The sequence below is a fragment of the Hemitrygon akajei genome, chromosome 9 (genome assembly GCF_048418815.1).
Source record: "Hemitrygon akajei chromosome 9, sHemAka1.3, whole genome shotgun sequence".
NCBI lineage: Eukaryota > Metazoa > Chordata > Chondrichthyes > Myliobatiformes > Dasyatidae > Hemitrygon > Hemitrygon akajei.
In genome coordinates, this window is record NC_133132.1 from 118,255,959 (window position 1) to 118,400,137 (window position 144,179).

A 144,179-nucleotide genomic window follows, 5' to 3' on the forward strand; every position below is an offset into this window, starting at 1 on the left:
GTTTCTCCACTCCCTCATCTTGAGGCCTGGAAATTACTTACTTAGGCCTAGGTAGGCTTGTATCAGCTCTGGATGGCTTAGGTAGCATAGAAGTGGAATTTAAGCAGCAGAGGTGTCTCCACCCAGAATCTTATGGGAACCCCCAGATCAAAAAAGTTGAAGTTGGCACTGGTGGCTTAAGTGAGTGGCATTGCCACTCCAGGATTTCTATATGGATGTATGTGGAGTACCTGAAAGAGAAGATCAGCAACATTATATTGATTGGAGCAAAGGATCACAAAAAGCTAGGAAATGTACCTTTAAAAGAAATCATGAGCTAGCTTTAGTCTCCAAACACGTGAGCTGTCTGTGCCTTCCTGTACACATTGGGTGCATGCTGAATAAGCAAAGCCACAATCTTCCGGTTCTTCGGGAGCAGATGACTGGAGAAACCCTGTGGTAACAGAGAATTTTAGGCAATTCAGAGGCACAAGCAAGTGGTAGTAGAGAAAACCTACCCCAAAGGACAATCGTGATTAAAAAGAGCTCAATGCTTTGTTGGTAGGACAATATAGAGTGGAGCACTGGTATATGTAGAGAATAAACACTGCCATCAATCTGTTCGGCTGAATGACCAAAGCTTGTGCTGTAAATGCGTTATAAACTGAATTTGAGAAGCTTTAACTGCCTGGAAGGAACTTCATTTATATTCTCTATGATAACACAATCTGAAATCCTGGAATGTGACATTACTCTTGTACCCTGAATACATTTGTGACGTTGAATCCTTAAAACTTTCTCATTCTTGGCAAACATGCAGACACTCCATGAAGACAAAATAGGAGCAGGAAATGGGTTGTGCGCATTCTTGAACCTGCTCTTCAGTTCAACATCATGGCCTGAGTTCTCTCCTGTTCAATCACCATTATTTTTACCTCACCAGTGCACAGAGTTGAATATATTCAAGGAGCTTGTGGGGTGAAGGTGGGGGTGAGAGGGCGAGGGAAGAGGAAGAGAGAGAGAGGCAAGAAGAGGTGGCCGAAGATTGGAAGGGGGCAGGGAGATGTGGAGAAGAAAGGATTAGGAAGGAGCCCCTAATCAGGGCTCCGATCTCCACCCCACCATCATCATCAGATCTTTATTCACCCTCTCCCCATTGGGTCTCCAAACCCCTCCCTGCCACCATTCGGATCTCCATCTCCGAGTCGCCAGTGCCCACCCGTCCCGTGAGGTAATGCGGTTCGATCACGTGACCGATGTTTGAGTGACGGTAAAATGGCCGCGTCGCGGAGGAGCTGTCATCCGGACAATAAAAGAAAACGTAACAACACATTGTGAAGAGAGGTTGTTTGTCGATGGTGAGTGGATACCCTTTTCAGTTTAGTGCCAGGTAGCTGTCTTGTTCCGTTTGTGAGCAGGTTCAGTGATGATAGCCGGGAGCTCGGGGACCGGAGCAGCACTCTCGGCTGTGGTCGCGTCGCGCCCCTGTTTTTCAGAGCCATCGGGCGGTTGGCCACTCGTTTGAAAGAGGATACGGCCATTGTGACGTGCGGCAAACCGGGGTCCAGCTGGCTGAGGCATTGGGACTTGGTCAAGCCGGGTTCGGCTCTTCTTGCAAGTTGGGGTTCGATTGGCAGTGGAAGGGCATACAGTAAAAAGCTGCCCTGCTGTGTGGATTGCATAGGAGATCTGGGAATGTGTGTATGTTACAATGTAGTGTAGTAGCAGGTGCTTTGGTGTAATTATGTACCTGAAGATTCCTCTAATTGTTACATGTTTAGAATATCCTTTATTCCACTTTTCGTATAATTGCCTCCTTGGAATAAATGATGGTATGGAGTTAAATCATTTTAAAATGAGTGGCATACATTTCTTATGAAGTAATTTTGCAATCCTTTATTCCTAAGAAAATTGTCAGCAAAAGACAAAGTAATCCAGCAGGTTCATTGTACTTGGCAACAACCCTGTGAAATAAAATTAATGGTTTTTTTTTGCACAAGCTGAATCATATTGAAAAAGGTGGTAATTTAGAATGTAGTGCCAATCCATTGTAGAAATCATAATCTTGCACACACTTGTGTTTGGGTAAACTGAAGTAAATTAGATCTTCCTTTCTTTGAGAAATTTCTGTTTTGTATGTTTACTGCTTATTAATAATGTTATGGCAACGTTATGGTTGCTGATGTGAAACTTGTAATTAGTAATTGACTTATTATTGTCAGATGCTTTGTTTGCTTTCAAGAGAGTTTGAACTCTAAGCTTACTCAAATCATGTATTTGATAGCTTAATTGTGACCCTCGGATGAAAGGGGTTTAAAAAAAACAATAGTAGACTGGGCTGAAAAAATTGCAGATTTATTCTGACTCTAAGTGTAATGTTTGCTGCTTCATGCGACATTTATCTTTTAAAAGATGCCTGCTTTATATTTGAGACTTATTATTTTACCACTTTTCCTTTGTGAAAGTTCTGTGTTGATCACCTTTAATTGAGAAATAATTGTTTTGACTACAGTGTTTTGTTGGTTTTTATAACATCTTATTCCAAATTGGTCACAAGGCAAGAGCAATCAGTGAGTTAATAAGAAAAGAATATTAAAAATTTTGAAAATTCTGAGTACCTAAACTAAAAGTTGAACATGTTGGAAGCACTCTGTATAGGACCAGCAGCAAAAATGGAAAGATAAACTGAATTATTACAATGCGTCTTTGGCCTGAAATGTTTCTCGTCTCACAAATGCTGCCTGACTTGGCTAAGTGTTTCAAGCATTTTCTGTGTTATTTCAAAAAAAAAGTAGGCTGTTTAATCAAGGTAGAAAATAATTTAGATTTGTTCACTGCTGTCTGTTAAGTAATTGCATGCAAGGTTGGTTCAGCCCCCTTTGATTGGACAAATAAATTTTGTCCTTTATCTGGCTTGATATTTGGCAAGCTTCCCCAGAAACGTATATGATGAAGTAGAATTAAACACGGGTGGGGGGGGGGGGGGGTGAATGACTGTATCCCGTACGTTTGAAAAGCCCTGATGTTATTGTCATTTGATTAGCAATTTATAAAAAAGTACTTAATGGTACTGATAAAATGGGAAGAATGTTAGAGGAAATGGAAAATAAATTGCACATTTAATACAATAAAATAATATTAAGGATGTGGGGCTGATAGCAAAAGAAAATGAAAACCAACAAAATATGAGAGATAAGGGTTTTAATTAAAGACAGTCCTTTTAGGATTCCAGTGTAATATCTGAAAAGTAATTTTTCAACATCCTGTCATTAAATGTTTACAGCATTCTTATTTTTAGAAGAATGTGCTCCTTCATTTAGATGTTTAAAGAAAAAGATTCTAGGCGTTTAAATGTGATAGAGAGAGCCAAGTACGTTTTTTATGATGATAATTATCAGTTGGAATGTTGCCAGTATTTTTCTGCTAATTATTGATTGCTGTAAGAATCGAGTTTAATATTACTAGCATATGTCATGAAATTAGTTGTTTTGCAATAGCAGTACATTGCAATACATAGTAGTAAACACTATAAATTACAATAAGTATATATTAAGAAAAATAAATTAGTGTAAAAGAGAGGGGAGATAAATACTGAAAAAAATGTTCATGGGTTCATTGTCCATTCAGAAATCTGATGATGGAGGGGAAGAAGCTGTTCCTGAAATGTTGAGTATATGTCTTCAGGTTCCTGTACTACCTCCTTGATGGTAGCAGTGAGTAGAAGGCAGACCCTGGGTGATGTGGCTCCTTATTGGGATGCTGCCTTTTTGAGGCATTGCCTTTTGGAGGTGCCCGGATGCTGGGGAAGCTAGTGCCCATGATGAAGCTGGCATCCTGTGCAGTGGTCCCTCCATACAAGTTGGTGATGCAACCAGTCAGAATACTCTCCACGGTACATCTGTAGAAATTCCTGAGTGTCTTTGGTGACATAATAATTCTCCTCAAACTATGTGTTTTAGCCGGCTGGTGGCATAGTGGCATCAGCGCCGGATTTCGGAGCGAAGACTTCCGAGTTTGAATGCAGCGGCTCCCTTGCACACTTTCCATCTGTGCTGGGTTGAGTGTTGAGCTAGCAACACAGCCTCATAAAAACAAGAAAGCTTGCTGAAAAAAACGCCATTGTGACAGCGTGCCGATGACTCCACTTGGAGTTAAGGGCTTTCTTCTTCTATGTGCATTATTGTTGAAGTTGAGATTAATATGTTGCATTTTCCTGAGCTAATGTGTGCAAAATGTGTTTTGTGTGGCAAGATGAAGGGGTAAAACAGTGAATTAAAATTACATTTTAATGTCCTTCCGAAGGGTCTCTGCCTGAAGTGTCGACTGTACTTTTTTTCATAGATGCTGCTTGGCCTGCCGAGTTCCTTCAGCATTTTCCGTGTGTTGCTTGGATTTCCAGCATCTGCAGATGTTTCTCTTGTTTGGAATTAAAATTATTATTTTGATCCAGATGCATTGTTTTTAGTTGGCTTTACATTTCAGGAATGGAACGGACTGCAATCAAATCCTTGCACTAGGATAAATGTGGTATAGGGCACCCTTTCCATCACCCACTCACTGCTATTATGGTTAAAATATCTAAGTTTAGCTAGCATTGGCCAAGATAACATGCTGGACCTGTCATTGTCGTTTAAACTCGTAGGATGATGCTTGGAAGACTTGTACAGGATTTTCTTGCTTTACAAATATTTGATCCCACAATGTCTTGTTAGGGCTGGTTTTCATGACAACAATAGTTTGCCACTCTGTGCATAAGAATACATACAATAATACTGATTTTCCTGGACCTCCTTAGAATTGCGAATTTTTGTTTCACAAAATGTCTTTCGGGAGTGCAGTCCCTTTATGAATCAAGGGATCCCTGTATTCATCTACCTAAAATCAGTTTCTATTATTAGTTGATGGAATAATTAAGACTAAATACTTAATGTGTATTGTTTTGTCACAGTTAATTTGTTCAGTTGTTAAATTATGGGATACTAGCATTATTTAACAGAGTGAATTCAAGAATTGAATCTTTTTTTTAGTTGGTCATAAGAGTTTATCATTGTGAATGGGCATGAAGTGCCGTTCTATAAGGCATAAAACAAACTGCTGGGGAAATTCCACATGTCAGGTGGTTACTCTGACAAACAGCACATCTTGGGGATAAAGGTGGAAACTGGAGCAGCCAGAGAAAATCAGTGCAGGAGGAGAATATCCACACTCCAGCACTGGAGGAAGGACTGAACCCAGGCTGTTGAGAGGCAGCAGTATTACCTGCTGCAGTTAGTTTGTTAGCCTTGGTTAAAGAAATTTGATAAAAGAGGAAAAAAAGGAACTTCCATTTGCACTGTCCTAATGGAGGGCAAGAAATGTCATCTGTTTATTTCCCTCTGTGGATGCTACCTGACCTGCTGGGTTCCTCCAGCATTTTGTGTCTGTTGCTCAAGATTTCTAGCATCTGCAGAATGTTTTGTATTTGTACATCACCTCTTGATGTACAAAAATATTCTGAGTTGTTCACAGTATTATCAAGTGAAATTATACACTGTACACTTGCTAAACGAGGCCAAGTAGGTAAAACTTTGGAGGAAAGCAAGATAGACTGATGGTGAGGAAGGCTAAGATTTTGTGTCTTTAGGTGAAGACAGCAGGAGTCACCAGTGAAAGGAAAGTTAAATTCAGAGATGATCAGAAAGACTGATCTGGATGATTCCCATTATGGAAGAGATTTACACATGAATTTAAGAGAGGATTTGCAAAAAAAAGTGAATTTCAAAATTGGGCCTTTGTTTGCACAATGAGTAGGTGTGAGTAAATTTTTTTCATTCTTGAATCCTCTTTGTTCAGGTTTTGAATTTTATTTCTGAGTAGAATCATCCAAGTATTATATATTCTGTATTGGAATTTACAGTATAGCAGGGTTCCTTTCTGGAGAACTGTTGATAACCCAAAGAGTTCGCAAGGTGGAAATACGGCCATGAACTGCATTCCCACCCGGTAGAAAATGCCCCCAGCACCACATGAGATGGCAAATCTATTGTAATGGTCTGCCAAGTGTTCACTAGTATGTACAACCTTAGAGACTGATTTTTATTTTATCTATTATTTTTGTGCTTTTAGGGTTATCTGGTATACAAATGTGCTGTTTGTAAGCTAAGGATGATCTATAATGACTTTTAATCCTTACTGATTAATCGTAAATGTCGATGCAAAAATAATCCAGTATTTAGAGATTTTGCTTTCTATTCTATCAAAAATGTTTCATTTTCCACTTTAGTCATTAACTTTGAAAACAAACTGTATTAAGGTTAAATCCATTTTGGGTTGTATGTGTGTTTGGAATGTCACTGCAGTTTTGCATAGTAATGAGAATGGTCTTCAAATCTTTTGTATCTTTATTGATCTAGTTTTGCTGTTTATGATCAGTTTGCAGAGTGCAACTGTCAAGATCTCAGAAGCAACACAATCATAGACATTTAAACTTAAACATAAGTATTACGGTGCCTTGTAAAACTAATCAGCCCCAACTGTTCACATAAGTGAGTGTTGCAACTAGGGATTTTGATCAATTTAACTGAGAATTTTTATTTGTGAATCACATGCTCCTTTTTTTCCACAATAGAACCCAAAAACAGGGAATATTGTAAAGCATAAGAAACAAAAAATTCAAAAATTGAAATGCCAGCAGTTGAAAAGTATTCATCCTCTTTGCTCAGTACTTGGTTAAACCAGTCTCACAGCTATTATTAGCTTTGCACAACGTGATGGAGCAAGGTTTGCCCATTCCTCCATGCAAAATTGCTTGATCTGTGCTAAGTTAATTGGGGAGTGGCAGTGGACAACAATCTTAAGGTCTTGCCAGAGATATTCGATCTGGTTAAGGTCAGGACTCTGACTGGGCCACTCAAGGACATCAGTTTTTTTTTTACTTGAGGCCACTTCATAGTTGCTCAGGCATATGCTTTGTGGTGTTGTCCTGCTGAAAGACAAACATCCTCCCCAGTTTTAAGCTTTCTGGCAGAGGCGAGCAGGTTTTTATCCAGGATCTCTCTGGATTTTGCAGCATGCAGCTTCCCATCAATCCTGACCTGATTTCCAGTCCTTCTGCTGAAAAGCATTCCCATAGAATGATGCTACATGCACTATACAGTAGGGATAGTGGCTGATGTGCTGTATTAGATTTTTGCCACATATACTGCCAGTGTTGAGGACAAAATGTCTCATCTGCTCACAAGACCTTCTTCTGCACCTTTACAGTATCTTTGAGAGATGTTTTGCAAAGTCCTTTCGGGCAAGGATATGCTTTTTTTTAAGCCAGGGCTTCTTCCTTGCCACTCTTCCATAAATACCCTTTTTGTGCAATGCCTTAGGGATTCTGGAGCCATGAACTTCATTTCCAGTTGCAACCACTGATTTCTGCAGCTAACCAAGAGTGACTGTTGGCTTCACAGTAGTACCCTCTCTTACAAAGGCTATTTTTCTGTAGCAACTAAGTTTAGAGGGGCGGTCTGACTTAGGCATTGTGGTTATGGTTTCATATATTATCTACTTTTTCATGGTGGACTGCACTGACCTCTGAGGGATGTTTATTGCCTTTGGGATGGTCTTGTGCCCTTTCCCAGATTTGTGCTTCTCTTTTATCATTACCCTGACTTGTCTGGAATGCTCTTTTGTCTTCATTTTCATTTGGTCTGTTGAAAATCGACCATACTGTTGGATGAGGGAGATATGTGAATTAGTTGGAAACAGGTGATCTTCCAATTTTCTGCATCAACAAATTGGGCCAGTTGGTAAGGTCATATACAGTAGATCATATATGTCAAACTCAAGGCCCGCGGGCCAAATCCGGCCCGCGATGGAATTATCTTTGGCCCGCGAGATAATATCTAATTACTATTAAAGCTGGCCCCAGTAATCGAAGTGCCTATGGCGTATGATATGGCTAATGCTGAGTTTATTCAGGTACCAGGTTTTCAGGGTTTTTAGTGTTTATTCGGCAGTCTTGCTCGGCAGTCTTCTTCATAAGAAACGGAATTTGTAAAGTGAAACACTTAGTAGTTATAGCAGAGACTGAGACACATGAGAGCAGGCTGAAAAAACGGAGGCAACGAAAGCTGCGTTCGCACGCGTCCGACTGATCCGGCCCGCATGAAGCTGCATTTTGCTCAATCCGGCCCGTGACCTAAAATGAGTTTGACACCCCTGCAGTAGATAGATAGATGCTTTATTTATCCCAAATGAATTTACAGTGTCACAGAAGTGCAGATGTACAGATATACAAATATTAAAAGAGAAGAAAAAAAAAGAATTAAAAAAAGTTGCCTCAAACAGTCTAGTAGGAAGGGGGGGGGTCATCATTTACCCGATAAGGTGTTGACTCATTATAGAGCCTAATGGTCGAGGGTAAGAATGATCTCCTCATATAGCACTCTTTGGAGCAGCGCAGTTGTCTTAGTCTATTACTAAAAGTGCTCCTCTGTTCTGCCAAGGTGGCATGCAGAGGATGAGAAACATTGTTCAGAATTGCCAGGGTTTTCTGTAGGATCCTTTGTTCTACCACAGCCTCCAGAGTGTCTAGTTTGACTCCTGTAACAGAGCCAGCCTTTCTAATCAGTCTATTGAGCCTGTTGGCATCACCTGTGTTGATGCCATTGCCTCAGTACACCACTGCATAGGAGATTGTACTGGCAACAACAGACTGGTAGAACATGTGAAGGAGAAAGCTGCATATTCCAGAGGACTTCAGTCTCCTTAAGAAGTAGAGGTGACTCTGGCCTGTCTTGTAAACGGCCTTTTTATACTGGTGCTCCACACAGTCTGTCATCCAGGCGCACCTCCAGGTACTTTAGATCCTCACCACATCCACGTGCTCACCATCAATAGTAACAGGGAGCAATTTAGTCTTCCTAAAGTCCATAACTGTCTCCTTTGTCTTACTGATGTTGAGCTGCAGATGATTCAGCTTGCACTATTTGAGAAAGTCCTCCACTAGGGCTCTGTATTGATCCTCTCATCCTCCTCTTTACACTTGAGGAAAGTAATTTCAAAGGGGATGAATATTTTTTCTGTTTCATAATTTTGGTTTTTAATTTTTCGTCAATAGTTGACAGGTTTTGGAATTTTTCATTTGATTTAACAAGATGCACAGTGTTTTCTAGATTAGCTCAAAAATCTTACTTCAATATATTTTAAATTTAGAAAACAAGACAGTAAAATGTGAAAATAGTTGTGGGGGCTGAACACCTTTTCAAGGCACTATATAGTTGGGCACAAATAAGACTGAATTCCTTTCTTGATCAATTTTTCTTAGGAATAATTTGCCAGTGAAGTGGATAACGTAAAAGCTGCATTTGTGGTTTTATCTTTCTTCTATTAGAGAGGAAACCACATGAGCTGCAGGGAAGAATTGAAGTAATTGGTAGGGTATTGCAATCAGCCTTGTTCATATATTATTAATTCCTAGGCTGAATATTGCATTGCCGATTGGTACAATATTAATGATCTGCTTTATTTGTTTTGTCTTTGGACATTGTGTTGTCTTCAGAGGCAATGATTTTCAAGGAGTGGCTTGAATTAATGCAATTTAAGGAGTTGCCATTTTCATATGGTTTGAAAATCAAAATGAATTTTATGTACTATATACGTTCTAATTTTATTTTAGATTCTGGGAAACCTTGGTCTATGTATAATCATGCAGTTATCCAGGTTTATTGAAAGGCTTCTCATAATGAAGAGGTTGTTATAACTTGTCCTGACATCCAGTAAGCATGGTTGCACAAAAATAATAGCTTCAGTGGTATATGAAACGGGGAATGTGCTGTTTAAATAATTGTTGTTAGAGCTGTTTATTTCTTTTAATTAATATACAACTTTTTCATAATCATGATTTTATTTGTCTGACATGAAAATGTTTCAATTTCACAATTGCCATAATTCCAATCAAATTTGCAAATTGCAACAAAACACAGTGTCAAATTGTAGTGGAGATTGTGTAATGATATAAAGAGAGTTGCATTCATCTGCTAAAGATGCTTTTTGAGATGCAAATACTAATTTTTAGAAGTTCTTCAGTGTAATGGTACTCTGGGGCTTATGCTATATTTATTTTTAGCATAATTTATTTATAATTTATTTTTAACAAGTTTCAACAGTGTTGTAGAACAGTCTTTCACTTTGGAATAGTATTTCAAGTTCCCCGATATGACTTGTCTAAAATATTGAGTAATCAGTATAGGTACTTGCCAATCCTGTGAGGATCCCTACAGAGAGTCAGAACTTGCTGAAAAATAATAACGTATTACTGACTGGCACAGTAATTAATGCACAGATGAAGAGAGCTATTGTGAATTTATAAAATCTTCATGATTCAAAAGTATCTTGCCGTTAGCCTCCAAATTATTTTTAGAACCTGCTGAATTTGCACATTAATTATCCATTAAACTCACCAGAAATTTGAGCTTGGTTGTTAATGCCTAAATTTCTGCAGTGATCTTAATGGGCAATTAATGTGCATTAAAAAGGAGCACATCATGACTCAAAAAGGAGTAGTTTGCAAAGTTCAATACCATAGTTTTTAGCTATATTTAATTTTCTGTATTATTTTGTTACATAATTTGCCTCTCCTTCATCCTCCCCCATATAAGATAAAACTTTATTTAACCTGATGAAAATTATTGAACTTCTCATCTTTTGTTGATTAGAGGCTTGAATGGCCTAATTCCGATGTTGGTTAATACTTAAGTTCTATAACTGTGATGGAAGATTTGTAATTGTGGGTGTAATGTTGCCAAATTAAACAATCTTTTGACTTGAAGCAAGTTTTTTTTTTAATATATGAGAAACCTTACAAATCTATTTCTTATTTATGCAGTGTTTGGGCCACTGAGGAGCATCGGGTTAAGGATCTTCACCCTGGAAAAAATAGGCAATTGGGCAAGTATAAATTTACTGTTATGTTTACATAAATTAAATTTTAATATAAGGGATGGTAGAAAGGTGCTAGAGAAAATAAAAAATGGAATTTGGAAGAAATTATCTTCAGAGAGGGAGATTCAATCTAAATATGGTTGTGCTCATTTAATTGTATTATTTAGCCAGTCAACTTCTGTGATTTAGTTTTTCACCTCCAGGAACTTCATCATGCGTTCACTTACTTTGGTGTCCATTTGCCTCTGAATTAATTAGTCTTTCTTGATCTTGAGATTATAATTGCACAATCCTGAGCAACCAGTTGGCCAGTCTTTGTCAAACTTTTTTTGATGTTAATTTCATAGACTGTCTCTTCATTTTTAAAGCTTTTCATACACAACAGGCTTTGCCATGTCTAGTACAATATTTCAGTATATTTTAGTGCTGTTTTATCACTTGTTCTATTCCCATCCTCTTCCTGGTAACAGATCTACCATTGAATAATTAAATTCTGTTCTTGCCTTCTTTGTGCTTTTTGTTAATTCCTTCCCAACATTCTCCATATTGCAACACTAGTGAATCTGCAGATGCTGGAAATAAATAAATAAACACAAAATGCTGGCAGAACTCAGCAGGCCAGACAGCATCTATGGGAGGAGGTAGTGACGACGAAGGGTTTCGGTCTGAAACGTCGTCACTACGTCCTCCTGTAGATGCTGTCTGGCCTGCTGAGTTCTGCCAGCATTTTGTGTTTTTAATTTATTCTCCATATTCCATCTTGCTGTTAAGAGACTGTCTTTATGAGGAGGATATAAATAATGAAGAACGATTGCTGACATTCTGTAATGATCTTTGAGCCCATGCATAGTGATGTGGAGTGGAGTGGGCAGTGTAAACTGTAACAATTAATCATATGTCTCTACACAACGTTGTCCAAATTGAAATGACAATTCTTGACGGCAGGTCTTGTTGGCTGCTGAATACCGATGCTCAATATCGTGAAAAGGGATTGCTATATTAAGTGCTTTCTGGAATAATTTGTGGTGAGGTATTCCATTTAATAATGAGCATTTGAAAAGTTCTTTGCTTTCTACCTGTTTAAGGTCAAATCAATCTGATCATAATACTAATTGAGAAATTTCTCTAAATGAATATAGGTTGAGCACCCCTTATCCAAAATGCTTGGAGCCAGAAGTGTTTTGGATTTTGGATTTTTTTTTTGGATTTTGGAATATTTACCTATATAATGAGATAGCTTAGGGATGGGACCAAAATCTAAACACAACATACATTTGCAATACATATGCAGCTTATAAATATACTCTGAATGTAGTTTCATACAATATTTTGATAATTTTATGGATGAAACAGTGTGTACATTGAACCATCTGAAAGGTGAGATATCACTACCTCAGTTTTCCAGGTGGACAGTCAGTGGCTGTTTGGCATCGCCATCATTTCTGACTCTGAATTTGTGCTACCAGTAAGCAGGTCTTTGTCTTGCACTTAGTCATCACACGTGCACTTAACAGGAAAAAAAAATTACATTCCTTTCATATAATATATAGTATTCATTTCAAGAGGTCTGGAATACAAGCGCAGGTATGTGATGCTGAGGCTTTATAAGGCACTAGTGAGGTCTCACCTTGACTGTTGTGAACAGTTTTGGGCTCCTCATCTAAGAAAAGATGTGCTGGCATTGGAGAGGGTTCAGTGGAAGTTCACAAGGGTGATTCTGGGTATGAAAAGGTTATTATACAAGAAACGTTTGATAGCTCTGGGTCTGTACTTGCTGGAATTTAGAAGGATCGGGGGAATCTCATTGAAACTTTTCAAATGTTGAAAGGCCTAGAAAGAGTAGATGTGGAAAGGATGTTTCTCATGGTGGGGAAGTCTAGGACAAGGGGGCACAGCCTCAGGATAGAGGGATGCCTTTTCTAAACAGAGATGGGGAGAAATTTCTTTAGCCAGAGGGTGGGGAATTTGTGGAATTTGTTACTGCAGGCAACTGTAGAGGCCAGATAGTTGAGTGTATATAAGGCAGAGCTTGAAAGGTTCTTGATTGGACATGACATCAAAGGTTATGGGAAGAAGGCTGGGGAGTGGAGCTGACGAGGGGGAAGAAAGGATCAGCAATGATTGAATGGTAGAGCAGACTCGATGGGCCAAATGGTCTAATTCTGCTCCTATGTCTTATGGTCTTGTATTGAAAGTATAATGTGTGCTGGGTAACAAAAACAGCACAGCAGTATCACAAGACTACCTGAATCAGCTGTTGAAGAACAAGCAATGGCAGGCATTCAATCTCCACCTAGGATGTCGTATTTTGATTAAAAGGTTACTGTACATTCTATTTGTATTTTACTTTTTTAGGTTTTATGTAAGGTGTAAAAACAAAAGATTTCAATGAAAACTGGGAAAAGAAGTCAGTGTTTTATTTTTAATGCAAAAATGACGCTGGTCATGTTACACTCAAACATGGGATTGTAGGTGGGGTTGAAATTCAGATTTCATGCAAAAATATGTTTTGTAGTTACAAAAAACTATGATCTTTGCTTATCAAAGAAGATAAATGTAGCACCAAACACTACACCTACATCAGGTCTGAGAAACTTGAGCGAGACGGTACATCATTGTTGACATCGTTCTGCGGAGGAACACCAAAACAGTTGACGGACCTGGAAGCGTATGCTCTTGGGATGTGGAGGCACTGTGCTGAATGACCTTTTAAATGTTTCTTTCAGTATCATCTGTCTCATTAACAAGGGTTTTTGTCGTAGCAATCTTTCTTTGATTTTATAAACTGATTTCTGTTCTGTTGTGAATGCATGTTGCTCTAGCCCTTCAGTTTTTATGCTGCTTTGTGATCAGCAGATGCTTTATCACTACAAATCTTTAAAAATGTAATGCTGAGCCATGCCCTTAAATTTCTGCAACTAGCCTGATGAATATTCAATTCTCAGTTCATTGTGATAGATCTTTGCTTGTTTCATGATTGCATTCTGTTAAGTGGCATACGTTTACACCGTTGACAAATCCACTGTTACAGTACACAACTGAGATCTTTGTTTTTCGCTTTATGCAGTGTTTTTCTATTTTTCATTAACTTCTTACTTTCAGCATGGAACTTTGACAGTTGGTCTTTCTGTTTCTTTAGGTCATAGATGGTGGTCGTTGCAGCACCATTCTCCTCAGTCAGTCCGTCTTCCACTCTGTCTTTTTGTGTCTTCTCACTTGCCTATTACCTCCCCCAGGGTCTCCTCCTCTTTCCCTTTCTCCCATGGTCCACTCTCCTCTCATATTGGATTCCTTCCTCCTCAGACCTTTGTCTTTCCTATCCACCTGGTTTCACCTAAAACCTTTGAGCTATCCTCCTTCCCCTCCCCCCACTTCATTATTCAGGTGTCTTTCCCCTTCCTTTCCAATCCCAAAGAGGGGTCTATCCTGAAATGTCAACTGTTTATTCATTTCCACAGATGCTGTCATACCCACTGAGTTCCTACAGGGTTTCATGCATTCCTCTGTCAGATGCCTCACACTTCCATCGCTGTCAAGCTTTTCCAACAACTTGACTTTGTGTTATACAGTTGCAAGAAAGAGTTTGTGAACCCTTAAAATTATCTATTTTTTCCAATAATTATTTATAAAATGTGGTCTGAACTTCAACTGAGTCACAGTAATAGACAAACACTATCTGTCTAAACTAATAACACACAAACGTTTGTACTTTTCATGTCTTTATTGAACTCATTGTTTAGTTACTCACAATCTGGGCTGGAAAAGGTATGTTAACCCTTGTATTTAATGACTGGTAGAACCTCCTTTAACAGCAATAACCTCCACTAAATGTTTCCTCTAGCTGCTGATCAGATATGCACTATGGAGAGGAGGAATTTTAGACCATTGCTCCATACAAAATTGTTTCGGTTCATCAGTATTTCTGGGAAATCTTGCATGAACAGCCCTCTTCAGGCCATGCCAGAGCATCTCAATTGGGTTAAGGTCTGGACTTTAACTTGGCCATTCCAAAACACAAAATTTCTTCTTTTTAAACCATTCTGTTGTTGATTTACTCTTGTGTTTTAGATCATTGTCTAGTTGCATCATTCAGCTATTAAGCTTCAGGTGACAGACCACTACCCTAGCATTCTCCTGTAAAATGTCTTCATACAATTTTTGGATTCATTGTTCCCTCAACGATTACAAACTGTCTAGGCCCTAAGGCAGCAAAACAGTCAAGCATCCCCAAACCAAGATGTTTCTTCCACCATGCTTCATAGCTAGTTTGAGGTTTTGGTGTTGGTGTGCAGTGCCCTTTTTCCTTCCGATGTAAAGGTGTGCATTTATGCCAAAATAGTCAACTTCAGTCTCATCTGTCCACAGAACATTATCCCAGAAACATTGTGGATCATCCAGGTGGTCTTTTGCAAACTTGAGATGTGCAGCAATGAATTTTTTGGAGAGCAGTGGTTCCTCTGTGGTGTCCTTTCATGAACACCATTCTTGTTCAGTGTTTTTCTTATGGCAGACACTTTAGCGAGTTCTAGAGATTTCTGCAGGTCTTCTGTTGTTACTGTTGGATTCTTTTTCACCTCCTCCAGTGTTCATTGATTGGAAGACCTGCCTCCAAATGGCTTTTGTTGAAGGCATTACCCACATTTTTTTTGTAACCTGGACTGCAATTGTTTAAGTGTACTTGGTACTGACTAGAAGAAGTACAATTGTTTGTGTGGTATTAGTTTAGGCAGATTGTCTTTGTTGATTATTGTGACAGATGAAAATCAGACCACATTCTATGAGGAATTAATGCAGAAAACCAGTTAATTGCAAATGGTTCACAAACTTTTTCTTGCAACTGTAGATAGACCTAAATGCTTCCTCTTTTTCTTTTCATTATTACTCATAGGGGTAACTACAGGCCTTTTCATATTTTCAACGTATCTTCATAACACGGAGCAGAGGATAAGTGCAAAACATACGATACTCACTGAAGAATGTATGAAGATCTGGCTATGATGACTGCTGAAAACAGACTGCCACCAAGAGGTCCCCATTCAGGATGTGTGAAGTTGCTTCTCAGAACTGTCTGTGTTGAGTAGAGACCTGTGTATTGCCTGGAAAATTTCCCAGCGCCTTGTGAAATTGTCCATTTGTAGCATCATGTCGGTGCTCAAAAATTTGGATTTTGAAGGATTTTGGATATTCAGATAAGGGGTGCTCAATTTGTAGCAAAGTAAATATTTTTGGCAGGTGAAATGTATTGTTGAAAAATTAGGAAAATTTCTTATGAATATAACTATTTGGTGTAGGAATACTTGTTACTGTCATTGGATACATGAAATTAAAATTGTACTCCTTTACTCATACCTAACATCTGTTAGTATCTCCTTTTGTTGATTTGAAAGTGAGGTAAACTTGTGTTAATATTGTTAGGTGCGGTCAAAAGGCTGCATTTGTGAGAGATTGTATCACAAATGGCCACTGTCACAGCTCAGAGCTTATTAACCTATATTGAAGAAGAGAATGTCAGTGCTTTCAAGGCATTGCTGGAGAAGTACAAGGATGTGGATGAAAGAAATGAGGTAGGAAGTTGATTATACTTAATTGAAGTTGCTCCATGTGCATTTTATTTCATATTTTCAATTAGAGGTAAAGAATTTGATATTCACAATTGATCTACAAATAAATTAGGGAAGAAAATGCTATTCCTTTTTTGTTATTATTTTAGAAACGCTAATACTAGAAATTGCTGTTACTTTGACTCCCTTAGCCAACAGTCAAGTGAAGATTTGTCCCAGTTTTGTTTTGTAACTGTTAAATTGAAGATGTTTGAAACTTTCAAAGGACATGTTTTCCTCTGATTTTATTTTTTTTCCCCCTCTGCTCTTGCATATATACTGTAAGCACCTTGGCTGCTTGGTGACTCCTGAGACCTAAATTGAAATCTACATTTTTTTCTAATTTTGGTTAACGCTACACTTTGAGTTGAAACTTTTGGATTTCTGAGTGATATAATTATCCAGTCATATGGCTGTATCCACAATTATAGTCTGCTTTCAGACTGGAGCCTGAGAGCTATGCCACGCATTTGGTTGACTGACCGCTTTCAAGGAAAGTGTGGCAAACTATACAGTTTAGTAGGTTAAGAAGAATTTTGGGATTATGTCATCAATTGTTTTCCTTCCTTAAATCCAACTTCCAAGGTTAGGGTGGTATTGAGAAATGCTTTTTTTAAAAAGTGAGCTTTAAATTGACATGGTGCTTTGCATTTTCAAGGGTGCCATTAATCATTCTTAATCAAGTACATGCTCAGCCATGCTCAAAAATGTATTCAAGCTGAGAAAGCAAATCTTAATATCCAAATTTGCTGGAGGTAATTGGTTGTTTTGATTACTTTGTTACATGCTCTTTAAAAGTGTAAGATGCCTGCAGAATACAAGGTGTTGCTTTTACCTTATAGTAAAAATACTTAAAGTAGCTTAAATCTGTCAGAGTTGTGTTCATTTTTGGCAGTAAGTTGAATGTTGAAACTATTTGATACTGATGAACAACTCTATCTGCAGAGTGGGCAAACTCCATTGATGCTGGCAGCAGAGCAGGGAAATTTGGAGATAGTACAGGAATTGCTCAAGAAAGGAGCCAACTGTAACCTGGAAGATGTTGTAAGTAATTCTTGTATCTAATTTTGATAACCAATTTTTTTTGCTTAAGTGGTATTTTCAAAATCACTTTCACTTGAGATTGTTTCATTTTTGACAGGATAACTGGACAGCTCTTATTTCAGCTGCAAAAGGAGGTCATCTAGAAATTGTAAGCGAACTTATTAACTTCAGTGCTAACCTGGAGCACAGAGATATGGTGAGTGTAAAATGAAACTCCTTTCCTGTTTTTCAAGTTACATGTTTGATCATGAATTACATTGAACAGTACAGTACTGTTCAAAAGTCTAAAGCACATATATATAGCTAGGGTACCCAAGACTTCTGCACTGTATTTGTCAATGTGGAGTGGAGAGCATGTTTCTCAATCTGGCGTGAGAAAAGGATGTTGGTAATGGTGAGTGTGGAATGCTGTGGGAATGTTTGTGACAGGTGGCAGAGAAGGAGTGTTGGAGGGAGGAAATGGCCTGGGTGCATTCACACTAAGCCCTGAGGCACCAGATAAGGTAATTTGTTTCCAAACAATTGGTTTATTGATCATTACAGAATGTCTCTCTGGCAATTTCCTGCTCCCTCCCCACTCCCTGCTGCCTTCCCACTCTCAGTCCACACTAAAGGGATTGGACAGGCTAGATGCAGGAAGATTGCTTCCGATGTTGGGGAAGTCCAGAACGAGGGGTCACAGTTTAAGGATAAAGGGGATGCCTTTTAGGACCGAGATGAGGAAAAACTTCTTCACATAGAGAGTGGTGAATCTGTGGAATTCTCTGCCACAGGAAACAGTTGAGGCCGGTTCATTGGTTACATTTAAGAGGAAGTTAGATATGGTCCTTGTGGCTAAAGGGATCAGGGGTATGGAGAGAAAGCAGGTACAGGGTTCTGAGTTGGATGATCAGCCATGATCATACTGAATGGCGGTGCAGGCTTGAAGGGCTGAATGACCTACTCCTCAACCTATTATCTATGTTTCTATGTTTAGAGACCCATATCAGTTTGTCATCACTCACATAAATCATGAAATTTGGCAGCAGCAGTACAGAGCAATACATAAAATGAATATAGTACTGTGTAAAAGTCTTGCACATCCCAGCTATATATGTGCCTAAGATGTTTGCACAGTATAGTATATGAACATAGCAGTTTGAATAAAGATCAGAATAACTTGTACTGATTGAGGTTAATAAAGCTTATCATTAAACAAAATTGAATGTTGAAATAAATTTGTAATTTCATACTTAATTCAAACTGGCTAGATATTTCAGTAATGAAAAATCTTTCCTTTGTATATAATTCATGATTAGATTGAGAATACATGAGTAGCGCTATCCTTCTCATGCACCTCATAGAAGATGCTTTTAATTTTGTTGTTTAATGTAAACCATGCTTTGGCACCCCATGTTGCATTGCAAATTAACAGCATCATTGAGTGAGTGGGATACAAATTTATTCAGTGAATCTAGTGTTTTAATCTTGGTTAGCCATTGTGAGGTGATGGTAGGTGGTGATCTGTCCTGATAACTGGCTCTGAAACAGTTATTTGCCTGTTTGCTTCAACTTTATAAATTATGTTGGCAAAAGGAATATAAAAAGAAAATGATGTTTATATTGCGGTCATAAAATTGAAAATTGATCTTGGGGTAACTAGTGCTAGCTAAATGCACAATGTATAATATTGCTTTGCTTTCAATGTTTGGTTCTGTTGTAAGTCAGAGTTTGAATTTCAAAGGTGGAATGAAGAACTGTTGCTTCTGTGTTGCATATTTATGTTAGCACCTTGGGCTTTGCATAAATTTCTACCCTCGTATTTTTCTGTCAACCCGAACTTAAATATAATGTGTTTTTTGTTTTGGCAAGTTTAACCAGCAGTACTTATTGAAAGAGATGCATAGCTGTTTAATACTCAAAAACAGCATATTGTTCAGAAAAAATATATGTAGCTTTAAAATTTGAACCATACAGATGATTATGGCCATTGTTATAAAAGGTGAGCAGAGGAACAATGTTTGGATTGAATTTGTTTCATATGCTTCTAATCTTAATAATTAAATGTATATATGCAAATTTGCTTTCTTGCTGGATGTGTTTTTTAGATAAAAGGAGAATAGGAATAGACCTATAAACATTTACAAATTGCTCTGATTTTTACATTATATCTTGTAGGGTGGTTGGACTTCCCTTATGTGGGCAGCATACAAAGGTCATACGGAAATTTCACGACTATTACTTGAGAAAGGTGCAAACCCAAATATTACCGGACAGGTGAGTGATTTTTCTCTGAACAGTGCTGGAGGCAACCACATACATACCTTGATATCAATTCTCTTTGGTATATTTGATTTGGGCTTCTCCCTGCTATATTACACCTTACGAACTGTGTACCCATAATGGGCATTGGAAAATCAGAGTTTACATGTTATTGATCTAAATGCTGCTATGTATGATCAATTTCAAAACTTTGAGATTTATTACTTTATTTACTGTTGTTCCTAGCCTTGTGATTCTCAATGGCGTTTTTTAAAGTAGTAACTTAGTCATTTTGGTTTTGTCAGTCGCATACAGTTTGAAATGGTATTTTATAGACTTTGGCTATTTTATGTCCTACATTTTGTATACTTGATAATTTTTTTTGTGTTCTCACATCTCAGCATGTTTCAAAAGCAGTCATTTAATCTACGTGTTACTTTAATCCACAGTATAGTGTTTACCCTATCATATGGGCAGCTGGACGAGGACATCATGAAATTGTTAAACTTCTACTGCAGCATGGTGCCAAAGTCAACTGTTCTGACAAGGTAAATATGTAATATAGAATCCTTCATATAAGCTTATGCATTGGAGTGTATCGAAAATGTAGTTCTATCAATTTGATCAACAGGAAATCCTATAAGATTTTTGTCTGCATGATTCAAGAGTGATATTTGAGATTTATCGAAATAAACTTGAAAATTACAATCAGAGGAATTACAGATACCCTTTCCAGCAAGGGGGAAGACTTGATGTTCAAATTAATTCCTCTCTCTAAATGATATGCTAACAATCTGCGTTGTCTGCTTTTTGTATTTCTTTATGTTTTGTTTATTTGGAAGGTACATGAATGCAGTTGCAACATTTTTCTTTTTTTTGTTTTACTCTTTGTAAAATGACTTTGTTCTCATCTGGCTTCCTAGCAGAGGCTTTTAAGGTGACCTGTTAGCCAGAAACTTAGATCAGTAATATATCCATTTAAAGGAGAAATCGATTTTAGAGGTGCACCCTGGGGGGGGGAGTAAAAGTTAAAGGATGATTTCAGGAACTTACAGTTTGTGATATTGAGTTATAAGGATAGTGCATGGTCATGAATATTTGTATGAGCGTTCAAATGGGGGGGTTGCTCTTGCACTAGCATTTTTTTTAAACCTATGTAAGCTGCTTTTCTCTGGCAGAGCCATCATTGTTTGATTTTTCCATGATATGGAATATAAAGCACTGGAGTTGGATCCATTTCAATTTTTTTTTGCTTTTTATCTTAAATTTTATTGTAAAACCCAGCCTGTTTCTGTCTGCCATTCAATACTGGAATGCTGCAATTTCTAACTTTTAGTTAAAAAAGAGTACAATGCAATAATTAACTTACCCAAAGACATGGGACAAAAATGCAATGTGAGTTTCAATCTTTAAACATATTGATGTTCTACTCCAATATGCACTGGTATATTCTCAAATAGAAATTATTTACAAACTATCAGAAGAAAGAATTCAAGCCCTGTTTTGCACTGTCCCAGAATAATATAAGCTTGGTTGTTATTCTTGATGATTCACAGTCTGAACATTGTCTGCCGCTGAGTAGTAATGTGAGGTTTTGTGTCTCAAGATATGGATTGTGTTTAATTCGTAGACAAGAAGGAAGTAATTCAGTCCATCATGTTGATACTAGTTCTGTGAGAGTGCTGCCATTTATTTATATTTTCCTGTTTCCTCTTTATTTTTCAATTATTTGCTCAATTATTGTCCTAAATTTCACTACTTTTTTTGTAACTTTTTTATGATCCATGTGAAAGAAAGTTGATTGTTACTGGGATATTTTCACTTTTTATGAGATGTCTTTTGCTTAGCAATCTGGATTAATTTTGCAATAGCTGAGGTTACTTTAACTGGAAGAATGAAGAGCAGCTTCCTAAATAAATGATGCAAGTTTATTACAAACTTTGTACTAAGGTATTAAACAGTTTTTAGTGATAAAATATACTTGGAATGGAAGAATTGTGGTGAAATTTCAGCTTTTTTTTCCCAAAGTAATTTGTTTGATTATTAAATGAAGGGTAAATTATTTTAGGAGGATCTTGATCTAGAATTTTATTTGAAATTTAAGTAGAAAAATAGCAGTTAATAAGTTTTGTTTGTTTATAAAGATGATATAGCATAACTTTATCATTTACAAAGCACTGATTTTCTAAGAACTTATGCCAAAATTGTGCGAAGAATTTAGTAGACTAAGAAAACATAACTTGCTGTAACCAATGTATAAACAACAAAAGCAATGATTATCAAAGTGTTTGACTTTAAAAAAAATTCAAATGCATGTTTAATTGTTATTTGTCTTTATGTGAATAAGAATTTTATCGTGTCTTCAGGAAGGAATTGCTGTTGGTTCTGAAAATCATTTGGATAGGTATTTGTAGATCATGAACAACTTGTTGCTCAATCTGAAATATAAAACCCGTTGAAATAATATTTTTGAGATTTTAGTGTGTTTTCTCAAATGTTTATCTTTTTTAGTATGGGACAACTCCATTAATCTGGGCTGCACGGAAGGGTCATCTGGAGTGTGTGAAACACTTGTTGGAAATGGGTGCGGATGTTGATCAAGAAGGAGCTGTATGTATCTGCAGTGGTTTTTGTTTAATGTAAAATGGGATTTTAAACAGGTTTTGTAATTTGAAGTCTAAATAATGTATGTTAATATTTATAATGCATAGTGAAATGCTATTGATTTTCCATTTTAAGATGACACTGGTGAAGTATAGATCCACAGGGACCTCTGCAGTTTATGATGCATGTAAATGTCTTGGATGAAAATGTAGATGGGTGGGGTTAGTAAGTTTGTGGAAGATGCCAAGATTGGTGGAGTTGTGGGCAGTGTTGAAGACTAGCAAAGAATACAGTGAGGTATACACCAGTTGCAGATATGGACAGAGAAATTGCAGATGGGGTTTAACCCAGATTGAGGGTTGCACCTTGGTAGGGCAAATGCAAGGAGACGGTACACTAGTGGTCACCAACCTTTTTAAGACCAGGTTCCCCTACCTCGGCCTTAGTGAAAGGCAAGGTCGACCGCAGGTCGATTAGTTACACGCATGCGCACCGGGGCAGAAAAGACCAGAAGTAAAACCCCGCAACCCAGAAGTAGAAATAATGTATAAACACCAGGGGTACCCACCCTTTTTTTTTGCATCGCGGACCTGTTTAATATTGACAATATTGCCAACAGGGGGGGGGGGGGGGAGGGTGTTAAACACGACTAGAATACACTGATACTCAAAGCAGGTTCCTTATGTCCAGTCTATTCTGCAGTTTAGTTTTTGTGGCTCTCGGCACTTAGCTTCTGTCCCACTTGCTCACATTTTTTCCACTCAAAAAAAACTCAACTGATTTGTCTTTAAATGCAGGGTGCTTGGACTCAGGGTACCGTAGCAGTTTTGAGGGCTTCATTGCCTCATTAGACAGCCTCCCACCTGCCCGCCGCCAGACACCTTGGCCAGGTGTGGCTGGTCTTGGGTGGGGTGAGAGGACAAGGTCAGGGCCGGAGGTCCCCGTGCTGGGGCCGCAACGGTCGCAGTCCGGAGAGAGCGACCGAACAAGCGAGGAGTGTGGCAGGACACGCACCCGTCCCCCCTTGTAGGATCTATTGGCCGACAAAAGTTTGCTTCAGTAGATCGCAGCGGGGTAGCTGCTCTGCTACTTACCAAATCCTGATCTGGTCATCTGCGAATATTTTAGCACCGGCTTCCCCACGAACATTTGGTGTGCTAAACAGGTTTAGAGGCGGCGCCCATCTGTCTGTGCTCCAGGTCAGTAGCAACGGCATTTCCCGCCGGCCGCGTGAGGGTGTCACTGCATTCAGGAGACTGATGACCTCGCATGGGTTCAAGTTCAACAGTGGGCGTGACAGGGAATGAGGAAAGGTGCAGCTGACTCATATTGTTTCCTTGCGGCCCGGTGGTTGGGGACCACTGAATTACACTGTATAGTGCGGGGGAGCTACACGCATGCACACTGGGCAGAAAGAACGGAACTAAAACCCCACAACCCGGAAACAATCTCTCAACAGTATTTGTGTATTTATTTTTCATTTTTTTTCGGGATCTGCTGGGAAAGTCTCAAAGATTAACCAGTCGATCACGATCGACGGGTTGCCGACCACTACGGTACACTGATAAAGTGTTGCAGAGCAGAAAGACTTTGGGATCCACGTTCATAGCTCCTTGAAAGTGGCTACACAGGTCTATATAAGGTGGTTAAGAAGGCTTATGGAATGCTTGTTTTTATTAGTCTCGGTATTGAGTTCAAAAGTCAAGAGGTTATGTTGGGACTTTATAAAACTCTGCTGCACTGGAGTATTGCATATCGTTCTAGTCGCTCCACTGTAGGAAGGATGTTGAGGATTTGGAGTGGGTGCAGAAGAGGATGCTGCCTTGTTTAGAGGGCATTTGCTATCAAGAGAGGCTGGATAAACTTGGGTTGTTTTCTCTGGAGTGCCAGAAGCTGAGGGGAGATCTAATAGAGGTTTATAAGATTGTGAGAGGCATAGATAGAGTAGACAGTAAGTATACTTCCCAGGGTTGAAATGTCTAATACCAGAGGGCATGCATTGAAGGTGAGAGTCAGTAGGTTTAAGGGAGATGTGAGGATTAGGTTTTTTTTTACTCAGAGTTGTGGATGCCTGGAATACGCTGCCTGGTATGGTGGTAGAGGCAAATACATTAGAGGGTTTTGGGAGATGTTGGGATAGGCACACAGATGTAAGGAAGATGAAGAGATAAGGACATTGTGTCAGTAGGAGGGATTAGTGTTTGGGTGTTTTTGATTTGCTGCTTAGTTGGTTTGGCACAATATTGTGGGCCAATGGCCTGTTCCTTTGCTGTACTCGTACATGTTCATCACACATTTGTCCTATATATGTGCTATGTAATAGAATTCTTTAGAACCTCAAGAAATTTACTTTGCGGGTTCTTTACTTTTGCAATAGCAGAAACTTGTGTCGCTGCTCCAAACAATCGAAGAAATAATTTCTTATTAGTGCTAATGTTGCACTAAGCTTTTCACAATTGAATAAACTACCTTTCTATGTTAAATTAATAGTTTTTGTTTAGGGATTGTATTACCTTTCAAGCTTCTGCCTTCTCTAAAGTTCAAAGGTAAAACAAATTCCGTACCTGTTTTTGCCTTTTTTTTAATTTGTGGAACTTTCAAAGCTAACGCCAAGTTGTTTCTTAATTTATTTGTTAACCTTTTAATCTTTTTTTTTTAATTATCTTATTGTCTTTTGCAAATAAATAAAACTCAATTTGGTCACTTGCTGTGCAAGGAGTTACATAACTTCCTGATTCACTCTGTCAAAATGTGTTGCTTCACCTTTGTAGAATTTTGTTTGTCAATACTTACAGATTTTTGGGACTGTATTATGTCCATCTATACGACGTACATTCTCCTTGTACCCCAAACTCTCCAGAAGTTCATTGTAATGTACAAATATATCTGCTCCATTTTTCTTTTCTCGCTTCACCCCTGACTAATGCTCTTCATTCCCTACACATACTGAGTTTAAAACCTAAATTAACATATATTAGCTATCTCCTCATTAGGGGAATATGAGATTGTAGACAAACTAAAGTTAATAACATTAGAAAAGTATTATTTAAGCTTTTTTAAAATTAAACTTTCTTTGCCCATGCCTTTTTGTAGAACTCCATGACAGCTTTAATTGTGGCTGTTAAAGGCGGCTACACTGAAGAAGTGAAAGAATTGTTAAAGCGCAACCCAAATGTCAATTTGACTGATAAAGATGGAAATACAGCTTTGATGATTGCTGCAAAGGAAGGTCACATTGAGATTGTTCAGGATCTGTTAGATGCTGGTACTTATGTCAACATCCCTGACAGGGTTTGTACATTTTTCTTTCTTTTGCAGTGGTATGTTTTCAGAAAATTTTAATTGAAGCTAACCACATCAGTATAAATTTTCTTTTTGGTGTTATAATCTTGGGGAAAAAAATGTGAATTTTGCAACTTTAAGCTTCCAGCTGCTTGTAACTAGTAATGTATTATTTGTATACTAGTTGAAATATAACATTTGTTTATGATTTTAATTATAGTTTGATAACAGGATTTTTTATTGTTATTGGAGCTTTCTGTTAAGAGGTATTGCAATCTTAAGTCCATCTTAGACTGTCTTTATTTCCTTCTCATTTTTTTAAATTTTCTGTTCACACTGTCCCTTACCAAACTAACTGCCTGGGCATTTGTATCTTTTATAGTTGCCCCCTCCCAGCACCAACACCCCCCACCCCTTACATGCTTGTGCACAAGTGTAACCATCAAGATTTATAGAGAAATATAGGTGCTTTGGCCCATCAGCCACAAAGCACCCATTTACAATCATTCAAAATTATTTCCATTTTGTTCTATCCTGCATTCACATCAGCTCTTCCCAGAATATACTATACTATTCATCTACAAATTTGGAGCAATTTACTGTGGCCAATTAATCTGCCAACCTGCATATTCTTGGCACATGGGAGAAAGAAACCCATGTGGTCACGGAGAGAATGTGCAAACTCCACACAGATACACTGAGGTCAGGATTGAATCTGGGTCAATGGAGCTGGGAGGAGGCAGCTCTGGGAGCAATTCCATTATGAGCCATCACCATGTACATCATGTTTTGGGGTTTAACTAACTTTTTTTGCCTGCCAAAGGCTTAAACTGACTTAAGTTTGACCTCTTACAATGGAATTCAATTGCTATGTTCAGTTCTGCTTTTATATTCTAATTCTTATTGATGTGAAATTGTATGTGGGAGAATTCTCCATAAACATTTTTTTTCCAGAGTGGTGATACCGTACTAATTGGTGCCGTTAAAGGGGGCCATGTAGAGATTGTGAGGGCTCTACTGCAGAAGTATGCTGACATTGATATAAAAGGAACGGTAAGTCGAAACATACCTGTAGGTTGTGATAATTAATTTCAATAAGTTAGAGCAGACAGGTTTTACACAAAATTGGAGATCATCACTGTAAACTGATCACATGCTTTCTGCAACAGCATTGATTCTCTACTCATGGAGAAGGATATTCTGTACAAGGCAATGGGTCAGAGTTATGGAATGTGAACAAAGAAAATATTCTAGATTTTCATCTGCCACTTACTGACTAGAAATTATTTCTACAGTGAATTATCTTGAAGAAATGTACAGTAATGCAGCACAGAAATAGGCCCTTTGACCCAGCTAGTCCATGCCTACTAAGATTCCCATCTAAACATTTTCACGTTTGCCCCATATCCCTCTAAGATTCCTCCTGTACCTAACAAAGTAGCCAGTAAGTGTAGTTTCATGGTCTTCTGGCTACTATAGCTCATCCACTTCAAGGCTCGACGTGTTGTGTAGTCAGAGATGCTCTTCATATGCATTTTTATTTGAGTCATTGTTACCTTGAGTCAGTCTGGCCATTCTCCTCTGACTTCTCTCATTAACAAGGCATTTTTGCTGACTAGACCAGTTGTTTTTTGATCCTCGCAGTATTCTCTAGACTTTACAGACATTTGTGAGTGAAAATCCCAGGAGATCAGCACTTTCTAAGATACTTAAAATCTGCCAAATGGCCTACCTCTGGTCCTATGTCTTATAGGAGGTAAAAAAGGGATTCAGTCATGATTGAATGGCAGAGCAGACTTGATGGGCCAAAAGGCCTAATTTTGGTCCTATGTCTTGTCTTGTGGTCTTAAACCACCCCATATGGCACCAACAATCATTCCAATGTCAAAGTCACTTAGATCATCATATTTCTTCCCCCATTATGATGTTTGGTCTGAACAGCAACTGAATCTTCTGGCCATGCCATTGAGTTGCTGCCACATAATTGGCTGATTAGATATTTGCATTACCAAGCAGGTGTTCAGGTATACCTAATAAAGTGGCCACTGAGTGTATGTTTAGTTTTCTGAAAGATTTTGTCTTGGCTTGTACCAAAAGAATAGGTACTAGAAGATATTGAAGTAATTTCCTAGTTCAATTTTGAATGGATGCTTTAAGGTGCAATATAAACTAGAATTGTGAGATGGAGCCTGTACTAGGGTATAGCATTTCAGGTTAGTGAAAGGGATTTCAAACTGGAGTCATCATACAACAAAGAGTCTGAGCATGTATTGGCCATCAAGCATCCATTTACGTTCATCCTATGTCGATCTTAATTTTTCCCCTGCATCTTGTTAACTTCACTAAAATTTTGCCACTCACTATACTGTGGCAAATTAATGTACCAACGTGCCTGTCTTTGGGATGTGAAAGTAAACTGGAATATCTGGAGGAAACCTAATGACAACATCAAAGGTCAGGATTGGTTCTGGATCATGGAAGCTGAGGTAGCAGCTGAACTAGCTATACTACTGCATAAACAACATTTTAAAATAATTATCTGTATTCAACTTTGTGTTGTCGATTCAGGGAAATGAATGTTTGTTAGAATGCTGGAGGAAAATGCGCAATTTTTATTATTTCCTTAGTTCCTGCCTCAAACACAATGATAGTTGAATCACAGCTACAACCTTAATGTTTTTAAGGTATTTAATGGCGATAAAGAAGGAGTAAACAAGGCACTTATTACCACTTCATAACAATAGATTTTATCTGAAAAGTAATTAATGTTAAGGGAAAAAAGTGCTCAAATGGAACACAAGTTCTTCACAATGTTGCAATAATGACCAAATAACGTTTTCCAGTAATGACTGGAAAATTCTGACAACAGATAGAATTAGACAATTCACTTTTGAGTGTTGTAGAATGATGGATAAATATTCTTTGCTGTAAAGTCAGCCTCTGAGCTAATTTTGACATAGAATTGAATTTTGATTTGCATGGTCCGAAGAAAGTGGAAGCCCTTCTTATGACCCCACTTTCAACAAAGTAAATATTGAGTGATACTGAATTTTAATTAAACTTTTGTTATCATTTCTTCTCACAATGTGTTTAGGATAATAAAACAGCTCTGTACTGGGCTGTAGAGAAAGGAAATGCAACCATAGTAAGAGATATTCTTCAGTGCAATCCTGACACAGAAATCTACATTAAGGTATGACTAATTATTTACCAGAATCGTTACAGTATTAAATAATTTTGATATTTTGGCATTTTTTTTCTTTCAACCTATTCCAAGAAGGAATAGTTCAATTTGCATACATCTTGTCCTGTCTGATGCAGTAAATTTTATTGTGCAATGGATCTTTTTCCCAATTTGCAGTTCTAACTTGAATGATGACTTGAATAGTATTAGCAAATTTGAGATGCTTGTTTTTGCTTCCCACTTGTGAGACCTTTATTTGTGAGGCTATGTCATTTCTGGTATTAGTCAATTTATTTTTAGGCTTTGTATAACAGATTTTACTTAATGTATATTTACTAATTTGTATAAAAATCATTGCAGTGAGAAATTATTTTGTGAATTATGAACCAGCACTTGTTGCTGGCCAACTTAAGCTGCTCTATAAACAGTTTCATAAAAATGATACTTAATATTGTCTTAGTGAAGTTATTACATTTGCTCATTTATTCTTCATTGAATAACTGACAGAAATTAAATGACTCATTCTTAAAAGGCAGTGTGCTCCTTTTCCCTCAATGTAATACTGTCTGTAGCTTCCAAACAATCTCTTGTCCAAAAAAAAGGGTTTGGACTTGCTATGCTGAATTTGCCCATTGTTCTGTAATAATTCAATATTTTTTCAATTTCTTAATTTCTCCTGGCACATTTCATATGCCACTGAATTTATTCTTGCCTGCTTCTCCTTTCTACTTTGTACAGCTGTTGTTTATTTCTCAATCCATAAAACTGGATAAGGAGATGTTCTATTTATTTTGTTTACTTCCTTAGAGCTCAGGATTCTTCAATGTACTCTTATAATTTGCAATTCTAATAACACTTTCAGAAATTTAAATATGCATGGAAAACATAATTGACTGGATATATCACAAGATCTGCTGTGTTATTTCATTTGGGTTTGACCGATCTCTTTCTGCTGGTAAAATACTCCATTCTGTGCCATCTTTGATTGTACTGAATTTTTTTTAAAAAAACGATTTATTTAGTTGTTAATAATACTAATTCTGATTCCCTGTCATTTTGATGTTACGTTACACTCAAACCACAGGATAACATATAAGGAAATTGAACAAATGCCTTGCTGCCTTACAGGAATGCCTTGCTGCCTTACATAAATTATGAGAAGCGTAAAGAAAGCTTTACTTGTGCTTAGCTTGTATAATCCCTAGCCTGGTTAGCTCTGGGTATATTAACTGGAACCTTTTATTTTCTTAATATCTCTAAATGATATTTGTCATCGCCATTTTGTTATTTGAATTTTCATGTCATCTGTAGTATGTGATATTTTGTATTACAATCTTTGTAAATTAAATCTTTAAACTGGAGTTCAATTAGTCTATTATTTCAGTTTTTGATCTTGTAATTGGTGGTTGCTGGGAAGTTACTTAGAATAAGATCCTTGACAATTGCCATAAAAACTTACTTTATGGCCATATTCTCAACAAATAGAGTGGCGTTATTTGTTAGGTTATAGAATTCTTCTGGTACTGAACTTAAAATTAACGAGTTATTTGCTTCACTTTCAGGACGGTGAAACACCGCTCATTAAAGCAACTAAAATGCGAAATATTGAGATAGTTGAACTTTTATTGGACAAGGGTGCTAAAGTTTCTGCAGTAGATAAGGTAACAATTGTTCTTCTCTGCAATTGATAAGTAAAATTAATACTGTACCGTATAGCCTACATTATAATAAGGGACTACTTTATGTTGTTGTAACACATCATTGCATGAGCTATTAGGTGCGTATGGATCTGTATATGTGTGTGTTGAAGATTGGACTCTACCAGTAAAGAACCATCAAATTTAGTTCCCATCTCCAGTGTTGTTATTAATAATATAGTTGTGTTAACAGGCCACATACACAACAAATTGGCGACGAGAGTTATGAACCTACATCTTATCAGAACGCCGTGTCTTAGTTAATAACGACACTTGGAGGAGACGGGAGATGAAAAGGAGTGACATGTGCACCTAGATGGAGTGCACTTGTTGCGCTAGCAAAAAGGCCACATGAGTCAAGTGAAACGTGTAAAGTGTATGACATCACGGTAAAGGGATGACCAGCGCGTGGTAACACACTGTTTCCAGTCTTCTCAGCGAGGAAAGAGCAGTTGTTAGTGTGTCAGGGAACACTAATGTGTGGTTCACGAGTTGTGGATCCTCCCAAGCTACGCACCAGAGTGCTGGAGGAACTGCATAAGGGGCACCTGGGTACTGTGAAGATGAAAAGTCTTGCCCGTGCCTATGTGTGGTGGCCAGAAATCAATAAACAAATTGAGGACTTGACCAAGAACTGCTCTGGATGTCAAAAGATCCAGAACACACCACCACAAGCCCCTCTCCATCCCTGGGAGTGGCCCTCATCACCATGGCAACGAGTGCACATCGACTTTGCTGGACCATTCATGGACTCTATCTTCTTAATCGCCATCGATGCACATTCCAAATGGCCAGAGGTCATCAAAGTGAAGACAGCCACATTGGAAAAGACCATTATAGTTCTGAGGACCATGTGTGATTGCAGATTTTCCCTCAATGGGTACAGAACAGAGATTGGGTAGAAAAATAGGGCCCTGAACCTGTCAAGATTTTGAGTGTGCTTGAGTATTATTTGGGAAAGAATAGGAAAGTTCAATTTGCAGTATATGGAGATTTCCTAAATGAATGGGGACAGATTACTGCTGCTTTGATGCTTTGATTGAGAGAGTTAATTGTGATTGATACACAGTATATACTAGTAATTCAATCTCTGTTAAGACCAGCAAGTCCTCATGGAAGTGGCAGTTTCTCTGCAGCAGCAAAGAAATTTGTCAGGCTTCTCATTCAGTCTTAATGTAGCCTATTAGTCATTCCCTTTGGGGTGATTTGAGGAAAATATTATTTAAAGATCAATTCCTCAGACCTTGCACAAAACTCATGGGTTGCCAGGAAGTGGAGATTCCTGCTCTCCTGACTTACAAGATTTTTAAAGTAAATCCATATCAATTAGGGAAGAATTTTGAAATCATCTGCATATAACTTTTGCATGACTGGCATTGAACTTCTATTTAGTGAGAACTGAGTAGCCTCACAGCTGGAGGACCCTGTGCTAAACGCTGACCTTAGGTACTGTCTATGTAGAAAGTGTACATTCTTGCTGTGACTAGATTAGTTTTCTCTGGTTTCCTCACACATCCCAGCGACATGCTTATAGATTAATTGGCCACTGTAAAGTACCCCTTATTGCAAAAGAGCATCAAAAAAAGAGTGGATGGATGTGTGTGTGTGACAATGATTTTCAAAAGATGCAAAAGAATGGGTCTTGTGGTATTGCTCCACATTTTTCAAGAGAGTTAGAAATTCAGACCAGGTGAGTTTAAAAGGGAGTGGTAAAAGATCATGGTGAGTTTCCAATTTTAAGTTTTAGTTTGTGCTGCACTTACAGTCCACACTTCTGGCCTTTGTTCTGGAACAACAAGGGTGCCAGATGCCAAACCATCAGGATTTTCAACCAATTGAATACTGCATTATTTGAGTTATTGTATTTTGAATGTCTTTAATGCGGCCTTCTTTAAATGAAAACATATGATTAGAAAAAGATTTATCATCAATGCTTTCAGAAAGGGGACACTCCACTTCATATAGCAATCCGTGGACGAAGCAGGAAATTGGCTGAATTGCTCTTGAGAAATCCTAAAGATGGACGTCTTCTATATCGACCTAACAAGGCAGGCGAAACACCATACAACATAGATTGCAGCCATCAGAAAAGCATTTTGACCCAGATATTTGGAGCAAGTAAGAACATTTCTTGTGTGTATATATAGTTTTTAAATTAATATGTCACATGTACAGTACCAATGTAAAGCACTTGCCTTCATACCATTCTTACAGATCATTTCATTACAATAATGCATTGAGATAGCCCAGGTAAAAGAATAACAGTATGTAGAATGAAATGTTGTAGTTACAGAAAAAGTAGGGTGAAAGGCTGTAACGAGATAGATTGAGGTCAAGAGTCCATTTTAACATGCTAGGGAATTGATCAGGAGTGTTGCCACAGTAGGATAGAAACTGTCCTTGAGCCTAGTGGTATGTGCTTTCAAGCTCTTGTACTTTCTGCCCAATGAGATGGGAAAAGGGAGAATGCTTGGGCAGGGTGCAGTCTTTAAATACGTTGACTGTACATAGAGGGGAAGTTCATTTCTGTGATGTGCTGAGTTGTAACCATAACCTTCTGTAGTTACTTGCGGTTGCCATACCAAACTTTGATAAATCCAGATAGAATGTTTCCTATGGTGTGTTGATAAAAATTGATGAGGGTTAAAGGAGATGTGCCAAATTTCTTTATAGTTTCATGAGGAAGCAAAAACACTGAATTCTCTTGGCTGTGGCATCTTGTGGTAATATATGTGTATGTAGGAAAAATGTCAGAGTTGGGTAATTAAAATTATATGGCTTCTCTAATGGTATTGGCCTGTTAGAGCTCTTTGCCGTACGGATAAAAATGGTCAGTGCTATGTAAGGCATCTGAAGCACAATTCTACAAAATTATTTGGTTTAGTTAAGGTCATGTAGAAGGAAAAGAAGCAGTTCCTCTTCCTGATTGCTATTAAAGGGAGTTTATTCCTTTATTATTAAATAATAAAAAGGTGAGTCAAGAAAGACACAGGAAGGCGTCCGCTCCTGCCCCAATAGGCGGTGCTCCTTGCCCCATCTGCGACCATATCTGTGCTTCGGACTTCGGCCTCAGAAGTCATATGCGTGCCCACAGACGTTGACTGTGCAACACATTCATCTTCCTCGGACTTGGAGAGACTACTGCTACTTCTATTAAATATATTCTCTCTGGTCACGGCTTATCAACAATTCTAAAAGGTTACATTTTATGATGCAGACATTGGGAGGTACCATTATACCTGCAACAGTCTGTGGATTAAAGGAGAAGGAAAAACAGACAGGGGCTACGCTTTTTGAGGATATTTCCTTACTTTAGGTGCATTCTGAGAATCTACCCAATTTAATGAGGTATGGAAGCTTGAAGGGTTAACTTGGCTGTTCATGTTGTAAGTGTTCACGGAGATGAGGCTGCCAGAATATATTGGTAAGCTTGACCTTTGAATTTGACATATTCTGGTTGGTTCTCCATGGATTTAGCTCCCTGTAAATTAGACCACCAATTTGGGTAACTGTAGGTGACCTAAACACAACTACAAGTAAGCTCAGAGTTTGCTAGGGTTTGCAGAATACCTTTGTCTGTTTTGTTTGTCTCAGATCAGATCAATGTGGTGAAAAATATCAATTTTCTGTTGTTCCATTAATCCATAACAATTTGCTTATGGATTGACAGATTAAGCCTGAAGTAAAAATGCCATTGTTTTATTTAGCTAGTCAGTATACCTGCAGTCAAACTAGCATCAATATTGGTTACAGTGGGAAGTGCAAAAATAAAAGAATGCATCTGTAAAATTGAATATATTGTAGTTTCCTCATTTCAAGACTATCATGATTCTGATCTTAATATCAAAAGTCTCTTCTGGCAGATGGGGCTCATCAGCCATGGTTGGCAGCTCATTTAGGAGAAGGAAAACTCTGATCTTAAAACTCCTCTGCTTTGTAGCTACAGCTATTCATGGGGAATGCTTTGGGAGTAAACCCGGGGGGAGGGGGGAGGGAATTTCAAGCTGGAGTCGCATTGTAACTCCATTGAGTTAAATGCTGATGGGCAGTTCCTGCGATGGTGCTGGTGCCAAACTGTATCAGTCTCTGCAGTTCCTTTAGACTTAACAGCTACATGGAGAGCTTCCTGCTTACATGAGCAACAGCTTGCTTTCCATATGGTAACACCTTGGCTTTCATATCACATAGACAGCTAAGATGCAATATCCATGGTTGGTTGACCCCGGCAAATGGAGGGCCTCATTGGTGACAAGAAATGGATAAATCTCAGTTGGTAATATCTAAATTAAATTTAATAAGTGACAAAGTGTCAACAAATTGAATGTTTTGGATTGATTATGCCAAGCTCACTTTAGTATTATAGTCCCTATGATCATTGACATTTTGAATCTTTTAAAATAACGTCCAAGGTTAAAGTTGTCTTGGACTGTGCCATGCTTTAGAAACAGAACCACTGTTCACCACTCTTCATCAGTCACCTTTGTTACCTTCTCCAAACTCAATCACGTTAATAAGATATGGCTTGCCCCACACAAAACAATGCTGACTATCCCTAATTTTTGCCATGGTTTTCCAAAAGCTGGGAAGTGTTATCTCTGTAAGAATCCTCGCCAATAGCTGCTTTGCCGCTGACATAGACTCACTTGTCAATGGTTTCCAGGACCTTCTCTATTTTGTTGTCTTTTGAATTATGGACTAGCTACATGACAGTTTTTGGACCTTGCCTATTGCTAGAGAGGGCAGGAAGGTTTTGGTCAAGGCCTCAACAATCTCATCTCTTGCTTTTCGCAATACCTTGGATATTCCCATCCATTTAATGTTCTTTAAGAGATGTAATACTACTTCGTTTATCTCAAAATGTCATACCATATTAGCATGCTCCATACTGACCTTGCTATCCTCCACACCATTCTCCTTAGAAGATATAGTCTGGAGCCTTCTCTCTCCACGACACTAGGGCTGTGAGACTGCCCCTGGCTGCTGTGCTTCATGTCTGTGAGCTTTGCAGCAATTTGCCCCACTAATATGATAAACTGAACACAGGCAGTCCCTGAGTTACGAAAATCCAACTTATGAACAACTCGTACTTACGAACGGAGAGAGAAGAACTCCGTCCGCCATTTTAAGTCTTTGCCATTAACACTGTTGAGTGTATAACTTTATATTTGGCTTAAGTATTTCTTAGCAAGATTCACCCTGAACCCCCTTTTCCAGTCAGCACTGCCCCTACTTGTCCTAATTAATCTGGCTCAGTGTGGGTTGAATTTAGGACCCAGGGGAGCAGAGAACCTGCCGCCTGCGGCTGCTGCTGAATCTGCAGTTTTCTGTTCCCTTGACGAAAAACGATCGCGATTGAAAATAAAGTGGAAATAATAAAGTGATCGGAAAGAGCTGAAACGCCATCAGTCATTGGAAAAGCGTTAGGCAGCAGTCGGTCAACGATCAGAACAATTTTAATGGATAACAGATAAAGTCAGAATAATGGAGCATGTGAAAGGCCCTGCCCCGATGAAAGCTACAATTATTACTAAGCAATGTAGTGGTTTATTTATTGAAATATATACGTTTCTTAAGTGTTTTATATGCATAGAAAGGTATTATATACTCTATATACTAAGGAAAAACGTTTGACTGACGCTAAATAATACCGGATGTACCTATTCTGACTTGCGTACAAATCCGACTTAAAGACGGACTCAGGAACGGAACTCATCTGTAACACGGGACTGCCTGTACTGAGGCTTTGGGCCTACTCCAGGCTGCGCCAGGGATTTGGATCGAGGGACTTAATTTGGTTGAAATGCTGCTGTTGCTTGCTTCTATTATTTATATATTGTGCTATTTTATTCTCTTTCTCTGTGGACACTGGGGGATTGGTCTTTTTTTTAAATGGGGTAAGCAAACAAATCTCAAGATTGTATAATTTGTAAACTCTTTGATAATAAATACACTTTGAGACTTGAAACTTTGAAATATCAATGCAAAGTACCTTGCCCACATCCTCATTTTCAAGCACATGTTCTCTCATTTATCCTTGAGTGCCCTACCTCTCCCTAGTTATTGTCTTGAGCTTTGTGTGTATAGAATGCCTTGGGATTTTCATTCATCCTATTTGTTGAGGACTTTCCATGGCCCTCTAAGGCTTTCCTAATTCCCATCTTGAGTTCTTTTCTAGTTTCTTTATAATCGTCAAGGACTCCATGTGATTTTAACTTCCTAAACCTTGTGCATTCTTTTCTTTCTTGACTAAGAACACCATCTCTGTCATCATCCAAGGTTCCCTTTGTCCTTCTTACTAGAACACAGTACCTGTCCTATACTCTGCACAGTTGGTCTTTAAATACCCTCCACATTTCAGATGCAGATTTGGACAAAAACAGCTGTTCCCTATTAACTCTCCCTAGTTCCTGTCTAATACTTCTGCAATGTACCCTGCTCCTATTTAACACTCTCCCACAATGTCTGTGCTTAACTATACTCAGCTTCAAATTTAAGGAGTGTCTACAGGTTCTCTCTCTGTTAGTCAATTGGCCAGGCTCTTTCCCAACAAAGGGTCAAGTATGGCTACTACTGTCATTGGACTATCTACATACTAATTCTTGGATGCACAAAACAAATTCTGCTCCATCTGGATCTCTAGCAGTAAGGAAGACCCAGTCTGCATTAGGAATGTTGAATTATCTGCAGTAACAACCCTGTTGCTTTTACACGTTTCTCTAATAATTCTGCATTTCTGTACCTCAAGTGACCTGGTGGCTGTTGTGGATGGGGTGTCCATAGTAATATCCTAACAGAGTGAGCACTTTTTTTTAAGTTGTACTCGTATATAGATCCATATGTTGATGAACAGCCATTGTGTCCCCTCTGAATGAAGTTGTGATATTTTAACCCCTCCCCTTCCCCCTTCTTTCATTCCCACTCTGGCTCTCCTCTTACCTATCCTCATCTATACTTATCATCTCCCCCTGGTGTCCCCCCTCCTATTTCTCCCATGATCCACTCTCCTCTCCTATTAGATTCCCTCCTCTCAAGTACTTACCTTTTCCACCTATTACCTCCCTGCTTCATCCCCCCCCCCCCGCCCTATGCACCTGACTTTACCTATCATTTTCTATTTGTACTCCTCCCCACCTCCTTATTCTGGATTCTTTCCTGTTCCTTTCTAGTTCTGATGAAGGGTCTTGGCCTGTCATCCGTTTGTTCACTTTTATTGATGATGCCTGACCTGTTGACTTCTTCCAGCATTTTGTGTGTGTTGTTGCTCTGGATTTCCAGCATCTGCAGAATCTCTTGTGTTTATGATTTACTTCCCCCTCTACCTTTTGAAAAACCTCAAAACCCTAAAACATTAAGCATTTTGAGTGGTAAGACTGGAAGCAGAGCAAAATATAGAACAAACTTTTCTCAAAATCACAAACAAGAGAAAATCTGCAGATGCTGCAAATCCAAGCAACACACACACTTTGCTGGAGGAACTCAACAGGCCAGGCAGCACCTATGGGGAAAAATAGTATAGTCAGTGTTTCGGGCCAAAGCCCTTCGGCAGGACTGAGGGGAATAAAAAAGAAGATAAGGAGTAGATTTAAAAGGTAGGGGACGGGAGAGAGAAACACAAGGTGATGGGTGAAACTGGGATGGGGAGGGATGAAGTGAAGAGCTGCGAATCTGATTGGTGAAAGAGATACAGGCTGGAGAAGGGAGTCCAATAGGAGAGAACAGAAGGCCATGGAACAAAGAAAAGGGGAGAGGAGCAGCAGAGCTTGGTGATGGGCAGGCAAAGAGATGAGGTGAGAGAGGGAAAGGGGGATGGCCCATTACTGGAAGTTCAAGAAATCGATGTTCATGCCATCAGGTTGGAGGCTACCCAGATGGAATATAGGGTGTTGTTCCTCCAATCTCAGTGTGGCCTTATCACAACAGTAGAAGAGGTCATGGATTGACATATGGGAATGAGAAGTGGAATTAAAATGGGTGGCTGCTGGGAGATCCTGCTGCTTCTGGCAGATGGCGCGTAGGTGCTTGGCGAAACAGACTCCCAATCTATGTCGAGTCTCACTGATATACAGGAGGCCGCACCAGGAGCACCGGACACAGTATATGACCCTAACAGACTCACAGGTGAAGTCGCCTCACCTGGAAGGACAGTTTGGATCCCTGAATAGTAGTGTAGAGGCAGTTGTAGCGCTTGTTCTGCTTGCAAAGGTAAGTGCCAGGAGGGAGATCAGTGGGGAGGGACGAATGGACAAGGGAGTTGCGTAGGGAGTGATCCCTGCAGAAAGTGGGGGGGGAGGGAAAGGTGTGCTTGGTGGTGGGATTCAGTGAGAGATGGTGGAAGTTCCAGAGAATTATGTGTTGGATGTGGAGGCTGGTGGGGTGGTAGGTGAGGACAATAGGAACACTATTCCTAGTAAGGTGGTGGGAGGATGGGGTAAGAGCAGATGTGCGTGAAATGGAAGAGATGTGGTTGAGGGAAGTGTTGATGGTGGAGGAAGGAAAGTCCCTTTCTTTGAAAAAGGAGGACATCCCCTTCATCCTAGAATGAAGAGCCTCATCATGAGAGCACACGTGGCAGAAAAGGAGGAATTCTGAGAAGGGGATGGCGTTTCTACAAGTAACAGGGTGGGAAGAGGTATAGTCCAGGCAACTGAGAGTCTGTGGGTTTATAATAGAAATCAGTAGTTAATCTGTCTCCTGAGATAGACAGTGAGATCAAGAAAAGGGAGAAAGGTGTTGGAAATGGATCAGGTAAATTTGAGGGCAGGGTGGAAGTTGGAGGCAAAATTGATGAAGTCGATGAACTTGGCATGAGTGTAAGAAGCATTACCAATGCAGTCATCATTGTAGCGTAGGAAAAGTGGGGGGGCAGACACCAGTGTAGGCTTGAAACATAGGCTGTTCCACGTAGCTGATAAAAAGGCAGGCATAACTGGGACTCATGCAAGTGCCCATGGCTACACCTTTTGTTTGAAAGAAATAGGAGCCAAAGGAGAAATTATTAAGAGTGCAGACAAGTTCCACTAGACAGGGAAGAGTGGTGGTGGAAGGGAACTGGTTGGGTCTGGTGTCCAAAAAGAATCGGAGTGCTTTTAGGCCTTCCTAGCGGGGTATGAAGGTGAAGGGACTGGACATCCATGTTGAAAATATAATGATAGGGGCCAGGGAACTTGAAATCATTTAAAAAAACATCTAGAACATGTGGAGTGTCACAGATGTAGGTAGGAAGGGACTGTACTTGGAGGGGGATAAGACAGAGTCGAGGTTTGCAGTTATGAGTTTAGTGGGGAAGGAGCAAGCTGAAACAATGGGTCTACCTGGTCAAGCAAATTTGTGGATCTTGTGTAGGAGGTACAGTAGAAACAGGACGTGTGGGGTGTGGTAACTATGAGGTTGGTGGCTGTGGATGGGAGATCCCCAGAGCTAATGAGGTCAGTGATGGTGTGGGAGGCAGTGGCCTGGTGTTCCTTCATCTCAAAATCAGCTCTGTTACTTACTAACAGTGAATAAAGCATTGAGAATGCAATAGTTGTCTGTATAACCCCCATCTCTCCATTGTGTCCATAGAGTTGCATATTATAAATTAAATTGGTTTCTTCCTTATTGACATTTCTAAGTGCTTCTGGTATTTTGGCATTTTGTACATTTATCGGCTTATTGTAGTTTCATTTCCATTTAAATAAATGAACTTGGGTTTAATGCTTTTGTTGTTATATGCAGTATTAACCCAAAATGGCAGAAACATGGAAGAAAAATTCTTAAAGCTAGCTTATTGCAAATTCTCTATTCCCATCCCCCTGAAATTGTAATTCCCTTTTACTTGTGCATAATAGAAATGCATTTGAGAGTGCAGTTAAGTATACTTATATCTTTAGTGTATAATTTTTCATTGGCTTTGTATTTTAAAAATTCTTTTGGTTTTATAATTTTCAGCAAATAAACAGAGTACTGCAAGATCACTAGCCAGGTCAGAACAGGAAGATTAAACAGAATAAATAAACAACAGAACTATGGAATGTTTTTTATGTTCCTCCCCCCCCCCCCCCACAAAAAAAAGTACAGGCAATGAAGCATGTAGTTCTGAATGTATAATAAAGAGAATTAATCAAATCTCCCAGTTGAGTGATTTGTTATTAGTTATGCAAGATATCTAAGAAAACAGGGTGGTCTGTCAAACATTCACTTAAACCAGTCAGAGAAAGAAGAAAAGAGAGTGGACAGCAGTAGCCGTAACAGAAAGAGGAATGAGAAACTGATGATTTTACTCGCAGTAGTAAAAACTGCAGTAGGCACCAGCTACCCTTCCAACCCAAAAAACATATTGTATGTATTTGTACAATTCTACATTTACAAAAATTTGCCAACAACACTGGGGCTTTGTCTTGATTTGGCTAGAACAAAATTTTCATTGATGACCTGCGCTTTTATAAGGGCAACTGGTTCCAGAACACATTAGAGCCATTGAGTAGGTGTGAATTCCAGAGATGTAGTGACTGTGAACTGCCTTTGACATTAATGCTACATCCACACTAGACTGGATAAATCCATAACCAAAGCTTTTTCTCTTCGTTTTGACCCTCCATCCACACTGAAATGGCATTTTCCTCCAACAAAAACAGAGCTTTTCTAAAACGCCCTCTAGAGTGTGTAATTTGAAAACGCCAATTGGGCGGAGTAGTGTGGATCAGGGAACCAGAGATTTTTAAAAATGCTGTCATGATGTGCCGGAACAGATGATGGCAGCAGCGCGGCATTTCATTGTTTTCTTGAACGCAACCCCCCCCCCCCCCACCCATACAACCTAACAATTTCAGAACAGACGGCAACGAGACTGAAGCCAGAAGAGTTAGAAATGTACTCACCAAATACTTTGACCCATAACTTACTGAATAAATAGGTATACTCACTTTGCCCTGTTTTCTGTCCTTGCTTGTATGAAGGTGGTTTACCTATTTATGCAAGTACTTCTCTGACAACAGATGTGTAACAGCCTAATGTAACATTGTATGGAAATACAAGATAACACTGATGCAGACATGTTTTATACATTTAACAAGGTGCTTTGTTAATGCAACAGAGTTGGTCAGTTTTTCAATGTTCGTTGTCAGCCAGGTCATACTGTTCATGAACTCCCTGTCGGTTGCCTCCATATGCTCCAGTATTTGTGCTTTTTTTAAGTTTTAAGTCCTCCTGCGCGAGAGCCAACAGCTGTCCGTCATTTGGCAATTTCCTTTTAAGTTTTTCTAGTCTGTATCTGCACCAACGCGCACTTTCACAGCGAGATTCAACACCAAGCATGTTGCTTGTTTTCTGTAGATGTGTCCTGCGCGTGCCCAGTAGGAGGAGATTCACCCAAATACCCATTTTAATGTGGATGGAGGTATTTTCAAAAACGCTCGGTGTGGATGCCTATAGTTTTTACACGAAACCGGTGTTTTCAAAATTATTTGGTCTAGTGTGGACATAGCCTAAGACAGCATTTGATCTTTTGTTGAATTAAAGGGTATCAGTAGAATTGAAATCAATAAGAAACATTAAAAAAACTCTACACTGGATAACTCCATTTGCATCCCAGATGGTTGAATTTCTAGCATCTGCAGATTTTCTCGTTTGTGCCAGGGTATTGCTGCCTGTGTTTCCCAGGGCAGTGTTTTCAATGTTTCCATTTCAATTGCCTCTCACTTTATCAGAAGAAAAGTGGACATAGTCAGTCAGTCAGTCATTGCATGGAGTTTGGTTCCATTTGTAGTTTCTCAGCCAATTAAAGCAGTAGTGCTGCATGCGACAAGGTCTGATCACTCTTGGGCAAATCAAATGGCAAGTAATGTTCACACTGTACAATGCTTAGCAATGACAATTGTTAATAAAAGTGTAACCTCCACCTTCTGTCTCATAATAAGTAGCATTATCATCAACTCTGCCATCAATCTCATTAGGTTCACCAGTAACCAGAAATTTAGCCAGACCAGCCAGAGAAATATTGTGAGCAGGTCAGAGTGCTGTATCTCTTGATTTTCCTCTGCTTTTGCACCACCTGCAATCTGCATGTTAGGTGTGTGCTCAATTGCTTGGATAGGTAGTTCCATTGATGCCTGTAAAGATCAACATCATCCAAGATAACTAGGATACTAAAGTACCTCATCCATCTCCGTAAATGTACCGTCCTTTCATCACTAACCCACTAAGGCTGAAGGGTATGCAACTGAAACATATTGTTGGATTACATTTGTTTAGACAGTTACCTGTTTACATTTCATCAAGCAGAACAGGTTTGTGTTGTGCTGGAAAACAAATTCTTTACACTTGGGTTTAGAAAGCAGCTATAATTTTGTTACTTCCATCCTATATGGAAAATAAGAAATAAGATATAAGAATGTTTAAAGAGAATGGAACCTGTGGTTCTACGTTTCCTGACCCAAGTTTAAAAGTAGCATGTAACCATCATGCTATGTATTTCCCTGAGAAGCAAAAGTTTGAACAGAAAAATAACTATCTTTTGAAAAAGCAGTGAAAGGGAAGCAAAGAGCAGTATGAAATGTAGCATACAAAACATTGTGTCTGGATTTCTTGGCTGTTGAGTGTGTGAGTACCCCTCCAAGGGTGTGTCAGAATCTTGCACAAATAATTTAAAAATTATTTAAGATTTGTTGCTTTGATTAAATATGGCCAACTGCAATATTTGTGCTGATTATGAAACTAAGGAACTATGAGGTAGTAAAATTTGCATTGTCTTGCTCTTGCTGACATACAAACTTATATGGATTAGGAATAGGCATAAGATAATTGATCCTACATAATTTCACTTGATGTGATGTTTTGCTCAACTTTGCATTCTTGGAAAGTTTCTGCTCCTTTCTTATCAAAAATATATTTTTGCCTGAAAAATGTTCAAGCACTACTTCCAATTCCCTTTAAGGAAGATAATTCTATAGAATTCACTGAGAGAGGGAAAATGACTATCACAAGTGATTAATTTTTAAATTTTAAATAGATCTTTTAGTTTTATATTTATCTTTGCATAGAATGCTTGGTATTGCTTGCACTGAACTAGCATTTAATGTGCTGTTCATGGTGGCCTTCAAGTAATGTCAAAATGGAGCTATTTAGGTTGCTCTGTGATTGATAGTCCATAATCCTCAAGCAAAGATCAATGCATCTACTACTTGAAGGTCATAAGAGTTCCAAATTCCCACCACACTTAAGTGATTTTTTTTTTTAATTTTGCCCTCTGGTCTCTTCTAATCCAGCTACCAATCAACTTTAATCTTTGCCCCATAGTTAATAATTTTTGTCATGGAAAATAACAGCCTGTTCTCTCTGTTACTGCCTCTCATAATTTTGCACACCCTGATAAAGTATGTATATGGCATAATTTGAGGGTTAAGCTTGATCTCCCTGTTCTTATATTCTGTTTGTTTATGTCTACCTTTGGCATACACACCAAGATTCCTCATCTCTTCAGTTCTTACTTTCCTACCATTTATCATGTAATTCCTTGCCTTATTTGCATTCTCCCTAATATATTGCCATTTAATTGGCACCTTTGTGTTTGCCTATCTGTACCATTGAAATTTTCCTGCAGCTATTCTTCCTCACCATCAACCACTTGGATAACTTTGGTGAACTGCAGTGTATTAAGTCAAGGTCAATATAACAAAATAGGACCTAATATTGAGCCACGAGGAACCCATGGGGTTCCAGTCTTCTCTTAGTTCTTTCCTCATGGAACCAGTTTTTAATTTTTCATGCCTCTTGGATCTCATAAGCTTTTTATTTTAATCTGAGAAATTGTCAAATACTTTGCTGAAATCTATATAGACTAAGTCATTGTGCTATCTCATTCTTCCTCCTTGTTATCTCTGCAAGATTCATTCATTTCTGTTTAATGTGACCTTGCCTTAATAAACTCATGCTGACTAATCTTAATTTATTTGTACATGTTCGGCACAGCATTGTGGGCCGAAGGGCTGTAGGTTTTCTATGTTCTACATTCTTACATCTTTATTGTCTTTTGGAATTTTTATCTCTTGTAGCGTCTCTGGGCTATAGATAATTGGGCTGTTAATTTTCTAACCAGCTGTGTTATATTTGTCATGTTTCTCCATACTTTTAGCCAGAGGTTTTAAAAAAAAAAACTACAATCAGAGCTAGCAAGTTTTTCTCCTGTGGAATGAATTTTTATGGTCTGGCAACTTAACAATTTTAAGATGCTGAATCATTCTCCCTTCTTGCTTATTATTTCTGATACTTCACATTTTTTCCTTTATTTGTGTGTCAGTATTTTTGCCACCATCCACTCCACACTCAACTATTCCTCCTTTTGAAAGCATATGCAAAGCTACCAACCACAAGCTCCCATATTGTGCTTCATAGAGGCTACTCATTCCTTTTGTTATCATGCATTTTTATACTACTTTGGATTCTTCCTGTCCACATTTTCTCATGCACCCTTGTTGCTTAAGAACCCTTGTGAGCTAAAGAATGGACTTGGGAGAGCTCGAAGGGGGCATGAGAAGGCCTTGGCATGTAGGATTATGGAGTACCCCAAGGCGTTCTATGCGTATGTGAAGAACAGAAGGATGACAAGAATGAAGGTGGGGCCGCTAAAGGATAAAGAAGGCAGCATGTTCCTGGAGGCGGAGGAAGTTGGGGAGATCCTAAATGAATACCTTGCTTCAGTATTCACAAGTAAAAAGGACCTTGATCAGGGTGAGGTCAAAATAGAACAGGCCTGTGTGCTGGACAATATGGAGATTAAGGAAGAAGAAGTGTTGGATCTTCTTAAAAACATCAAGGTTGATAAATCCCCAGGGCCGGATGTGATATACAAATACTTTATTGTCACCAAACAATTGATACTAAAGCATACAATCATCACAGTGATATTTGTTTCTGCGCTTCGCGCTCCCTGAAGTACAAATCGAAGAAAATATAATAAAAATTTAGATTATAAATCATAATTAGAAAATAGAAAAGGGGAAGTACGGTAGTGCAAGTCAGGTTGCTGTGGGAAGTGAGAGAAGAGATCACTAGAACAGTAGCTATGATCTTTAAATCCTCTTTGGCTGCATGGGAGGTACTGGAGAATTGGAGAATGGCAAATGTAATTCTCTTGTTTTAAAAAGGTAATAGGGAGAATCCTGGGAGCTATAGACCGGTGAGTCTTATGTCGGTGGTCTGCAAAATATTGGAAAGAATTCTTAAGGATAGGATCTATGAGCATTTGGAGAAATGCAGTCTACTCAAGGATAGTCAACATGGCTTTGTTGAATGGAAGGTCATGCCTCATGAACCTAATTGAGTTTTTTGAAGAGGTAACAAAAGAAATTGATGAGGGTAGAGTGGTAAATGTGGTCTACATGGACTTTAGCAAGACATTTGACAAGATCCCCATGAGAGACTCATCCAGAAAGTCATGAGGCATGGGATCAGTGGAACCTTGTCTGTTTGGATAAAAAAAATTGGCTTACAGAAAGAAAGAGGGTAGTAGTGAAAGGAAAGTATTCTGCCTGGAGTTCGGTGACTAGTGGAGTGCCGCAAGGATCTGTCCTGGGACCCCTGCTATTTGTGATTTTTATAAATGACCTGGATGAAGAGACGGAAGGATGAGTGAGTAAGTTTGCGGATGACGCAAAGATTGGAGGAATTGTGGATGGAGCTGTAGGTTGTTGAAGGTTACAAGAGGATATAGACAGAGTGCAGAGTTGGGCAGAAAAGTGGCAGATGGAGTTCAATCTGGAAAAGTGTGAGGTGATGCATTTTGGAAGGACAAACCAGAAGGCTGAGTACAGGGTTAATGGTCGTTTACTTAAGAGTGTGGATGAACAGAGGGACCTTGGGGTTCAAATCCATACATCTCCCAAGGTCGCTACACAGGTTGATAGGATAGTTAAGAAGGTGTATGGGATGTTAGGCTTCATTAACAGAGGGATTGAGTTCAAGAATAGCAGAGGTCATGTTGCAACTCTACAAATCTCTGATGAGACCACACTTAAGAGTATTGTGTTCAGTTCTGGTCACCTCATTAAAGGAAGGATGTGGAAGCTGTGGAGAGGATGCAGAGGAGATTTACCAGGATGTTGCCTGGATTGGAAAACAAGTCTTATGGGGCAAGGTTAGCAGAGCTGGGACTTTTCTCTTTGGAGCGTAGAAGGATGAGAGGGGACTTGATAGAGGTCTACAAGATTGAGAGGTATAAATAGGGTGGATAGCTGGTACCTGTTTCCCAGGGCACGAATAGCAAACACCAGAGGGCACATGTACAGAGTTAAGGGAAAGAAGTTTGTGGAGACATCAGGGGTAAGTTTTTTTTTACACAGAGGGTTGTGGGTGCCTGGAGTGTCTTGCCTGGGATGGTGGTGGAGGCTAAAACTTTAGGGGTATTTAAGAGCCTCTTGGACAGGCACATGGATGATAAAAATAGAGGGTTACGGGATAGTGTGGGTTTAGTACTTTTTTTTAAGGAATATATGGGTCAGCACAACATCGAGGGCTGAAGGACCTGTACTGTATTCTAGTGCTCTAGTGCTTTCCTCTTTTCAAGCTGAAGATGATTGGTTATTGCCCTGAGAAACTCCTTCTGCAATGTCCTGGGGTGCACATGATTTGCCCTTATTTGTCTGGCTGCAATTTATCTAGTAGAATTCTAAAAGATGTCCTGCTGACTTCTTAATACAAAACAAGATCCAAGTATGGCTCAATATCCAAGAGCAGTTGCTTTCTTCCCCCTGACTAGAGTTCAGTTCCTTTAGACCTGGCTGCAGTGAACTCTGCCCCCAAGTCATCTTGATCTAAAGCGAGTGTGATTGTACTGGCCTCCTAGTGAGTAATGGATGCTTGCAATACTTCCCATCATTTTGGTAACTGCGGTTAGAATGACAAGGCAGATTTGTCTATGTGACATGCCTGGTAAATCCCTTTGTATTAATTGGATATTTGTGTTTACTGGATTAGCTTGGTTAATTCTTGTACATTAGTTTTATACACTCAAACTGGGTGTTATTTCTGCTAAAGTGAGCTATTTTTGGATGATTTATGTAATTTTCTTTTGTGATCTTAAGATCTCTTAACTATTTATTTACTCCTCTCTTCTAACCCATTCCTTTTCCTTCCATCTCTTGCTATTGTAACTGTTCCTTTCCACTGAAATCAATCTTTTATTTGTAAATTGTGGAAGACTAACTGACATTGTTCACTGATCCCTGCCTTTACTTTTGGTATTTATATGATAAAACTAATTTAATTGATGGTAAATGTTCTGGTTTATAATCCCCTTTTTAAAAATGATCATAGGACATCTCTCACCTTCTGAGACGGATGGGGATATGCTTGGTTATGACCTATATAGCAGTGCACTGGCTGACATCCTAAGTGAACCAACTATGCAGCCACCTATTTGTGTTGGACTTTATGCACAATGGGGAAGTGGAAAATCATTTCTTCTGAAAAAGCTTGAAGGTAAATGATGATGATGATACTTCTATAGAAGGTTGGTGATTTATTAGTTCTGAATTTTTGACTTTCACAAATGTGATTTCTGTCCACCATTGAAACAGTATGTTTTTTAATTTCTTTGTTCCTGTTTCAACAAGTTGGTTTGATTTTTTTTTCTTGTATTGTCTGGAGCTGAATAGCATGTTTTTCTATTTCTCTGTATGCACCTTCGTTAGTATATTCCCTTCAGCCTGATTATTCAAATATTGTGTGAGGTCAAGAAAGTCTAGAAATATTTAACCCAAGTTAAACTATGCAGGGCATAAACAAAGGTTGTGTTCCAAGAATGCATGACCACTTCTGCAGTATTATGTGCATCTCTGAGTACACTATACATTTACCATTATGATTTCCCTTCAAGGGAAAAATTAAACGACAAAAGCAAAATTAGATGAATGTTATTTGTATTTGCTGGAATTTGAAAGTGAAGGTGTGAAATTATTTAATATGTATAATAGTTTTGAGCATCTGATCGGGTGGATAAAGCATATATCCAAAGGTTGAGGTATTCCAGACCATGTGATGTTAGTGTAAACAAAATTAAATCCAAGCTTTTCAGGAATGAAGTTTTAAAATATTTTGATATGCATAAAGTGGGAGAAATTTAATTTGTCCACAGCGCCAGTGACCCAGGTACAATTCTGCTGAAGTCTTTAAAGATCTTGTATGTTCTCCCTGTTACTGCATGGGTTTCCTCTGGCTGCTTTGGTTTCTACCGACATTCCATAGACGTATGGGTTAGGTTAATTGATCAGATGGTGTGACTGGGCAGTGTGGGCTCATTGGGCCGGAAGGGCCTGTTACCGTGCTAAAATTCAAAACAGGAAAAAAGTGATGAAGGGTCTTGGCTTGAAAATTGATTGTTTATTCCATTCCATTAAAGCTGCCTGACCTGCTGAGTTCCTCCAACATTTTGTATGTATTACTCTAGACTTCCAGTATCTGCACAATCTTTTGTGTAAATACTTTTAAAGCTGATATTAGTGTATTTTTGAAAAGCCAGAAGTGTTGTGGGATATAAAGAAAAGGCATATATGCAGAGTTAAATCATAGTTCAGCTGAAATGGTGGAAACACTTGAACTAAATATTCTACTTATCATGTTTTTATGTCCCAGAGAATTCCAGTAATCAACGAAGTTTAATTGGGTAAATCATTTTATCTGTATTAGGACTTTTTGCAAGCAGTACATTTTTACACTCTTATTCTCATTCTTGCCTTTAGATGAAATGAAGACTTTTGCTGGGCAGCAAGTGGAACCACTTTTCCAGTTCTCTTGGCTGGTGGTATTCATTACTGTCCTGATCTCTGTGGGGACAGGTGTATTACTTGGTTTTGTAGTTGATCTGAAGCTCGGTGTAGCAGTTGGATTGAGTCTGCTGGCACTTATTTACATCTTCTTTGGTATGTTTAACTCTGCATAAAAGCACATCTGTTGGCTATTATTGCTATACCTATAATGAAATACAGTTGTGTTGCCGTGCAGCACATTTAATGGGGAGGGAGGGGATTGTGGTAGCAAGTCTGAATATTCAAGTCTTCCCCTACAGCCACACTCAGCATTTGTCCTTGCCTCTGATAGTTGTTCATCGTGTCCTGTGATGACAGGTAACCTGTGAGGGAGAGTTTTAAAAGTGGAAAAGCCATTGATTGCAACAGTTTCACTCTCTTGACCTCAGAAGTCAAGTGGTATGAACAAGTGTCACAAATCAGGATCTTCCTTGGTTGCAGTGGATGACCTGATGTCTTCTATGCCTTGTCATGCCCTTCGCTGTCCATGCTTTCTTAGCCATTGGATCTCACTGTAGATCTCATTTGGCCAGTCCACTGGAGCTTACTACGCATGCTATGGCAGGCATGTCCCTGTCTCACCAGGGTATGAGTCTACTGGCTACCCTCAGCTGGTTTAGCCCCCCCCCCCCCCCCACACCAAAAAAAAGTGGTGTGCCAGGGTGTGGCTGCTGTCACATACAGTTACTTCGAGCCACAGGTGAGAGCTGAGTGTTTGGTAGAGTCCAAATGTGAATGAGATGCCTGGAATGGACATGACATGCCCCTTCACCAGAAGTGCTACCCTTCCCTTAACACCCCACATACTCCACCTTGCCTCTATAGCTGCCTTTTCTGCAGCTTCTTTATGGCTACTGGAGAAAGCCCTGTTAAGGCTCCGACTTGCTTCCGCTCTGTTCATAATGACAGTGGTTCCACAGTTCTGATCTTTGTGGGAAGCCACCATTGGAAACAATTCAGGTAAAGTGTTAACATATAACTTTGGGTGGAAAGTATTCTAAAGATGTCTTTTTAAATTGGGCTTACTTTGCCAATTACCTGAGTTATTTTGTGGGCTGACACAGATTTATGTGTCAAAGAATAAACATACCTACTTCTGGGCAAATTTGGCAATGCAGCAAGATTGTATAAACTAGAAATTTAATAAATTGCCAAATAATCTGTTCGAACATGATGCTTATGACCCCATAACAGGTAGATCAGGTCTTGGTTCAGCAGCTCTGTTGAATCACAGTTATTCGAATAGAATAGCATTTGAAGCACTAGGATAATTTGCTGCTTCAAATTTATGGTGAGGTCTTAGATTCACTGTTTTCTGAGTTTAGAACTGAGGATGCCACCACATTAGGAAGCTGACACAAATGTCCAAACAGTAGCAAACCAAAGCAGATCTGATTTAGCCAAACAATTTTGAAAGCCTTTGTATTATTTCCCCCTCAGACTTGGGAGTAGTGAAAACTCTTACCAGATATTGTTTTTATCCTGAAATTAGCAAAGTTCCTCTGTGAGCCTTCCATGGAACTAGTCATAGAATACAGCATAGAATCAGACCCTTCATCCCATCTACTTCATGTTGATCTGATCTGCTACTTAGTCACATCTACTTGCGCCTGGACCATATCCATCCAAATTCCTCTCATCCATGTACCTATCCAAACTTCTCTTTAAGTTACAATTGAATCCACATCTACCACTGCGGCTGGCAGCTTATTCCACACTTGCACTGCCCTCTGAGTGAAGAAGTTTCCCTTCAGATTCCCCAAAACATTTCACTTTTCATTCTAAGCCTGTGACCTCCAGTTCTAGCCTTATCCACTCCAAAGGGGGAAAAAAAGCCTGCTTTCATTCACCCTATCAATACTCATAATTTTGTATGCCACAGGAAATTGTTTCTGCCCTGGTGATTCTATAAGATGACATCTATTCAAGAAATCTATCCATTTCTCTCCCAAAGGAATTTTGTGGTTGCATGAATTTGCATTATGTCGTAGAATTTAGAAAAGTAGCATCATAGACCTCATCTAACCTTATAAAACTTAACATTGTGGCCTCTAGTCATTCCTAAACTATTTAATTAAAATGCCGTCAATTCAAATACATCTACTACTCCGTATTTGTAGGATCATTCCAACATTTATGGTTCTGTAAAGTGTTCCCCAAATGACAATCATGCATAAGAGTCCAAACACTTAATTTAGCTTAGAGATTCTGAAGAAAGTACTACCTTCTAAATACCTTCTAGTGTTTGGGCTCATATGTTTGGTGAGAATAGGAAGAAATATTTGGTATGAATGTTGATATATTTAATATTTCCCAGTAAATGCTGAATCACTGCACCTTACAATTCAGGTTCTGTCTTCTCTGTTGGTTCGTCATGTTGAAGGACAACAAGTTAATATTTTTTTAAATATTTTAATGTTCAAAGCAATTATTTACTTTGGTGGTCGGCAAGAAGGAGAAAATTGGAGTTGGGCCTGGGTATTGAGTACTAAGCTTGCACGGCAAATTAGCTATTTGGAACTGCTGCTTAAACTGATGTTTGTGAACCCACCAGAACTACCAGAGCAAACCTCCAGAGCATTGCCTGTCAGGTAAAGATCAATTTTTAAATCACCTGATATCGATTTCTATCACTTCAGTCTTGATGTTCTATAAAATTTTCAAACTTCTTTGTTTGCTGTCAACATGGACCTCCAACCCTGGGTCCTGCCAGGCTCAGGGTTTGCTGGCCTTCGTGCTCTGGGTCTGCAGACCTCAGGCCTAGGGAGTGCTCTATCTGGAACATTGACCACTGGCTCCTTCTCCTAGCTCTTTATTTACTGCTTCTGACTGCTCTTTCCTGTCCATAAACCTTAATCCAACACCTAACTTCCCATGCTATCTCCAAAAGCAATCCCTGTGAACCTAAAAATTCTTAAGTCTGAGCCACAGACCCACAGTCATCTGCAGCTTGGCGCCATCTTGAATCTTTCAGGTCCATATGTATTCTAGTCCAGGACCCTTCTGACCTTTTAAATGTTTCCTGCATTTTCTGTTTTGATTTCAAGTTTTCAACGTGCTGTTTTTAGATTTTCTTTCTTTGAATAGAATGAAATGCTTACAAATTACAATACCATTCAAAAGTCTTGGGCACATAGGCACCCTAGTTAGATATACGATTTTTGCACAGGACTGTGTTTGTTGACGTGGAGTAGAGAGCAAGTTTGTAAATCTGGCAGGAGTAAAGGATGTTGAGAATAGTGAGGATGGAGTGCCACAGGAGGGGTGTGGGATACGTGGCAAAGAAGTGCCAGGGGCAGGGGGATGGTGTGGGTGCAGTCATACCCCTGAGACACCAGGTAAGGTAATTGGAATCCAAACAGTTGGTTTACTGATTATTACAGAGCTTCCCGTTCCCTCCCCTCTCCCTTCCCCTTTTTCCAAAAGTGATTCCACTCTCCCTATACTCTTCCCGCTCTTAATCCACAATAGAGACGCATAACAGAATTGGGTTTCTTGTCATTCACATATGTCATGAGTTTTTTTTTGCGGCAGCAGGACAATGGAATACATAAAATCACAATAGTACTGTGCAAAAGTCATAGGTACACTGTCTATATGTATATGTGTGTGTACCTGAGACTTTACCACAGGACTGTAAATGCATAGAAATAAAAACTGGTCTAAGGAAATTGTCCAATTTCTCTCCCAACTTCCAGTTTTAGTTTATAAATAATTTAGATCAGTTCATATTTCATTTTGACTTGTCTACCATGTAGTATGAATAAAGTCTTATGTCAGGCTATTTTTACTGATGGATATTTTATGGATATCATTTTGTTTTGAAAATGATCAACAAAAGGTCTTTTGACAACATATATAATACCTGAAATCAGTTGAAGAGCCAAATGTGTCACACTAAAATCATTTTCTAGAATTGTCTTTATAATTATTGTCCTTTGAATCACTTTAATGCACTTTTTTGGATTTTTTTCTAATTTTCCAATTTAAGAAATGCATATTAAACATTCAAATACACTACACGTTGTCTTCAATGATTTAATAAGCTTAATTAATTTAAAACTTCTCCTTTTCTGTTTAAAAGATTTATGTTTACAGATTACAATAGATTGTCTAGTGTTGGTGGGGAAACGTCTATGGCTGAGATGATTGCAACTCTTTCTGATGCTTGTGAAAAAGAATTTGGTTTTCTGGCAACAAGACTTTTCAGAGTCTTCAAGACTGAAGATACACAAGGTATGAATCAGCAGTGAAAACATTGCTAAAGCAAACAAGATTGTTGGTTACTTTCATATTATATTTGATCTCAGTGAGCTTTGGTCTGCACAGAGTATTACCACCTCTATAACATTACCTAGTTCTTGCCTGCCCCAACTCATCTGTTCCTGAAATCCCTAAACTTTGTTACTTCTAATTTTGATTATTCCAGTGCACTGGTTATTTCAGGCCAAATTCCACTGAAACAAGATCTTCTAAGACTTTGCTGGTGCTATTCTAACCTACTTGAAATTCCATTCACCCAATAATTCTACCCAACACTACATTGGTTCCTGACTCCTTTTCACTGAATAGACTACTTTTGTGTCACATGGAAATAAAATTGCCTTCACCTTCTGAACTCCAAGAACATAGGATTAATTGTTCAATCTTTCCTCATAAAACAATCCCTCCATACCCAGGATCAACCAAGTGAACTTTCTCTGAATTGCCTCTAATGATGGCACAATATCTTTTAAGTAAGGGAACCAAATCAGTTCACAGTACTTAAATTACAACAGTTGCAAAATGTATAAGGCACTGATGTTTTGAAATGAACTAAATACTATGAATTTTCTGTTGTATATATTTTCTGTAATGTGCTACCCTCTAAAAGGAGCAGTAACATTAATATTGTTGATTTGCATATCTACAGGAAAGAAGGGAGTGAAGAAATGGAAAAAGACCTGCTGTATCCCATCATTTGCCATCTTTATTTTTATTTTGGGTTGCTTTGTTGCTGGTGTCTTGCTTCTGGCAGTTTTCAAGGCAGATGAGGAACAGCTGACAGTTAATGCTATTCTGATATCTATTGTGTGCATCATTGGTTTAGCAGTAGTTTTGAACTGCCATACATGGTGGCAAGTGCTAGATTCTGTCCTTCACTCTCAGAGAAACCGAGTTTTACATGCAGCTTCTAAACTTCACAAGCTAAAGCCTGAAGGTTTTATGAAAGTAAGTGTTTTGCATTTATGAATCAAAAAGGAAAAAAATTGTCTTCAACATTGGGTGTATTGGGGTGTATGAATGCAAAAGAAATATATAAACTTTTAAAAACATTCATGAGTTGAATAAGAAATGGATCTGTTTATGTATCAAAGCATTGATTGAAAATAATTCCTTACATTATATTCAGAAGTGTCAAATCAGAATCAGGTTCATTATCACCGGCATATGTTGTGAAATTTGTTAACTTAGCAGCAGCAGTTCAATGCAATACATAATACAGAAGATGAAAAAATAATAAATAAATCAATTACAGTATACTTATATTGAATAGATTAAAAATCATGCGAAAAACAGAAATAATATTTTTTTTTAAGTGAGTTAGTGTTCATGAGTTCAATATCCATTTAGAAATCAGATGGCAGGGGATAAGAAGCTGTTCCTGAATCGCTGAGTGTGTGCCTTCAGGCTTCTGTATCTCCTACCTGATGGTAATAGTGAGAAAAGGCATGCCCTGGGTGCTGGAGGTCCTTAATAATGGATGCTGCCTTTCTGAGACACCGCTCCTTGAAAATTTCCTGGGTACTTTGTACGCTAGTACCCAAGATGGGAACCGACTAAATTTACCACCCTTTGCAGCTTCTTTTGGTCATGTGATGTAGTCCCCCCCCCCCCAATATCAGACAGTACTGCAGCCTGTCAGAATGCTCTCCACAGTACATCAGTAGAAGTTTTTGAGTATATTTGTTGATATACTAAAACTCCTCAAACTCCTAATGAAGTATAGTGGTTGTCTTGTCTTCTTTATAACTGCATCAATATGTTGGGACCAGGTTAGGTCCTCAGAGATCATGACACCCAGGAACTTGAAACTACTCACTCTCTCCACCTCTGATCCCTCTGAGGATTGGTATGTGTTTCTTCATCTTGCCCTTTCTGAAGTCCACAATCAGCTCTTTTGTTTTATTGATGTTGAGTGCAAGGCAACACCAATCCACTAGTTGGCATATCTTGCTCCTGTACGCCCTCTCATCTCCATCTGAGATTCTACCAACAATAGTTTATCATCAGCAAATTTAGAGATGGTATTTGAGCTATGCCTAGACAAACAGTCATGGGTACAGAGAGAGTATAGAAGTGGGCTAAGCACACACTCCTAAGGTGCACCAGTGTTGATTGTCATCATGGAGAGAGATATTATCACCAATTTGCACAGTTAGGAAGTCGAGGATCCAATTGCAGAGGGAGATACAGAAGCCCAGGTTCTGTAGCTTCTCAATCAGGATTGTGGGAATGATGGTGTTAAGTGCTGAGCTATAGTCGATGAACAGCATCCTGAGATAGGTTATGTTGTCTGGGTGGTCTAAGGCTGTGTGAAGAGCCATTGAATTGTCCTTCGTATTCTTTGTAATGGATAGGACGAGCATTGTAATGGATATAATTCATGTACTAGAACACCTAGATTCATCTGACCTTCATTCACTTGCAGTCTTTCTACAATTAAATAATCTACCTTCTTGATTTCTTTTACCAAAGTTCACAACCTCATATTTTCTACATTAAATTCCAGTTGCTAGTCTTTTGCTCACTTACTCACTTTCTATATCTGGTTGTAGAATCACGGTACCTTTATCATTTATGCCCTTCCATCTATTTTTATATCATTGGGAAATATGGAATATGCTGTTCCTTTGTTCAGGTCAAGAGCAAACCCTGCAATATTCCACTAGTTACCTCCTCCCTGTCTGAAAAATAGCCATTTATTCCAATTTTTGTTGGCGGACAATTTTCAACCCATTCTAATAAACAGTGTTATACCATGAGCTTTTAATTTATGCATCTCATGTAGCACCCTGTCAAATGTTTATTGGGAAGGAACATACACTACATCTAAAGGTTCCCCTCTGTCAACTCTCCCAGTTATGTTCTCAAAAAGAATTTGAGCAAATTTGTCAAGTATAATTTCAGTTTTCATCTTGTTGGATGGGTTTAAATCTACTCAACTTTCCTGAATATTTTGCTATTCCTCTTTGATGGTTGGTGTGGCATCTTGGCAACAAGAGCTGCTAAACTTAGTGGCCTGTAGTCCCTGCTTTCTGTCGTTTTCCTTCTTTAAACAATGGAGTCACTTTGGCTGTTTTCCAATCTCTTGGTGCCCTCCCAAAGTTCAGCAAGTTATGAAAAATGTCAACCAATAGGTCTACTGTCTGTGCAGCCACTTTTAAACCCCTGATGACCATCTCCATTAGACTCTGGAGTTTCTCCAGTATTTTATCTCTTTGTAATTGGGACTTTGTAAGTTCTTTCATTTTTTTAACATTAACCTTTCTGATATCTTGCATATGTCTTACCTGGCGAGAAGTTTCAGGGAAAAATATTGATTGTGTCTGCCATTTTAAAATTTTCTGTTATTAATTCACCAGCCTCATTCTCTATAGGCCCTACGTTTGACTTAGCTTCCCTCCTCCTATTTATGTAACCATAGAAACTTTTACTGTTTGTTTTTTATATGACATATATGTTTTCTCTCAAAATTCTTTTCTTTTTTCCTTCCTATGAGCTCTTTTGTCTTTAGCTTATTTTTCCAGAAGTTGTTTGAAATTGAACTTAAGAAACTTTGTGTGAAATTGAATGAACTTGAGCAGAGCCAACAGAGCAGCTTCATATCAACCAAAGATCTCTGGAGTGGCCGTGTCTGCCAGTTATTACATCAACTTGAGAGATTCACAGTCAAATCAGTGCTCCAGAACCAAGTTCAGACATTTTACCGAACTCCAATTGTAGTTATTATTCAATGACTATTGGCAGAATGTGTCCATTAATGTTAGATGAAAACCTTAAAAGCTGTTGTGTCTTCCAACATAAACAGTTTGGTACTTGCTGTCTAAACTCTGGTGAAGATTAATTAAAAGTAATTGAAGGCTGTCGGGAGGAAAAGTAAAATTTCATAGACTAAACATAACATTGTGAATTGTAACTAAGAGAATGGGAAAAAATAAGTACGCTATTCCCATGTAATCAATTTTGATTTTGAGTAGGTCTATAGTTACAATTTTTTTCTGTTCAGAAAGTTTTGAACAGTATTTATTTCTCAGTAAGAGTTAATTTAAAATGGAGCATTTCTTTGGTGACAAAAAAGTGTATTTACTTTGAAAGGTTCTAAAAAACGAAGTGGAACTCATGGCCCGGATGGCCAAATCAATTGATGGCTTTACTCAGAATCAAACGCGACTTGTGGTTGTTATTGATGGCTTGGATGCATGTGAGCAAGATAAAGTCTTGCAGATGTTAGATACGGTAAGAATTATCTCCACAGTTTGTACATTGATTCATTTGTTATTAATCAACAGTTGCAAGACAGGGTGATGAGTACATTGTTCTGCAGACTATCATATTATTGGAAGAGTATAATAAATACAGGTATCCCTTTGCATAAAATTAAAAATGAAATTGTATGATATTCATTAGTCATAGAAAGTACAGCACAGGAACAGACCTTTTGGCTCTTCTAGTCCATGCCAATACAATTTAAACCGCCTACTTCCATTGACCCTCACTGGGCCCATAGTCCTCCATACCCCTACCATCTATGTACCTATACAAACATCTCTTGAGGGTTGAAGTTGAATTTGCATGTACCACATGTGCTGGCAGTTCATGCCACGCTCTCACAAGCTTCTCAGTGTGGAAGTTTCCCCACCTGTTCTCCTTAAACTTTTCACCTTTCACCCTTAACCCATAACCTCTAGTTGTAGTCCCACCAAACTTCAGTGGAAAAAGCCTGCTTGCATTTACCTTTTATATAATAATTTAATTATATAATTTTATATACCTCTATCAAATTTCTCCTCATTCTTCCATGTTCCAAGGAATAGAGACCTAACCTATTCAATCTTTACTACAAACCAGAGTAGCCTTTCTCACTGTTCACTACACCCCCAGTCTTGCTGTTATCCAGAAATTTGCTGATCCAGTTAACCACATTATCATCCAGATTATTGGTATAAATGACAAACAATAATGGACTCTCAGAACCCCTGCAGCATTCACCTAGTCAGAGACAACCATCTATTACTACTCTCACGAAACCAATGTCTGAATCAATTTTCTACCTTATCTTGAACGCTGAGCGATTGAACTTTCTTGACCAACCTCCCCTCTGAGCTCTTGTCAAATGCCTTATTGAAGTCCATGTAGACAACATGCACTGCCTTGCCTTCATCAACCTTTCTGGTAACTTCCTGACAGAATTCTATATGATTGGATTGGTTAGACATTACCTACCATGCATGAAGCCATCAGAATAACTTTCCCATTACTGATGTCATGCTCACCGGCCTGTAACAAATGCAATTGTTTCTTTGATTTAAGTACCTTTTTTTAAAAAAAATTTGATTTTTAAAAAAAATTTCTGCTACTATTGTTCCAAATAATGCTTGCAGTTAGATTGCAAATGAATTTGTGCTAAATCCTTAAAGGTTGCAGTACAGGTAATATCATGGCTACCAGCGCTGATTTGTTATTTGGAGAAAATTGAGCTGTATCTTTTTGCCATTCTTAAATGTGTTCTTGAATATGAAATTTGGAAAGTTGTTGTCCTTTGTTTACCTGGTGCTTCGTAAGTTTCATTACGCAACAACCTCAATATGAATTCTGTATTCGTAGATATGTACATGTCTGTAGCTATGTGAAGTTTGTGTAATTGTTCACTAGTTAAACACAAAACATTGCAGAAGAGGTTAAGGTTGTCCATTTGAAGTGTAAGTGAATTTTAACCATGTGTTAATTACTGCCAATTGAGCTATGATCTCCAGATATATGTATTCAGGAGTAAAGTCTAATTTTTTTTAAATTTTAATCATGAGGGTTTTCAAATAAATGTACAAATAGCTACTTTTTTAGTCTTCATCTTTCTGTTCTTTATTTTACATAGAATTTGATTTTTGCTTTGATTTTCACTTCTTTGGAAGAAGTACAACTACAAAAACAACTTCTGCTGGAATCTGAAGTAAAAGATGCTGCTGGAAAAGATTAGTGGGTCACAACAACCTGAAATGCTAACTTCATTAACATATGCAAAATTGAAAAAAGCATGTATTCTAATGCACAGTCATTCCCATATTACATCCTATATTTGCAGCTCTGCAAAGATACCGGTAACTCTTTGTTAAACATTAGTGAGATTGCAGATGGAGTACACTGAGGAGTTTGTGCTCCATAATACAAAGTTGGTTGAAGCATTAGGAATTGTGTTGATTCAAAGAGGTTGGTTGCTATGGGAATTAAATATATAATAGGAAAATTAATCTGCTTTTGCTTTAAATTATCAGGAGATGGGTATGCTTCAGTATCTGTGAAATACTTGAGATACTATCAATTTTTCTTCCAGGTGAGAGTTCTATTTTCAAAAGGTCCCTTCATCGCTATTTTTGCTAGTGATCCTCATATCATCATAAAAGCTATCAATCAAAATCTGAACAGTGTTTTAAGAGACTCTAATATAAATGGACATGACTATATGAGGAATATAGTCCATCTGCCTGTGTATCTTAACAGCCGTGGGCTTAGTGCAAAGAAAGTTTATGCCGCAGCGCCATCTAATGGAGATGTTGGAAACTCAGATTATACAAGTAAGACTTTTATCATTGACTAAAATTTGCATTGCGTTATTGGCTGTCGCCCTGGGAGTTTAAAAGATTTAACATACTTGGTTTTTTTTTAATTGAAGGCTGGCATGAAGATAATGATAGAAAACTTTCACAGCACAGCTTGGGAGAATTGACCAAACTTGGCAGTAAAACAGCACTGAATCGAAGAGTAAGGAACTGTTTTAAATCAGCTTTCATTTCATCAGTTGCCTTGATGTTGAGTTTTTAAAAAAATATTCCATGCTGCAATTTTAGTGGTAATCTGGAAAGCGTATTGGCTGAAGTTATCAACTTTCAATTGCCACCTCAAGAAGAGAGAAAAATGATCTAGTCAGGAATATTATTTTGTGGCCATGGACTCTATTGAATATTAAGTCACTATTTATAAAAGGTGAAGACTGGAAATCTTTGGAAGGTAGTAACTTTTAAAGAATAAAACCAGGGTCTTTGTTTACATTTACTTAAGTACAATTGATAATAATGGTACACAATTTCCTCCTTCCAATCTTAATGAAATGTGTGTATATTTTAAAAGGGTTCTTTGTTATTCTATAGAGTGAATAGAAAAACAGCAAATGTTAATAATGCCTTCTATAAATTACTAACTGTCAATAATAATGTTTTATTTACCAATCAGGTTACTTAAAAATAGTTGTCTTTTGTCAGAGTGCAACTTGGATCAACTGTGGCTCTCAAGGTGTTGCTGCATGTTATATTTGATATATTGACTGAGTTCAGTAGTTAGTTATAGAAATAGAACATAGAAAATCTACAGAACAATCCACAAAGTTGTGCTGAACATGTCCTTACCTTAGAACTACCTAGGCTTACCCATAGCCCTCTATTTTTCTGAGCTCCATGTACCTATCCAGGAGCCTCTTAAAAGACCCTATCGTTTCTGCCTCCACCACCACCGCTGACAGCCCATTCCACGCACTCACCGCTCTCTGCGTTTTTAAAAAAAACAACTTACCCCTGACATCTCCTCTGTACCTACTTCCAAGCACCTTAAAACTATGCCCTCTCATGCTAGCCATTTCAGCCCTGGGAAAAAGCCTCTGACTATCCACACAATCAATGCCTCTCATTATCTTGTACACCTCTATCAGGTCACCTCTCATCCTCCATCGCTCCAGGGAGAAAAGGCCGAGTTATGGAGACATCAGGTGCTTGCTGATAGGGATGAGTTAAACCAATCATTCTTTTATCCATACTTTTGACCAAATTGATGGCAGAGGCGAAAGAGAAGAATATCTTTATTGGCTGTACATTCTGCATGTCACAGTGGCACCATTAGAATTTTGTAATGAATTTAGTATTGAATTTGCCTGAATGAGAAATTATTTAGGTGTCCCAAGTGTGAAGAAGACTCAAGTGTTAGTGATTGGTAAGACTATGTGTATGCTGCCATTGGTGTCATTTTAAAGGTGCTAATAATTTCTGTAGGAAATTTTAGCCTGACAACAAACTGCAGTTATCTTTTGGCACAAGATATCAATAATTCTGTTTTTCCAAGTAGATGTTAAACTAGCCTCATCTATTTGCTCTGGTGGTAATGAAAGAACCTGCAGCAATATTTCAATAAAGGAAAATTTGATTGTTCTCTGTGTGAACAGGATACATATCGTCGTCGACAGATGCAGCGTCAAGTTACAAGGCAAATGTCTTTTGATCTTACAAAGCTTTTGGTTACAGAAGACTGGTTCAGTGACATTAGTCCACAGACTATGAGGCGATTGCTCAACATTGTTTCAGTAACAGGTGAGTAACAATTATAATTCAAACAGTTATGTAGTTTCCGTGTAAATGTACTTTCAATTATGTTTCTGAGTTCATATCTGCTTTATAAAAGGTACTTTGTTAACACATGTATATTCACTTTAAAATAGATGCTTGATAGGTTGTATATTGCATAGGTATGTTATTGTACCTTATTGTTCAGTGGTCTTTGCGTTCATCGTGTATTAATATTTAGTCTTGCAGTGTAGGTGGTAGTGTTATTCAGCTGCCAGGTGCTTAATGAGATGGAGTAGTGATAGAATTAGTCACACATTCATAGATTATTGGTTTGCTGTTATTTCTGCACTTCCTGGTCATTAGTTTCTTTTTCCTTTGATTATCTTCTGGTAGTATCATCACACATCAACTATTTAAGTGCTAGCCTCCTGAGGAAATAGTTGCAGGTGTGCTTTCTTGCCTGTGGCATCAATGTGGTTGGATTAGGACAAGCCATTGGTGCTGTTTGCTCCTAGGAAGCTGAAGTTCTCAACCCTCTCGATTTCAGCATTGTTGATGTAAACAGAAGCATGTGCACCATGACAGCACCCCCTCCCCCACCTTCTAGAAGTCAGTGACCAAGTCTTTTGTTTTGCTGGTGGTGAAAGTGAAATGCATTTAAATGAATTGACAATTTCATCAGCAGTTTAATAGTAAAATAAGTTACTTCCTGCTATATAAAAATGATTGTGCTGTGGCATAGAGACAGATAATTTCCTCCTGAAGAGTAGTTGAGAACAGCTGCAGTTTTCAGTTAAAGTGGGGTTCAAGATGGCTACTTGAACTCAAGGGATGCCAACAAACCAGATCCTTCATAATTTTAAATCATATATTCGTTGCAGAGCTTTTTCTGTGGTCAAGCTTGCCCCGTGCTGATTTGCAGTTCTCACTGAGCTCAGGACTTGCCTGTCACTGTCCTATCACAAAGTGAAACTGGGGGTGAGGTGCTGACTGGGCCCTCTGCTCATGGATCCTGGGGCTCCATCACAGCTCTTAAAAAGTTCAGATTAATTTAAGTAGTATAGACATTTATTTTAATAAAATTATTTTACTGGAAGATAATTTAAAACATTTCCATAAAATTAGCCACATTTGAATTGATCTTCAGTTTAATCAAGGCTGACAGCCATATTTAAGTGATCAGCTTTGCCTTAGTCATCCTTTGCATGAAGCTGAAGTGCTAGAATTTTGTGTTGTGCCCTGGACTCTGCTGAGTTCAGCTGTGGAATGCCAGCTCAGAAATGCAAGTGCTTGACCTTCAGCTGTTCTCTCACTTCCAAGGTATATGACTAGACACAGATGTCAGACAAGCTGAGGATATTGCTAGGGACTTTTTCTGGAAATATCAGCCAGAAGTGAGTACTGGGGACCATAACAGTAACAGAGGGCTGGCCCACAGCCAACATAAAAAGCCACGATGGGCAAGAACAGGACTATTTCCAACAGAAGCTGTTGAAACGGCTGCTTTATTTTCCAGCTGGGTGACAGGATTGGGGAACAATATTTTTAATAGTGAAAAAAGGAAGAACAGTGATACCATATTTAACATTGAATTTCAAATAATAAAAATTAAATTTCAAATTTGAAATGGTGTCATTATTTTAAGGAGAATCCATCTGTTGTCCATGCTGGAATGGGTTTTCCATATTAATATCTTTGCAAAAATAAATCTTTGTAGCTCTGAACTGGAGAAAAATACTATTGCCATCCAATAAAAATATTATTAGCACCAATGTGTGACAAACACAGATGGTAATAAAAAGGCAGTTAAGTTTTGTAGGAAGGAGGTACATATCAACATACAGTAAGAATTTTAAGATAATGTGGATTAATTGTGACTTTCCTATACAATAGTAGCCCTTTTTTTCATTCAGAAATGGTTGTAAAACTCAGGTGAGCTTTGTATCAAAGCACTTTTACAGTTATTGGCATGTTTTTATAATATCACTCCCTTGAGAAAATATGCTTGCTATTGTTTGCTTCAGCATAATGTTTAAAAGTAATTTGAAGATGGAGAAATGAAAGAAAAAAATGCTTGTAGAATTTTAAAAATTGTAATTAATTTATATAAATTATAGCAACAAACGTTTGCTGGGGGGAGTCAGTGGGCTGATAAGCATCTTCTGGGAGGAGGTGCGGGTGTTTGGTGGGGTGGGGAAGGAAGAAATTGTTGACATTTTATGTTGGTACCCTGTGCCAAGACTTGTAATAAATTTTAAAATGTAATTACATTTAATTAAAGGACGTCTACTAAGAGCAAACCAAATTAGTTTCAACTGGGATCGGCTTGCCTCTTGGATAAACCTCACAGAACAATGGCCATACAGGACATCTTGGCTTATTCTGTACCTGGAAGAGACTGAGAACGTTCCAGATCATCTCACCTTGAAAAACATTTATGAAAGGTATACAGAAATATAATCAAAATTCATTCCTGCATTTCTGATGTCCTTGACATAAAGTTACATATGGTACCATTATGAAATTATTTTTTTGTAATCCTTAGTTCTCTACGCAGTTTTTATAGAACATTACAGCACAGTATGGTCTCTTAGGCACATGACATTGTGCCTACCCTTTAACCTGATCAATCAAACCCTTCCCTGCTACAAAAACCTCCGTTTTTCTGAAAGTCTAAATAAAAGCTTTTAACAGACTGCTGCTAATGTTGAATTTAAGATTTATCTTGTGATTCATTGCTATTTTTGAGGAATCTCTTCTGACTGTACAGTAACATGTAGATTAGATCTACATTGTAGTTGTTAGCACAGCGTATAATTGTATGCCAAAAATGAGTGACACAATGACGCTACAAAGTACTACCAGTGATGCCTTCAAGTTCTTTGTATACTATCCAGCACCTTGTTCTTCATAACTTCTGCCATCACCAACAGAAGCCTACCACTAAGCACATCTTTACCTTCCCCCACTCCACCCCTGCTATCTGTAGGGATTGGTCTGTGTGATTCCCTTGTCTATTCATCTCTCTTTACTGATCTACCTCTTGGCATTTAGTGCAAGCATGGCAAATGCTTCAGCATTCAGCCTCAAACAGTCCTTCCAGGTGAGGAAACACTTCAGCTGTGAGTCTATCAGACTTGTCTACTGAATCTGGTGCTCCCAGTGCAGTTTTTACCTTGGTGAGACCCGACGCACATTGCGGGACTGGTTTGTTAAGCACCTTCGTTCTGTCACCTGCAAAAGGCAGAATTTTCTGGTAGTTAGCCATTTCCTTTCATCTTGCCATTCCCATTCTGACATGTCTGTCAACAACCATAATTGCCCTTTACTGCCACGATGAGGCCAAACTTGGGTTTCAAGGAGCAACACCTCATATTCTGAAGGATAGCCTCCAATCTGATGGTGTGAGCATTGATATCTCTGGCTTCCAATAATTTCTCCCTTCTCTCTTTTTCCATTCCCCATTCTGGTTCCCCTATCACCCCTTCTCTTCCCCTCACCTGACCATCACCTCCCTTTGGTTCTCCTACTGCTTACCTTTCTTCCATGGTCATGGTCTTCTATTAGATTCTCTCTCTTCTGCTCTTGACTCTTCCACCAATCATTTCCCCCACCCCCAAACATGTTATTCTTGCTTCTTCCCATCTCCTTTCCAGTGCCGATGAAGAATCTTGGCTCTAAATGTCAACTATTTATTCTCCTCCATAAATGCTGCTTGACTTACTCTGTTCCTCTAACATTTTGTGTGTGTTCCAACATCTGCAGAATCTCTTGTGTCCAAGAAAATACATGTAGCCATCACAGATTGGGAGAATCGGGCAATTGTTTGGCTTTAACATCAGTCACTGGACTGCTTTGAGGTGGTACACACTGCTCTTGAAGTTGAAAAGAGTGAGAGAAGAGATAGAACCCTTTGTCCTCAGGTAGCTGGCTCGAGGGAAAATGTCTGCATTTTTGGAGGTGGATCTGTCATATAGGGATCAAATCGCAGTCATCTCAGGATCTACATGTATGTAGATCATTGGTAGAGATCATCCTTTAGTCGAAGGTTTACTGATAGTAAGCAGGGGTATTAGTGTAACCCTTTTTCTTGTTTTTATGCCTGGCTTTTTTTTTATCGGGGTCAAAGGTGAGAGGCAGAAAATGATTTCTCACTAGGTGCTCCTGCTTTAATTTGAAAATCATCCAACCTGTTTTGTAGAGCACCTACTGTAATCAGTCTGCAGGAATAACCTCCAATTTCCAGTTGCCTGCACTTTAATTCTCTGTTCCACTTCCATTTTGTTCTCTGTCTGTGGTGTGCTCCACTGGTAGAAGACCTGAAGTGTCTCACCATGCTTCATTTGTCAGAATATTGAATTCTTTAACTAGATAACATGCTCACTTTTCCTGTCTTTATGGGAGCCATTTCTGCCTGCCATCTTTTTTGTTTTAGTGTGTAGTTTGGCCTACTGGACATGTTCCAGTATTTTGGAATCACATTAGGTGCATAGTGGACAGTCAAAGTAGTTCAACCAGATTCTATATGCTACGTGGCTTATTGCTGCTTAGAGAAATTCCCTTTGTTTCACCCACATTTATGTTACCTAGACTAATTTGTATAAGTCTAGCCTGTCAGGAAGGTCCCACTGCCTTACTGCTAATCAACTCATTACACAGAATAAAAAAGCTTTATGTCTTGATAGGTACTGCCATTAAGCCACTTTGACATTTCATTGCAGACATTCTCTTTGTTCTACATAATACTCCTCCAACATGCCTTTTGAAAACTAACTTGCAACTCTTCGTTTTCAATTCTGACAAGATTGCAGACCCAAGACATTGACTGTTTCTTTTTCTGCAGATGCTGCTGATCTGTTGTGGTTTTCTATCTTTGTTTCAGATTTCCTGCATTTAAAAAAAATTTTTAATAAGATGCAAGGCAGTTTTTTAAATTTAAATTTGATAATTTTCCTCAATGCTTTGTGTCTTTCTTATTGCCATAATAATATTGAAAAATTAAACACAAATAAATAGTAACTTCTAGATTTTATTATTGGGATAACTCATTGTTGAGAGGGGAGGTAGAAGCTTTCAGATTATGGAAGTTTTGTGTAAACATGCCATCTCCAGGAAACTTTACAGTTATGAATAGAAAACACTCTTATAGTAATTGTATATTTGCTCTATACAATAGAAATGAAGTGTCAGTTGCTAACATTAACTGAACAAATAAAGCTATTGCATTTGATACTAGGCTAAATGAAAGATGTTTTTGGATGATCTGGTCACTGCTTTCATTTTATAATAATGCCCATACAATTTATAATCCAGTTTTGTATTGGATACGTGGTAAAGCTGTTCAAGCTGTATGTGAATACAGAACTGCAAAGCTTCTTGCAGATGGAAGACATTTATTGACGTGTATATTCCTATATCACTATGGAGATTGAGCTTCGGGATTTAGCCGACAAAATTATTTTTGTCAGTTTCATATAATGTGGCAGTTGACAAGAAATTTTAAGTCTGCTGAGGGAACCCTGTTAACTGCCTAATTGCACACGGTTCTTAGACTTTTATACATTTTCTTTGTGCATTGGACGATTGTTATCATTGAAAAGATGCTTTCAATTTTGTTTTTATTTCCAGTTTGACTTTTGTTTTCTGTGTTCAATGAATATAATGTTTGATGGATCATTTGTAGAGATGATATTTTGATTTTATGCTTTCAAAAAATTTGATCTATTATATGCATTACTGTTGTGATTTTGTTTGAATTTGTTTTGTGATTTCATTATGACTGATTAATAGTGTTTGGAAAATTATTTTTCTTTTGCTTTAAACTTAGTCTTTTTTGATCCTTTGAAAGTGTCTCTGAAGTTGGTTTAAATAGCATTCTTGGAAACTATTTTGAACATAAAATAGTAAAATATTCTGTTTTTCTTTTTGCTAGCACCAGAAGCAAGTAATATTTTTATTTATGTAATATTATTTCCTATGATTCATATTAAGGCTTTCCAAAAACATACCAACTACCAAAGATGTGGAACCACTTCTAGAAATTGATAGTGATATTCGTAGCTTTGAAATATTCCTCTCTTCGAGAATGCCTATTCTTTCAGCACGAGACGTGAAGACATTTCTACCATGCACAGTGAATCTGGATCCAAAGCTGCGTGAAATTATTGCAGGTCTGTATTGCTAATATGTCAATCAAACAAAATCTTTGACAGCCACATATGTTTGGCACTTCCTTGTTCCCTAGTATATTTCCTTTTTTCTATTTATAATGGAACCCATTTAACCTTTTGATCATTGCATTTCCACATATAGAGTCATAGAAATTTTCAGCACGCAAACAGGCCCTTCAGCCCATCTAGCCGATGCTAAACTATTTAAACTGCTTACTGCCATCGACCTGCACTGGGACTATAGCCCTCTATACCCTTACCATCCATGTACCTATCCAAACTTCTCTTACATGTTGAAATTGAGTTTGCATGCACCGCTTCTACTGGCATCTCGTTCCACACTCTCACTACCTTATGTGTGACAAAGTTTCCCCTTGTGTTCCCCTTAAACTTTCACGTTTCAACCTTAATCCATGACCTCTGGTTGTAGTCCCAGCTAACCTCGGTGGAAAAAACCTTCTTGCATTTACCCTATCTATACCCCTCATAATCTCTATCAAATCTCCTCTCATTCTTCTACATTCTAAGGAATAAAGTTCTAATCTATTCAATCTTTCCTTATAACTTGGGTCCTCCAGACCCAGCAACATCCTTGAGTTTTCTCTGTACTCTTTCAAGCTTATTTATATCTTTCCTGTAGGTAAGTGACCAAAGCTACACATAATATTCCAAATTAGGCATCACCAATGTCTTGTACAACTTCAGCATAATATCCCATCTTCTGTACTCAGTACTTTGATTTATGAAGGCCAATGTGCCAAAAGCTTTCTTTACGACTGTATCTACCTGTGATGCCACTTTCAATGGATTATGGACTTGTATTCCCTGATCCCTTTGTTCTTCCACACTCCTCAGTGCACTACCGTTCACTGTGTAAGACCTACCCTGGTTGGTCCTACCAAAGTGCAACACCTCACACTTGTCTACATTAAATTTCATCTGCCATTTTTCCAGCTGGTCCAGATCCCGCTACAAGCCATGATAGCCTTCTTAGCTGTCCACTACACCCCAAATCTTGATACATCTGCAAATTTGCTGATCCAGTTAACCACATTATCATCCAGATTATTGATACAGATGACAAACAACAATGGACCCAGCACCGATCCCAGCAGCACTTCATGAGTCACAGGACTCCAGTCAGAGAGACAACCATTTACTACCTCATCTTGGATGCTGAGTGGCTGTACCTTTTTGACCAACCTCCCATACAGGACCTTGTCAAGTGACTCAAAAGTCAATGTAGACAATGTCCACAGCCTTGCCTTCATCAACTTTCTTGGTAACTTCCTCAAAAAATTCTATACGATTGGTATAGAAAATTATCCAAAGAAACCTTTTCAATCTTTTTATGTTATAACCTATTCTCATTCTACTTTCCCTTTCCCCTTTCTTTATGTGCACACTAAAGTGCCTTCCCTTATCATAGCACTGTGTTCAACTTGCTCATCCACTGTGCAGTTTCTGGTCTCATTGATACATGCTGGAAAACCTCAAAACTGTTGAACACATACAATGGTTGAGGTTTCTCATGACCTTGCCTCCTTGATCTTTGTAACCATTTCACTCATGGTCACATACTCCAATTCTTCTGGATTGATCATTTTTGATCAATCTAAATTGACCTAAAGATTGTGAATATCCCCCTAGAACAACTATTTGGGTAATCTTCCCTCATAATGTGTGGCAGTATCCGAATCTCGGACACTCGATGATCAGTTCCGAGCTGAAGTTCCTTGTTGTAAATCTTCATATGTGGTTACCATGAATCCCAGTTGTTTCCATCGGCTCCTACATGCTGCAAATCCAGCATATCAGTTGCTCTTCCATGCAACTGTTTTGTTTAATTCTGTTTTTGTAATCCTAACATCAGTGATGTTCTTTTCACACTAAAGTTCTTACTTATTGGTGCTGCACTCTGAAGACGGTGTGCTTTCAGCTAGTCCCACAGATAGGCTTTTTTGTATTACTCATTTTCAGTTAACAGCTTGGGAGACTGAAGGCAACTTGTTTACACACTTTGTATCTCTGTAGTTTAAAATTGCAAGATTAATAGAAGTTGGTTGTAAACAAATGTTTCAAAATGAAGACATTCCTTTACTCACCAACGTACATGCCATGAATGCTGCAAATAAAAAAAAGATGCAATTTGCCCAGGATTAAAATTGGGGAAAGTATTTTTCTCTGAAAATGTATTTGGGAACATTACTGTCTTTATATATTAGGTCCTCGAATATGCTTTTTCTTTGTGCCTGCAGATATCCGAGCAGCCAGGGACCAGATGTCCACAGTGAATATTCCTTTTCCTTCACTACCTTTGCAAGAAGCTCCACCTCGGACTGTGTTTAGTCAGGCACCATCGGTCTGCTCTTCCACTTCATTCAATGGTAATGTAATGTCACCACAGCATCCTAGCAACTTCTATAGCGGCATGGTTGGCCAACAGCATCCATTTTATAACCGGGTAAGCAAACTACTGCATTATTTAACTGGACTAGATCTAGAGTGAACACATACTTTTTAAGATTATCTTTCATGACACCAACATTCCATATTGCCATTCCGTCATTTTTAATTTGTAACCAAGTTGTGTCTTGTTTTAAGTTTAGTTTATTGTGAAGTAAGGTTTGGGAAGCAGTCATATTGTTGACAATTTGCTGTCATGTCATATGTTTTGTGTTTTTTTTCCTTTATGACTTCATTTGATTTTCATAATTTTTTTTCACCTGTTCCTTTTCCATAGCCATATTTTGCCCCTCATATTTGTTATCTGCCAAGGCAATGTTTTGGCAGTTTGCAGCATCCCATCTCACGTTCATCAACCAAATCCAGTTTCTCAAGGGAACAGAACAGTAATCTAGTAAGTATTGCAAAAGGGGAAGAATGAATATTGTTGTATTGATATATGGAACGTATTTTGTAAATCATTTAAATTTATTATCAAACTTTATTACTCTGGTACGTGATAGAACTGTATTATTTCTAAATATTAAAGAAGTAACAATTTTAAAGTTATTGCTTAGACTCTTTATTAATTCCTGCCAGTATAATATCTCAGCAATACCAGCTTGCTTTGCTTCTTGGAAATTTCTCACTACCTCCTGAATTTTAAGTTTGCATGTAAACTTATTCTGATATTTTTTTCTAAATCCAGGTAGAATTTTGTGTTTTTTGTGTCTCCTCTTGGACACCCCACTCTGATTCTGCCTGCTCTGGATCTTTTCATTTCTAATTGCCAGTGAGACGTCAACCGGCTTGACTTTTGCACTTCTCTCTCCTTCTGAACACACAGCCCTCCACTCTCTCTGCACCAATCCTAACCTTGCCATCAAACCTGCAGACACAGAGGAATACTTTTGTAGTGTGGCAGACTGAGCTCTACCTTGCTGAAGCCAGGCAGGAACACTCGACACCTCCTCTTACCCCTTGAAAATGACCCCACTCTGGGCTATCAGAAAATTGTCTCCGACACCATCACTAACCTTGTCAACTCTGGAGAACTCCCATCCACTGCCATTGGACTCAGTTCCCTTACCTTGCACTGCCTGTTTCTACCTTCTTCCCAAGATGTACAAACCTTACTGTCCAGGTAGGCCCATTGTCTCTGCCTGTTCCTGTCCCACTGAACTTTTGTCCGCATACCTCAACTCCATTCTATCCTTCTTGGTTCAGTCAGTTCCCATCTACATCTGTGACACTTAACATGCTCTCTGTCTTCTCAACAATTTACAATTTCTTCAGCCTGACTGCCTCATTTTCTCCATAGATGTCCAGTCCCTATACACTTTTATCCCCCTTTAAGAAGGCGTTAAAGCTCTTTCTCAACAAAAGACCCAACTAGTTCTGCTTCACCACCACCACCACCTTCCATCTGGCAGAACTGGTCCTCTCCCTCAACTCCTCCCACTTTCTCCAAACTCAAGGGGTAGCTGGGGCAACACATGGGTCCAAGCTGTGCCTGCCTTTTCATTGATTATGTAGAACAGTCCATGTTCCAAGCCTTCCCTGATAATACTCCCCGACTCTTCCTGCACTACCTTGACGACTGCATTGATGCTGCATCACGCACCCATGCTGAGCTTGTCAATTTCATCAACTTTGCCTCCAAATTCTACCCTGTCTTTAAATTCACATTTCATTTCTGACACCTCACTCCCCTTTCTTGACCTTTGTCTCCATCTCTGGAGACAAACTGTCTTCTGATATCTTTTATAAACACTGATTTCTATGGCTATTTGACTATACCTCTTGCCACCCTGTCTTCCGCAAAAATGCTATTTCCTCTTCTCAGTTCCTTCATCTCTGCCACATCTATTCCCAGGATTAGGTTTTCTTTTCCAGGATTTCAGAGATGTCCTCCTTCTTCAAAGAATGGGTTGCCCATCCTCTGCCATTGATATTTACCCTCCCCCACATCTCCAATTCCCAGACATCCGCGCTCATTCCACCTCTCCACCGTCTTAAAAGGGATCGTTCCTCTTGTTCTCACCTACCACTTCATGAGCCTCCACATTCAACACATCATTCTTCACCATCTTCAACAGGATCCTCCCATCAAATGCATCTTTACCTTTCTCCTCCCCTCCATCCCTCTCTCAGCTTTCCACAGGGATTGCTCCCTCCATGATTCCCTTGTCCATTTTTCCTCCCTACTAATCTCCCCCCCGGCATAAATCCTTGCAATGCAGAGGACAGAAATACTGCACCTCCCCTCCTCTCATACCTCTATTCAGGTCCCTAAACAGTCCTTCCAGGTAAGGTAACACTTCTACTGCAAATCTTTTGAGGTCATCTGTGTTATCACGTGCACCTGATACAGCCTCCTCTACCTTGGTGAGACCTGACATAAGTTGGGGGACCGCTTTCTCGAGCACCTTCAATCCATCTGCAAAAAGTGGGATTTTCCAGTGACCAACCATTATAATTCCTATCCTCATTCCTGTCCTGACACGTTGGTCCACGACCACCTCTTTTGCCATGATAAGGCCACCCTCAGGGTGGAAGAGCAACATCTCATATTCTATTTAGGTAGCCACCAACCTGATAGCATGAACAACTAATTTCGCCAACTTCCAGTAATTTATTTTCCCTCCCTCTTATATTCCCCACTCTGGCCTATTGCCTCTTCTCCTTGCCTGTCTGTCACTTCCTCCTTGTGTCCCTCCTCCTTCCCTTTCTCCCATGGTCCACTCTCCTCTCCTATCTGATTCCTTCTTCTCCAACCCTTCACCTTTCCCACCCACCTGACTTTACCTATCACCTTCAAATGAGACCTCCTTCCCTCCCTCTACCTTTTTATACTGGCATCTTCCTCCTTCCTTTCCAGTCCTGAAGAAGAGTCTCTGTTCGAAACAACATCAACTGTTTATTCATTTCCATAGATGCTGCCTGACCTACTGAGTTCCTCCAGCATTTTGTGTGTGTTGCTCTGGATTTCCAGCATCTGCAGAGTCTTGTGTTTTGTATTTTTATTCAGTGCTGAAGTTGTTCTCTCCTTTATACTTAAGCTAAAACTGTTTACCTTTATCAAACAGTACAGTATGTTTCTTTTTTTTTAAAACTTAAATTTTTTTGTTTAGGCAACCTGAATTACGTCTGTTTAAAAATCTGAAATGGATTGTCAATGATAATGCTGAACTTTTGGTTTGTGATTTGCTGTATCCCTTTGTAAACCAACATTTCAAGCACATCCAGGTCATGCAATAGGACCCCAATTACTCTTTGTGAAACAAGGAGTACCAAATTTGAATGGAATATATAAATTGAATAATAAGAGTCAAGTGGCAAGGTGTAGCCACCAAAGATTAACTTTCAGTGATCGGAACAACAATTCATTGTGGGTCATTAAGATTCCAAAAATCAGAATGCATGGCCACTACAGTGTCATCTTGATCACTTCAAAATCTGTGTTGGCATTTTGTGTTTTCCTTCATTTATGACCATTGTTTTATCATGCAATATGCCATATGTGAATTAATTATTTTAGGTGAATTTGTACCCCTTTTTTTCCAATGTGTTGCACGAAAAGCAATTGCAAGGGTGTGTGGAACAGAAATATTCAGTTTACTGATCAGGGTATAATGTACAAGGTGTACATATTTTGTTTTTGATTTGTGTGTATACCCAAAATGATTTTCTTGTTGTCAGGAAGTGATCGAGGAGGCTGCTGATGAGGGGCTTCCTTCTCCCACAGATACCTCACTGGTAATGAGTAGTTATATGGTGTGGAGTTGTAGCATATTACTGCTTTTCCACTATGATATATCAGACTAATTAGAAAAGGTCATTTTGAACAATATTTTCCACTCTTCTTTTGACTGTATCTGGTATGATGTATGTGGTTGCAGTGTTGGCCATATGTAGTTAAGTAGTTGATCAGTTTTGAGTTGCTTCAAGTTAGCTCATAGAACTAGACATCATTTAAAATAGCTTTTTAATAAAAATACAATTGTGATATAGTTATTGATTAATTATTACTTGGTTAGAATTTAATTTGATTTTGTTTTGTTCATTTGTGATTATCAATTACACAGGTATTAACCTTGTGGATTACAATACAGAAAATTGCAAAATACCACATTAACGACATCTGTGGCGAAAGAAACATTGTTAACATTTTAAAGGATTGATAGACTTTTGTCAGAACTGGGGAAAGTTTGAAATAAAATGAGGGTCATGTTGCAGAGGAAGTAGGTGAATAGCAGAGAGGGCTGGGAGTAGTGAATGACTTGAAACTGTTGCTGTTAGACCACTCTTTATCCCAACAGCTCTCTGCTCCCCGCTCCACCAAGGAAAGGCAGTGTTGCTTCCTAGTGACTTATTTAGCTTCATTGTAATAGAGTTGTGTGCCCCAGAAATTGTCCTTCAGCTCTCCCCATTTTACTGACCTTTTCTGCCCATCTATACTAATCCCATTTGCTCACATTTGGATTGCCTAGTTAAGTGTCTGTTTAAATGCCTTTAAATGTGATTTTCATATCTGATTTGATCACCTTCTCTGAAACTGTATTCCAGCTATCAACAGCTCTCTGTGTAGATAGGTAAATTACCCTTCAGATCTTCAAATTCATTTTCAAAGTAAATTTATTATCAAAGTACATGTAAGGTTGTTATAACCAGGGGTGGTAATGGGAACAAGCTCCCACTACTTATTGGCAACACGAGTGAATCTGCAGATGCTGGAAATAAATAAAAACACAAAATGCTGGCAGAACTCAGCAGGCCAGACAGCATCTATGGGAGAGAAGATCTGAACTTCTTCAGTGTAGGCATCACTGGAAGAGGCTTGAGAGAACCCAGTACTTATTAAATGCTCCCGATAGCATGCGCCTCTTATAGCCTATGAAATCCAAGTCCAGCTCCTGGCCTTCATGTGGCTTAGCTACTAAACCCGGCAGAACCATTTTTACTGACAGGAGAAGGGACAAAGGCAGGTTACTGGCACCTTAAAAACCAGTCGCTTTGGGTAGATGAGGCCCGTCAGCCATGGCTGGCAACTCATCTAGGAGAAGGAAATCTTTGATCTCAAACCTCTACTACCTTGTGGCTACACCCACTTGGGGGGCGGAGGTGGGCGCTTCAGAAGTAACCCTGAGGGAAGTTCTGGAGCTGGAGTCCCTAAGGCATACATTTGAGTACAATATTGACTGGCAACTCCTGAAACTATATTGATCTGTGCTGTTCCTTTGGGTTCATCAGATGTGTGGAGAGGGGGAGCTTGCGAGATGGGCAACAGTTCACTCTCCATATTGTACTGCCCAGGTTTGCATATCTAGGCAGTTAGGACGCAATATCCATGGTCAACTCTGATAATATTGTGCATATTATTCTGTACTTTATTATATTTACTATTATTATTACTAAGTGTGTTTTTAAATGTTGCTGCTGTAAGGAAATAATTTCTCACTTGGGATCAGTAAAGTACTTACTATTATTATTATTTTATAATGTATATAGAAATGAGACATTTCTTCAAACCAGAGTGTCAAGCAAAGTAGTACACTTAACACACATTATACACGATAACTTATGAAAGTGAGGATAAAATCTACTGATGAGTCACACATAAGTAAGGAACTGCGTTAATATAAATATTGTAAAGTCCGGAACAAATTAACCAGTAGCATTCGAATACGATGCAGCCACAAACTGGACTGCACTGACAGTCATTGATTCATCCTGCTGTTATCTCCCTGAACTTATTTCTTCTTACATTGATTCTATCTTTTCTCTTCCGGTCCAGTCTCTTTCTACCCTATATGCATGACACTTGTGATGTCCGCCACCACTTCGACTGTTTCAAATCCACTGGTCCCAGCAGACCCATCTTTACCATGGATGTTCAATTCTTATACACCTCTGTTCTCTTTGTTGCTCCCTGGTTTACATTTCTGTTCCCATCAACCATTCCCATTCATGTGGCTCTGTTCCCTTACAGCTTTAGGCAATGAATATTTATTATTTTACCTTTTTCCTTCCTACCATCCAGGAACTCAAGCTGTCCTTCCAGGTGAAACAGCAGTTCACTTATACTTCCACTATGGTGTTGTGCATTCTGTGTTTACATTGGGTGACCACTTTGCATTCGTTCCACAGGAACAACCCTGACCTTCCTATTGCTTTCCACTAATTCTTCAAATTCTCACTCTGACCTAATTGGTCTGTGGCCACTTGTACTGTAGGTACAAGTTCCTTCCCAGTTCTGACAGAGTCTTTAACTTGAAGCATTAACTTTCTTTCTCTTCCCACAGATGTAGCTTGATCTGTTGAGTATTACCGGCATTTTTTGTTTTTATTTCGGATCTCCAGCATCTGCATTTTTTTAAATTTTCATTGAAATGTTACCTTGTCCCCATTAAAACCACTCTGCCTTTTGCTCCATGTATGTCTGATCTCTTGCATTAAGTCATTGTATCACTTGCAGCTGCTGGCTGAGGACACCAATTCAGTCTTAAATCTTTTTTGGTTTCTTAATTTTACCCATAAGGTTCCTACTGGCTGGTTATCACTCCTCACATCTGTAAAGTTCTTACAGATTCTTTTTCCTTATTGTGGATCCTGTATTCTGGTATATTCAGTTTCCAGTTTTGACTATTGAACTCGTAATGCAGTGTTGGGTAATTTATTATCAATTGATTTTGTTTTCAAAATAAGCTCGGGGTCACAGTTGCTTGCTTTTATGGGGTTTTAAATAATTTGTGCACATTGGCTTAATGAATTATTTTTGAATATTGATATATTATGAATTCGGAGTGTGGCAATGGTGTGTTCAAAATCTTTATTAGGATACCTTTTATGGACATTAAAAGGAAAATATTGAACTACAGTAGTTACAAGAGCTGGGAAGTAAAGTTAGCATTATTGTAGCATCCGATTGTGATTTGGATGTATTACCAATGCTTGGGTGAGGTAAATAAAGCACTGTAATAGATAATTTGATGTTATTCAAAAACAAATCATTACATCTATAGCTAATGTATGCCCAATAATGCAAGAAAATTTGTGAATATTGGGGTAAGAGCAGGATAACCTATTAAGATTAATGAGCAATCACAATGCAGTTTCACACTGTAAGACCAAGCAGGTGATAAATGTACCAAGAGGTCAACATTACTTGTGTAGTGCTCTAGTACAAATTCCTGACTTTAGGAATGTTTTGAGTGTGAAAATTCTGTAATAGATATTAAAATTGTCCGTTTAAGTATATTGAAATATATTGCCATTATTTATATAGCTCTGCAAGTCAAGGTTAAAGCTTTAATTTTTCCAAAAATCCATTGACATTGGCTGAAATTTTTGCATCTTCCTTCCTTTTTCTGATTTTGATCTTCCTCCTTTTAACAAATGATTTAGCATGTTATTTTGTCCACATAATGGAATATTCCACTTGCTGACTGGAATAATACTTATAATAAGAACAGATATTTTTCTTCTATTCTTCCAATGTAATTCTGTTTGTCAGCAACAGAATTGGGAAGTTTGTGAAGGCTCCCTTATTCCTTGCATCTGCTTCTATCAGAGTTGTTGGTCGCTTTCATCCAACTGATAGTCTACTCTTCTGGTGTCTATGCAACTACTGAAGGGTTTGCAAAAGATGGATACACTGCCCGACTATCTGCCCCTCTGGATGTACTTGGTCCACACCCATGATGATCCTGTCTCTGCTGCCTCAGCTACAGCCCTGCTGGTTGTCTTGATCTCTCTTCTATAAAATGGCATAGTACTTGCGTATAACCTACTCACATCCTCCCGTCTACTTTAAATCATCTCTAGATTACTTATAATACCTAATACAATGTAAATGCTATTTAAATAGTTTTTATGCTGCATTGTTAGGGAATAATAACAAGAAAAAATGTCTGTACATGTTCGGTACAGACGGAACCATCGTAGCTCTTCTGGGAATGCTGATGCCGCCTCGGCATTAGCCGATCCCGATTCTCCCGTGATCTTTAAGCTCTTGAGGCTGTAGCGGTTTACATAGCTAGCCAGCCATCCCTTACAAGCCTTAAACTCCTTCCTCTTGCTCACAACACAAGTAAGGAACGAATGAGACACGAGGCGAACAATGCTCGACTTCCGGGTTTTCCCGATCCGTGGTTGGTTGAATCCGCTCATGCGGAACCCGCGGATAAGGAGGGCCGACTCTACATATTTATTTGCTTATATAGAGCTTCTTAATTATTATTTTCTGTCTGTTCAAATTGGTTTCCAAAGACATGAATTCTTTCATACTCTGCCAAATCAAGATTTTGTGATTTTAAAAGTGGCCTTCTGAAAATTTTTGTAGGAAAGTTACTTCAAATGTAGTAAATCATCTTAAGGAAGGATGATAGAGATCTTAATCTCTGTTAATATAATAATTAAATATTTTGTTGGTCAGCAGTTGTTTACTATTATTATTGTACAGGTTCTGCTTGGATTAATTTCCACATGTATAAATGTGGAAATGCTTGTGAATGTACTTTGTTCATTGAACTACTCCATCTTTCAAACATGAACTTAATGTACAACCACTTTAGTAAATCTGTAATTTCTTGGGCATTTTTGTTTTTAATTTACATTTGGCATTATTCTTTTGCTGTACATTAGTAAAGTTAAGTGCTAAGGGGGCTGACTCTTAACAATGCCATAGTATTTTGATATCTTTCAGAAATGGACTTTTCTTAACTCTTTTTTGTTTAGTGATTTAAAGAAATAAGTTTGAAGTGCTTTTCATATACCCAAAGCACATTTTTTTGTAGAATGGCAGGCAGTATGTCACTAGATGTTACAGAATGAAATGATAATTAATTGCAAACTTCCACATTGAATGAATTAGCAAGCCAATGCTGAATGAAAATCATTTGGATTATCTTGTAGTCAATTTCTTCTTCTCTTGTGTAGTTTTTGACAGATTTTACCTTTACTTTTTCTTTTCTCCTATGCAGCTTAAATTAGAACAGGTACAAAAACAACCCTGTGTACTCTTGGAGTGAATGATTCATGAAGCTGCTACCTTTGTTACTGAATTATTAACAATTTGTGTTATGCTGCCTTACTAATTATAAGACTGCTTGCAGATCAGATTAACAAGCATTTTGCATGTTATGTGATTTTTATTTTCTTTTTGTTAGTGCTTCAACATGTTGGTAATCCACAATTGTAATTTAAAACAAATGAATTGAAAACATTAACTATAAACTACAAATTTTCACAATATAGAATTGAATGATCTATATCACAATAGAATGATCTATTTCATTCTGTAATATACATTTCATCAAGGGACACAAAAATCTCAAACCATAAGTGCTCTATTATCTGTAAGTTGTACACATTGTTGGTCATTATTGACTTGTGATATTGCTTATTATGCTATTTTTGATGATTAAAGTATATTCAGTCTAGTGGATATGGGCTGTCTCTCCTAATTCAAACCAAATTGCTAATTGGAGCTGTTCAAAGATGGCAGTTGATTGATTTTTTTTGGAAGAATTTGGGGAATTAGAAGACTTGATTGGGTGCTTTTATTTCATGTTGTGGTAGCACAAGCAATATAGATTGCAGAGAGTAAGCCACTCATTTCTCGGCTTTATATGTGCATGGCTGGAGAAAATGAATTTGACAAGGGATGTTGATGTGTGTATTTGTCAAGAAAAAATAGCTTACTGTTGTATATTATGCATATGCTTGGGCATGAGATTGGCCAGTTTTTTTTTGCTTGGAGCTTGATGACCACAAAGACCAGCATTTTTTTGTGCGTGCGTGTGCATTTGCAAAACAGACATTTTTTAAATGTCTTGCTATGATGATTGTTAGAGCTGTATAGTGTTCTTTCAAATACTGCTGGACATCTGAATGGATGAAACAGGTAAGTGTAGCAGTTTTTAAAAAAAGACATAGAGCACAAAATTATGCTAGTATTGTGTATTTCTGTTGTGTTGAATTAGTTTGTACTCTTTTGCCACTTCAGTGAAAAGTGTTATCAATGTTGCCATTCTTCAAACACAGTTGAAGCATGAAATTATGGAAAATATCTTTCATATTTATCAAGATGTAGTTAGTATATCAAGACAAGTGGAGACCAGCACTAAGAAACTGATACTTTTTGGTTTTCAAGCAGTTAATGTCAGCTTTGAGAATCTGAGATAATTTGGACATTAATCCAAAAGCAAAATATCACAGATGTTAGAAATCAGAAAATGAAGTAGAAAATTAAAAACACTGAGGACATTATAATTCTCTGTATATTTCACAAAAGAGTAACAGTATGAACTTTCTCAATACCTGACTAATTTTGTTCTTTGCAAATCTAAAATATGAGCAGTTTGCTGATGTTTACTACTTGGTAATGAGAACTTTCTCAGCACTGTTAAAATTGAAAGAAGCAAGAAGTGTTCGAAAGGAAACTTTCAGAGTGCTCTGCTGATGGATTTTGAGTACCGATTAGGGAATAGTGGTAAAGCATTTATTTTAATACACTTAATTTACTGTCCTTCAGGCATTCACACATTAATTTGGTCTAATGAAAACTATGTTGTTTTAACGCATTTTATTCATTATAATTTTAGGTTAAATGAGTATTCTTATCAAAAGGTTTATAAAACCTTTTAGTTAAGAAATTTCAAGTAATTAAAATTCTTTTCATTATTCATACTTACTGAGCTGTTTAGAAATTTGACAGTTTACAGACTTCACCCTTTAAACATGTTTCACTATCTGAGCCATTCTAAGGACTCGCCTCCAGATTTGGTTTTCATTTCCTCCCGTATGCAAACCTGTACTTAGCATTAGGGAGGAAACTTGAAACTTCAACCTGGAAATGCACAGCTGATAACTAAAGCAATGCTGTATTGTATTTTTGTCAGATAAAAAGAGATTGTTTAAAATTGCTGTAAACGTTAAATTGCACATTTTGATGTGTTCTTTTCCAATAGGTGGCAAATTCTATTATAGCAGCTTGTTCTACTGCTCCACTCAGTTCAATGAATGTGGATGCTATTTGTGAAAAACTTCGACAACTGGAAGGAATTGACCAAGCCATGCTCCTTCAGTACATTTGCACTATCAAAAAGGTAGGAATTGTATACTGTTCAATGTCCTTGAAGTTAGCTTCAGCTTCTCATTGGGCTGAGTCTCCTTCTCATGTCTTTATCAGAGATAAGTGTTTAAACCTCATTGCAGATGATTCCATTTAATGGTATTTGTGCTTGTAATTGAGGAATCTGTTATACAAACTTTCTCATAGTATTGCATTCAATTGAATGAGTATTTGGATTTTTCCATGTATTACGTACCCGTGGGTATCTTGTACTTGTCACGTGACAGTGGTGTTGAAGCTATACTGGACTTAAGGTAGTGGTCTAGTGATGGTGGAGTGACATCATTTTCCCGCCAGTAGAGGTCATGTGACAGGTTTTTTTTTAACAGGGTATAAAAGGAGGACCCCCCCCCCCCCCGTGAGGAGGGGCAGTTCATGGCTGGATTTGCCATTTCAACTCCGTGCCACTGCGTGGTCCAATATTATGACGCAGTTTGGTTGAAAGATGGAGTTTTATTTATTGCCTAAAGTTTAAAAGGTCATTGCCAGCAGTTTCTTTATAATACTGCCAGTTAAAAATCAGTGGAGAGTGAAGATCGGAGTTCGGGAGCTAAAAGATCGAGGAAAGTCGATTTCGACGGTGAAACAGGTTTGACCTTGTTTGATCCTCATTCGGAAGGAATTCGTTGGCTGTCCCTGTGTTAATCCCTGCGAAATATAGCAGAAAAGATTGGGTACAGTTTTGTAAAGGAAAGGTCAGTGCCTTTAAGCCATTTCATTTTCATCTTCGTAAATTCTCCGGGAAAAGTATAGTTTGACTGGGAACCGCAGCAACACGACGTGAAAGAGAATTTAAATCGTCTAAAAAGTCTCTCCTTTAATAGACTGTAAGCATTTTGAACTTTTGCAGTATTACTTTGAAGAACTGTTTTTGCTTTATTCCTTTAAGAACTGTTTAAGCTGCCGCACAGCAGCTGATTTCCGGTTACGTTCGTGGTTTGTTTACTTTTGGGGGTTTGTTTTTCAGTGTTTAATAAATGTTTTATTTGTTATAAACAACAACCCTGCCTCACTCATATATTTATTGTTGCTGAATCCGTAACGCATGACACTCATCATTCATTGCCTAACTGATTTCATTGAAAGTTACAGACCTGGTAAGGTATAGGTCTTTCAAATCCAAAGATTTTCCATAGATTCAAATGAAGAATGCTAACAAAAGCAACTTGATCTTTGTTTCATATAAGAAAGCCGAAAACTTTTCAGCTAGTGACCAAAATAATATCTTGCGCTTGATTTCACATTGTGAGTGCTTTTTAATATTGTTTATTTTACATGTTTAACAGTGCTAGAATGCTGAATGCTTGAACTAATGCATTCCTTTCTAGAAATTTCCTCACAATTTAAGATCTAATGTAATCTTTTACTTAATGTTCTGTTCTCTAATGGTATATTCCTCTGTCAATACTTTGTATATATTTGATGGTATATCAACATGAAATTGTCTGTTTTATTGTGAATTGTGCCATGAGAATTAGTTAAAATTATTAATTAAAGTTAAGTTTTCATCCTTTTAATCATTTTATATTTGCAATTGTGTAGAATCATTTTATAAGTTATGAATATATGCAGAAGGAGGAGGGTGTGGAAATATTATTGTCTGCTTAACCTGCACACTTTGAATGCCAGGCTCATAAGTCAGCCATGTAATCTCAGGACAGAAGAGTTCAAAAGAGGTTGAGAATCAGGACCGCAAAGGTAGTAATCTCGGAATTACTGCCTGTGCCACGTGACAGTGAGAATAGGAATAGAATGACGTGGAGGATAAATGTGCGGCTGAGGGATTGGAGCAGGGAGCAGGGATTCAGATTTCTGGATCATTGGGACCTCTTTTGGGGCAGGTTTGACCTGTACAAAAAGGACGGGTTGCACTTGAATCTCAGGGGGACCAATATCCTGGCGGGGAGGTTTGCTAAGGCTACTCGGGAGGGTTTAAACTAGAATTTTTGGGGGGTGGGAACAGAACTGAGACTGGGGAAGAGGAGGTTGGCTCACAAATACAGAAAGCTTGTAGACAGTCCGAGAGCAAGGATAGGCAGGTGATAGAGAAGGGACGCGCTCAGTCCGACGGTTTGAGATTTGTCTATTTTAACGCAAGGAGTATTGTGAACAAAGCGAATGAGTTTAGAGTGTGGATCAGTACTTGGAGCTATGATGTAGTGGCCATTATAGAGACTTGGATGGATCAGGGACAGGAATGGTTACTTCAAGTGCTGGGTTTTAGATGTTTCAGAAGGGACAGGGAGGGAGGCAAAAGACGTGGGGCGTGGCACTTTTCATCAGATAGTGTCACAGCTGCAGAGAATGTGAATGCCACTGAGGGATTGTCTACGGAGTCTCTGTGGGTGGAGGTTAGGAACAGGAGGGGGTCAATAACTTGACTGGATGTTTTTTACTCAGAGAGTGGTGAGTGCGTGGAATGGGCTGCCAGCAACGGTGGTGGAGGCAGATATGATAGGGTCTTTTAAGAGACTTTTAGATAGGTACATGGAGCTTAGTAAAATAGAGGACTATAGGTAAGCCTAGTAATTTCTAAGGTAGGGACATGTTCGGCACAACTTTGTGGGCTGAAGAGCCTGTATTGTGGTGTAAGTTTTCTATGTTTCTATTGACAGGACCATTCCCAAACGATATTTCTATATTTTGATGCTCTTATATTCTGGTCAGCTGATGCAATGTATAACATTTACTTTTTGCAAGGACACATTGTCCATGACTCATTTTAAATGAAAAATCAGTTCTTGCTGATGTAAGCTTTATTTTTAATTCCATTGTTCTTTCTTTGTTCAGGCAAACATTAATGGAAGAGTATTAGTTCAGTGCAATCTGGATGAATTGAAGAAAGAATTAAGCATGAATTTTGGTGATTGGCAGCTTTTTAGAAATATGGTATGATAACTTTATTTCAATGGTGTCAACTGTTCAAAACTGATTACACCATTACTTTGAAATCTCACATATAAAGTTGTCATTTGGTTTAATATGTTTAAAAGCTTGATAATGGAAAAAGCCTGTGTTTTTAACTCCTAATCAATTCTCCCTCTTTTCACCCTATCTAGGTTTCAGTCACCCAGCGCTCTGTTGCTCATTTCCTCATTTGTATTAATCTAGCAGATACACAGGAGATTTTGCAGATGTTGAAAACCCAGTGTAACACACAAAATGCTGGAGGAACTCAGCACATCAGGTCAGATGCTGCTTAACCTGCAGGGTTCCTCCGGCATTTTGTGTATGTTAATCTATCACGCTATCAGCAATGCCACTATCTTACAGCTCTTATTTTTGGTTATCACCTCTACATTGATTCCTGTAACTTTCTGAGATTCTGCATTCCTGCAGTTCTGAACTCTTGCTAGTCTCCAGTTTTAATCATACCACTATTGGCAGCAGGGGCTTCAACTGTCAAAGGCCTGAGCTCTGAAATGCTGTTGCTTTAGCCCTTGCCCTCTCTCTCTCCATTCACTTTTCACCTGAAAATCCTTGTATTTGCCCAGGTTCTGTAGTATTATCTCCTATGTAATGTGATAGCAATTTTTCCTTGACATTGCTGTGAATTACCTAGGATGACTTAACATTTAAAAGTGCTGTATAAATTCACACTACTGCTCTGGCTTTCTGTTGAGTGTGTTTTAAAAACTGTGTTCTCATCTGGTATCAATTGATTTTGAAGTATTGCTCAAGATTGATAGTGGTGTTGATGGTGAAGAGGGTAATCTTTTTGATGGGATTTAATCCTAAAAAGCTATGAAAGTGATATACATTGCAAGGACCTATAAGGTTAGGATATGCACAATGAATCTTAAAACTTACTGAGAATAGGGAGAACTTGAAGGCGGCAGCACAGATAGATAAGATGGTCAATAAAGCACTTTCGTAAACTGGGGTAGAATATAGACAATAGGTGCAGAAGTAGACCATTCGGCCCTTCGAGCCTGCACCGCCATTCTGAGATCATGGCTGATCATCTACTATCAATACCTGGTTCCTGCCTTGTCCCCATATTCCTTGATTCCCCTATCCATAAGATACCTATCTAGCTCCTTCTTGAAAGCATCCAGAATTGGCCTCCACTGCCTTCTGAGGCAGTGCATTCCACACCCCCACAACTCTCTGGGAGAAGAAGTTTTTCCTTAACTCTGTCCTAAATGACCTACCCCTTATTCTTAAACCATGCCCTCTGGTACTGGACTCTCCCAGCATCTGGAACATATTTCCTGCCTCTATCTTGTCCAATCCCTTAATAATCTTATATGTTGCAATCAGATCCCCTCTCAATCTCCTTAATTCCAGCGTGTACAAGCCCAGTCTCTCTAACCTCTCTGCGTAAGACAGTCCGGACATCCCAGGAATTAACCTTATGAATCTACACTGCACTTCCTCTACAGCCAGGATGTCCTTCCTTAACCCTGGAGACCAAAACTGTACACAATACTCCAGGTGTGGTCTCACCAGGGCCCTGTACAAATGCAAAAGGATTTCCTTGCTCTTGTACTCAATTCCCTTTGTAATAAAGGCCAACATTCCATTACCCTTCTTCACTGCCTGCTGCACTTGCTCATTCACCTTCAGTGACTGATGAACAAGGACTCCTAGATCTCTTAGTATTTCTCCCTTACCCAACTCTACACCGTTCAGATAATAATCTGCCTTCCTGTTCTTACTCCCAAAGTGGATAACCTCACACTTATTCACATTAAACGTCATCTGCCAAGTATCTGCCCACTCACCCAGCCTATCCAAGTCACCCTGAATTCTCCTAACATCCTCATCATATGTCACACTGCCACCCAGCTTAGTATCATCAGCAAACTTGCTGATGTTATTCTCAATGCCTTCATCTAAATCGTTGATGTAAATCGTAAACAGCTGTGGTCCCAGTACCGAGCCCTGTGGCACCCCACTAGTCACCACCTGCCATTCCGAGAAACACCCATTCACTGCTACCCTTTGCTTTCTATCTGCCAACCAGTTTTCTATCCATGTCAATATCTTCCCCCCCAATGCCATGAGCTCTGATTTTACCCACCAATCTCCTATGTGGGACCTTATCAAATGCCTTCTGAAAATCAAGGTACACTACATCCACTGGATCTCCCTTGTCTAACTTCCTGGTTACATCCTCAAAAAACTCCAATAGATTAGTCAAGCATGATTTGCCCTTGGTAAATCCATGCTGGCTCGGCCCAATCCTATCACTGCTATCTAGATATGCCACTATTTCATCTTTAATAATGGACTCTAGCATCTTCCCCACTACTGATGTTAGGCTGACAGGACGATAGTTCTCTGTTTTCTCCCTCCCTCCTTTCTTAAAAAGTGGGATAACATAAAGTGAAAAGTAAAAATAAATTTATTATCAAAGTACACTGTGTATATCACCATATGCTGCCCTGCGATTCATTTTCTTGTGGATATTCACAGTAAGTACTAAGAACTAAGAAAACAATATTGAGTTAATGGAAAAACTGCACACAAACAGCGACAGACAAACAACCAATATACAAAAGACAGCAAACTGTGTTGTACAGTCCTTGAAAGTGAGTCCATCGGTTGTGAAATGAGTTCAGTGTTGGGATGAGTGAAGGTATCCACTATGGTTCAGGAGCCTGATGGTTGAGAGGTAATAACTCTTGCTGAACCTGGGCCCTAAGGCTCCAGTACCTCCTTTCTGATTGCAGCAGTGAGAAGAGAGCATGGCCTAGATGGTGGAGGTCCTTCATGGATGCTGCTTTCTTGTGGCAGCACTCCTTTATAGATGTGTTCAAAGGTGAGGAGGGCTTAACCCGTGATGGACTGGGCAGTATCCACTGCTTTTTGTAGGCTTTTCAAAGTTTTTGTCTGAGCTTTAGATGATATGCCCAATCTTCATAAGCTTCTAAGCATATAGAGGCACTGTCATGCCGCCTTTGTAATGGCATTTGCGTGCTGGACCCAGGACAGATCCTCTGAAATGATAATGCTGAGGAGTTTAAAGTTACTGAGTTTCTCCACCTTTGATGCCCTGATGAGCACTGGCTCATGGACCTTTAGTTTCCTCCTCCTGTAGTCAAAAATCAGCTCTTTGGTGTTGCTGATGTTGAGTGAGACATTGTTGTGGCACCGTTCAGCCAAATTTCAATCTCCCTCTCACCACCTTTTGATTCAGTCAACAACTGGTATCATCAAACTTAAATATGGCATTGGAACTGTACTTGGCCTCATAGTCCTAAGTATAAAGCGAGTAGAAAAGGGGGCTAAGTATACAACTTTGTGGTACACCTGTGCTGTTGGTGATTTTGGAGGAGGTGTTGCCAATCTGAACTGACTAGGGCCTGCAAGTAAGGAAATCAAGGTTTCGGTTGCACAAGCAGGTACAATACAATATATTGTATTCCAGTAATTAAATAATTAATTGGCCTCCATTTGTTTAATCTTTTCCAAGGTGTTTGAGATGCGACATTTGGATACACAGGTACTTCAGGAGGAAATGAGAGCTGCTGGTGAAAATGTTCCAGCGCAACCTGATCGCTCTAATCTTCATGCAACCAACAGTGATTTTGCAGGAAACTCTGAAGTTCCTGGCCATTCCCCACAGGAAACCTTCAGCTTAAGTTTCAGCTTTGAGGAACTGAGAGCTGTTGATGTTGAAGAACCAGTAAGACACTCCAATTCTGGTTGGCAGGTTGGTAACAGATCAACTGTTCCTAAACTCTTGTTTTCTGATAGGAAGCAGGACAAGGCCATTTGGCGCTTTATGCCTACATCACAGATATGTGGGCAAGAGCAAATTAGCCGTGGGCGAGAGCAAATATTGTGCCTTACTTTGAGAATGGTGGCAAAGAAAAACCTGGGAACTAGATGCCAATAAGTCTAACATCTGTGGTAAGTAGAGGGATAAGATATATGTACACCTGGAAAAACTAGTTTATTGGGGTAGTAAGCATGTCTTTGTTCATGGAAGATCATGTTCTTACGAATATGATTGATTTTCTGGTCACATAATATATGTTTAAAAACTGAAGACACGGCTGTTGACAGAGGTTACATGGACTTCAGTAAGGTCTTTGATAAAGTTCCACGTGTTGGGCTATTTGGAAGGTTAGTTCACATAGAATCCAGGAAAAGCTGGCTTACAGACTAATTGGATACACAAATAATTTGTTTGTATAGAGCAAAAGGTGATGGTGAAAGATTGTTTCTCAGACTGGAAGCCAGGGACTAGTGGTGCGCCTCGGAGTTCAGTGTGGGCCCATTGGTTTTCATTTACCTCAATAATTTGGATAAGAATGTATAAGGCACACTAAAGTAAGTGGTATAGTGGACAATGAAACTGATTGTAAGGCCATTGGGAGATCATAATTGGCTGAGTAAGTGGGCCAAGGAATGGGAAATAGAGTTTAATTTGGAGAAGTGTGTGGTGTTGCAGTTTGGAAAGTGAAATCTGGTTAGAACTTTCCTAGTGAATGGCAGGGCCTTGGGGAATGTTGTAGAGCAGGCACCTTGGAGTACATGGTTTCACTGAAAGTGGCGTTGCAGGTAGACAGGATGGTGAAGGCTTTTGGCATATCGGCTTTCAAAATCTGAGCCTTGTGTATAAAAGTTGGGAGGTCATAGTGTCGTTGTACAGGAGGCTGGTGAGGCTGCATTTGGAATATTATGTATAGTTCTGGTTACTCTGCTGTATGAAAGATGTTAAACTGTAAAGAGTCATGTTCTTATTTTCTGGCAACATTGTCATAAATCTTTACCACGCAGAGTTAAAGGGAGAGGTTGGGCAGGCTAGGACTTTATTCCTTGGAGAATAGAAGACTGAGGGTGAACTTATAGAGGTGCATAAAATCATGAAAGACATAGATGCAGTGAATACAACCATCATTTTCCCAGGGCTGGAGAAACTAAACCTAGAGAACATAAGTTTGAGGTGAGGGTGATAAGATTTTATAGGAACTTGAGGGACAGTGATTTGACACAACAGATGTTATTTATGTGGAATGAGTTGCCAGAGGAACAAAAAGACATTTGGATAGTTACATGGTTTGGAAGGTTATGTGCCAAAGATTGGCAAATCAGACTTGCTTGGATGGGCAGCTTAGTCAGTGTGGACCAGTTGAGTTGCATGGTCTGATTCTGTGCTGTATAATTCAATGACCGCTGTTAGTTAAGTTATAGTTGGTTGTCTTTTGGCCAAATAATTAACTATAATCAGTCCCTCTTGCCTAAACCTCTCATTCTTGTGAATTCCAGAGAGTACAGGGCCAGTCTGCTTTATTCATCTTCATAAGGCAATCGTTCCATTCCAAAAATTAATCTGACGAACCTTTGCAGCACTCCCTTATCACAAACATATCCTTCCTTCCTTGGGTTCAGAAGCACTAGACAAAATACCAACTGTGCTTTCACCGAAATTAAGTTTGCAATTGATGTCTACATATAGCTTCCCTTCCCAATTGTATGCTGCACCTCCTTGTCACTTTGCAGTGATTCACATACTAGGAACCCTTGTCACTCTTAATGTCAACACTGTTCAATCTCTTGTTATTTCAAAAGTACTCTGCCTTCTATTTTCTACCAAAATACGTGACCTCATATTTTCCACATTATACTCTTTCCCATTCACTGATCCTGTCCATATCCTCCTGAAGACTCTACATTCTCTTCACAATCCATTACTGGCATTGAGCTATGCATACTTGGATATATACCGAAGACGCAAACTGATTTAAGTTGCAAAACAAAACTATAGTGGGTGGAGTTTTATGTATTGAAGTCTGATGGAATTTACATTGGTTTAATAAAATCACTCAAACTGTTTCCTCCGTGGCAAAAGCTGGGAGGAGTGAATAGATTTGAGTGTCCAGGTACAGATCTTTCTAAAAGCTGGAACACAAATATAAACAAACAAGCAAGTGAACTTTATTTACCCTAATACAAAAACATATCGTACTCTACATTCTGTAATACATTTTAATAGTTAAACATGGTGATAAATGCCCGTTTTAAGATGTTTATTTCTGTAAAGTTTGACAGAAGCTACATTGAAAGGAATAGCTTAATGCAATTATGCTGATTGGGTGGAAGTTTCGATATGCAAATAAATAATGGGCCAGGTGTTGAAGTTCTGGATCTGCAGACTGCAACTGCATTTAGTGGTCACCACATTCCCTTACTTGCTGGCTTTGAATTTGGAGACCTATCTTACTGACCCAAAACACCCCGTTCTCTGGTAGCCGAGGCTTCCTGAAGCATCCCTAACAACTGAGGAACTTTGAAGCCCCATGCCTAGTTGCCAACTGTCCAGACTCTCATGGCTGAATGCAGACATGCACAATCTGTAAGAGGTGTGTATGAGACAAACCTACAATTGTTGGGTCTAATTCCTGATTGAAGGAGATTGATTATAGCTAAGTGGAAATTGGTAGGCTCTTCAGGAAAGCAACACATTGGATAAACCTCACTTTGTTATGTCTGGAAATGAGGATTATGGTCTTAAATTAGAGGGTAAGCTATTCAGATCTGAGATGAGTAATTTCTTCACTCGGAGGACAGTAAGTATTTGGAATTCTCGACCCAAGAAGATTGTGGAGGGCGAATTGTTGGGGAAAGCTCGTAGTAATGATGGATATATTCTTGAACATTAAGGGATTTTAAAGATACAGTAATGGCGCAGGAAATTGGAACTGGGGTGAATGCATACATTAAAAAGTCAACTTTGGTTGTCTCTAAATGCGCACTATAGTTGCATTTTGTATGGTGTTCTCTGCATCTGAAATTATCTGTTTGCAGTGACAGGATGAATTTCTACTTAACATTTTCTGGTACAGTGGATTCAGGTCAGTTAGGACAGTTCAGGACCAATTTTGGCCCAATTAAGCATTTGCCCCAATTAGCCAAAGATTCGTGGAAATAGTTAAAAGGGTATAAAAAAAGACAAACTAATTTTAACTGAGTAAGAAATTATGTACTTAAATGAAATACAGAACAAATTAGAACACTATCAATACTGCTAGAGTATTATAAAGCTGTCTGTTAGTTCCTAATAGTTATTGACGGAGGAATTCATCTAGTGTACATCTTCTTTTGACTGACTGTAAACAAACAAAATCAGCATAGACACCTACTGTAGATAATGGACTGCCTTCATACAATACTTTCACAATGGCATCTTCCAAATCTTCTTTTTCATTATAATTTAATTTTTTGTGGTTCCCAATTTGTTGAAGTAGTGAAATTGTTTCATTTTCACTCTGGCTGTTTCTGGCGTCTCTGAGCCTGACTTCTTGAAATTGCAGTGAGCAAAACAGTTCCAAATTATCTTGCTGTTTATTTCTCGTCAACTATTGGTGACAAAATCATCGATTTGGAATATATAAGTGCATGCAATTGAAACTATTTTAAAACTCCGTATGGTGTAGTATCTAATGGACACTCAGGTATATACATCTGACACTAGTTATAAACTGTTTAACAACAATCTCCTGCTCCAATTAAGGAGCAGACTGTCCCAAATAAGCAAACTAATTCTGGCTATGTTCTCAATTAGTTTTTGTTCTTTAAGAGTTTCCCTAAATAAGCAGCTGCCCTGATTAACTGATGGCTCAGTTAATCAGAATTCATTCCATATGATTAAAAGTTTAAAAATGTATTTTAAATTGATATGATTATATATAAACAAATATTGATAAAGAGTCTTTTTCTTTTAACTACAGCCTCAAAGGACGCCAAGTGTTTCAAGTATCAACTCTCTGGAATCTAATGGCCTCTCCAGGCTCACAGATAAGCAGCAGGCGGAGTACAGAGATGCCTACAAAGAATACATTGCACAGATGGCACAGCTAGATGGTCCATCCTGCTCCACAGCTGCCATCACTGAAGAATCTCATCTCTCTACTTTGCATAGTGCTGGTCAGTTTTTTATGGGGCAAAGCATAACAACCTTTCAGTCTAGTTCAGAACAAGATGGTGAACAGAAAGAAAACAATGACAAAAAATCCTTTACAGGAAAAAGAGAAACGATTTTGCGTGCAGGTAAGTCTTCTACAAGTGATCATGGTGATTATCCGTCTTCCACTGTTTCTACAGCTGATCCATCTCTGTTGGATCCCATTACTGAAGAAGATGAAAGGCCAGATGCCTCAACAACTAAGCTGCTGTCTAGAAAGGAATCTTCAGACAAAGTGAATATCTTCCAAGGAAGCGATATAACAATTAAGGGCTTACAGTATCGGAAACTACCCAGTGAAGAGGATGAATCAGGCCAAGAAGCAGATTACACGCCACTTCTTAAAGATGGAACAACAAAGGAGAAGAATGAAAAACAAACTAATTCTACTGATCATGCAAATGCTGCTATTAAATCCCTGATCAAATCAAAGGAATATCTGTCTGATGCTATGCTTGACAAAAAGGATTCATCAGACTCTGGGGTTAGATCCAGTGAGAGTTCACCAAACCACTCACTCCGTGATGAAACAGAAGACAGCCAGTTGGAGAAAACAAATTTGATTGAATTGGAGGATGATCCATCCAAAGATAAGCGAGGTATTCCAAACAGTCTAAGTGGCCTACAAGACCCAAGTGTTGCTCGTATGTCTATCTGTTCTGAGGATAAGAAGAGCCCCACTGGTTCAACCTCTGAATGCAGTCTGTTAGCCAGCAGTCCTGAGGAAAACTGGCCTGTATCTCACAAAGCATATAATGTAACCAACCTGAACAGAACAGCAAGCACAGAGACCCTGAATAACAACAGCAATGCTTCTAGGTTGCAGAATGCGGAAGAAAATGAGACAAAAGAATATTTGGAAACGGCTGGTGACCCTGAGCACTTGGGTAAAAATGCATCTCAAGTTGTCCATCCTACACCAGGCTCTGCAATGAATAAAGCACCAGTCCAGAATGATATGTATTCAGCTTCATTCAAGAATGACAACCTGCGAGGGCTAGGTATGAAGCGGTGCCTTGCTTCCAAAGTTCCTTCAAATTTTATTAAGCACACAAAGAGTAGCACCTCATCTGAGCTACATGTAGTTAGTCCCAGTGATTCCTACGGAGAAGAACGGGAGAGCATCCTGTAAAAGAAACGGTGATCTGTCAAAACCTCAAGTTTGATAAATGGAAAGCATTTGTTGCATTGTCAAGTATTCTATGTTTGGCTTTTATTTTTCATAATGCACTTTTCTTAGTTTGTTTTAGAACATACCTCAAATCAAGTACTAGATTAATTCTGTCAAGGAAGTATTATGTGTAGTGGTAATATATTGAATATTACTGTTTTGTGTGTGTGTGTGTGTATAAGTATTGTTGTGATTCGGAGTTAAACTATTCTTGTGAATGTAAAGCTGGTATATCTCAATGTCATTTCAAAGTGTAAAATGTGGTCAGTATTTATTGCCATGTGTATTCTTCAAATATATATGAAAATTTACTGCTGTAACTTGTGCTTGTGTTGCTTGTATGAATCCTCTTGATTTTAGATGTATGTATGTCACAGTTGAGTAGTATCTGGTTTGTGCCTTTTGACAGCGGAGGCTTTTGTATTTTCAATAAAGATGATAATATTAATATTTAATGGCTTAGTGTCAAAGTTGCCTACTATATTGAATTTCTATTGTATGATCTTCTAAAAGCTTTTGTCTTTTGTGTATATGTTGAAATAAACAGTTGTGGTGGTAATATTTTGTCTAGTTTATTTTGGCTCTCCAATAAATGAGCTATGAATTTACCAATATATTCTGACACCTGTCGGAATGATAGACAGATCAACATAGAGACTATCAACCACCAATTTACACTATTTTGGTTTTATTCTCCTCTTATCCTCATTAATGTACACCCCCACATCCCCTGATTCTGCCACTCACCAGCGCACTAGTGGCAATCTACAGCAAGCATTTAACCTAGCAAACTGTACACCTTTGCATGTGGGAAGAAAGCTAAGTACCCAGAAGAAATCCACACAGTGCTCCACACCACAGCCTTTTCTCTCTTGGGCAATGTTACCGAACTTCATTGCCCTGGTGAGACATTTTTGACCATAATACAACTGAGGCAATTGTCAGGCCAATTCGGGTAACAGTTAACTGATTCAGCTCTAGAGTCAGTTTATAAATCAGGATGGTAAAGATGACAGACTTCCCTGAAGATCATTAGTTAACAATATGGACTTTTACAATATCTGTGATAGTTTATTAATTGCCATTTCTGAAACTGGTCTATATTCAACAGCTGTCATGGTGGGATTTGAACTTATTGGATTGTTAGGGTAGAAATTTGGCCATTGGATTGTTAGTGTGGTAACTTGTATGCGTTCTTTGTACAATGGGGGGTTGAATGTTGTTAAGAACATAAAGCCAACAAATGTTTTTACAGGTTATTTGTACACTATGATGTTTTAACACTCTTGAGGCAAGCAGCAGGAATAAATGTCACAGACAAATGGATATTTCTGCAAAGGTCTTCTTGTAGTAACTTCACATTAGTTACACTGTTGTGGAACACTACCTTAAATAAACGGAATCACAGGGAGATGGTAGACCATAAGATAATAGTTAATCAGAGTTTTACTATAGTTAGTGTGAGAATCTGCATCTTAAGTACACTCAAGTACTGATGTTCTTTTTAACTACCTGATGTCTCAAGTCCTAAAGCATTGGAATTTTCTTATTTCCAAATTTAAAATGAACTGTTCAACTTTGGAAATACTACTAGAAGTAACCTGAGCAAACAAGCAAATTATCATGAAGTTGACCATAGAAAAGAAGACAAGGATGATCATGTTACAGGATGCATAGTAGATTGCCCAAGAGAATCCATTAACTGGTGTGGGTAGGTGAGATTTCCTTGCTTGGTATTCCATAAATAACTTGCAGAATATGAGAATAAATAGGCATGAAGTTAAAGCTGCTGCTCAACTGGAAATTTGCTAATTAGATTTTTGGAGCTTTTCATCTATGGTGGAAGTTTTTGAAATGATTTAAAGGGATCTGTATAAAAGCCCTTGCTTTGTGTCTTTGTTTACTGTTCAGCAGAACTCCAGCTTTTCTGGGATGGTTGGACACTTGATGGGAGGAAGATGAATCACTCCATCAGCTTGGAAACGTGAGGGACTGCAGAACTGGACACAACCATCATCCTTATTTTAAATTATAATATTAGCCATGCAAGAGAAGTGCAAATACAAGTGGTTTTAGTGTGCATAAGCACACAACCCATTTAGTATTTAAGCCTCTTAAGTTTGATGCACATCAGCTTAGGTTATCACTTATATTTTTGATTCAACTTCAGCCTATCTAATACTTTGAAATTTGACCTCTAAAAGTTGAACCTTGATATGTTCTCTGTGAGTACAGATTGGTTTTAGTTGATGCTTGACCACCAAGCACCAGAAATTATTTATAAATTAGTTCCAAATGTAAATCATTAGCAAGAATGAGTGTCATGAAACAGTCTTTGGCATTGTGACAAAAAAAGCCTTTTTTCCTTTTAAGACTTCTGACTTAAAACTTCAGGATTTGGGGGAATTTCAGGACTTTGGGTCTTCATTATTGCTGAGTCGAAGATGTATGAATTATATCTAACATCGCTTGTGACTTGGAAGAGATACATCCCCATTATATTACTGAGCTTGTCCTTGTAGGTATAGATTTTAGGGTTTGGGGATCCTGCCAACTTAAATCGATAAATTGGTGAATTTTGCCTTGTAACCTTAATGTATTCTGTCACTGGGGCTAACAGTAATGGGATGACACATAGCACAGATCATACAGAAAGCTAGATGGTATGCAGTTTTCTTTGTCAATTTCTGGCTGCAACTTTTGAAGCAATTAATAGATATGCTGTATCATCTTGAGCCTTGCAAAAATGATTTGTAATTAACCCGGTCAATGCTAGTCCCTCAAGGAGCATAACCTTACATTGGAATTATCTCTTCAAGGGTACAGCTTTACAGCATGGAATGAAGTTTAATGATAAAGTAGATATCATCACATTCTTCTCATTTCTCAGGAAATGCCAGAAATCTTCAACATTTATTAGTAAGATCTTAAAATCCATTTAACTTATGAGCAGCTCCTAAGAATATTTGCCTATTAGTCCTGATGAAGGGTCTCAGACAGAAACATCCACTGCTCACTTCCCTATATAGATGTTGCCTGGCCTGCTGAGTTCTTCTAGCATTTTGTGTGTGTTTTTGGATAAAACCAATTGTTTTAAATTTGTTTCAGCCCACCAACTGCTGAGCCTTTCACCTTATACGTACTTCTCACAACCTCTTTCAGAGTTTCCTTTCTTAATCTTAAATATTTCCTCATTTTTCTCCTCCCAATCTCTAAAACATTCTTCTATCCTACAACTCACAATGTTTCTCTGACTTTAGGCTGTCATGTGTCCTCTCACCCTTCATTTCTCCAGTGTTATGTGTTGGAAGCATCTTTGCAAAGTGCTTTAGTATACCCTCTTCTATGTCAAAGACTCAAGGTAAATGCAATCTGTTCTTGAATCAGTCTAAACTGATGATCTTACATGTGTTTTACAAGAACTAAAATATATTTTATTGTACCTATGACTATCATAAGGCCACTTATAAATGTGAGGATTGAGGTTACTGCCATTAGATTCATAGATGTAAGTTGTGTAGGCAGACTTGTAAAACTGAGCACGTATTTAGTGGTGAAAAAAAATAAGTGTAATGCAGCCCTTTAATTTGAAACAGCATCTCCTGATAATCAAATTAAAAGTATTTCCTTATTGCCTCAGCAGATAATATGAAGCAGTTGGGGAAGAACATTATCAGGAAAGGCAATAAAACTGTTTTGATTAGCTGTGTTGAAATTGGAGAAGAGCGGGAGAAATGTTAAAAATAGCAGCAGGTGTAAAATATTTGACACTCACACCTGCTGCACTATTCAATGAGAACTTTTACCTGAATCATGTTCTTGCATAAATCCCGTATCATTTTCTTCACAACTCTCTTGGGTGAAGAGTTCCAAAGATTCTTAACTGCCATGTGAAGGAATTTCCCATTTTAATCTTGAACGGCTGATCGTTTATTTAAAGTATGACCTTGGTTGCCTCAAATCCAATAAATATTCTTAACAGCATTCGTACCGTTACTTAAATCTAGTCCTGTCCCTTGATGGTTACAGTAACATTCAGTCGTGCACCCCTCTCCCCATGAAGCAGTTTCAGAGCAGAAGAGTTAAGCAATTGTTGCAAATACCATCCCTCAAAACTGTTGCATTGACAAGAATCATTCCTATAGGCAGTGCAGTCCTGTGCTCCCTTTACAGTTCTAACTTCATTATCAAAGTAAAACATGGAATCGAACTCACTATGATCTAGGTGCATTGGCAATCCACCTTCTGAATATATAGGCCTTCTTTAGAACACACCCAACAACCTGACCTGTTAGTATGCAACACATATTCATAATTAACATGAAGAAAAGTATTAGTGTCATGAGATTCTTCTGCATTTAAAAAGAAAATAGATATCCAGATTAATCAAAACTTATAATGTATGATGATTACTTAGGGTGACAGATAATAAAGATAAAAAGTTCAGTGCATCAAAGTTCTTCTGGCCCTGGTACGGTGGTACCACTGGCTTGTGCAAGGCATGTATCTATGTTGGCTTTCCTTCCACCTTGAAAGTATATGTAGACAGCAACACTTGGAATAGACCTTCCCTCCTCCTTTAATCCCTCCCACTCTGTTGCATCTAAAACAATAGGACCCCAGAATATTTAGCTGCCCCTCCTGCAACCATGTCTCACTAATGGCTACAATATCATAATTCCTGGTGTTGACCCATGCCCTGAGCTCATCTGCCTTTCCTACAATACTTGTGTTGAAATATACACACCTCAGAACATTAGTCCCACCATGCGCAAACTTTTGATTCCCGACTTTGTCTGAAGTCTTCACAACCTCTCCACTATCTGTTCTGGCACTCTAGTTGATCTTGGACAAGGTGTTTTAGTCCATAAAGTTTGTTTGGCCACTGACGCATCATGCTATAATTGTCCTACTTCATTAAAGATTTTAAAAGAAAACTATATGCTAAAATAGCATTCAAATTGTGTAGGACAGCTATTGCAATACTTCTGAAGCAGTGTACAGTACAATATTGCTCAGTCTCTACAGTGGAACATCTGGGAAGCCTCACACAGTACTGTCCCCATTCTTCTTAGTATCTTTAATCTTATGATGTTTAATTGCTTTTGGCAATATTTTAAAACACTCACAATTTTACTTAAGACTTCTTGTAATGGATATTCACTGTCTTTGGACTGGGGTTCTTGTTTTTTTTTTGCCAACAAAGTGTTGTTTTTGAATAAAGTAAACTCAGTCAGCATTCTTTGGTTACCCTCTTGTTGCAAGGGGGAGCCACTCTTAAGTTCTTAATGTAAATGATCACAGTAATAAGTTTGAAGTTTAAAATATGTTTTGAACATAAGCACTATCTATAGAGCAGACTGCTAGCTCACAGCACTTGGTCCAACTAGTCAAGAGATGCAGTATAAGTCAAAGGTTTATTTAATTTGGTTTGTTTCAAACAGACAATGCTGGCTAAGTAGCTTAGATCAAGGAAGCTTGCAAACCAAATTGATATAAATCAATAGTTGATCTGTTAATAGTTGGAAGACTGTATACTCAGAAAGTCACCTTCAAAGCATGAATTGTGGGTACCTGTGAACTCTGTCTCCAGAAACTTTTATACCAACTTTGTTAAAAGGAATCTGAAGAAAAATATCACATGTGTTAAGTCACCCATGAGGCAGAAGAATTGTATAAATTTAGAAAGCAGTTCAGATTTATTAGGAGTAGTCCAGGAACATTAAGATGTATGACAGAAACATGGGGTAAACTAGAATCCATTCCTTTGCCTTCGATTTCTACGACAGACTGTTCATCTGTACCTCGTTGGTATGTCTATTTAGCTTAAAGGAATTGTATCTGTGTTTTGGAAATCCTTTGTTCTAGAAATGGTTTCTAATTTGGAAGATATCTGTGAGTTTTAAAAGTGTTTTAAGAAAGTTGTTTGAATTTAAAAGTGTACCACTGAATATTAACTGTGTTTAAACAACTTTGTTAGCTGGAAATATCTCATCCTTGGTAGGGTGGGGACTTACCACTCAAAGAGTGGGTATTGGTAGCTAAATTAACCATGGAGGATGAACAGGGAGGTGAACTAGTCTTTGAAGATTGGGCAGGGGTACTGTGGGTTACAGACATCTAGTTCATCCTCAAACTGTGGTGCCAATTGTTTCTTTTTTTAAAAACATTGAGAAAGACACTATTATCCCTTGCCTGTTCTTTCTGTGTCTTTTCCTCTTCAATTTTTGTTCACTTTCTCTGCTTATTTTTTACAGCATTCATCTAACCATTTTTTGTATTTCTATCTATCTTGAACAATCACAGACCACCCTACAGACTGCTCGCATTTTCCTTTCTCTGACAATAAGTCTGCAGGCACTCACTTAGTCCATTCCACCCATGCAATTTACCTCTCAACATACTTTATACTTCTTTGTCCATAATCTAAAAACCTGCACACTACCAGGATCCTTTATAGATATCTATCTTTGGAATTCCTTTTTTTTAAAACCACACACTTACTGAATTCCTGAAGGATCCAATTCCAACCAGGGCAACTTCTTTTCTCTTATTTTTTTGTTTAATGTCTTTGCATGGGACCTGACTCAGACAGTGACAACTTCTTCCTGCAGGACCCAACCCAGACCAGAACACCCCTTTTTCAATGTGCTCCCTGCCTAGACCATGGCATTCCTTTTTTTGATGTTGCAGCTTTCCTCAGTCAGCGACTAAGGTATTGCTTGACCACTCTACATGGGAGGAAATTTTTGTTCCAGCAGGAGACTCAGTCAGCTGCTCAAATATAAGCAGTCCAAGATTTAGGATTGATCAGCTACTGGAGCTGAATTCCTTTCTCGCATATAACAAAGTCAAGGATTAGCCATCTCAGTGGAGCCTCCACATAACTGTCTACGCTGATAACTGGACTCAGAACACACGCACCCTTACTGCTCAATCCTACTTTATTTTACTTGTGCACAAGGAGAACAGCACAGCCCCTGTCAACACACTGTTCTGAAGCCAGGACATAAAAATGTAATTTTTATACAGTTACGTTATCAGTTACAGATATTGACCATTTGGTAAAGTGTGTATGTCTGAAATCCTTACCTGCAAGATCAATTGTCATTCACAATATAGGTGTTAAAAGTCAAAAGAGATTAGAAGGAAACAACCAATGATAGTTTAAAGTTAGTCAAGTAATTGTCCCTTAATTGGTGTGTATGTTTTGCATCCTTCTGTTACTTTCTTATCTCTTCTCTGCAAGTGAAATGACTCCAGCAACCTGCTATGCAAAGGGAAGCTATGCTCTACAAAGACCTTTCTTACCCAGATTATCTACAATCCATCCCTACCTGGACATTATCTCAGCTCTTGCTTTGCCACAACACCTCGCTGTTAACATCTCAGCTCAACACTCTGGTCATTAAACCAATCACAGGGATTCCTTTTCTTCTCCACAACCTTCCCCCAGTTTCTCACCTGTTGAAAACCAACCTGAAACTCCCTTTCCCAGTTCTGGTGAAGGGTCACAGACGCAAAACATTGATTCTCTTTCCACAGATGTTCCCCAACCTGCTGGGTTTTCCGAGCACTTTCTGATTCTAAGCCTCATAAATAGCACAGCTAAAAGACCAGGGCACAGGCTGCATCCTGCAGCAACTCCTCAGCTACTGTCACCTGGCATCCACAAGGCACAAGACAGCTGTGAGACTGAATACTTTCCACTTGCCTAAATGAGTGCAGCAGAGACAATTGTCAAGAAGCTCAACACCATTTGAGAGAAAGCAAACCAATTGCCCGCAACGTTCACCCTTCACTCATCTGAGCACTGTAGCTGGAGAGTGAGCCATCTGGGAAAGACAGTACACCCGACAAGAATTCCCAGAGCCATGACCTCTACCACTGAGGACAAGGGCTTCAAGTGATGGGAATATTCCCACAATATTCACTCAAGAACACATGCTGATGCTTATAACTTTCCCAATAGGAATAAACTCTTTTTGGGCTTCCAGCCGAGTACAGGTATCAACTTTAACTAATGTTTCAATGACAAACTCTGTCATTTCCATCAGGAAGTTGTTGAAAAGAAAAGCCATCACTCCCCCACTCCGACACATAAAAGAAAAAGAAACAAAAGTCGTAAACACCCCCAAACCCCCCCACCCTCTCCCTCGCAAAAAAGCGACAATAGCATTAAATCCCCAGTCCCCTCTCACAGCGACAATAGTATCAAACCCCTCTCTCACACACATAAACTAATAAATTTACCTACACAGAAAAACACAAACAAGACATCAAACATCAGACCCCAAATCCCCAACTGACCCTTTGCATAAAATGTTACTTATCATCTGCCCAGCAATTGGCAACAAGAAAGAAAAATATCAAAAACTGAAGTGCATTGCAGGTCATGTAACTGGTCATTCAAGCTTAAAGGGGTGGAGTTTAATATTTCCATTGTTTCATATGTGATAGTGTACTTTCTGCATCACTTAGAATTGTGTTATTGTAATTGTTGCTCTCTGTGGTATCATAGTATCCAACACATTTCATTAATAAGAACTTTCAGTTTCTGCACCCATTTGCACTCATCCTTTATCAATTCAACTTCTTTATAATCCTGTATACATCCTCATCATTGCCACCACATCCCAGATTCTACTCACTCACCTATACACTGGGAGCAGTTTACAACAGGCAATGAACCAACCAAACCATACATCTATAGTTAGGGGGTCAGACAGGCGATTCTGTGGATGCAGGAAAGAACTCGGATGGTAGTTTGCCTCCCAGGTGCCAGGGTCTGGAATGTTTCAGATCGTGTCCAAGATATCCTGTGGTGGGAAGGAGAACAGCCAGAGGTCGTGGTACATATTGGAAAAAGGAAAAGGGAAGAGGTCCTGAAAAAAGACTACAGGGAGTTAGGAAGGAAGTTCAGAAGCAGGACCGCAAAGGTAGTAATCTCGGGATTACTGCCTGTGCCACGTGACAGTGAGTATAGGAATAGAATGAGGTGGAGGATAAATGCGTGGCTGAGGGATAGGAGCAGAGGGCAGGGATTCAGATTTCTGGATCATTGGGACCTCTTTTGGGGCAGGTGTGACCTGTACAAAAAGGACAGGTTGCACTTGAATCCCAGGGGGACCAATATCCTGGCGGGGAGGTTTGCTAAGGCTACTGGGGAGAGTTTAAACTAGATTTGTTGGGTGGTGGGAACCGAACTGAAGAGACTGGGGAAGAGGTGGTTGGCTCACAAAAAGTGAAAGCTTGTTGACAGTGCGAGAGGGAGGATAGGCAGGTGATAGGGAAAGGACATGCTGAGACTGAAGGTTTGAGATGTGTCTAATTTGATGCAAGGAGTGTTGTGAACAAAGCGGATGAGCTTAGAGCATGGATCAGTACTTGGAGATGTGATGTGATGGCCATTACAGAGACTTGGATGGCACAGGGACAGGAATGGTTACTTCAGTTGCTGGGTTTTAGATGTTTCAGAAAGGACAGGGAGGGAGGCAAAAGAGGTGGGGGTGTGGCACTGTTCATCAGAGATAGTGTCACAGTTGCAGAAAAGGTGGACGTCATGGAGGGATTGTCTACGGAGTCTCTGTGGGTGGAGATTAGGCACAGGAAGGGGTCAATAACTTTACTGTGTGTTTTCTATAGGCTGCCCAATAGTAACAGGGATATCGAGGAGCAGATAGGGAAACAGATCCTGGAAAGGTGTAATAATAACAGAGTTGTCATGATGAGAGATTTTAATTTCCCAATATATTGATCAGCATCTCCCTAGAGCAAGGGGTTTAGTTGGGGTGGAGTTTTTTAGGTGTGTTCAGGAAGGTTTCTTGACACAGTATGTAGATAAGCTTACAAGAGAAGAGGCTGTACTTGATTGGAAATGAACCTGGTCAGGTGTCAGATCTCTCAGTGGGAGAGCATTTTGGAGATAGTGATCATAATTCTATCTCCTTTACAATAGCATTGGAGAGAGATAGGAACAGACAAGTTAGAAAAGTGTTTAATTGGAGTAAGGGGAATTATGAGGCTATCAGGCAGGAAATTGGAGGCTTAAATTGGAAACAGATGTTCTCAGGGGAAAGTATGGAATAAATGTGGCAAATATTCAGGAGATATTTTTGTAGAGTTCTGTATAGGTAAGTTCCAATGAGACAGGGAAGTTATGCTAGGATACAGGAACCGTGGTGTACAAAGGCTGTAATAAATCTAGTCAAGAAGACAAGAAAAGCTTACAAAAGGTTCAGAGATCTAGAAGATTATAAGGCTACTAGGAAGGAGCTTAAGAAGGAAATTAGGAGAGCCAGAAGGGGCCATGAGAAGGCCTTGGCGGGCAGAATTAAGGAAAACCCCAAGGCATTCTACAGGTATGTGGAGAACAAGAGGATAAGACTTGAAAGAATAGGACCTATCAAATGTGACAGTGGGAAAGTGTGTATGGAACCGGAGGAAATAGCAGGGGTACTTAATGAATACCTTACTTCAGTATTCACTATGGAAAAGGATCGTAGTGATTGTAGTGATGATTTGCAGCAGACTGAAAAGCTTGAGCATGTAGATATTAAGAAAGAGGATGTGCTAGAGCTTTTGGAAAGCATCAAATTGGATAAGTCGCCTGGACAGGATGAAATGTATCCCAGGCTACTGTGGGAGGTGAGGGAGGAGATTGCTGAGCCTCTGGCGATGTTCTTTGCATCATCAGTGGTGACGGGAGAGGTTCCGGAGGACTGGAGGGTTGTGGCTGTTGTTCCCTTATTCAAGAAGGGGAGTAAAGATAGCCCAGGAAATTATAGACCAGTGAGTCTTACCTCAGTGGTTGGTAAGTTGATGGAGAAGATCCTGAGAGGCAGGAGTTATGTACATTTGGAGAGGTATAATATGATTAGGAATAGTCAGCATGGCTTTGTCAAGGGCCGGTCGTGCCTTATGAGCCTGATTGAATTTTTTGAGAATGTGACTAAACATATTGATGAAGGAAGAGCCATAGATGTAGTGTATATGGATTTCAGCAAGGCATTTGATAAGGTACCCCATGCAAGGCTTATTGAGAAAGTAAGGAAGCATGAGATCCAAGGGGACATTGCTTTGTGGATCCGGAACTGGCTTGCCCACAGATGACAAAGAGTGGTTGTAGACGAGTCATATTCCACATGGAGGCCAGAGACCAGTGGAGTGCCTCAGGGATCTGTTCTGGGACCCTTACTCTTCATGATTTTTATAAATGACCTGGATGAGGAAGTGGAGGATGGGTTAGTAAGTTTGCTGATGACAAAAAGTTGGAGGTGTTGTGGATAGTGTGGAGGGCTGTCAGAGGTTACAGCGGGACATTGATAGGATGCAAAACTGGGCTGAGAAGTGGCAGATGCAGTTCAACCCAGGTAAGTGTGAAGTGGTTCATTTTGGTAGGTCAAATATGATGGTAGAATATAGTATTAATGGTAAGACTCTTGGCAGTATGGAGAATCAGAGGGATCTTGGGGTTTGAGTCCATAGGACACTCAAAGCAGCTGCACAGGTTGACTCTGTCTTTAAGAAGGCATATGTGTATTGGCCTTCATCAATCACGGAATTGAATTTAGGAGCTGAGAGGTAATGTTGCAGGACCCTGGTCAGACCCCACTTGGAGTACTGTGTTCAGTTCTGACCGCTTCACTACAGGAAGGATTTCAAAGCCATAGAAAGGGTGCAGAGGAGATTTACAAGGATGTTGCCTGGATTGGGGAACATGTCTTATGAGAATAGCTGAGTGAACTTGGAGTGAACCTTTGGAGCAAAGGAGGATGGGGAGGTGGGGTGATAGAGGTGTATAAGATGATGAGAGGCATTGATCGTATGGATAGTCAGAGGCTTTTTCCCAGGGCTGGAATGGTTGCCATAAGAGGACACATGTTTAAGATGCTGGGGACTAGATACAGAGGAGAATTCAGGGGTAAGTTTTTTACGCAGAGAGTGGTGAGTGCATGGAATGGGCTGCTGGCAACGGTGGTGGAGGCGGAGACGATAGGGTCTTTTAAGAGACTTTTAGATAGGTACATAGAGGGCTATAGGTAAGCCTAGTAATTTCTAAGGTAGGGACAAGTTTGGCACAGTTTTGTGGGCCAAAGGGCCTGTATTGTGCTGTAGGTTTTCTGTGTTTCTATGCCTTTTGGATGTGGAGGGAAACTGGAGGAAACTATTGTAGTCACAGCAGGAACTTGCAGGCTCCACACTGACAGCGCTGGAGGTCGTAGTTGAACATGGCTCTTCTGTACTGTGAGGGTGTAGCTCTACACCACTTTTGTCAAAGAGCTTAGAAAGACTTTAGCACAACTCTGAATGCTTGTTATTGGCCAATTAAAATCACTCTGCTTTTGGCTATTTTGCATCCATCATTACAGGTAGTGGTAGGGGATTATAGCTATTAAGTTAAACATTATTCTTTATTTTTTTTACAAAAGTGAGTTAGTTTTTTTATGTTAAGGTTACCTCTCATGAGGCAATCTAAAACTAGGGGGCAGCATTTAAGCCAAAGGAGCTGTCTATTTGGGGCCGGCATGAGGTAATTCTTTTTCTCTCAGGGGAATGTGATACTTTGGAACTTCCCAAGGTGGTGGAAGCAGAGTTTCCGAATATACTTAATGCAGAGGTAGACGGTAGTGGATAAGTGTGTAAGATCACTATATGTAGGTGGGAATGTGATGGTGAGGTTGCAATCAGATCAGTTCTGAATTCATTAAATGGTGGACCACGCTCAAGGGATAAGTGACCTCCTCCTGCTCCCAATTTGATTGTTCCTATGTTTGGAGTTTTGTAAATGCAATCTTCTTTCTTCATGATGATTAGCATCAATAGACTGGGGAGAGGTTAAACCCAGAGAGCTGTGGAGCCAGTGAATGGTATCAACGTCTGAAAGGGCCATGGAAAATTAAGCTTTCCTGACCAAGTTTAAGTGTAGAACTTTTACTATATTGATGTGCATAAATCCTGTGTAAAGAGAGGCAAAGAAATTACAGGGTGCAGTCTGGAAGAAGACCTTTACACTTTCCACTTTTTTTTTGTTTAATTTCAGTTAATTTTACCACCAAGTATCCATCGACTTCTCTGATACATTTCCAGCTGACGGTTAGAGAATGGGCAAAGAAAGGGCTGATGGAATATAATGCTGGGAAGTGAATGGTCATGCACTTTGGTAGAAAGAGAAAAGTCATAGACTATTTTCCAGAAATCAGAGGTGCAAAGGGACTTGGAAGTCCTAGTGCAGGATTCCCTAAATGTTAACCAGCAGGCTGAGTTGGTTGTAGGGAAGTAAATTCATTTCAAGAGTACTAGAATATAAAAGCAAGGATGTAATGCTGAGACTTTATAAGGCGTTGGTCAGACCACATTTTGGAGTATTGTGAGCTATGCTCCCTCTAAGCTGTGTGCGTGTTTTTCAACCAGCGCGCATAGGAAATTAATGTGCGCATAAAAGATTAGTTACCTAAAATAATGTAGTACTGTAATTAATGATAATTATTGAAAATAATCTTTTAGCTAAATGTTTCTGTTAACTAGTTAGTTGGTTTTTCAGATACCACAATGCACGTCACTAATTTACGTCACCTCACCTTTCCTGTTCCGGTTTGTACAGCTGCATCACGGCGGCAGCCATCTTTGGCAGACAGTGTTCATATCGTAAACTTCACATTTGGCGATGAACAAATTAATGCCTTATGTCTAAAATATCATGATTTTCTAGCTGAAAATACTGTAATAGTTAAACAGTTTAATGATTTCATATTTTCCATGCAAGAAAAAATTAAATCAAAACTGATTTCAAATTTTGCTCAAATGATGGCATTTGTACTTCAAAATGAACAGTTTTGCGACCTTGCACATGGACATCGGGGGAATCTTTTTGCGTCTAGTGCGGACTGTGAGCGAGGTTTTAGCCTAATGCATCAACTCAAAAACAAGCTGAGAAACCCTTTAGGTAAATATCATTTGGATATGTTAATGAGAATCAAAAGCTATCAATTGGATGGAAGTTCTATTAGTCTCGATAGAGTTTACAAAGAATGGGTAAATGCCAAAGACAGGAGAGAGAAAAAATAACTGAGTGACTTAAATATGTATGTTATTTTGTTGTTATTCTGTGCAGTTCTATGTCAAATATTTTGTAAACCTACATAAACTGTGCCATGTGTGCATTCAGTGCGCGCATACTTCCCGTCACAGGAAAAAAAATTGTACAAGATTTTTGCACACACTGACTACTAAAAATTAGAGGGAACATTGATTGTGAGCAGTTTTGGACCGTTCATCTAAGAAAGAATATGCAGGCATTGTAGAGGATCAGAGGAGGATTATGACAATGATCCCAGGAATGAAAGGATTGACATATGAGGAACATCTGATGGCTCTGGTCCTGTACTCACTGTAGTTTAGAAGGATGAGGTGAGACCTAATTGAAATCTGCTGAATATTGAAAGGTCCAGATAGAATGGATGTGGAAAGGATACTTCCAAGAGGGGGAGAACCTAAGAACAGAGGGCTCAGACTTAGAGGATGTCCCTTAGAGATGAGGAGGAATTTCTTTAGCTAGAGGATGGTAAATCTGCAGAATTCATTGCTACAGGTGGCTATGAAGGCCAAGTCATTGGGTGTATTTAAAGAGGAGGTTGATAGGTTCAGAGCACCCAAGGTTACATGGCAAAGGCTGGAGAATGAGGTTGAGAGGGATAATAAATCAGCCGTGGTCAAATGGTGGAGCAGACTCAGTGGGTTGAATGGCCTAATTCTGCTCTCAAATCTTACAGTTTTATGGTCTCTGATGTCTAAAATGGAGTAGAATGAAATTCAAATGTAACTATGGCTACCATGATAGTGTAGTGGTTAGTGTGATGTGATTATCACTGGGGTCGTCGGAGCTTGGAGTTCATTGTCTGTGTCCTCTGTAAGGAACCTGTACATCCTCCTGTGGAATGCATGGGTGTCTCTGGATGTTCCGATTTCCTCCCACAGTCCAAAGACATGGTACTGTAAACTTATCCCACAATAAGTTAGTGTTAAATCCGGGGTGTCGGGTGGTGCAGCTTTAAGGGCCGCATTGCATTTCTAAATAAAATAAATTTCAAAAGGGGTTTGGGTAAATACTTGGGGAAAAAAATCAGGGCAGGGGATGAAGCTGACTGGATGTGTCAAGGAACCGGAAGAGACACGTGGGTCTGCATTACATTTAAATGTTACACGATTGTGAGAAAACTGCTTTCAAGCTGGCGGGGTTGGTTTTCAACCTTTGGCCAGCAGAGGGCATCACCGCCCTACTAATTCAAATAAATGTGACAAATCACAAGGTTTAATGTTACAAAGGTGATAACTACAAGAAAATGTATTGTGATATTGGCGAGGAAAAATAAAATGTACCCATCTGCATAATGACACTGTACAGTTCAAAATCATTCCTAAATAAATGGACTTATGTACACAGTAATTTTATTGGAATTTCCCAAAAAAAAGCATGAACTGGTTTGCATCCCTGCAAGTGAGTCAATTAACATCCTGGTTTTGACAGAGACAGGGCTTATGGCTTATGATTATTCTTTCTCAGTGAAGCTTCCCTGACAGGCTGTACTTTTCACTCTGTGTTTGATCCAAACTGCAATTGCTGGAAAATGGCTCCAGTACAACATCTAGTTATTTTCCTTATTCAAACATCTCACACATCTTTATGTTTCTGTGAAATCTCTTCTTAGTGAAGTTCTTACCATTAGTCACCTTGAAATCTCATTGTAGAATTATTGCTCTGTCTTGAATACATCCAAAGACTCTGCCAAAACCAACTCTCTGTACAGTCACTGAATCAGTCCTGACGTGCATGCTGACAAGTTCCAGCCCTCCATCTACTCGCTCTGTCCTATGTGCTGCCAAACAATCAGTCTGACGGTGAAGGATGATTCCAAGCAACTGATCCTATATGCCTTCTTGTTAGCTGGAAGCACACTAGACTCTAAGTCAAAAGACAGTCTTCTTCCACCCCAGATCTGAGTGAGTGTTAGAGATGAGATGAGGCCCTGTCTCTTTTCACGTGGCACTGTGTTGAAGGGGTGGGGAACTTACTCTGGGTAGCATTGATTGAAGCAGATTTTTAAAAAATTTTCACTCACATGAAGGATATCAACTACTGCTCCTCCTATACACAACAATGGCCACTCTTCAGGTACTTAAAAATTCGTTTAGAGACTTGTGGGATCAAGGGATTGTGGGATTGTGCTTTGTAAGTACAATTTTTCAATAGTTTCTGACTCCCAGTCAATGATTTTGAGCTGAACTGCAAACGACCCAACAAGTCACCCAACCTTTAATCACTCAATTTCCAAAGTGCCTATTGCCACATCTCAGTCAGTATATTCTCTCTATTTCCCTGCATGGATTTGCCAAAACTTCTGCTCCCAGTACTGTCTGTTCTGTGCACTTCATGCCAGCAATGAATGTCATTGCACCCTGGTCTATATGACAATAATAAACAAATCAGAGTTTGGCTTTACTCCCAAACCCAGCTGTGAAAGACCCAATATGATCTTCACATCCAGAATCAACTCTTCGGGACTTCTTTTCTGATTTCCTCCCTTTGGTAAACAGACGTCTTCCAACGAGCTTCTGGTCATCTTGCCTGCAAAGTCCACTCCATGTCCTGTCAAGAAATTATTTTTTACAGATGTATTGTGGAGTGCACTCTCACAGGCAGCATCACCAATCTGGAGATCAAAATAAACTGCTGTCGGCTCCGTTATGGCCACTAGCCTCCGTAATATCCAGGACATCTTCAAGGCAGCATCCATCATTAAGGACTGCCATCACCCTGTTCTCATTGCTGCCATCAGGAAGGAGGTACAGGAGCCTGAAGGCACTCACTCAACGATTCAGAGACAGCTTCTGCCATCTGATTTCCAAATGGACATTGAACCCATGAACACTACTTTTTTTTTATTAATTTTTGCTCTACTTATTTAACTACTTAATAAATACTTATTGTAATTCAGTTTTTTTTCTCTATTGCATTATACTGTTGCAGCAAAGACAACAAATTTCACGATATATGCTGGTGATAACTAAACCTGGTTCCAAACCACACACTCACACACAATGCTGGAGGAACTCGGCAGACCAGGCAGCATCGGTTTCGGGTTCGGCTATACTCTTTCCCACAGATGCTGCCTGGTCTGCCAAGTTCCTCCAGCATTTTGTGTGAGTTGCTCGGATTTTCTCCCGTTTCTGATGATTCTGAAGTTGCCTTTGCCTCCAACGCCGACAGATGGCGCGGCGCCCCCACTAACCGGGCAGGCCAGAGCCCCAGGGGGCTTGTACACTCATTTCGAGAGCTTGTCAGTACTTCCCGAACATAAACACCGGCTTCTGAAAGAAGGGGACAGTTTATTGAAATATGGTCATGATGGTAGATTTCAGCACCGAGGGTGATTTCCCTGGGGTCCTGGCGCAGTGCGGTGGTGGAGGGTGTGAGCTGCGGAATCAGTGTCACTTTGCACTTTTGGGTCCCGGGAATTCATTGCACCAAGTTTATTGCATGAAAAAAATATGAGAATGCACCGCTATAAATGCCTAGTACAGGCTCAGTTTATCTGTGCAAAGACGAGAGGTTCATATCCTGGCATAAGTAGGATCAGACGGGCGTAATTCGCCTTTTTCTCGTGTGGTGAAGTATTATAGTAAATCCCCTCCCCGGCGTGTTAGTGTAAACACAGTAAAGTATATGTAGAGAGGGTGGTACCCAATTAGACCGTACCAATGTTGCTAGGCGATGCTGCTCGGTATTAAACACAACCCACGTGGTCGTGTGGCCGTCATGCTTCTGTCCCACAGTCCTGTTCCTTTGCCGTGTCCTGCATAACGGCGTAGCAATGTATCCCCAAAGCGGGCCTACTGAAGTGGCGGGGAATATGCAGGGAACTTCCCGGAACCCATGCAGGAACTCGGGAGTTTTCCTTGTCCAACAACACTGGGACTCGTTCCTAGTGCCTGTGTCGGTACATTGCAATGAGCCGGAGACACTGCTCCGGAATGCGCGGTGAGTCTCCTGTTAGTGTGGGGTGGGGTGGGGAGGCACTTTGTCAAGGGCAGGGAAGGGCACCAGCTCCAGACTCACTGGCGCCTCCCACACACCTGTTTAACTCAGGTTAATGTCTCTCTGCAGACAGGTGAGAGGTTTCGCAAGCGGCTTCCTTTCAGAGTAAGAGTTCCGGCACCGAGGAGCAAGCTAGCGACTGGACAGCCCAGTGAACTGCTGCGCGGCACGGAGCAGCAGCAGCAGCAGCTTAGTTCTTAGAAATAGGAAGCGCGGTTCCAGTTAGCGGGAGCGGGTTCAGTACAGGGCAGTCCTGACAAACTGGAATTAAAGGCATAACACTTCTGACACAATTAAATTGTTGCGAAACATTTACAGGTTTAATAAAAACGTTCATTTTTCTTTAACAGATAATTCGTAATTTATTAATATTTTTATTTTGAAACGGTCTTGAACCCACTTCATTCTCGGTTCCATTTGTGAAAAAAAAAATGTCATCTTGTAGAATCTTATGAATTTTCAGTTGATCAGCGTTGGGTAAGTGGCAAATTTCAGATATTTGAAAATAGATTACACCTGTACTGACCTTTCGCTATTTTAAACGCAAAACACGCTTAGCAGAGATGCTCGCAAATTATTGGTCTTCGCTTTATGATCGATACTGTTGGCATACTGGCTCAGACCAGCCACATTCCCCTGCTTGTAAAACAGTGAACACATTGACAGTGACTGAAAGCAGCGATTCAGTTGTCCAACAGGCCAGTTACCTTTCTCATTAACTCCAAGAGCAATGAAGTAATTTCACATTCAGTAAGCAACGATTTATTTTGTATAAAAAGTACGATTTACAATATTAACTTTTATAAAAAGTTTCAGAATAATTAAGTACAGCATTACAACGTTGCAGAAATGCACATCTCTGCTACTATACACGGTACTCTGATTAGAGTTCACAAGGTTGTGTATCTCACAAAATCAGCCAGTAGTCTTGCCAGAAAATAAAGTCTGGCAAAAAAAAATGTCTGCTTGTTGCTTAGATCTCTTCTGGCTACGCTCCACCATCATAAGATGAAGTCTTCATCCTTCGACGATATTCCTTGTGTGTAAGTGTGAGAGTGTGTTGTGTGTGCGTGCTTCCCTCATCTGGGATATATTAATAATGAAACTAGAAAAAAAACAACTGCGAGCCTTCCAAATGAAGAAAGGGCATTCAGTCCATTTATAAATAACCGATCAGGCCGGGTGAAAAGGGAGTTTGGAGGATCATTTAGAAAGTCATTCAGTCAATGATTGTTGTTGGGCCACTTGGCTACGATCGCTCCAGGGGCTGCATCAGCTCAGGCCTCGTGATGTGCGAACACCTGCAAAACATTGAATAGAAAGAGGGGCGTGTTAGTAACAAAACACACACACAGCTTGGGCCTTCGGACAGACTGGCGCCACAGAGGAAGTCACACAAACATCATTTTGCAAGACTCCAGCCGCCCTTAAACCGGGACTGTACAAAGCGCCTCTTAAAACAAACTCACGTGCATCCACCCGGGGCTAAGCTGTTTGCTGGACTACATTTATTTTAAATTTGAGATTCCTTTAAGCTTAACTTCAGGCTAAGTTTAGCTAACACGATGTAGAAAATAATCCAATGAGTTATATATATATATATTTTAAAACTTTCAATTTTTTGCTCAATGGATTTGAGAAAAATGAAAATTACATTACCAAGTCTTTTAACACTACCGACAGAAATGTCAGCAAAGCACCTGAGCGCCTAATTCACTTCTAAGACTTCTCACGTGTATATTTCTGTATCTTAAAAATGCAGCGATTCAATTCCCTGTTATCGTGGTTTTCTGAATCAAGGCTCAGAAAAAACGCACATACGCGCATAGAAATAAAATGAGCTTTTACACTTACCAGTTGGTCAACGACAGAAAGCCTTACTGTCGTCCGACAACAACTGTTTGGGGAATTCAGATGCCTGGTGAAAAAGGAAAGGAAAACGTGAAGCCCCACCGTTAAAACAGAGGGTGAAAATATGCTCATACATTCAGACACAGGACTGACACACATTCAAACTAATCCGAGTTAATTTTTTTTGCAAAACTTAAATGCAGTTTGCTCGCAATATTGCCAATTGACCCAACAGCAGCATGCATTCAGTGGGCGAAAAAAACTGAAAGACAATACCTGTAAGGATAGGATCGCAACGTCTGTGTTGAGTGTTGACAGGGGCATTCTGGAGGGTGAGTTCTGGCTTTGGTGGAGAACGATAGAAGGGTGCGTGTCCAAAGCGATCTGCAGATCCAGAATGTAATCGATGACATGCTGGAGGATTTCCATTTTGCTGACTTTCTTGTTTTGCGGGATGCTGGGGACGAGCTCTTTCAGTTTGGAGTAGCAGTCGTTCATGTTGTAGAGGAGGCCAAGCGGCTCTTCCACCGGCGTTTTGCTTCTGGAAATAGCAAGGCTCTGCTCTGACAGGCCCCGCACAATGTCGCCGCTGCTTTGTTTCCTGGCCGATCGGATCGGGCTGACAGCTTTCATCGCGGATCCTTCAGATTCCGGGGACTTATTTGGAGGGAAAGGTTTTTTCTAAAAATAATGCAGTAAGAGATGCTCCTTGCCACTGCTGGTGGTGTCCGGCCGTTGTTTTCTGTGTCTGTCCGTTTCTAGTTCGCTTATTTATACCAAAACTCCGGGCTTTAATGTGTTCCTTCCCTGGTCCGTTTCATTGGCTGGATGGGAAATGTCAATAACTTCGGTTCGTGCTCCTATTGGCCCAGCCCCGCATGTTTACCCACCTCTTTCGTGTCCCCTCAGCCAACTGGATTATAGCAGAGGCGGACTTCGTCCTGCAACAAGGAACCTGAAAGATAGGTTTTTTTTTCATCTGACCGGGTACATTTAAAGGGACTGACAACCAGAGACCGATTATCCAATAATTTAATTTCCCATACATTTCAAAGCTTGTGTTAAAATCATAATTTTATGGAATTAATTTACATTAATTGCGTTCTCCAGCCCGATTTTGAGAAGGTGTATTATTAATGTGTGCTATGTCTACTATACATTTAACCAAGCCTTACAATAATTGTTCATGGAAGTAAAGCGGTGGTGGGATGAGGTGGGGGGGGGGGGGGGGGGTGGAGTTACTGTTCCTCAAAGGTAAGCCACTAACTCCACTTGTAAATGCTGCAGAACAACAGACAACATTTATTTAATGTAAATTCCCCATTTTCACTGAACTGTGTGGACAGTGGGCATTATTGGAATGTGCATTTCCCATTCAATAATTTTGAGATACCTTTAACCAAGTATCAGGTTAAGAGTGACAAACAGGAAAGTGTGCTTTGACATTAAGATCCAGCATTAACAGTTATTCCATACAGCATGTTTTATATGTTCTGGCTTTCTCCAGGGCCATTGTATGAGTTTCTCAGTTGCTTTTTCCACAGTCAGCAATTTATCAAAGGATGAAAGTAACAGATGTTCTTTGTGGCAACATTGAATATTGTAGAGTGTTACAAGAGGATGCAATTTTAAAAAGGTACAAAAAACTGACAAGATGCCATCAATTTGAAATATTTACTCTGTATATCTCTGCACACCGGCTGCCTGATCTGCTGAGTATTTTCAACATTTTCTGATTTTATTTTTGAGTCTGGTAATACACACACATCCATATCTCCACAAATATGGTTAAGGAGTGTGCACTTTTGTTTGATGCTAGTGATTTAACATTTCTACTTTTCCAGGAGATGGTGTAATTCACACACTGCTCAAAAACAGCAAGTATAATGATGCCCACTGCTCTAGAAATATTATCACATACACATAAAAAGGGAAGTTGTGAAACACTTTATTTGTTTACATCTTATTATAAAGTGATATTCTGCATGTGCATTACTTGTTAATGGAACAAGGTTTAAAAACATGGGAGATAATTTTTAAGTTGCTCTGCCCCAGGTACAGAGAAAGGGAACCATTTCCCAGTCACTATCAACAGTGTGTGGTTATTCAAAAACCAGGGTTCATGCTGAGCAGCATTGTTTTAGTGTTCTCTAAAACTGAAGTATTGACCTTGAAAATGCTAGCAATGTATGGAATTGACTTTAGGAAGCAGGTTATTGATTCCAAAGGTTACACAATTAACATGAGAGGCCATTAGTGATTATTCAAAGATGTGCCAATACTGCTAGACTTTATACATCATAAATAATGCTACCTACCTACCTCACACCATCCAGACTTAACAATTGATTAAGATGCTTTGAACATTATAATTTGAACTTTAAATTGGTACACATTGTATAGCATTAAGCAAATGAACCTGACACTATTTTATTGATGCTAAGTGATTTTATGAGCTGCTCCGGAATCAAGAGATTTCCCATCTGTTGTCTTGAATCAGCTATAGTGAACTAGATTTAATCCTGACCAATTGTAAAATTAAAAAAAAACCAGAAAATGTTGTAATACTTTGTAGAACAAGTCACAATTATTGGAAGTGAAATTGAGCATTTAATGTTTCAAATTGAAAACTCTTCATCAGGACCGTCCTCCAGTACTGTCCATCCACATTCTCCCCGTGTTCATCTGGGCTATTCCTGGTTCCCCAGTTTTCCTCTGCATATGCTGATTTGTGGATTAATTGACAACTGCAATTTGCCCCTATTGGGGGAATTAATGAGCTTGTGAAAGAGAATAGGTTACAAAGAAATAGATGGAGAAATGGGCTGGATTTGAAAGACAGCATAGACTAAATGAAAGGCCCCTTTCAGTAGCATAAATGACTGCATATAAGGCAAAATGTATGAAATGACTATTATGGGATTTGCTTTATGATCCTCAGTAAACTTCGTAAGTAACTAAATTCATAGATTTGTTTATGTCATGTACCTTTTTTTGGTGAACTATTACTGGAATTGCCTTTCAATGAAGAAATGCAGTAAACACTGCCTGGGATTTTTTTGAGTCAAGTCTGTTTTCAATATTTGAAGTTATCAAAAATGTGTTCTTTTGGTTTTATACAGATATACAGCACTGTGTAAGCTACAATACAGTGGATCCCAGTTAATTGGGCCATTGGTTAATCAGGACAGCTACTTATTTGGGACAACCCTTAAACAACAAAAACACATTGAGAAAAGTGCCAGAATTCCCTTCATTTGTTTGGACACTAATTGGGGCAGGAGATGGTTATGTAATATTTTGTAACTGGCTATAGATCCTGCGCACATCATGTGGCCTTTAAATATAATGTCACTTGTGTATGTTTGTCTTTAAAAAGCAGTGCTTTTTGTCACTGATAGTTGGCGAATAATACAACTCAGAACTGTTTTGCTTACTGCAGTTTCAAGAACTGATTTGGAAAGGCCAAGAACAACCCAGAATGAAAATGAAACGATTTCATTTACTTCAACAAATTAGGAATACCAAGAATTAGAAGGTACAGAAAATCATTTTGAATGTTACAATGAAAAGATTTGGAGGATGCAGTCTTCGAAAGCTCTGTTTGAAGTAGCCCACTCTTTGCATGAGGTGTCTTCACTGATTTTGTTCATTTACAGTTAATCAAAAGAATGTCAGCGTACACCAAATTAATTCCTCCATTAACTATTACAAACTAATAGGCTTACAGTACTGTTAATGCTCTAGTTCTGTTTTATTTAAATACATAATTTGTTACTCAGTTAAAATCAGTTTAGTCTTTTTTATATTTAGAAGAATGCATGGGGATCTTATTGAAACCTACCAAATGTTGAAAGGACTAAGTAGGGTGGATGAGGAGAGGATGTTTCCTCAGGTGGGGACATCCAGAACTAGAGACCACAGCCTCAAAATTGAGGGACAACCCTTTAGAACAGAGTTAATTTTTTTTTAAGCCAGTAAGTAGTGTACCTGTGGAATGCTCTGCTACTCTGTGGTACAGGCCAAGTCTGTGGGTATATTTAAAGAGGAAGTTGATCATTTCCTGATTGGTCAGGGCATCAAAGGATATGACAAGAAGGCAGGTGTATGGGGTTGAGTGCGATCTGTGATCAGCCATGATGGAATGGTGGAGCAGTTGATGGGCTGAGTGGCCTAATTCTGCACCCATGTCTTATACCTTTTTAACTATTTTAGTGAAACTTCAGCTAATTGGAGCAGATGCTAATTTGGGCTAATCAGAAAACACTGTGCATGTTTTAAACTGCCCACCACTGACAATGGATTTTTGTTGAGTAAGGGAAGTGCATTATCTCCATTTCAATAGTTTAGTAGTGTTATTTATCACTGTTAACATGACAATCATATTTTACACTGTTAGTGTTACAAGTTTTAAGTCTGTATTTTATGTAATGGAATAAACTAATCAGATTTTTTATAGTTCTGCCATAATTACACAAGTATTTGCTTTTTAGAGTACTAGCCCTTCATACTTCTCACTTTTTAATATGATAGAACTATCACCTGCAAATTTCATTTAATTTCTTTTTAAAACAGGAAAACAGAATTTGTCATTTTCCCTCTCCATGCAGTAACATTAATAGGCATAAAGGCAATCTTAATTTTTTTGCATAAAATTCACGTGGCATCAATCCAATGACCATTATAAAAACTGGTTCGATTACCTTTTACCTGCAACAGGAGTGCGTGATGCACAAAACTATGGGTTCCCACATTCTGAAGAACTCGCAAAGTGAATTTTTTAAAAAGCAGGATACAGCAGTCAGATCTATTTCAATTCTTTATTTAACAAGCAACGCTGCAGATTATTTTTCTTTGTGTTCTTACAGTCTGCAGTACCATTTTTTGTGTGTAGCAGAGCGATGCGAATGCAAGAAAGTTTAAGAGGTCTAAATTCCCAAGGACTTGTCCACATCTGGCGCAGGCGGATCTTACATTGTGTCCTTTTGTGTTCTTGGCTCAGCTGTGTCCACTGGCCCCGCCACCGCCTCCCTGACTGATCGCTGACAGCTGATTAATTGGCAAGAACAAGCGGCAGTGAGCAGCTCCCTCCAACCCGCGCCGACTCGCTGGCGCCAGCTGTGACGTCACCCATTCACAGCGACCCTCCAGCCAGTCAGAGCGGCGCCACTCAGGCGGCTACCATGGCAATAGGTGCTGTCAATCAGATTGGAGTACAAGGACAGCAACTGCTAAGCTATTACTCACCGCCCATTACGAGCTGAGAAATTGTCATTGAATTCGCCACTTCGGCACAGATCGGCCTTTAGGGTCCACACACCTGCACTATTTGCATTTCTAAAGTCAAATTTAAAGGGAAGTCATCTCGGCAGTTCTCAAATGCACAAACAAAATGCACAGGGATTTTCAGCTGCACAGCTACAGATATGCCTCTAGAATAATCGGTCCAAACAAACTTTTTTGAAGAACTGAAAGCTTTCGCTGTTCTAAACACCAGCATCCAGATTTGCTTTTCCGCGAATTAATTTTTTTTTAAAACCCAATCGGTTAAATTGTATTCATTTTTTTCGAATGAAGTATTTCGACTCCTTCCTGAATTGATTTGAAACTTAAGATAACTATCTGCAATTAACTGACATTAAAAGTTAAAGCGACCTTTTTAAAACGGTCTCTTTCAAACATTAAAAAAAAGTTTTCCTTGTATGTTATTCCGGTCACAAGGAAAAATAAAGAAAATTAGCTGGCAAGGGACCTACAAGCAATCTTTGGCCAGTTCTAGAGCTGGTGGAAGCTCTCTTAGGCTGGCGTCAGCGAGTCTGGTCCAGCCTTTCACTGTTGTCCTGACTTTATTCAGCTGCACAGACAATCAGGCATCAGAAAGAACCGTGAAGAATGCTGCAGGCAACCTTCCTCAAAAGTGCTTTTTTTTTGCACATTCTCACATAAAGCGCTCTGAGACACCGAGAATCGCATCACAATCTCCCCACTATATGTCGACCATCTGCGCGAAAATAATTTCCAGTGTGACTAAAGGCAGCTGCATCAACAAATTGTTACTCAGAAAAGATGACTCAACAATTCTGGGAGGGAGGGGAAGGAGAAGGGCGAATAATAGTAAAAACTTGTTTGATCCTATCCAGAAGCGGCCAACTTCGTTCCCCATTCTCCTTTTGTTTTGCAAGCGATGCGACATGTTCACAAGACGCATTTCGGAAAAAAAACCCCACTGAATTCAACATCCCGACTGGCAACAATAGCCGTGCGCCTGTTACTGTGCACGTTACCGATCACTGGAAAGCTGGTCTTCCCGCTGCTTCCTTCATGACACGGTAGTGTGGTGCGGGGCAAGTAATCAAGTGTTGCGCTTTTGCACCCCTCAGGTTAGCCCGAGAAGTACAGAGCTAAGCACTGCGACATGACCCCGAACTGTGGCCGAGCCGAACCCTGCCGCGCGCTTCTTGTAGCAGCCCCGGCCCCCGGGGGCGGGGCTTCGGGACACCGGGAACCAGTGCGGTGCAACGGGGTCCGTCTTCCCGTCAGCAGCAGCAAATACAGTCCGTGCCGTTTTCAGCAGGACGGGGACTACTGTACTGTACCCGTGGACTCGTAACCTACTGCTGCACTGGCGACCGACCGGGTCGAGTGATTTGTTTTAGAGCAATTTCCCCATTCGTCGTCGCCACCTCTGGTGTTCAACTTTCTGATGTTGGAAGGCAGTGAGTGTGCAATATTATGTAGGCAACTCAGTGTCTTTGTCGTTTTGTATATCATCTCATTAAAAATAAATCTGCTCGGCGCTGATAATTCTGACTGGAGTTGATGGACTGATGATCCGATTCTGGCCCCACTTTGCACCAATGTATTTTTATCTTTAAATACTTTAAAGACGTGTTTCTGGCCACGCACCTGCTGTTTTTAACCTTTATTTATTAAATGCAAATACTATACAGATAATTACACTTTTTTACATTCCTGATTTCTTAATTGATAGCTACAGATTGTGAATTAAAAATACAGAATCCATGGTAAACAATTGGAGCCAAATCAAATGGCTGCAATCAATCAACCTGCAAGTGGCTGCAGGTTCTAGAATCTGGATCAACATACAAAACTGCAGAGGAACTTAGCAGATCAGCTAGCATCAATGAAGGGAAATGGACAGTCAATATTTCAAGTCAAGACTCTTATCTGTAGGCACGCTTTTCAGATGTAGCGTCTTGACCCAAAACATTGACTCCATGGATTTAGTGTTTTATCTTTTGTTACAGGAGGATCAAAGTTTTGGTGTAAGGTGCAATAGTTTGAAGGATGGATGTTTACACTTAAGTATCTTAAGAGCAGAAAAAATACATTTGGCCCTTTGATGTCAACTCTGCTGTTCAATAAGATCGTAGCTGATCTTTAAATACCTTGATACCTTAAATATCTTGAAAATCTTTTAAGAATGCTGCAGGGGTAAGAAATCTGAAATAAAACACAAAATGCTGGTGATATTCAGATTAGGCTAACAAGAGTTGAAGGAATCTTCATCTATGAAGGTTACAATAACGGGGTGGCCTACAGGGAAGAAGTCATCTCTCTGACACGATGGTGTCAACAACTTCCCCCTCAATGTCGCAAAAACAAAAGAGCTGGTTGTGGGTTACAGGAGGAATGGAGATGGGCTAACCCTTATTGACATCAATGGATCTGGAGTTGAGAGGGTAAACAGCTTCAAGTTCCTTGGCATCCATATCACCGAGGACCTCACGTGGTCTGTACAGACCAGCTGTGTGGTGAAAAGGCACAACAGCGCCTCTTTCATCTCAGACGGTTGAGGAAGTTTGGTATGGGCCCCAAAATCCTAAGAACCTTCTACAGGGGCACAATTCAGAGCATCCTGACTGGCTACATCAATGCCTGGTATGGGAACTGTACCTCCCTTAATTGCAGGACTCTGCAGAGAGTGGTGTGGACAGCCCAGCGCATAGGTAGTTGTGAATTTCCCATGATTCAAAACATTTATAAGGACAGGTGTGTAAAAAGTCACTGGGGACCCGAGTCACCCCAACCACAATCTATTCCAAACGCTACCATCTGGGAAACAGTACCACAGCATAAGAGCCAGGACCAACAGGCTTCGGGACAGCTTCTTCCACCAGGCTATCAGACTGATGAACTCACACTGATTTGAGTGTACTCTATATTACATTGACCGTTCTATTTATTATAAATTATTATGATAGTACATTGCACATAAAGATGGAGATGTAATGTAAAGATTTTTACTCATGCATGTGAAGGATGCTAGAAATAAAGTCAATTCAATTCAGAAGAAGATGAGGTAAATAATTCCAGGCCGAAAAATCGTTGATGGTTGAACTGATAGATAGATAGATAGATAGATACTTTATTCATCCCCATGGGGAAATTCAACTTTTTTTTCCAATGTCCCATACACTTGTTGTAGCAAAACTAATTACATACAATACTTAACTCAGTAAAAAATATGATATGCATCTAAATCACTATCTCAAAAAGCATTAATAATAGCTTTTAAAAAGTTCTTAAGTCCTGGCGGTTGAATTGTAAAGCCTAATGGCATTGGGGAGTATAGACCTCTTCATCCTGTCTGAGGAGCATTGCATCGATAGTAACCTGTCGCTGAAACTGCTTCTCTGTCTCTGGATGGTGCTATGTAGAGGATGTTCAGAGTTTTCCATAATTGACCGTAGCCTACTCAGCGCCCTTCGCTCAGCTACCGATGTTAAACTCTCCAGTACTTTGCCCACGACAGAGCCCGCCTTCCTTACCAGCTTATTAAGACGTGAGGCGTCCCTCTTCTTAATGCTTCCTCCCCAACACGCCACCACAAAGAAGAGGGCGCTCTCCACAACTGACCTATAGAACATCTTCAGCATCTCACTACAGACATTGAATGACGCCAACCTTCTAAGAAAGTACAGTCGACTCTGTGCCTTCCTGCACAAGGCATCTGTGTTGGCAGTCCAGTCTAGCTTCTCGTCTAACTGTACTCCCAGATACTTGTAGGTCTTAACCTGCTCCACACATTCTCCATTAATGATCACTGGCTCCATATGAGGCCTAGATCTCCTAAAGTCCACCACCATCTCCTTGGTCTTGGTGATATTGAGACGCAGGTAGTTTGAGTTGCACCATATCACAAAGTCCTGTATCAGTTTCCTATACTCCTCCTCCTGTCCATTCCTGACACACCCCACTATGGCCGTGTCATCAGCGAACTTCTGCACATGGCAGGACTCCGAGTTATATTGGAAGTCTGATGTGTACAGGGTGAACAGGACTGGAGAGAGTACGGTTCCCTGCGGCGCTCCTGTGCTGCTGACCACCGTGTCAGACCTACAGTCTCCCAACCGCACATACTGAGGTCTATCTGTCAAGTAGTCCACTATCCAATCCACCATGTGAGAGTCTACTCCCATCTCCGTTAGTTTGTGCCTTAAGATCTTGGGCTGGATGGTGTTAAAGGCACTAGAGAAGTCAAGGAATGTAATCCTCACAGCACAACTGACCCCATCTAGGTGAGAGAGTGATTTGTGCAGCAAATACGTGATAGCATCCTCCACTCCCACCTTCTCCTTATACGCAAACTGAAGAGGAACTGGAACTAATAACTAAAGTTTAATTAGTCACTGACAACATATTATTCACTAGCACGTGGTTTAAATTTACGTGCCTGAGTCATAGATGCAGCACATAAATAGGCCCTTCCACCTACTGAGTCCAGATCAACCATCAACAACCCATTCATACTAATCCTGCAGTAATCTCATTCCTTGAAGTCTCCCCACATTTGCATCAATTTCCTAGCCCCTCCGTCGCCCATCCCCCACGCTGATTCTATCATTCACCTTCACACCAGCTCAGTTAACCTACTGACTCACTGTCCCTGGCATGTGCAAGGAGAACTGGACCATAGCAGGGGTGGGGAGGGGGAATGCAAGCTCAACACAGAAGGTCATAAACACAAGAGATTCTGCAGGTGCTTGAAATCCAGAGCAATTCACGTAAAATACTGAAGGAACTCAGCAGGTCAAGCAGCATCTATGGAAATCAATAAACAGTAGTTCCTGAAGAAGGGGCTGTGCCACAACATTGACTGTTTATTCGTTTCCAGAGGTGCTGCTGGTTCCTCCAGTTTGCTCAACACAGAGGTTGAACCAGGGACTCTGGTGCAAGGAGACCGCAGTTCTTCTACAGCCCTACTGTAATAGACAAAAGTATTACCTTATTTTTTCTCTCTCTGCAGATAGTACCTGATCTGCTGTGTATTCCCAACACTTTATGTTTTTATTTAAAATTCTCCCCCTTTGAATCTGCTGATCCTTATGAAATTATATATATATCTAAAGTTATTTTGTAAAGTTAAAAGCTGAAAATCATTGGCTGCAAGAGTGGAATATTGTGTTCTATTGTGAATGGTGAGATATTAATTTCAGGGTATTTCATTCATAGAATTTCTTATGTTTTATTTTCAATTGTTTCACTAAACTGAAGCTATAGTGATGACAATGAACTTTGGAGCCTGGTGACTGAGAGGTGTAATAGATATCTTGTTGAAAACCATAAGATCTGCTGCTCATTGTATTGAAGGATTAGTCTTTACTTGATGAAGTTGGTTGCTGGAAAGCCTTTTATTGTTTGAGTGCATAAATATAACAATGATTAAATCAGGAAGAGCCAAAGAATTAGTATTTGCTACTTGGAGTCCTACTAATGAAACATCAGTAAAATAAAAACTTCAATTTAGCCAGTTGTCAAACAGCAAATACAGTGCATGCTCTTGACATTCTAAAACTATTAAAAACAATCAAAATATGAAAACATTCAGTCATAGATAGGTTCTTAGCACGGTACAACACAGAAACAGGTCTTTCAGCCCACAAAGTCATGCCAAACCAATTAAACTAGTAATCAAATGGGCAACTAAACTAATCCCTTCTGTACTATGTTCATATTCTTCCATTTCCATCACATTCATGTGCCTATCTGAACACCTCTTAAAAGTCCCTAATGTATCTGGCTCCATCGACACCTAATTTAAAATATTTAAATTTCTTAAAGAAACTAGTACATTGAAGAATAATTACAAACAATTGAAACAATGAATAACCAGAACAATTAAATACTATAATTAAATGGAAGCATTCATTTTTCTTATCTAATGTCAATAGCAGGACGTTAGAGAATTGTTAAAGATCGATGCTCCAACACCAGACACCATGAGGAGTTCAACACCAAGATCATTTTTTAAAACTCTTACTGAACATCGGATCAAAAATTTGCAGTATTTTGAAGTTGCTATCAGTAATATGGAGAAATGTTAGTATTTACACAATTCAATAGCGAAGGACAAGCACTCAGTTTTGTTTGATAATGTATTGTTTTGTTTGGTGTGGATTTAGCCTATATAATCATTTTCAATATATGATGGTGCAATGTCAGTTGGTCGTGAATAACTTAGCAGGCATGTCCTTTAAGAGTTATTAAGGTTGCTACCATTATCCAGAGTAACACTGATCAGGGGATGGACTATAAGTCAGGCAGGGCTGTAAGTGGGTGATCCTGGCTTGAGCTTTGAGTTGCTTTGATGTTGATGGAAATTCAGTGGAAATTATCTACATTACAAGACACAGAATGTATTGGAAGAGAAATTGAACTCTTGTTTTAATGTCAACTTCTTTAGGTGGTTTACGTTTTGTAAATCCCACAGCCCCTTCACCCAAAACCAAATGGATAGTTAGGGTAAACACAAGCAGACTCTTTCCGCTGAGGTTGGGTGAGATGACGACGAGAGGTCATGGGTCAAGAGTGAAGGGTGAAATGTTTAAGGGGGAGATGAGGGGGAACTTCTTCACTCAGAGGGTGGTGAGAGTACAGAACAAGCTGCCAGCACAAGTGCTAAATGCGGATCGATTTCAATGAAATTTGGATAGATACATCAATAGGAGAGGCATGGAGGGCTATGGTCTGGTGCATGTTGATGGGACTGGGCAGGTTAATGTTTCGGCACCAAGTGGACTGTCTCTGTGCTGGAGTGTTCTATGACTCTAGTAACCCTATCTGATAAATTGTTAACAGAGTTGGAATCAACAGCAAGGTCACAAGCTAAGAATTTTTGTGCTTAAAATAAAAGTTTGCACATCTTTCACACATATTCTCCTGACATCTACAGTGCAATTTTACAGTAACTTTCAGTTTCAATATGAAACAGAACTTTAAACTTTTCTGATACTCCATAAGACGAAATGACCACAAGATATAACAGCAGAATTAGGCCATTTGGCCCATCATGTCCTCTATTTCACCATGGCTGATCCAGTTTTCCTCTCAGCCCCAATCTCCTGCCTTACCCCTGTAACCCTTCATATCCTGACCAATCAAGAATTTATAAACTCTGCCTTAAATATACATAAAGATTTGGCCTCCACAGCTGCCTGTGGCAGAGAATTCCACAGGTTCACCACTCTCTGGCTAAAGAAATTCCTCCTCATCTCCGTTCTAAATGGATGCTTCTTTGTTCTGAGGCTGTGTCCTCTTGTCTTAGACTCTCCCACCATAGTCTCCACATGCATTCTGTCAAGGCCTTTCCAAGGTTTCAATGAGGTCATCTCCTCATTCTTCTGCATTCTAGTGAAAACAGGTTCAGAGTAATCAAACGCTCTTCATATGACAAGCCATTCAATACTGGAATCATTTTTGTGAACCTCCTATGAACTCCCTCCAGTTTCAGCACATCCTTTCTAAGATAAGATGCCCAAAACTGCTCAAAATTCTCCAAGTGAGGCCTCACCAATGCTTTATAAAGTCTTAACATTACTTTTATATTCTAGTCCTCTTGAAATGAATGCTAATGTTGCATTTGCCTTACTCACCAAAGACTCAACCTGCAAAGTTACCTTTAGGGAATATGGCACAAGGGCTCCCAAGTCCCTTTGCACCTCAGTTTTTTGAATTTTCTCTTTATTTAGAAAATAGTCAACCCTTTTATTTCTTCTACCAAAGTGCATGACCATACAGTTCTCCTAATCTGTCTAAGTCCTTCTGTAGCTTCTCTACTTCATCAAAAATACCTGCCCTTCCACCTAGCTTCACATCATCTACAAACTTTGCAACAAAGCTATTAATTCCATCATCTGAATCATTGGCATATAATGTAAAAATAATCAGTCCCAGCACAGACCTTTGTGGTACACTACTAGTTACTGGCAGCCATTCAGAAAAGTCTACCTTCAATCCCACTCTTTGCCTCCTGCCAAGCAGCCACTGCTTTATCCATGGTGGAATCTTTCCTGTGATACCATGGGCTCGTAGCTTATTAGCAGCTTCATATGTGGCACCTTGTCAAGTGTCTTCCAAGTACACCACATCAACTGATTCTCCTTTGTCTATCCTGCTTGGTATTTCTTCAAAAAATTCCAAGAGATTTATCAGGCAGGATTTTCCCTTGAGGAACCATGCTGACTATAGCCTGTTTCATCATGTGCCTCTTAGTGCCCTAAGATCTCATTTTTAATAATCCACTCCAACATCTTCTCAATCACTGAGGTCAGACTAACTAGCCTATGGGTTTCCTTTCTTTTGCCTCTCTCCCTTCTTGAAGAGTGGAGCAACATTTGCAATTTTCCAGTCTTCTGGGACCATTCCAGAATCTAGTGATTCTTGAAAGATCATTACTAGTGCCTTCATGATCTTCAACCACCTCTTTCAGAACCCTGGAGTGTTCACCATCTGGGTCAGGTGACTTATCTACCGTCAGACCTGTCAGTTTCCCAAGACCCTCTCTCTGGTAACTTCACACATTTCAGGATCCCTGACACCTGGAACTTCCACTATACTGCTAGTGTCTTTCGTAAAGAAGACTGGCGCAAAATACTTAATCAGTTTGTCTGCCATTTTGTTGTCCCCCATTACTATTTCTCCAGCATCATTTACCAGCATCCTGATAATACACTCTCACCTTGTTTTTACACTTTATATATCTGAAGAAACGTTTAATGTCCTCTTTAATGTTATTGGCTAGCTTACTTTCGTATTCCATCTTTGCCAACTTATTTAGTTGCCTTCTCTTGGTTTTTGAAAGCTTCCCAATCCGCTAACTTTCCACTAATTTTTGCTTTATTATAAACCCTCTCTTTGGCTTTGACTTCTCTTGTTAACCACAATTGCATCATCCTTCCTTTAGGATATTTCTTCCTCTTTGTGTCTTCTGCATTGCTTCCAGAAATTCCAGCCATTACTGCTCTGCTGTCATCCCTGCCAGTGTTCTTTTCCAATCAATACTGGCCAACTCCTCTCTCGTGCCTCCATAATTCCCTTTACTCCACTGTAATACTGATATATCTAACTTTAGCTTCTTGTTCTCAAATTTCAGTGTGAGTCTGCTTGAGTCTGATGGTTGGTCTGAACAACAACTGAACCTCTTCACCAGATCTACACTGAGTTGCTGCCACATGATTAGCTGATTAGATATTTGAATTATTGAGCAGGTATACCTAATAAATTGGCCACAAAGTGTACCGTTGGTACTGGCTAAACTATGACTGGATCTCAACGATTCTCACCATTATTTTCAAATTCCTGGTCTTGGCCCTCCCTCTAATTCCCTCCAATTCTTTAACCCTTGGAGATACCCGCTCTCTTACAGCAGTCGCTTTGTGATCATTCCCAAATGTAATTACACTTGCTTTGCATGTGTACAATTGGCCCGGCCCCAGAACTCAAAATTCCTTCCCTGAACATCCCCACCTCTTTGTTTTCCTCCTTCAACACACTTTTTATTATTTACCACGTTGTCTAAACATTTGGTTCACCTGGTCTTACATCTCCTTACATGCCTTGGTGAAAGGAAGTTACAAGAGGTTCAGGTATGATCTCTGCAAAGCCATTCATGGGTGAAGTGGCAATTCTGGAATAAATCTGAATTAATGAAAGATGCTTGACAGTTGTGGGAGGGCTTGAATACTATCACCTCTTATAAAGTTAGATCAAGTGACAAGGGCTTTGCTTGCAGCTTAAGTCAATGCTTTCTCTGCTTGCTTTTATTGTCAAAATATGGAGGAACCGTCACAAACTCCTACAGCCCCAATGTTCCTGTGATTTCTGTCTCTGAGCCTGACATGCAAGCAGCCTTCAGGAGAGTGAACCCAAGAAAACATCTGGCCAGATGGGGTATCTGGCCAAATACTAAAGATCTGTGCTGATCAACTAGCTGGAGTATTCACTGAGATCTTTAACTTCTCGATTCAGCAGACTGACGTACCCATCTACTTCAAGCAGGCTTCAATTTACCGGTGTCTAAAAAGACCATGGTAATGTGCCTCAATGACTATTGTCCAGTAGCACTTACATCCATGATGATGAAGTGTTTTGAGACATTGGTGATGAAACATATCAACTCCTGCCTGAGAAGTGGCTTAGATCCACTCCAACTTGCTCACCGGAGCAACAGATCCTCAGCAGATGTCATCTCACTGGTTCTTCACTCAACCTTGGAATATCTAGACAGCAAAGGCACATACAGTACATCAGGATGCTTTTTATCAACTGGGCAATCAATGCCATCATCTCCTCAAAACTAATCAATAAGCTTCAAGACCTTGGCGTCAATACCTCCTTGTGCAATTGGTTCCTTGATTTCATCACTTGCTAGTTCGGATTGACAGCAACATCTCCTCCATGATATCCATCAGCACCTGCACCAAAAGCCTGTGTGCTTAGCCCTCTGTTTTACTCGCTTCACACATATGTGCGGCTAAACACAACTTTAATGCCATATTCAAGTTTGCTGGTGACGCTGTCAATGGCCGAATCAAAGCTGGTGACAAATCAGCATATAGGAGGGGGATTGACAATCTAGCTGAGTGGTGCCGCAACAACAATCTTGTACTCAATGTCAGCTGTTTACTGACTTCAGCAGGAGGAGACCAGAGGTCCACGAGCCAGTCCTCATCAGAGGTGGAGAGGGTCAGCAGCTTTCAATTCCTCGCACAGCATGTAAATGCAATAATGAAGAAAGCATGGCAGTGCCTCTGCTCCCTTGGAAGTTTGCGAATATTCAGCATGACATCTAAAACTTTGACTAACTTCTATAGCTGCGTAGTGGAGAGAATATTGACTGGTTGCATGACACGCTAGTATGGAAACACCAATGCCTTGAATGGAAAATCCTGCAAACGATAGTGGATACAGCCCAGTCCATCATGGGTAAAGCCTGCCCCACCATTAAGCACATCTACACAGAGTGCTGTTGAAGGAAAGCAGCATCCATCATCAGGGATCCCCATCACCCAGGACATACTCTCTTCTCGCTGTTGCCATAGGAAGAAGGTACAGGAGCCTTGGGACTCACACCTCCAGGACCAGGAACAGTTATTACCCCTCAATCATCAGGCTCTTGAACGAAAGGGGATAACTTCACTCAGCTCCACTTGCTCCATCATTGAAATGTTTCCACAAAAGGCCACCTATCTGCATTTGACTAAGAAGCATTGCAGCTCTGCCTTGATACAAAATCATTACATAATTTACTGCAAGTGTATTGGCGATTTAGCTCCACCGCTGTAGGTGTCAAGGTCATATTTTTAGCTTTTAGTACAATGAAACAGCACATGGGCATCACTAGTATTAACTAACCAGTCGTGCATTATGCATATCACAGCTGTCCCCTTTGTTTCATCTTTCTCCCTCATTGACATAAGACAGCAGTGTAAGTGGTTACTGCAGTTTAGCAAAGTGGTTGAATTCTCCATGGTTGATGCAATGATAGATTGTACCTCCATCTCCTGTCTGACAGAGATACATACATAGATACAACACAGGAACAGGCTTTTTGACTCATTATGTCTGTGCTGACCATCATTTCATTTTAAGCAATCCCATTTGCCTATACATGGTCTATATTCCTCTATTCCCTGCCTACTCCTGTCTGTCTAAATGCCTCTTAGACATCGGATTCATAACTGCTTCCACCACTTCCCCAAGCAGAGTCTTCCAGGCATTAATCTACCACCCATTGTGTAAAAAAAAGTGTTCATAAGTCTCCGTTAAACTTTTCCTCTCTCACCTCAAGCCTATGCCTTCTACTATTTGACTTTTCTGTCCAAAAGAAAAAAGACTTGACTGTCTACTGTTAAACATGCATCTCATAGGTTTATATACTTCTGTCTCCCCTCTGCCTCTGATGTTCTAGAGAAAACAATGCTTTTTGTCCACTGAAACACATACACAGATGCTGGAGGAACTCAGCAAGCCAGGCAGCATATATAGAAAGAAGTATCATCGAAGTTTTGGTCAGAGACCCTTTGGCAGGACAAGTCCAAGTCTGTCCAAAAGCTGAAAATCCAAGTTTTTCCAAACTGTTTGTATGTTTAATGGTGCTCTTTCACCATTAAGTGATTAAGCATGTTGAAGTAGTAAAGCAAACACCTAGAGTGCCTGGGGGCCTCCTGCAGCAAAAAGCAGGAAGGAACCTAGGAAGTTTATTTGTTGAACATTTCCTTGTAAATAAATGTCAGAATGGATGCTCACAAAGAGGTGGAGCAAAGCCTGGAAAGGATTCTCTCTGCAGGAAATACCCATACTTCTGTCACACAAGAGACATCCTAATTCTGAGAATTGGCAGACACGTTAACACTTCTATATTGGCTCCCTCTTCTCACACAGGCCTTCAACCTGCCTTGTGCAGCAGAGTCCTGGACTTCCTGTCAGATCATTGACAGGTGGTAAGAGTGAGTTGCCTCACCTCTGACTCTCAACACAGGAGCCCCCAGGGCTGTGTCCTAAGCCCCTCCTTTACTCTCTGTATACCCATGACTGTTCACCACCTGCAGCTGCAATCTGCTAATTAAATTTGCAGATGATACTATATTGTTTGGCCTTATCTCAAATAATAATGTTGCAGCCTACAGAGAAGAAGTCACCACCCTGACACAGTGGCGTCTTGAAAATAACCTCTCCCTCAATGTCGGAAAAACAAAGGAGCTGGTTGTGGACTACAGGAGGAACGGAGACATTGACATCAATGGATCTGGGGTTGAGAGGGTGAACAGCTTCAAGTTCCTCAGTATACACATCACCAAGGATCTCACTTGGTCTGTACATACCGGCTGTGTGATGAGATAAGCATAACAGCGCCTCTTTCACCTCAGACGGTTGAAGAAGATTGGGATGGGTATCCAACTCCTGAGGACTTTCTACAGGGGCAGAATTGAGAACATCCTGACTGACTGTATCACTGCCTGGTATGGGAACTGTACTTCCCTCAATTGTAGGGCTTTGACAGCCTAGCACATCAGTGGATGTGAACTTCCCACAGGAACAAGTACCGGTCAGAATAGCAAAATTCCCCTTCCTTTCTTCAAATAATGTTCAGGGATTTTTTGTAGCTACCTGATAGCCCAGGCTTAGCTTCACATTTCATCTGAATGAAGGTACACTTTTTGTGTATTGCAGTTAGCCACCGACCACCAGCTGTTGAGTACATTTTCATCTTTTTAGCTGTGAGAGATTGGACAAACTTGTATTGTTTTCTCTAGTGCAGGGGTTCCTAACCTTTACTATACCATGAACCCCTACCATTAACTGATGGGTCCATGGACCCCAGGGAACCGCTTCTCCAGAGTATCAGAGACGGAGGAGAGACGAGACGTAAGTATATGAAATTATGAGAGGCATTCATCACCACTTTTGCTGATTTCCTCAGACAACAATCTCTCTTTACTCTGCACAATCACCAGATGTAGTAGTAGTAGTAGGCCTCCGTTAGTCTTGATAGACCATGGATTTGCGCCTTGGAAAGTTTCCAGGGCACAAGCCTGGGCAAGGTTTCTTTTATGGAAGACCGGCAGTTGCCCATGCTGCAAGTCTCCCCTCTCCATGCCACCAATGTTGTCCAAGGGAAGGGCACTAGGACCCATACAGCTTGGCACCGGTGTCGTCACAGAGCAACGTGTGGTTAAGTGCCTTGCTCAAGGACACACACACAGCCTCAGCCAAGGCTCGAACTAGCGACCTTCAGATCACTAGACGAATGCCTTAACAACCTGGCCACGCGCCAGCACAATAAACTCTAACAAAACTTGTGTCAATATGCCCTTGTCTGGAGTCAATCTGCTCCTGAGTTATGGCCTCCTGTAGTTCCTGCTGCACAACTGTTACCTTCTCCCAGCAACCCCCCACCACCACTGTTACCCAGTAAATCAAAGCTGTTCATCAGGATAGTATACAAACAATGGTCAACCTAAAATACCATGCAGGGCACAGTTAAAATTCTAGTTGTCGGGAGAGCTGGGATTTTCAATCAGAACTCCTTGACCTACTGGAAATCCCAATCAAACATCACCCTGGACTAAAATAACAGTAACAGAAACCAATATCATATTACCTCCATTTGAAACAGTCCATCAACAAGAGAAAATTTAGCAACTCAATTCCTTAGAAGTGAAATTGAATTACCTTAGAATAGAATAACACAATCTGGAACTAGAAAAGTTCTTATTGATACAATACTACAGGGAACTTGAATAATCCTCTCCATCCCCATTCCTTCCCCCTCCTACTACAACCATCTCACTCTGATGTAGAATTATTACACCTGGAAATAGAATGATGATATTTGGACAAGAATAAGTACCATTCAGAATGTGACTGCACCTGAAATCTGTGGTGTTTGAGATCATAGAGACAGCTGAAGATGTTTTCTTGTGGAGTTCAAGGGCCAGTTTTAAAAAGTGAGCAGGGCCTGTCAGAACTTTGTGTGGCGGTTGAGGTTGTTTGCATTATTAGCACTTGGCGAGGGGCACTATAAGGAAGGGAAGTTTAAGTTATGGTTTAAGTTCACTGAGGAAGACGTCAGCAATATACCTGACTCTCAAGGGTGTCAGGGAAGAGAAGTGTGCACAATCACAATTACGACAGAGAGAGTACTCAGGAAGCTGAATAGTCTAAGGGTAGATAAATCTCCTGGACCAGATGGAATGCACCCTCGTGTTCTGAAGGAAGTAGCAGTGGAGATTGCGGAGGCATTAGCAATGATCTTTCAAAAGTCAATAGATTCTGGCATGGTTCCGGAAGACTGGAAGATTGCAAATGTCACTCCACTATTTAAGAAGGGGGCAAGGAAGCAAAAAGGAAATTATAGACCTGTCAGCTTGACATCGGTGGTTGGGAAGTTGTTGGAGTCGATTGTCAAGGAGGAGGTTACGGAGTACCTGGAGGCATATGACAAGAAAGGCAGAACTCAGCATGGTTTCCTTAAAGGAAAATCCTGCCTGACAAACCTATTGCAATTTTTTGAGGATATTACAAGTAGGCTAGACAAGGGAGATGCAGTGGATATTGTGTATTTGGATTTTCAGAAGGCCTTTGACAAGGTGCCGCACATGAGGCTGCTAAACAAGATAAGAGCCCATGGAATTACGGTAAAGTTACTTACATGGATAGAGCGTTGGCTGATTGGCAGGAAACAGAGAGTAGGAATAAAGGGATCCCATTCTGGTTGGCTGCCAGTTACCAGTGGTGTTCCACAGGGGTCCGTGTTGGGGCCGCTTCTTTTTACGTTGTATATCAACAATTTGGATTATGGAATAAATGGCTTTGTGGCTAAGTTTGCTGATGATACAAAGATAGGTAGAGGGGCCGGTAGTGCTGAGGAAACAGAGAGTCTGCAGAGAGACTTGGATAGATTGGGAGAATGGGCAAAGAAGTGGCAAATGAAATACAATGTTAGAAAGTGTATGGTCATGCACTTTGGCAGAAGAAATAAAGGGGCAGACTATTATTTAAATGGGGAGAGAATTCAAAGTTCTGAGATGCAACGGGACTTGGGAGTCCTCGTGCAGGATACCCTTAAGGTTAACCTCCAGGTTGAGTCGGTGGTGAAGAAGGCAAATGCAATGTTGGCATTCATTTCTAGAGGAATACAGTATAGGAGCAGGGATGTGACGTTGAGGCTCTATAAGGCACTGGTAAGACCTCACTTGGAATACTGTGTGCCATTTTGGGCTCCTTATTTAAGAAAGGATGTGCTGACATTGGAGAGGGTTCAGAGAAGATTCACTAGAATGATTCCAGGAATGAGAGGGTTAACATATGAGGAATGTTTGACCGTTCTTGGACTGTACTCCCTGGAGTTTAGAAGAATGAGGGGGGACCTCATAGAAACATTTCGAATGTTGAAAGGCATGGACAGAGTGGATGTGGCAAAGTTGTTTCCCATGGTGGGGGAGTCCAGTACGAGAGGACATGACTTAAGGATTGAAGGATGCCCATTCAGAACAGAGATGCGAAGAACTTTTTGTAACCAGAGGGTGGTGAATCTGTGGAATTTGTTGCCACAGGCGGCAGTGGAGGCCAAGTCATTTGGTGTATTTAAGGCGGAGATTGATAGGTATCTGAGTAGCCAGGGCATCAAAGGTTATGGTGAGAAGGCGGGCGAGTGGGACTAAAGGGGAGATTGGATCAGCTCATGATGAAATGGCAGAGCAGTCTCAATGGGCTGAATGGCCAACTTCTGCTCCTTTGTCTTATGGTCTTAAGTGGAGTGGTCATTGTTAAAGTGGGCCACGGTTAGACCAGGGTGAAGAGGCTTCTGTGAAAAGAAGCTGAGACGAGGGTGAGATTCCTTTCTTTCTTATTGCACAGTTAGAGCAGTGGGTATGAGAGTCAGGACAGTTGAGTGCTCCTCTTACAGCATGTGGGAAGACAGAGAGGCATACAGTATCCCTGACTACACCTGCAAGAAGAGCATACAACTGTAGCTTCTTATAGTCCTAATTAAGAACCTGGGGCTGGAGCTGGATAACATTCGGAGCAGGTGAAAGCTGAGAGCTACAGGGAGGTAGTTACACTTAAGTTGCAGGAGGCAGGTGACTAGGTGACTGTCAGGAAAGGGAAAGGGGACAGGTAGAGAGTGCAAGCTATCTCTGTGGCTGTTCCCCTCAATGACAAGCATACTGCTTTGGATATTGCTGGTGGAAACCCTATCAGGAACAGTCACAGCGACCAGGTCTCTGGCACTGTCTGACTCTGTTGCTCAGAAGGGAATAGGGAGGAGATAAGACCACATAAATTAAGACCATAAGATAATAAGACATAGGAACAGAAATAGGCCACTCAGCTCATTGAGTCTGCTCCACGATTCTATCATGGCTGATTTATTATCCCACTCAAGCTCATTCTTCTACCTCCTCCCCATAACCTTTGACACCCTGACTAACTAGGAACCTATTGACCTCTACTTTAAAAATGCGCAATGACTTGGCCTCCACTGCCATCCATGGAAACGAATTCCACAGATTCATTACCCTCTGGCTGAAGAAATGTCTTCCTATCTCTGTTCTAAATGTAAGTCCGTCTATTCTGAGGTTATGCTATCTGGTCCTAGACTCAACCACTACATCCTCTCCACAGCCACTCTGTCTAGATCTTTAATATTCAGTAGATTTCAATGAGATTACCCTCACCCATTCTTCTAAGCTCCAACAAGTACAGGCCCAGAGCCATCAAGCACTCCTTATATGTTTACCCTTTCATATTGGAATCATTCTTGTGAACTTCCTCTGGACCTTCTTCAATGCCAGCACATCCTTTCTTAAATAAGGGGCCCAAAACTGCTCATGATACTCCAAGTATGGTCAGTCCTCTCAAAATGAATGCTAACGTTGCATTTGCCTTCCTTACCACCAACTCAACCTGCAAGTTAACCTTTAGCAAATCCTACATAAGAACTCCCAAGTCCCTTCACACCTTTGATTTTTTTGTATTTTCTTCCTTTTTAGAAAATTTAGAAAATTTTGGGAAGATATTTTTGATACATTCTCTACAGTTTTGCACATTGATTTACGACCTCACCCTGCAATTTTTGGCTTACCAATGATTGATCTGCCCTCTGCAGCTCGGTGGATGATTGCATTTGCTATTTTAATGGCTAGAAGATCTATTTTATTGAATTGGAAAGAGATAAATCCTCCTACTACATCTCAGTGGTTTTCTCAAACCATATCCTGTTTATATTTAGAAAAAATCAGAAGTGGTACCTTTGATTCCTCAGTTAAATTTGAAGAAACTTGGAGGCCTTTTATTCAATACTTTCACAGAATGTAATTTGACCTTTTCTGATTTCTTTATATTATTCATTAATTTGAGTAGAGGAGCGGAGTTGATGACACTAATAATTTTTTTTGATGTAATGGAATAGCCCAGCTTGCTGCTCCTTTTTTTAGTTTAGGTTTAGTTTATTTTGTTTTTGATTTTTCAATTTGGGGTTTTTTCCCCATTTTTTAAATCTTTTTCTTGCATCTTGTTTATATCAAGGGTTTGGGAGGTCCATTATATGGTGTTACCTATAGTTTTTACTCATGTGTTAATTGCTAACAATGTAATCTCACTCCCTTTGTACTATCATGATCGTTATGTATCTGTTTTTGAAAAATTCAATAAAAAGATTGAAAAAGAAAGAAAATAGTCAATAGTTCAATATTTCCATTTAATATCAGAGAAATGTATACAATATACACCCTGAACTTCTTGTTTTTCACAGACTTCCACAAAAACAGAAGAATGCCCCAAAGAATGAGTGCCAGTAAAAACGTCAGAACCCTGAAGCCTCCTTACTCCCCCTTCTCGCGCACAGACAGCAACAAAGCAACAACCCACCCCTCCCCCACTTACTTCAGCACAAAAAATACATCAGCTCCCTCCACCCACCAAGCAAGCAATAGCAAAACCCCCAAAAATGACCTTGATTTGCAGTACAACAAAAACTAATTGTTCACCAGACAATTCGACATACCACAGACTCCCTAATAAAAGGAAAAAGAGGTGTCCCCTTTCTCGGCAAAAAACAACTCACTGATTTACGGTGTTAAAAGTCAGTCGTGCTGCTTTTTTTTCCTGAGTTTTTCGACCTGAGAATTGACAACAAAGTCCTGGCACCATCAAGAGCAAAAGCGAGAGAGTGTAATTTTTCAAGGACAGAGCCTTCGACAGCTGATCTGCTGCTCTCGGTATTCTGTTTTTCTCCCTAGACACTTTAGTCGGCAACACTGGCACAGAGTCGACTCGTCAACAGAGCCACGAAGCCTCAGAACCCCGAAGGCTCACTCGTCTTCTAGGCCATGTCCTTGGGATTTCAAAAAGTGGCCGGTTGTGAGCCCCTGGGAGCAGGTCCTACCACCGCCACGAACCAAAGTCTGAGTGTATCTCCAGGTCACGGTTTTCTTCTTCTTCCATTCACCCTGAAAAGGAAAAAGAGAGACATCAAAAACAGAAATTAAGCTGTTTTCGCAGATGAAGTTGAAGGAATCGCCATTAAGCATCTTCGTAACTCCACCTGTTTTCCTTCTACCAAAGTGCATGATCATACACTTCACTACTCTGTATTCCATCTGCCACTTCTTGGCCCATTCTCCCAATCTGTCCAAGACCTTCTACAGAATCTCTGCTTCCTCAACACTACCTGCCCCTCCACCTATCATCCACAAATTTGGCAAAAAAGCCATCAATTCCGTCATCCAAATCGTTAACATATAGTGTGAAAAGAAGTGGTCCCAATACCAACCCCTGCAGAACACCACTTGTCACCATCAGCCAGCCAGAATAGGGCCCCTTTATTCTCTTTGCCTCCTGCCAATCAGCTAATTTCTATTCTTGCTAATATCTTTTCTTTAATACCATGGGCTCTTGTTGAGCAGTTTTATTACACCTTGTCAAAGGCCTTCTGAAAATTCAAGTAAACAACATCCACTGACTCTTCATTGTCTATACTGTATGTCATTCCTCAAGGAATTCCAATGGATTTGTCAGGCAAGATCTCCCCTCTGGAATCCATGCTGACTTTCACCTACTTTATCATGCACCTCCAAGTACCCTGAAACCTCATCCTTAATAATGGACTCCAACATCTTCCCAATCACTGAAGTCAGGGTAATTGGCCTATAATGCCTCTCTCCCTTCTTAAAGAGAAGAGTGGCATTTAAACTTTGCAGTCCTCCAGAATCATTTCAGAATCTAGAATCTTGAAAGATCATTACTAATGCCTCTATAATCTCTTCAGCGAACTATTTCAGAACTCCAGGGTGTAGTCCATTTGTTCCAGGTGACTTATCTATCTCCAGACCTTTCAACTTCCCAAGCATCATTTTATAGATGAGTGGTGGAGAGTATATTAATCGGTTGCATCTCAGCCTAGTATAGAAACACCGATGTCCTTGAATGGAAAATCCTGCAAAACAAATGGATAAGATTCAGTCCATCACAGGTAAAGCCCTGCCCACCATTGAGTACATCTACATGAAACACTTTCACAGGAAAGCAGCATCTCTCCTTAGGGACCCCCAACACACATGGCATGCTCTCTTCGCGCTGCTGCCATCAGGAAGAAGGTACAGGAGCCTCACTACTCACACCTCCAGGTTCAGGAACAGTTATTACCCCTCAACCATCAGGCTTTTGAAACAAAGGGGATAACTTCACTCAACTTCATTTGACTCATCACTGAACTATTATTATAATCTTAGGACTCACTTTCAAGGACTTTTAATCTCATGTTCTCAACATTTATTGCTTATTTAATTTTTTTTCCCTTTTGTATTTGCACAATCTGTTGTCTTTTGCACACTGGTTGCCTGCCTGTGTGGTCTTTCATTGATTCCATTATGAATTAATTGAGTATGCTTGGAAGAGAATGAATCTCAGGGTTGTATATGGTGACATATATGTACTTCGATAATAAATTTACTTTGAATTTTGAACTTTGAACTTTCTCCTTAGTAACAGCCACTACACTCACTTCTACCCCCTGATATTCTTGAATTTCTGGCATACTGCTGGAGACTTCCACAGTGAAGACTGACACTAAATACTTATTAAGTTCATCTGCTATTTCTTTGTCCCCCATTGTTATCTCTCCAGCATCAGTAACCATCAGTCAGCATCATAGCAGATGGAATATTATGTCCATGTGCCAAAGTCAAGGTTATCTCAGATCAACTCCAGAGCATTCTAAAAGGGGAAGATGAACAGCTAGAGATCATGGTCCATGTTGGTACCAGTGATGTAGGCTGGAGGGTAATGAAGTCCTGCAAAGTGTGTGCAGGGATTGAGGTGCTAAGCCAAAAGACATGGCCCTCAGGGTTTTGATCTCAGATGAGCTTAGAGCATGGACCAGCGCATGGAATTATGATAGTGTAGCCATTTAGTGAGTTTTGTTTGCAGCAAGCGCAGGACTAGCAGCACAGTGTTCCAGGGTTCCATTGTTCTGGACGTAATAGAGAAGGAGGCATTAAAGGGAGAGGAGTGGCATTACTTGTCAGGGTAAATGTCATAACAGTGCTCAGACAGGTAAGATTGGAGGACTTGTCCACTGAAACTATATGAGTGGAAATGAGGAATAAAGGGATGACCACATTAAGTTGATTATATTATAGATTTTCCAATATTCAGTGGAATTTAGAGGAACAAATTTGTAGCATGATCACAGACTGTTGCAATAAAAATAAGATTGTGATAGTGGTTAATTTTAACTTTCCACATATTGATTGGGACTCCCATACTGTAAAAGGACTTGTTGAGATAGAGTTCATCAAATGTGTTCAGGTATGTTTTGTACATCAGTATATAGTGGTCCCAACTAGAAAGAGCATGATACTGGATCTCCTATTAGGGAATAAGACAGGGCAGGAGACAAAAATGTGTGTAGGGAAACACTTCGGATCTAGTGATCATAATTCTATTAATTTTCAAGGTAATTATGCAGAATAGTAGGTCTGATCCTTGAGTTGAGACTAAATTGGAGGAGGGCCAATTTTGATGGCATCAGAAAAGATCTGTCAGGTCTGGATTGGGATAGGTTGTTTTCTGGCAAAGGAATACAAAGTTTGTATGTTTCTGTTAGAATAGAAGGAAAGTCGAATAGGTTTAGGGAACGTTGGTTTTTGAGAGATATTGAGGCCTTGGTTAGGAAGAAGGAGTTTGGGCAACAAGGAACAAATGCGGCACCTGTGGAGTACAAAAAATGTCAGAGAAAATTTAAGAGGAAGATCAGGAAGTCTAAAAGAAGGCATGAGGTTTTTCTAGCTGACAAGGTGAAAGAGAGTATCAAGAGCTTTTACAGATACATTAAGAGCAAAATGATAATAAGGGACAAGGTAGGTTGACTTGTAGATCAGTGTGGTCATCTATGCATGGAACCGAAAGAATTGGGGGATATCTTAAATAGATTCTTGAATCTGTATTTACTCAGGAGACTGACACAGAGTCTAAGGGACTGAGGCAAAACAGTAATAAGGTCATGGAATGTATCCAGATTACAGAAGAGGAGATGCTTGCTATCTTGAGACAAATTATGGTGGATAAATCTCAAGGCACTGACAAGGTGTCCACTCAGACTTTGTGAGATATTAGTACAGATATTTAAAACATCCTTAGCCATGGATGAGGTAGTTAGATGGATAGATAGATACTTTATTGATCCCAAAGGAAATTACAGTTCCACAGTAACATTTCAAGTGCACAGTTATACAAATATTAGAAGAGCTACCTGAGCGCTGAAGAATAGCTACTGTTCTTCTCTTGTTCAGGAAAAGTTCTAACAATAAACCAGGAAATTATTGGCTGGTGTGCCTGATATTAGTATTGAGTAATTTATTGGAAGGTATTCTAAGGGACAGGATAAATAGGTATTTACAAACACGAAAAAATCTGCAGATGCTGGAAATCAAAAGCAACGCACACAAAGTGCTGGAGGAACTCAGCAGGTCAGGCAGCATCTATGGAAAAGAGTAAACAGTCGACTTTTTGGGCTGAAGTATCAACTGTTTTCTCTTTTCCATATATACTGTCTGACCTGCTGAAGTTCACCAGCATTTTGTGTGTGTTATATAGTTATTTGGATAGACAGGGTCTGATTAGGGATAGACAACAAGGCTTTGTGCATGGTAGATCGTTTCTAACTAATATTTTGAGGAGGTTACCAAGACAATTTATGAAGGAAAGGCAGTGGATGTATTCTACATGGACTTTAGCAAAGCCTTTGACAAAGTCCCACAATGAGAGACCAATCAGGAAATTTCAGTTGTTTGATTGTTAGGATAAAGTGGTAAATTGGATTCAACATTAGCTTGGCAGGAGAAGCCAGAGATTGCCTCTACGAATGGAAGCCTGTGACAAGAGGTGTGCTGCAGGGAACCATGCTATGTCTGTTGTTGTTTGTCAACTATATTAATAATTTTGATGATAATGTGATAAACTGGGTCAGCAAATTTGCAGCTGACACCAAGACTAGAGGTGTAGTGGACAGTGAGGAAGACTATCAAAGCTTGCAGCAGGATCTGAACCAGCTGAAAAAGTGAGCTGAAAATGGCAGATGGAATTTAATATGTTTGAGGTGTTGCACTTTGGAAGGATAAGTCAGGGTAGGACTTACACAGTGAACAGTAGAGCACTGAGGAGTGCTGTAGAACAAAGCTATCTGGGAATTTCCTTGGCAGTGGTGTCACAGGGCGATAAAGTCGTAAAGATAGCTTTTGGCACATTGGCCTTCCTAAAGCAGAGCACTGAGAACAGGAGTTAGAATGTTATGTTGAAATTATATAAAACATTGGTGAGTGGATTTGGAGTGTCACTTATCTACAGGTAAGATGTCAAGAAGATTGAAAGAATACAGGGGAAACAGGTATACAAAATTAATAGGGGTATGGCAGGCTTTTTTCACTGAGGTCATGAGTTAAGGGTGAAAGGTGAAATATTTACTTGAGAGGAATACTTCTTCACTCAGAGGATGGTGATGTAAAATTGATCTGCCAGCAAAAGTGGGGAATGTAGGTTCGATGTCAACAAGATATTTGGATAAGTACAAGGAAGGGAAGGATATAGAAGGCTATGGTCCAGATGTAGGTCGATGGGACTAGGCAGAGAAACAGTTTGGCATGGACTAGTTAGGCTGAAGGGCCTGTTTTGGTGCTGCGGTGCTCTATAACTCTGTGACTCTGGAACTGGAGTAATGCTGTCTGCAGCTAAAACAGAATAATTTGCTCTAAAACTGGAATGATGCAACCTGGGATTAGAATAACGTGATCTGGGAGCTAGAGTATCATTCCACAGTGCCAGAATAGTTCTAAATTAAGACTGGAATAAAACTAACTGAAACTGTGATGGTACCTGCTAGAACTGAGAGAATACACTGATAATACTATTGAGTGCTTGTTTCTGAGACAGTACCACCCTACCCACCACCCCCCCCCCCACTGCCCCATTCCCAGAAATGGAATAATATCCTGGAACTGAGTCAAAACTTGAAGCAGTTCTATCTGAAGCCAGAGTTACATCACCTGGAACTAGGAAAGTAGCACATAGAGAGGGAACAAAAACTACCTGGTACTGAAACGATACCATCTGGCACTGCAGTAGCATCATAACTGCAATCGTACCACCCGGAACGTGAGGAACACTAGTCCATCTGGGACAGATTTATGGAGGTTCACTGATCAAAAACTGCAACTTCCTCCCCAGCAAAGAAACTTGTGATTGATGGTTACAATCCAGCAATTCCTGCTGACAACACCAGCAAGAGACAAAGATTTATCGCTATCTCCAACTGCTTACTGAACCTCTAAAAACCAAGGTGAAGTAAGCTGGTTCATCAAAATTATCTACACTTTTCCTGTGTGTTTCTGTGCCCAAGCTGTCTAACAGAGTTCATGTACTAATGAGCTCCTGTGAACATTGCATGTTAAAATCTGTAAACTGTATTGTCTAATTGCACTTTCAGACCATGAGTAAATGTACAGTGTGCTTTGATATTACATTTTATTTGAAACATACACTTAAGATCATTAGGCCCGTGTTGGTTGTTTGAAAGAGTTATTCAGTTATTTCCGATACTCTGCTTTTTCTGATCAATGAAGAATTTTCTTTCTCAGGTATGTCCAACTTCCCACTGAAAATTTCTGTTTCCATCATTGTCTCAAGCAGGTCATTTTACAGTTTAACAAATGTGGCTTGATTTGCCAGGGTGAGCCACTTCAATGACTATCACTCAGTAGCACTTGTATCTACTGTAGTGACGTGTTTTGAGAGGCTGGCCATGGCTAGAATTAACTCCCCCCTCAGCAAGAACCTAGATGCAGTTTAGCTTGCCTCCACAACAGGCCAATAGTGGACATAATTTCACTGGCCCTCAACTCTGCTTTGGAACACCAACACAAAAGCAAAAACATACAACAGACTGCTGATTATTGTACGCAGTTTGGCATTCAACACCATCATTCTCTCAGTGTTAATAAACAAGATTCAAATTCTTGGCCTCTTAACATCCCCCTACAACTGTATCCTTGACTTCCTTATTGTGAGAGCACAGTCAATGCAGAGTGTTAATAACATCTCCTCCATAATAGTCAACGCAGGAACACCTCAAGAATGTGCATGTCTGCGTCCATCGTGAGTGATGAGGACCACTGACATCCTTGGGT

The 144,179-nt window shown here is 39.6% G+C and overlaps 2 protein-coding genes and 1 long non-coding RNA gene across 7 annotated transcripts; 2 read left to right on the top strand and 1 right to left on the bottom strand.

Moving 5' to 3' along the window:
• Nucleotides 1-1,202: 1,202 nt before the first annotated feature.
• LOC140733475 (kinase D-interacting substrate of 220 kDa-like) lies at nt 1,203-94,305 on the top strand. Of its 5 annotated transcripts, XM_073056869.1 has the most exons (32): nt 1,203-1,337; nt 10,835-10,896; nt 16,306-16,454; nt 17,436-17,534; nt 17,632-17,730; nt 19,692-19,790; nt 20,225-20,323; nt 22,287-22,385; nt 25,473-25,670; nt 26,616-26,714; nt 28,756-28,854; nt 30,408-30,506; nt 32,483-32,660; nt 47,829-47,993; nt 49,253-49,432; nt 51,744-51,909; nt 53,403-53,554; nt 54,231-54,529; nt 57,677-57,817; nt 59,910-60,150; nt 60,249-60,337; nt 61,785-61,929; nt 64,187-64,349; nt 67,897-68,075; nt 70,334-70,539; nt 70,819-70,935; nt 79,505-79,519; nt 81,494-81,631; nt 84,448-84,546; nt 88,079-88,318; nt 92,343-92,538; nt 92,716-94,305. In XM_073056869.1, exons 3-32 carry the CDS (start codon nt 16,347-16,349, stop codon nt 93,705-93,707), a joined length of 5,199 nt encoding a protein of 1,732 aa, XP_072912970.1. In that variant the 5' UTR covers nt 1,203-1,337; nt 10,835-10,896; nt 16,306-16,346; the 3' UTR covers nt 93,708-94,305. The 5 variants fall into 5 exon arrangements, with proteins under 5 accessions (XP_072912970.1, XP_072912965.1, XP_072912967.1 ...); XM_073056864.1 differs by having other exon boundaries at nt 92,343-94,305; XM_073056866.1 differs by lacking the exon at nt 79,505-79,519 and having other exon boundaries at nt 92,343-94,305.
• Nucleotides 94,306-99,462: 5,157 nt separating this feature from the next.
• LOC140733477 (uncharacterized) lies at nt 99,463-120,630 on the top strand. The gene is made up of 3 exons (XR_012100293.1): nt 99,463-99,557; nt 117,134-117,229; nt 120,072-120,630. It is a non-coding gene; the product is annotated as an uncharacterized lncRNA (long non-coding RNA).
• Nucleotides 112,580-114,463, bottom strand: id2a (inhibitor of DNA binding 2a). The gene is made up of 3 exons (XM_073056870.1): nt 113,968-114,463; nt 113,695-113,758; nt 112,580-113,141 (listed from the first exon to the last, which is right to left on the bottom strand). Exons 1-2 carry the CDS (start codon nt 114,322-114,324, stop codon nt 113,702-113,704), a joined length of 414 nt encoding a protein of 137 aa, XP_072912971.1. The 5' UTR covers nt 114,325-114,463; the 3' UTR covers nt 112,580-113,141; nt 113,695-113,701.
• Nucleotides 120,631-144,179: the final 23,549 nt, after the last annotated feature.

What these genes read in the sequence shown, in the direction of transcription:
- LOC140733475 (XM_073056864.1), top strand. Translation starts at nt 16,347, where the DNA reads ATGGCCACTGTCACAGCTCAGAGCTTATTAACCTATATTGAAGAAGAG. An exon ending in ACATTGATATAAAAGGAACG is followed by an intron (nt 26,715 to 28,755) that starts GTAAGTCGAAAC and finishes CAATGTGTTTAG; the next exon opens with GATAATAAAACAGCTCTGTA. An exon ending in TTGAAAAACATTTATGAAAG is followed by an intron (nt 64,350 to 67,896) that starts GTATACAGAAAT and finishes ATTCATATTAAG; the next exon opens with GCTTTCCAAAAACATACCAA.
- id2a (XM_073056870.1), bottom strand. Translation starts at nt 114,324, where the DNA reads ATGAAAGCTGTCAGCCCGATCCGATCGGCCAGGAAACAAAGCAGCGGC. An exon ending in TTGCGATCCTATCCTTACAG is followed by an intron (nt 113,759 to 113,967) that starts GTATTGTCTTTC and finishes CTTTTTCACCAG; the next exon opens with GCATCTGAATTCCCCAAACA.